The following is a 144,179-nucleotide window of genomic DNA, read 5'->3' on the forward strand; positions in this document are numbered from 1 at the left end:
GTATACAAATTTCTTCTTCATAGAAGGGCACCACTCTTTTAGAATTAGGGCTATTTTCAATATACTACTTCTTTTTAAGTCAATTGCTTTTATAAAAGGCCTTTTGTCAAAATAAGCACATTTTGAGGTACTCAAAGTTATGGATTTGACATAACTTTGTTTTTTTTATAATTTATTTATTGAATCACTGTGGGAAAAGTTACAGAGCTTTCAGGTTTAGGTCTCAGTCATGTAAATATCAAACACATTTCCCTTTACCAATACTTATTTGTAACCGCGAACCCCAATAGAACCCCACCTCCCACCCCTCCCAATTCCTGTGAGGCAGATGAGTTCTAGTTAACACTCTATCAACTTTTGACTACATTCATTGTTTCGATAAAAGATGCACCATTATTATTTAGAGTTTACGACCCCCCCTCCCCGCCCAATCAGACATGCTGAAAAAGCGTTGTGAAATGATTTGCTTTCTACAGCTGGGTTTTAAGAGTTAAATGATGTCGCGCGGCCGCTATTGCGGGTGCGCAGTTTTGGATTTCTGCTATTTTACTTATTAACCCTGGAAGTATTTCTATTAAAAGTTAGATAGTTAAGAGATTGGTTTCTGTGCTCTGGAGTCGTGGCCGTGCCAGAGAGCTGCTCGTGGGGGGCAACTGGTGACCTCAGTAGGGAGTGAAGGACGGACCGGAACGCCCCCCTTCCCATGAGGTCCCTGCCGCCCCCACCCCCGGCTCAAACCTGCTGTCCATGAGGCTCCCATGTGGCCGCCATCTTTCTTTCCAGAGAGGAGAGGGCGACTAGGGCAACACCCTTTCCCCTCTGGGCAGGCATGCTGGCGCGGTTTAACACATAGTCCACTCACTTTTCTGTTCCAAACGGCTGGTTTTCTGCGTTAAGTCCTTGTGCTTCTGGAGCCGTGGCCGTGCCGGAAAGCAGCTCGTGGGGGGCAACTGGTGACCTTGGTAGGGTGTGAAGGACAGACCGGAACGCCCCCCTTCCCATGAGGTCCCTGCCGCCCCCACCCCCGGCTCAAACCTGCTGTCCACAAGGCTCCCGTGCGGCCACCAACTTTCTTTCCAGAGAGCTTGACATAACTTTGATGGAACATAACAGTCCTTAACAAATATAGTAAAGTTATTTAAGTAAGCCCAAACCTTCCAAAATTTGATTATTGTTGCTTTATAATTGTATTATATATTCTCAGAATAAGTTCTTTGTTACATAGATTCAGTGAATATTTACACCACATCTGTTATATGCAAGGCAGACGCCCTACCCGCCGTGCTATGGAGCAATAGCACAGTGGGTAGGGCGTTTGCCTTACAAGCGGCCAACATGGCCGACCGGAGTTCGATTCCTCCGCCCCTCTTGGAGAGCCTGGCAAGCTACCGAGAGTATTCGATATGCCAGACACAGTAACAAGAAAGTCTCCAATGGAGATGTTACTGGGCCCGCTCGAGCAAATCGACGATCAATGGGAGGGCCTGTTATATACTTTTAATTTTCTTGTATATCTTCATAAATGAGATTTGATATTAACATTTCTTGAAGCCAAATTTCATTTGTTTTTCTTTTATTATTATAGATTTTGATACTGTCTAAGAAAACATGGAGCAAGCCATCATCTCAAATGTTTTCTTATGTTTTAAACTAGAAGTGTTTATACACTTAGTATATGAGGCTTATGAAATTCTTTCTTTTGTCTAAAGCATAATATAGGTATGAAGTTTATCTGTTGTAGATGATTGAACAATGTGTTAAAAATAGTTTCCTTCTTTCATTGAATACTTTGTTACCTTTGGTGAAAATCAACTCAGAACACAAAAAATCATGGGTTATATCAGTTTACACTTATTTACAGATGTCTTAATCTTTGATTAAGTTGGATAATCTTATCAAATTATGCAATATTAATTACTGTGGCTATTTAGTTTAAATAGAATTTATGGAGTAAAACTTCTCAGGTTTTGTTATTTTGATGCTTGTTTCTGTTATTCTACAACCTTCGAATATCTATATAAATATGGGTCAGTTTATAATTTTTTTAAACGGTCTACTGAGATTTCAGTTGGGATTATCTTTATAGTATAGACTGATTTTCTCATTTTTATATTTATAAATACAGCTTAAAATTTTCCATTTGTATAGGATTTCTTTAGTTGACTTAAACATTTTATTCAGTTGACTATGCAAGTCTTCCACTCTTCTGTTGAATATATGACTATCTTTGGTACTTTATATTTAATGGTATTCTAAGTGGTAGAATTAATTTAAAAATATTTTCAAAGGGGTATGGTGCTGCCCAAAGGTTAATCTGTACCTGTGAGGCGAGTGCATCAGCAGCCTTATGGCACCTTCAGACTTCGAGATACCCCAAAATTGCCGCTGTGCCTTTGGCCAGACCCCCAAAACTTGGAGCAAAGTTTACTAAGAAAGTAAACGGCCAAAAGTTAGGTATGTGGGAGACACACATACAAACCACCTCCAGCTTAGCTATATGATTGGAGGCATTGCCACTCTAGTTCCTGATAGAATGGCTTAACGGCCATAATCTCAGAGACTCAGAAACAAATCTCGAAAACCAATGGCTTTTGGCAGAAATGCATCCGATCCCTGCAGTAGACTACTGGTGCCAGGCCACCCCAGGTGGGAATAGGTTTCGTGCCTTGGCCTGTTCCCCCTGGCGGCCCAGTGGCCGCCATCCTCCAGAAGCCACTGGACAGTCAGGTTTGGGCCCACAGTGACGAGACATGCAGGGCCTCATGGGATGGAGGTGGAGCCAGCCCTTTCCTACCCATCCCAACGAGACCCCGAGTTGCCACTCACGAATGGCCTCTTTGGCTCCTGATCAAGCTGCTTAATGGCCATGACCCCAGAGACTCAGAAACGAATCTCGAAACCCAGCAGCTTTTGACAGAAATGTGTCCGGATTCTGCAGTAGGTTACTGTTGCTGAGCCACCCCAGGGAGGAAAGGGTGCTGTCCCTCTGCCTGCTCCCCCTAGGCAGATCGGTGGCCGTCATCTTCCAGAGGCCATTGGACTGTCAGGTTTTGGCCCAGTTTGATGAGACACGTGGGACCTCACAGGATGGGGATGGAGCAGAGCTGCGCTTTCCTCCCCACTCCAACGAGACCCCAAGTCACCACCCACGAACAGCCTCTCTGGCTTCTGATCAAGCTGCTTAGCAGACATGATACAAGAGACTCAGGAACAAATCTCAGAACCCAGCAGGTTTGGGCAGAAATCCCTCCAGATTTAATTGTTAAAATTTCAGAATTTTAAAATTGTGCAGCCACTACTGCAGCCTCATGACATCATATGTTATTCATAACCATCAATAGGAAACAAATTGTCTACTATTGCCTTTTTGGCAGATCTGAATGTTGGGGTAAAATCCTAAATAATAATGGTGGGTCTGGTGTTGAAATATTGAACGTAATCAAAGTAGAGAGAGAGTAATGTGGAAATCATCTGCCCTATAGGTAGGGGGAGGGTATAGAGTGGGGGTATACTGGGTTTTTTGTTGGTGGAGAATGGGCACTGGTGAAGGTATGGGTGTTTCATTGTATGACCGAGACTTAAACCTCAACGCTTTGTAACTGCTCTCATGGTGATTCAATAAATAAAATTATAAACAATGCGGAAAAAAGTAAGGTGCAGTTCATGCCCAATTCGATCAGCCTAATCAGTGGCTGAATAAATAGCAGTATTCCTACATAAAAAAATAAATAAATAAATATTTTTTCAAAAATTTTGTGATATGAAAATACACAGGTTTTATATTGATCTGTACAATGACCTTGCTAAAAATATTATTATAACGAATGCCATCTGTGTACAAGTGGATTTTTTATTTTTTAGATGGAAATATTTATTTTTTATGGATATACATATATATAAAAGCACACAAGGCTCAACCTTTAACATGTTAGTGATCTCTTATCGAAGGGATTAATGGCCCCTGGTGACATACAACAATATTCACCCTCTTTGCTCTAAGGAAACTTTTTTGTAGCATTTTCAGTGGTTTTCCATAACAAACAATAAAAATAAATTATTTTGGTTCTGCTTTGGGACAGGGGTTGGGGTTTGAGATGGAAACATCCAAAATATAGTGGTGGAAGGTGTAATGATGGTGGGATTGCTGTTTGAATATTAATGTAACCAAATGTAGTGAACTACTTTATAAAATAAAAAAATTAAAATATTCAGTAGAATGCCAATTATTTGCATATGTTTGGGCTACTGATCTCATATTTAACTATATCCACTTCCTCTATGGCACCTAATTTTTGGTTTACGTTTAAGGCACTTTAAGAAATGGGTTTGGGTTACCTTGGCAGTGTGTGTGTGTGTATGTGTGTATATATATATACATGTATATATGTGTATGTATATATATATATATATATAACCATTAACATCCTGTACTGTCTGATGATCAGCTCCTTGTTCCCTCTGTGGATTTTTTTATGGGGGCGTCCACCCCCAGCAATGCTCAGGGATCACTCCTGGAGGAGCTGGGGGATAACCGTGTGGTGCCAGGATCCAACTAGGTCGGCCATGTGCAAGGCATGTGCCTTAAGTCACATACTGTCTCCTAGCTCTCAAAAAAAATAAAATAACATAAAATAAAAAAAGTCTTACGTTAACCAGACCCACTTCTTTCAAAGCAGAAGTCACCGAAATGGCAGGTCTCATTTGTTGCTTTGATGGCGAGCTGCCTGTGTCACACTGACCCAAAGGCAGTATCCCATCAGAACTCTTCAGTCCTTACGTGAACCACTGCTCTTCCCAGACTTTCTTTTCTCTCTCATATGCCTCTTTCCTCTTTCGCTCTAATTGCTTTTTAGTATAGCGGCAGTGTATTTGCTTGGGCCTTAAGTATTTCTGTTTTTTTACACCTCGCATCAGCCTCCTCATTTCTTTCTTGTCCTTCAGAACCATTAGCTTTTTTCTTTTCACCACAAAGTTTGGCTCTAAGCTGTTGTAGTTCATTGAAATTTTGCAGTCTTATTTGTCTTAGCCTTGCCAGATAAACCTTATGACATTCAGCTCGGGCTTTATTCTGCCTTGCTTCATGTTTTCGCTGGAGAAACTCTTTCACTTGCTGATCTCTTTCCACATCTATGTGTCCCCTCTGCTATTCTGAAAGTCTTTGGTCACAAATTTCTTTCCATTTGGCTTCACTATCTGCCACTCATTGCTCCAGTTGATCAAAAATAGCATGATAACGCTCATACTTTCCTCAAGAAGAACCAGATGGAGACACAACACCTCCAACGCCAAAAAAGGAAGGCTTTACTTCACTACTTCCACCAGCACATAGCACAATTCTCCATCCTTGTTCTCTGGCCCTATTTATTCTCTCCAACCTCTCTTTGTCTTGCCTTTTCATCTTCAGCCCTCAAGAAACTAATCTGGTCTTTCGAGTTCTTCTGCTTTTCAATTAATTCCAACTCTTTCTTTCTTGGTGTTTCCTCAAACATCTTCCTCCTTTCTTCTCCAGGATTCATTTTCTTCAATGCAGCCTGAGGGCCCAGTTTATATTTTTGAAGTGGTTTCTTTTCATTTAACTTTTTATCCCCATTTTTCTTATATAGTAAAGATACTCCATATTTATCAACAGGTTTTGAAATTTTCTGAGCAGACATTCTCCAAGCATAACTTTGTCCTGAAGCTGGTCTTTTAGCTGGCAGGGCTTTCAACCTGGAATACGGTTTTAGACAAAATTGTTCTGCAATAAGCTGAGGCGAAAGGAACTTCTCTATGCATTTGGCTATGAAACCTTTCTCCAATATGGAGTTGACTGATGGTCTTTCCCTAGGATTTCTTTTAAGTAACTGAGAAAGCAAATTGCGGAGGTCAGAAGAATTGTGCAAAGACACAGGAGGACAAGATCCAGATATTATCTTCAGTACCAGGTTTTTCATACTGCCAGCTTCAAATGCATATTTAAGAGTACACATCTCATACAGAACACAACCAAGAGCCCAAATGTCACTTTTATTATTATAAGGCTTATTTTCACAGATTTCAGGTGATAAGGAGTAGGGAGTTCCTATACAAGTTTGAGCCAGATCTACAGCACTATTGAGAATTCTAGCAATTCCAAAATCTCCCAGTTGTACAGTCCCATCTTTGGTTAAAAATATATTCTGTGATTTTATGTCTCGATGAAGAATTTTTCTATCATGAACATGTTTCAGGGCCAAACATATCTGTACAAACCAGTCCAAGATCCTCTTGAAACAAAATGCCTCTCTGAGCATTTATTCGTTTCAACAGATTCCCTCCTTCACAGTAATCCATCACTATATAAAGACAGCCATTTCCTTGAAATGATTCTTTATACTGGACAATATTTGGATGCTTCATGTCTGCCAACAAATCAATTTCTCTCATGGATTCTTCTCTTTCTTTATTGGATATTCTAGAGATGCTAATTTCCTTGATAGCATAATGCCGTCCATCTTCAGTAGATTTGACAAGAATAGCCTTTCCAAAGTAACCTTCTCCTATCTTCTGTAGTCTAGCATACTTCTCCATGGTTCTTCCCTAAGGCATCTCCATGGCACAGGACGTTAGTAGGAGTAACGGTAGCGATCCATAAGCTTCAGACAAGGGTTAGGAGTTTAGAAGTATTCCTAGGGGATTTATCGAGGCAGAAGCACCTTCCCGCATTTCAAAAATGACATCCTGAAAGGAAAAACCAGGTCTTCTGAAGCAGCAGCAGCAACCACGGTACAGTGTGAAAGCGGGGCACTGAGACACCCTGACACCAGCCTTTGTTTAAACCCTCAGGCTTGACTCTGTCTGGTCCCCGGCAACGCCCCACGAGACAAGTCCACACCACCAGGGCGAAACAAACTGGTTTCAGAGCCTCTAGGAAAAGGCAGGCGGCAGGGGGAGTGAAAGGGTTACCGCCTCTCCAACTGGACGCGGAGTCTGCCAGTAGCCTCAGCGGGGCGGAGGACAGAGATCTGCGGGACTGCGAGGCCACCTGTCTAGCCCGCTTTCCTGCCTGCCAACGCCAGCTCTAGATTGCTGGCTGGACGGAGAACCTGGGACTCGCGGCTACCCACTCTGCATCTCAGCGCCCCAGGAACCCCGGAGCGCGCGCTGAGAAAGGGGATAAGTGGATTTTTTAGATTAAAAAAATAAACAATCATCTAGAGAGAAAGGTCTACAATTACACAAAAATGTCAGAACTTAGACATATATGCATGACCGTTTTTATCATAAAAATCTAGTTTAATATTAGAAAATAGCTCAGGGGTCAGAATGGTACCACAGTGGGTAGATGGCTTCCGTTAGCTTCAGGTTCATTTTTTTGCACACCATATAGTCGCTTGAGCATTGCTCCCAATGACCACGGAGCATTGAGGAAGAAATAGTCTGTGAAGGCTGATGGATGTGGCCTAGAAAATAAAAAAAAATAAATTAGTAAACAAGAAAATACCTAACTAAACAAATGAAGATAAATACGATAAAGTTAACATTACTTTTTTGCAATTAAACCATTTAAAAATATTTTTAATCTTCTTATTAGGATTTCTCTTAAAATCCTCATACAAGAAATTCATACTTTTTTTTTCTTTTTTTCTGTGCTTTTTGGGTCACACCTGGCGATGCACAGGTGTTACTCCTTGCTCTGCACTCAGGAATTACCCCTGGTGGTGCTCAGGGGACCATATGGGATGCTGGGAATAGAACCTGGGTCGACCGTGTGCAAGGCAAACACTCTACCCTCTGTGCTATTGTTCCAGCCCCAAGGAATTAATACTTTTCTATGGGGGCATTATCTTTCTAGGTTTGGGCTTATTTTTGAAACTTTAATATAAAATATCACGTTTACTGAGATCTTAAATATAAAAAAAATATCTATTGGCCAGTATATTCAATTAAAGAGCAGTAAACTTTTTATCCCTTACCATAACCTGAAGTGGTAGATTTATTACCATGGATTCATTTTACAAATTAACAACTATGTACAGAAAAATTAATTATTTTCTTACAAAGACAGATATGAACTTTCACTTGTATTTGATACAGGTATACCCAATTAAAAACTCTATGCCTTTAATTTATTCTACATGTCATATTCCAGAAGATAAATAATTAAGATTAATCTAAACTGTTTTAAGATTGATGCAAGTCTTTTAAATGTATATTTCATTTTTATTCTTAAGTACTATAAAAAATCTTGCTATTTTAAATAAGTAGATCAAGAGTTAAGGAAATAAATTGGATGTGGTAGGTTTGCAAAAGAGGATTGAAAAAGAGGCACTTCTCCTTTTATTAGATTAGTTTCTGTTAGGGTTTTTATAACAACTCTGGAAAAAAAACTAAGAAAAATCATCATTGTGTTAATCTATTTATAAAGACAAATTAGAATATTTTCCATCATATAAATTGCACAGGATGGGGCGGTAGCACAGTGGGTAGGGCATTTGCCTTGCACGCTGCCAGCCCGGCCAAGCCAGGCTCAATTCCTCTGCCCCTCTCGGAGAGCCTGGAAAGCTACCAAGAGTATCTCGTCTGCATAGCAAAGCCTGGCAAGCTACCTGTGACGTATTCAATATGCCAAACACAGTAACAGCAAGTGTCAAGATGGAGACGTTACTGGTCCTGCTCGAGCAAATCGATGAACAATGGGAGGACAGTGACAGTGATAAATTACACTTGTTTTTGTTAAAGGGTTTAAAGGTTAGCAAATACTTACAAGAATCTGTTTTCAAATAATATATTTGGTTTTACACACATAAAGCAATGGGAGAAAAAAAGTATCTCTTGTAAACTAAATAGAAATGTCCTAATATAGACTATTGTTTTTCCTAATCATTAAGATCAGGATAAACAAAAATTTACATAGTGAAGCTTCTATTTGACTGATACAACTTACAAAGTCCATTATTTTAGTCTTATTGCTTTATTTGAAAAGATGGTAATGGGCATATATGGGTTAATTAGGAATAAAATGGCATTTGATATAACATATAAGCATAAGCTAATGAAATCCATTAAATTTTTCTTTTGATTGGAAAATTCTTGATCACTTGACTTCCCGTTAATCACTGATTTGCTCAAGTGGGCGCCAGTAATGAGTCCATTCGTCCCTGTCGCGTGCTAGTGTAGCCCAATGGTGTCTGTTCATTCTAGAAACACGAAGAGCTGCAAGGAAAATTCTTTTTTTTTTATTTTTTAAAAAATTTTTATTAGTGAAACACCATGAGGTACAGTTGTAGACTTACAAATTTTTGTGCTTGGGTTTCAGTTATACAATGATCCAGTACCCATCCCTCCACCAGTGCCCATTCTCCATCATTTACATTTTTTTTTAAATTTTTTTTTGTTTCTTTCTTTTTTTTTTTTTACTGTTTTAGATTTACAATTTTTTGTGCTTGGGTTTCGATTATACAATGATCAGATACCCATCCCTCCACCAGTGCCCATTTTCCACCACCAGGGATAATATCCCCCCACCCCCATCCCCCCATCCCCACCTGCCTCTGTGGCAGGGCAATCCCCTGTGTTCTCTCTCTCCTTTTGGGTGTTGTGGTCTGCAAAAGAGGCATTGAGTGGCAAACATGTTCAGTCCATAGTCTACTTTCGACATGCATCTCCCCTCCTGGGAGGATCCTCCAAACACCCTTTATTTGGTGCTCCATTCTCTATCTGAACTGCCCTTTCCTCTAGGATACCCGGCTGGCCTCTAAGTTATGGAGTAATCCTCCTGGTGCTGATCTCAGCTATTCTTGGGTATTAATCTCATACTTTGTTACTTTATATCCCCCAGATGAATGCAATCTTTCTATGTCTATCCCTCTCTTTCTGACTCATTTTGCTTAGCATGATACTTTCCATGTTGTACCACGTGTATGAAAATTTCATGACTTCATCTTTTCTAAGAGCTACATAGTACTCCATTGTGTAGATGTACCAAAGTTTCTTTAACCAGTCATCTGTTCTTGGGCATTCAGGTTTCTTCCAGTTTCTGGCTATTGTAAAGAGTGCTGCAATGAACAAACAAGTGCAGATGGCACTTCAACTATACATTTTTGCCTCTCTGGGATATATTCCCAGGAGTGGTATTGCTGGGTCAAATGGGAGCTCAATTTCTAATTTTTTGAGAATCGTCCATACTGTTTTCCAGAAGGGCTGAACCAGTTGACATTTCCACCAACAGTGAAGGAGTGTCCCTTTCTCGCCACATCCACGCCAGCATCGGTTGCTTTTCCTCTTTTGAATGTGGGCCAGTCTCTGAGGTGTGAGATGGTACCTCATTGTGGTTTTGATCTGCATCTCCCTGATGATTAATGATGTAGAGCATTTTCTCATGTGCTTTTTTGCCATTCGGATTTCTTCTTTGAGAAAGATTCTGTTCATTTCATTGCCCCATTTTTGGATGGGGTTGGATGTTTTCTTTTTGTGGAATTTAACCAGTATTTTGTATATCCTGGATCTCAACCCCTTGTCAGATGTGTATTCAGTGAATATCCTTTCCCATTCTGTAGACTGTCTTTGTATTTTGGTCACTGTTTCTTTGGAGGTGCAGAAGCTTCTTAGTTTAAGATAGTCCCATTTATCTATCTCTGTTTTCACTTGCTCGGCCAGTGGCGTGGCATCTTTGAAGATACCATTAGCTTCAATGTCATGGAGGGTTTTGCCAACTTTATCTTCAATGTACCTTATGGTTTCTGGACTGATGTTGAGGTCTTTAATCCATTTTGATCTTACTTTTGTACATGGTGTTAGGCAGAGTTCTGAGCCTATTATTTTTGCATGTAGCCGTCCAGTGATGCCAACACAATTTGTTAAAGAGGCTTTCCTTACTCCACTTCACATTACTTGCACCTTTATCAAAGATTAGATGAGCATATGATTGAGGGGAGATGTCAGTGTATTCAACCCTGTTCCATTGGTCTGCAGTTCTGCCTTTGTTCCAGTACCATGCTGTTTTAATTATTACTGCTTTGTAGTACAGTTTGAAGTTAGGGAGGTTGATTCCTCCCATTTTCTTTTTCCCAAGAATTGCTTTAGCTATTCTTGTGGGCTTATTGTTCCATATAAATTTCAGGAGTGTTTGCTCCATTTCTTTGAAGAATGTCATGGGTATCCTTATAGGGATTGCATTGAATTTATACAATGCTTTTGGTAGTATTGCCATTTTGACAATGTTAAGTCTCCCGACCCATGAGCAGGGGATATCTTTCCATTTCCTCATGTCCTCTTTTATTTCCTGAAGTAGCGTTTTGTAGTTTTCTTTGTACAGGTCCTTTACTTCCTTGGTTAAGCTGATTCCTAGGTACTTGATTTTCTGGGGCACAATTGTGAACGGGATTGTTTTTTTCATGTTGCTTTCTTCTCTCTCACTGTTTGCGTATAGGAAAGCCATGGACTTTTGGGTATTGATTTTATAACCTGCAACTTTACTATACGTGTCTATTGTTTCTAGGAGTTTTTTGGTGGAGGTTGTTGGATTCTCTAAGTAGAGTGTCATATCATCTGCGAATCGTGAGAGCTTGATTTCTTCCTTTCCTACCCGAATGCCCTTAATATCTTTTTCTTGCCTAATCGCTATTGCAAGTACTTCCAGTACTATATTGAACAGCAGTGGAGAGAGTGGGCATCCCTGTCTCGTCTCTGATCTTAGAGGGAAGGCCCTCAGTTTTTCCCCATTGAGGATGATGCTTGCTGTAGGCTTGTGGTAGATGGCTTTAATTATGTTGAGGAAGGTCCCCTCTATACCCATTTTGGCCTGGGTTTTCATCATAAAGGGGTGCTGGATCTCGTCAAATGCTTTCTCTGCATCTATTGATATAATCATATGCTTTTTATCTTTTCTTTTGTTGATATGATGGATTATGTTGATTGATTTTCGAATGTTAAACCATCCTGCTGCAAGGAAAATTCTTAACTGGACTTATTTAAAATGATTATTGGGAGAATTCTAAGCACAAGATCTTGCTATGTTTGTATTTATTCTATAATTTAATTTAGTTATTACTACAGTAAACTAAATTCACTTGATCACTTGACTTCCCGTTAATCGTCAATTTGCTCGAGCGTGCGCCAGTAACGTCTCCGTTTGTCCCTGTCACTTGCTAGTGTAGCCCAATGGCGTCCGTTCTCTCTAGGAACACGAATAGGCTCAAACCGATCGTTCAGGGTCCTGACGAAGAAGTCTGACCACCTGGTAGGTGGGCGGCCATGTGGTCTTTTGACGTCCCGTGGAATCCAGTCGGTAATGGCTGTAGTTCAGCAGTCGTCTCCAAATCTCATTACGTGTCCAGCCCATCTGATTTTTGACGCCTTGATAAACTAAGTTAACAGAAGAAAATGGAAAACACTTTTATAAGAATTTTTTGCAGGATTTAAAATTTGAACAGAAGTCAAGGTGTTGACTATGTCAATAAAAATCATTCCACAATGGACAAAGAAAAATAACTTTAGTCACACAGAAAGTAACATGGTGCCACGCTCAGCTATTATTTACAGTATGCAATTATCTGTATTTTTCCATCTTGTCTAATTGGAATGTACTATGTGTATAAAATATAACAGATTGTGATGGTTTAATTTTCTTTATTTTTTCCAGAATAAATATTGTGTATTTAGTTAATATTGGGTCATTTAAAGTCTGAGACATATAATAACACACATATTTGTAATGAAAAAGGATTAAATTTATAGGATGACATTTTTTATACAGCTTTGAGTTTTATTTAAACAAAAATAACAAATTGGTCTATGGTGAAACAATAGTTTGCATGTTTGCTTCCTGAACCATGAATAGCTCTTATTAGATTGTGGAATCTAAAAGTGAGTGAAAAACTTTTTGTTTCTTTTGAATTTATTTAATTTTAATGAGTTAGTAATGTCTGCAGTACCCACTGCTGATGTAAACCTGACAGAATTCTAAATTCATTTAGCCACTATCTCAATAGGCAAACAATGCCTGGTGAGAGTGATGATTAAAAAGTAACAACAGAGGCAGAAAAGACAAGGAAAACCAAATCTGTAATGTAACTTAACTAATGCTGGGTTATCCCTTTACTTCAGAGAAAATAATGTTTTAAATATATAGTGTATTTGTTGAGAGATAGCCTTAGACAGAGAAGCAGCAAAGAAGAAAGGATAGTCACCAAACCGTCCTTCATTGTTTACTGCATCAACTGTAAGAAATATAGTGCTAAGAATAAAAAGTACCATACATCCTTCTAAGCTGTGAGATGTTATATGTAAGGTTTTTGATAAAAGCAATTATTTCATATGTATTTTAGGTACTAGAAAAATCGCCAAGTCATCCTACAATATGTATTTATTTTAAAATGTTGTGATTCTTGGTCTTGTTGATGTCAAAAGACCACATGGCCGGCCACCTACCAGTTGGTCAGACTTCTTCATCAAGATCATGAATGATCGGTTTGAGGCTCTTCATGTTCCTACAGAGAACAGACGCCATTGGGCTACACTAGCATGCGGCAGAACAAATGGAGATGTTACTGGCACCCGCTTGAGCAAATCGACGATTAATGGGAAGTCAAGTGATCAAGTGATCAAGTGATTCTTGGTGCCCAAGAGAATACAGTAAGATGCTTCCCTTGCATGCGGCCAGCTGAATTCAATTCTGGGCACTCCATTTGGTTCCTTGAGGCGACCAGGAGTATTTCCTGAGCACAGAGTTAGGAAAGCACTGATGGATATAATCAAAAATGTACAAAAAAAATAACAAAAAGTTCTGATTCCCAATACCATAGATTCAATTAATCGTCGATTGCCTCGAGCAGGCCCCAGTAACGTCTCTTTCATCCTAGCCCTGAGCTTATATTCACGGCTCTTTAGGAGAATGAGACTCATCATTGTTACTGGTATTTGGCATATTTGGTACGCCACGGGGAGTTTGCCAAACTCTGCCCTGTGGGCAGGCTACATTCGATAGCCTGCAAGTTTGTCCAAAGTAGGAATGAGATAATAAGATGTCATAAAAAGATGTCCTGATAAGATGTCGCGTGGCTGCGAATGCGGCCACGCGGTTCCGGGATCTGGATTTTATAGTCTCTGAGTCTTGGCCGCTGATGGGATTACACGGTGCCAGGGGGCCAGGTGGTGGGTGTGACCCCCGTCTACTGGAATTTGGAGGATCTGGGTGGAAGATGCTCGACTCCAATTCGAGTAGGCTTGGAGGTCTCGGCCCCAGAACCCGCGTGGCTTTGTCCCTCGGCCAGTACCTTCATGTGTGCGGAGAGTGGTCTCAGCATGGTGGTGGCTGGTCCTGGAGGTCTTCGGCTTCCGTAGCCCTGGTCGGGGCGGGGAGGAAAGCTCAACCCGCTCCCCTCCAAGGGACTCCGGGAAGGAACACCTAGGCGCGGGGGCAGAGACTGCACTGTTCTCGTCCGGGATCTGGATTTTATAGTCTCTGAGTCTTGGCCGCTGATGGGCCAAGATTCAATAGTGAAATAGAAAATGTAGATCGGGGTTGTCTCCAATTAGACTATGAATATTGTAATACATATCAGAAACCAGTTAATATTTCACTTATATTTTCTATGCTCTACTGACATAGGAACAAAATTTCAAATTTCTATATGTAATGTTAACATAAGAAGGCTTTCAGTTTGAGAGTGATTCCTTTATCCCATGAAATATACAATCTGGATTCTACAATTTAGAAATATACAATGTAGAATTCTAGAATTCTGCTGAAAGTCTTTGAAAAGTATTCTTTTTCCTAGAAAAAAAATTGAAATTTGAGGACAAACCTGTCATATTATGAAAATCAGAGTAACTCATTAAATATACAAAAGAAAAAAATAACTTTTGGTTAAATTTAATTGGATTACGTATAGATCATCTCATTTATATGGATTTATAGAAATATGAACATTTTATTAAGTGTACTTAATATACATAGCAATTATTAATATTTTATTAAGTGTACTTTTCTTCCTTCTATGAAACCTAGATAGCTGTCTCTTTAAAGATGTTACATCAATACACTTCAACACTTATTATAATATTTACTTTTCTACCACAGTAAATTCATAGTGATTTATATTAATGAATATTCAAAATATTTGTAATATTGGGGTTGTCTTTAGTGGCTACAGTTCAAATTTAAAACCTCAGTAAGTAAAGAATAAATATATTGAAGATATATTAAATCATGTTATTTAAATATGATTACATCAAAATTATTCATTTTTCCTGATAAACAATTAAAAACACATAAATACAAGCATACAGACAGACATCTTCATGTAAAGAAACGGGTCTATTCTTGCACAAACTATACAAAAATAGTTTCCGTGGAAATAAGGAATCATTCGAAAGCTCTCAAAACAGCTCTCCTGTTCCATTTGAGAATTTCTTTCTGTGCCTCTGCTTTCTGAGAAGAGTTTGCATAAAAAAATTTGGCTCTTCCCCCTTTCAAACTTGACAGGTAAACTCAAGTAGGAAGAAAAAGGTGCCAACAGGTAATAGCATATGCATCACTCAGGGATTTTTGCACATCAGAAATGATTTGTATCAATCTGTTCCCAAACTGAACTACCTTTTAAGTACAAATGCATTTTAAAAAAAGGAAAAAAAGGAAAAGAAAATATCGTTGAGCTCTGTTTTCAGCGATACATGTAAGACATGTGGGAGGGTTCTAAGGCAAGTGCTTCGGAGAACTTGTTTGAAAGGTTTTCACTAAAACAAAAGTGGGAAAGCTCTGCATGGTGGCTTACAACCATGGGGTTGGTAGGAGTCTTTTGAGTAAAATAAAATCTAGCTGGTGAGATAAATGGAGATTTTAAAGGGCTTTAACTGTGGGGAAGTTAGTGGACATCTGTCAAGCTAGGTTAATGGTGGGTGAATGGAAAATGGTTTAAGGTAATTTCCTAAATGGCAAGCTATAGTAGGTATAGATTTGCATAAATTGTAAAATGCATTAAAAGGCTCTTTTTTGGCCACATACATATTTTCTCATGACTTCTTTTGAATTCCTTAGAAAATTAGTGGCTGCAAAATTACATCCATTCAGTGTGGACCCTGGGAACTACTTGGGAAGAGCTGTAGAATTAAATGGACGTCTGCATTTAAGCCAGATTGGGCAGTGATTTAATTCCCCCTGTTCAATTTGCCTATTCGCCACAAGTTCAAAAGAATAATGTATTTGGGGAAAATATTAAGTGCCAAGAGAAAAAAAAACATTTAGGGGTAAAGTGTAAGGATATGTGGATTTAGAATAGAGATTTACAATCCTGTTTTATCATTTATATTAACTGATTTCAGAGACCTGTGAAGGAAAGAGGGATGTGGAGTGTCAGACGCTCAGGAAGAGAGATCTTGAGTGACATGCCATCTCAAATGCATATCTATTGCTGAAATTCAAACTAACAGTTCAACAAGAGAGTTAAAAGTAGAAATGAATATGATTCTGCTAACAGAGACAAAGATAATTTTAAAACTAAGAAGGGGATAAAATGATCATTGGTATTCAATTGAAATTTTTTTCAATCTATATAACTAATGAGAAAACAATGGATAATTATAACCACATGTTCTTTTATATTTTCATTTATTTTTAAATATGTGTATAACATTAATAGAAAATATATTCTATTTATGCATTAATTAAACAAATAGTATTTCTACTGATGCAAATGATATAATTAAGGCAATAATACCTTAGCTAACGGTGAGCTCACTTAGTATATCGGAGTTTTTCCCTTTACTAGTGATTTCATGAACATTTAAAAGGGCCTGGTTATGAACTTGAATATTCAATTTTTTTCATTCATAAGTGACATATCATGACTGCATAGACATCTAAAATAAAATTTAGCATCTTTATTTTTTACATCCCTTTATTTCTAGCTACATAAGAACTGCTGATTTCTATTAAACATGATCATGTAAATACAAACAGCTCTGATGAATAACTTAAATCAAAATTATTATTGTTTTAGACTTTCAAATATACATACATTGGTTTAGTTTACTTGAAATTTTAAATTTCTAAGAACTGTGCAGGCTACTGAGAATTTCCTGGAATGATCCAAAAACCAACTGACAAACCAAAGCACTAAACACAAAAACAAAATATATTGTTACTGGTTATAAAATATCTGAAATTATCTTATTATAGGGTAAATAAATGTATTCCAAGTATTATAACCAGCAGGCCAATGCTCATCAGTGCCCACTATTTTTTTTTATTCCTGTTAACATTTGAAAGAAACTGGACATATAAAATCTGTACTGAGATAAAAATTGCATCAAATCTTTTACTTTATTTCCCACAAGTTGTACTGCTTTGACTTTACTATCCCTGTTTAACTTATTTGAAAAATGATATTATAAAAATATTTTATATAATATTATTTTCAAATTAATTTTAAAATAATATTATCAAATGGTATTTTGATAATAATTATAAAATAATATTATCAAAAATGATGGAAATGTTTTGCATAGTTGGCCTGTGATATACTGTAGCTATCAGGCTTACTTTCTGTGTCTTACTTTTCATTTTGGCCATGCTAAATTTTTTGCCTGTTTGCTCTCTTTCATTACTCTGGATAACTCAGGTGATATACTTGAAGGACACATCTGATTCTCAAATCACAGGTGTCCTTTGAGGTAGAGATGTGTATGTTTACCATTAATACTTCCATTGCTTTGTTGAATTCTGAGTATTTCATTTTGTTCTCCCACTCATCCTCTTCCCTTTTCTCCTCCTCCTCTGTTCCTCCTCACTTCTTTCTCTTTTCTTTTCCTCCTTTCTTCCATGTTTGTGTGTTTAAGAGTATATGTGAAGTGTGTTTAAGAACATACTAGAGACCATCTAGGAAATGTTAATTTATTGTAGCATGAATTACACTGTAATTTCTGACAAAAAAAATTAAAAAATCATAGACATTTCTAAACTGTACCCCAGATGAACAAATACTGTAGCATTGTGACACTGTCCTCCCGTTGTTCATCCATTTGCTTGAGTGGGCACCATTGTGAGACTCGTTACTGTTTTTGGCATATCAAGTACTCCACAGGGAGCTTGCCATGCTCTGCCATGCAGTGGGATAGACTCTGCAGCTCGCTGGGCTCTCTGAGAAGGAAGGCGGAATCGAACCCAGGTCAGCCGTGTGCAAGGCAAACGTCCTACCCACTGTTTTATCGCTCCAGCCCATGAACAAAATACATGTGACAAAAAGTATTTACATAGGTAGCTATATTTTGATTGATCATAATGTATTTTGAATAGGCCTCATAATTTTATTTGCTTAATTTAATAGATTGATAGGTTGGTGGTTGTTTGAAAATATATTTCTTAAATAATTTCTTACATATTTGAACCTGTTTCTTACCTATTTTCTTACATATCTTCACTTAATGCCAAAGTTACAATTAGGATTATGACAGGATTTATTTCTCCAGTGCATTGGATTTATTTTCACTATGAGCCAGGAATTTCAAAAATATTTTCTAAGAGAATTTGTTGCCTGTATAAAAAAATGTTGCTGGCTTGAAAAAATCTTGAAGAATTTCGCTTCCATATTTTCTGAAGTCATTCCTTGTCCAAGGAAATATTCTAAGACATATGCTGTTCTTTTTAGGAAGAGAACTGTTGGACACAGCTATCTAAGTCTCCAAAATGTCAAGTTGCTTCTCTGTGCAAGTGTTTTTTACAGGTGAGCTTTTCAGAACTTTATAATATCAATGAAGCCTTTTAAATAATGCAGACATAGCTGATCTAAAGCAGAAAGGGAAAATAGAAGCATTAATAAGAAATATTGGAAGGATAGAGTGTAAAGAGTAGGCATTGTTGACTAGAAGTAGAAGTATTAAGTCTCAAGTTATACCCTGCAAATTAGAAAAACCAAACAAATTAACTTTTTAGCACATGTATTACGAACACTTTGGCGGGGAATTACTGGAAAATAAAATTAAAATTGAAGAATCTGGCATTCGTTTTACAGATCAGATGAGCTGTTCTTCATTGTTTTTTCTACATTTGGTAGTCTAGCCTGTTCTCAAAGATTGAACTATATATCAGTCTCTCATTGAATTAGAGGAAGGGAAAGAACTGGACCATAGATTAGCACAATTATAATATCTCCTGATTATTCAAGGTGCCCCTCAATAGACTTTACCCTTCATATATGTGCAAACTCTTCCATCTGACAATGAGCAGGTTTTAGGACCCCTTTTTACATAAGTCAAGAATTTTATTCTCTTTGTTGAAAAATAATTTTACTGCTTCAATATTTGTTGCTTAATATTTCACGATCACGATCATCCTGTTGTTTGTCGATTGTCTCGAGCAGGCACCAGTAACATCTTCTTCTACCTAGTCCTGAGATTTTAAAAGAGCCATTTCAATGCTCTTTCAGGATTAGGAGAATGAGACCCATCATTGTTACTGGTATTTGGCATATTGAGTACGAAACGTGAAGTTTGCCAGACTCTGCCGTGCAGGCAGGATACTTTTGGTAGTCTGCCAGGTTCTCCAAAGGAAAGATAATAAGTCTCCTGCCCCCACACCTGGCTGTCCTCACCAGGGTCCCTTGGAGGGGGGAGGGTTGAGTTTCTCCCCCCGCCCCCCCACCCCGAGCAGAATCCCAGCAGCTGAGGACCTCCGGAGCCAGCCACAGCCATGCTGGGACCATTCTCCACACGTCCAGACTGGCCTTATGCATGAAAGAACTGGCAGAGGAACCCAGGCATGCGGGTCCCGGGGCTGAGGTCTCCAAGCCTACTCAGATTGGGACTGGGCCTTCTCCACCCAGACCCCCATCTTCCATCTTCCGGTGGGTAGGTGTCACACCCACCAGCTGCCGCTTAATATTTATTTCTATTAAAATAACAGATTTGGTAAAATTCTAATCTCTTCAATAATATTACATTTAAACATACCGAGATTTGTTTTTAATGTCATCTCAAACTACAAAAAAGAAAAAAAAAAGCATGCTAAATGCTCTATGTATATATGTATATATATACATGTGTATATATATATATATATACATATTATATATACACATGTTTTATGTTTGGGGTCACATTTGGCTCTGCTCCTAGATCTATGTTCAGAGATCACTCTTGGCACTTCTCAGTGAATCAAATGGGTTGTCAGAGATATAACCCAGGTCAGACACATGCAAGGTAAATGTGTTACTTGCCTGCACTATCTCTCTGACCCCTGACATAATTATTTAAAGAATAGTAATACTACCTTACTTTCAATTTTTATTGAAAATTATTCATTTTGAATAAATATTGTAGTGTTGCAACACTTTTCATGTTCTGCTTTATATCTTATATATTTCCTTCACATGTTACTTGATTTGAGTTTTAAAAGTTCCTGTTGAAATAAACAGGTTAATTACAAACATTGACTTTATAAACAATAAATGTATAAGTTTTCTGGACTTCCCAAAAGTTACACAGTCAATAAGAGGGACAGAGTATACAAACCTTTTGATTTTTTTTAATTAGGAGCATTTATTTTATTATTATTAATAATTATTATTATTTATTTTATTTTATTTTTATTTACTTATTTGCTATTAAGAACAAAAGAAATGTGACAACTGGTGCCTTATTAAAATTCCTCCAATGTTTTTTTAACCTAGTAGTTGCCATCTTAAGAAAAGTGACACTACCCCTGGCTATTTATGATGTACCTTTTGTAAAGCCGGCCCCTGATATTTTGTTTGATATCTTTTATCTCAAGAAGGACAGGAAAGACTCATAAACTGTGGTTAATGCTTATTGTGATTGAAAGGCAAAGATTATAAATTAAAATAAGAATGGGATATAAACTTATCTCAAATTGAAAACAATAAGGGATAAGCTTAATTATTGAAGAATTGTCTACTCCAGCAATGAACTGGAAAAATTTTAGAAAAAACTCATTCCCTGCTCTCACAAGTAAATTGTTTCTCTGAATAGCTTGTTAGGTGCCAAAAAGGAGAATGGAAACATTAGGTTAGTCTTGTGATGTGTGACATTGAGTGGTTGGTGATAGCAGCTTTCATTTTGATTATAAAAGAATGCTAGTTTCCACAGTAGAATGCTATATTCCCTTAGGGATGTGGATAAGTTATTTTCTTATAACTCATGATGAGCAACCAACTTAGAGAAAAGACTGTTTGCACTTAAAGAAATAATTAACAGCAGTATGAAGGGCAGTTGAAGAAACTTTGGAAAATAGAAACAGCCTCGGGCTATTTAACAACAGTGGATTTGAGGTACAGATGGTTTGTATGCTATATTTATTAATGATTTATTTGGAAGTAGGAGAAAATATTAAGTTGGTCAAGTTTGCCTATTATACTAAGTTAACTCTGAGACTAACTACTTTAAATAATTGTGATAAACTCTGATGGAGTATTAGAACATTTCTAAAAAATGTATGACCTCCAAATATTGTGTGTGCTTAAAAAGTAGTTCCAGTTATCTGTACAAATTGTTTTGACCCTGTGACAGATTATTCAGTTTCTATGGGACTTGAAGTCAAATAGGTTTTTAAGTGTGACAATAATGGAAAGTAAAAATACTCGAAAAATTTAAAATCAAGATGACAGCTGCCATATTCTGTGGTCTCTTCTTTCAGAAAGAGTGCTTCTTTACTTTTGCTTATTTCCTGAGAAAAACAGTTAAGAAAAACACCTAATGATACAAGCCAAATATAAGACATTTAAAATTAAATATCAAGTTCACATGATGATTACAAGCATCCTTGGTTGAGATACTGTATTGTAACTATGAAAACAACATGTGAATCAAATTATTCTCTTGTTTCTCTTTATCCAATATTTGAATAGATGAATGCTTAATTAATCTTAAATTACTAGATTTAAATCACTTAATCATTTAAGTGATTTAAATCACTTAATCCCCATTATTCATCGATTTATTCGAGCGGGTGCCAGTAACGTCTCCATTCATCCCGGTTGCGTGCTAGCATAGCCCAATGGTATCTGTTCGTTTTAGGAACATGTAGAGCCTCAAACCGATCATTTAGGGTCTTAACGAAGAAGTCTGACCATCTTATAGGTGGGCGTCCACGTGATCTTTTGATGTCCTGTGGAATCCAATCAGTAATGGCTCTAGTCCAGCGGTTGTCTGTAAACCTCATTACGTGTCCAGCCCATCTGATTTTTGATGCCTTGGCAAATGAGACAGCGTCCCTGATTCTTGAGCGTTGACAAAGATCAGAACTCCGGATTCTATCTCTCATTTGAGTGAATCGTGATATTCCAAGCATAGTTCTTTCGATTCCTCTTTGAGAGACCCGAATAGTGTTCTCATCCTGTTTTCATAGGGTCCAGGTCTCTGAGGCATATGTTAATGCAGGAAGAACAGTGGAATCAAAGAGATGTGCTCGTAGCTGGAGGTTCTTTGTCCTTTTAGTTATTTCTTCAATGCTCTTGAAGGCGTTCCAAGCCGCTCTCTTCCTCCTGCGCAACTCAGGTGCCAGGTCATTCATCATGTTGATTTCTCGACCTAGGTATATATAACTGTTGCATTCAGAGATGGTGGTTCCGTTGAGAGCGAATGGAGCGTCAGGAACAAGGCTGTTTCTCATAAACATTGTCTTCGCAAGATTCAGCTGTAGTCCGACCTTTTCACATTCACGGTCAAAGTCGTTCAGCATTTGTGCCGCTTGGTTGATGTTTGGTGTTATTAGAACGATGTCATCAGCAAAGCGGAGGTGGTGTAGTTGCCAACCATCTATCTTCACTCCCATGTTTTCCCATTCCAGCCGTCGCATGATGTTCTCGAGGGTGGCACTGAAGAGTTTTGGTGAAATGGTATCACCCTGCCGAACCCCTCTCTTGATATGGATGATTACTTCTTTGTAGAATGGTGAGATCTTGGTAGTGAATCCGCAATAGAGCTCACGAAGGATCCTGATGTATTGAGTTTGTATGCCCTGATTGGCTAGGGCTTCTATGACTGCTTCCGTCTCAACAGAATCAAAGGCCTTCTTTAAATCAATGAACGTTAGACAGAGTGGCATCTTGAACTCCCGAGATACCTCAATGAGCTTGGTTACTGTGTGGATATGGTCGATGGTACTGAATCCTTTTCGGAATCCAGCTTGTTCACATGGTTGTCCTTCATCTAGTGTTCTGCTAATCCTATTCAGGATGACTCGAGTGAATAGTTTGTAGATGACAGACAATAGGCAGATTGGGCGATAGTTGCCAATGTCGTGGATGTCTCCTTTCTTGTATCTTAGTACAGTCTTGCTGGTTTTCCATTGGGATGGAACCTTGCATTCAGACAGGTAGCGTGTGAAGAGTCGAGCCAATGTATTGATGAGTACTGATGGTAAGTTCTTCAGGTGTTCAGGTCTGATCTTGTCTGGGCCAGGTGCTCTTTGTTTCTTTACCGACGAGATGGCATGTTGGATTTCGGAAGGGAGAACATTGGGAACGACATATCCATCATGTGGTATGTGGTATGTGGGCAAGTGGATGTGGCTATTAAAGAGATCTGAGTAGAAGTCATGAATAATCTTCTCCATTGCCCTTCTGGAAGATGTGATAGATCCATCATGATGTCGGAGGGCAGTCATCTTGGTTTTGTAGTTGGTGAAGGACAGGCGGGCATTACGAATGTTTTTTCCAGCTTCGGCTGCATCTACCAGTACTGCTGCTCTCCTGTTTTTGAGGTCATCCTTGATGGCTTCTCTGCACTGTTTTGCCAGTTCGGACATTTGCTTGTGGTTGCCTGAGGCACGTGCCAAGCCACGTTGGCGAATAAGTTCAAGAGTGTTCGAAGAAAGGCGGTTTTTTGTGGTTATCTCTCTCTTGGCATTCCTTGCACAATCATGGAGGTGCTGAATCATTCGATCGTATTCCTCATCAATGTTGTCAATGACGGCATCTTCCCATGTTGCCGCAACAGAGCCAAAGAGTTCCCAGTTGGTGGTTGTTCTGGGAGTCCTCTTCTTAAACCTTGCATTCTTTTCTCCTCGTTCTGTGAGGTAGAATTTTGCACGAAGAAGACGGTGGTCTGATCCCGTTTGGAATTTTGGGACAACAGCAACATCGGTTAGGCAAAACCGCCGATTGAATATGATGTGGTCTATTTCATTGTGGAACCGTCCATCGGGAGACTCCCATGTCCAACGTTTAGATTCAGCCTTTTGGAATTGTGAGTTACCATGGAAGGTTTTGGTTGACATGATGAACTCAGACAGTCTGTCACCCTGTTCGTTCCATTCCAGGCCATGGGTTCCAATGTGGAGTTCATCGACTGATCTTCTTGGTCCTATCTTGGCATTAAAATCACCGACAATGATCTTGTAGAAGGTGTGATCTTCTTTATAGAACTTCTCTAGCTCCATGTAGAATTTCTCAGTTTCTCTTTTACCATAACTGGATGTTGGTGCATAGACAACAAAGATAGAAACTCCCGGTAGTGAGCCACATTTATTCAAGTGTAATCGTCCGATTCGGGTTGTTAGGCATTCAAATGAATCAATGCTCGTGACTAAGTTTGTGTTGACAAAGATACCGACACCACCGACTCCTCTTTTATCACATGTTCCAAGGAATAGTTCTTCTCCAGTGTCGAAAACAGCATGATGGAATTGATGTCTTCTCGTTTCGGTCAGACCAATGATGTCGTACTTGATCTTTCGTGCTTGTACCATAAGGTCTTCAATGGATGCAGCAGATGCCAGGGTACGAGCATTAAAAGTACAGACAATCGTTTTTGTTTTTCTGCGTTTTGTTAGCCTATGTCTGCCTTGGTGTTTTATCAGCCTCTCCTTCCATATCCTTCTCGACTCTGCATATTCAGGGTTAGGGAAATGAGATCCATTTATTACTGGATTTGGCATATCAATTTGGTCTATTTGGCATAGACCACGGATAGCTTGCCAGGCTCTGCCATGCGGGTTGGATATTTAAGGATATTTAAGGTACCCTGAAAATTTAGAGAAAAGTAAATGAATAGTCGCGCGGCTGCAGGCCGCGCGCTCCCAGGAGCTTGTTGTGATAATCTCTGGATCCTGGCCTTTGTTGGGGTTACACGGCAGTTGGAGGGTTTAACTGTCTAGTTACTGACAGGTCCAGTCCCAAACCGTGCAGGCTTGGAGATCTCAGCCCCGGGTCCCACACACCTGGGTTCCTCTGCCAGTTTTGTTATGTCTGAGGCTTATCCAAGTGTGTGGAGAGTGGCCTAGTCTCCTACCCTGTGTCTGACTATCCTCGCCAGGGCCCAACAGCTGAAGACCTGCAGGCCCCAACCAAGGCCTTACTGGGGCCACTCTCCACACACTTGGATAAGCCTCAGACATAACAAAACTGGCAGAGGAACCCAGGTGTGTGGGACCCGGGGCTGAGATCTCCAAGCCTGCACGGTTTGGGACTGGACCTGTCAGTAACTAGACAGTTACACCCTCCAACTGCTGTGTAACCCCAACAAAGGCCAGGATCCAGAGATTATCACAACAAGCTCCCGGGAGAGCACAAGGCAGAGTCTCCTACCCTGTGTCTGACTATCCTCGCCAGGGCCCAACAGCTGAAGACCTGCAGGCCCCAACCAAGGCCTTACTGGGGCCACTCTCCACACAGATTTAAATATGTTATAGAAAATTGTCATGGAATACAAATTTGAAATGAAAGCACCTCATGATAAAGCACCTTATGATGATAACTATATTTATTATTTTAAGCATATCTTATCTTATGATAATGTCAGTTTAAAAATCATCATTTTGCTTACACAAAGAATTGCAATTAGTATGTTGACTTATAGTTTCATTTGTTTTCCTTTTTTTAGGTTTTAGACTATCTTGTTTAGAGAAAGATTACTATTAAACCATACTCAGAATTTCACATAAGGACAAATTCTAAAAGCAGTTTTGGAAACTTGTGTGGTTAGACATTATGCTTAGATCTGAGAATTCAGGACTTAGTCATATCCTTTGAGAAATAGACTATTAAATAGTTAATTGCATTTCAATGTATTTAAAAATGGGTCCAAATCACATACGTTTTAGAATGCATTGACAAAATCCAGAGAAGGCTTCACTTACCTTTGCTTTGAAAACAAAGATTTTGTAGCGGATGAGTGAATGAAAAATTCAAGTTGAAAGTAAATAAATATATAACTTATCTCAAGTTTAAAGTAGATAAATTTTAAGTTCAAATTTGATAAAAATATAAATATAAATACATTCTTTTTTTTTCCTTTTTTGGTCACACTCAGTGATGCTCAGGGGTCACTCCTGAATCTGCAATAAGGAATTACTTCTGGCAGTGCTTGGGGGACTATATGGGATGCTGGGAATCGAACCTGGGTTGACCACTTGCAAGGCAAATGCCCACCCACCGTGCTATTGCTCCAGTCCCTATAAATATATTCTTGACTTGAAAAACATTGTGTGTAATATTACACCAAAGAAAATTTATGTTTTTCTAATGTTTGTGAGTATACAATGTACATTGGTGTGGATGTGTCTGTAGATTTGTAGGGAAGTTGTGGTGGTGCAACTGTGTATGCTGTGTATGTGTGCGTGTGTAAAATACAATTATATTTTTTATATAAGGGGCCAAAACTTAATGTAGCTTGGGTATCCCACAATAAATATTCTCTCTTCTTGACACATTCTGCAAATTTGAATCTAGGGAGCTTTAATAGGCTTGTTCTATCTGATCTTGACTGCTGTGAAATAGTCTCAGACCTGAAATGTGGAAAATATCAAAAAGCCTCTTTGACTCATTTCAGGATGAAGGTCACATCCATATTAATTGCCCTTATAGTGAAGCCTTCCTGGAGGCCACCTGTCAGAACATCTGGAGCTCATGTTGCTGCTGCTTCCAACACGGCACCACTTCTATCCTCACTTTGACTTCAAAGACCAATCAAGGTTGATGTAAGGGTCTGGGAGGAGACACAACAGAGATTTACTGGCCCAGACTCAGATTGCTCTCAGAATATTAAAATCCTATTTTCTCAGTTTCAGGCTTAGCAAGAGGAAACTCACCTAAAGGTGGTATTTTCCAAAATGCCCTTTGAACAAATACTTACTGAGAAAAAAATATTATTTGATATTTTAGGGACCCCCCTCAGGTTTTGTATCTAACAGGTGTCAAAATTATCTATTTTACATATCAGTAAAATAAACATTTTTTGCTTTGAGGAACCAAAGTACACTCGGGTACACTTTTGATTATTGTGACTTTAGATTTTCACTGAGTCAGAGGGAAGAGAAGAAACAATATATATTAGGGTGCATTGGGTATTTTTGGTGCTTCATCTGAACTCAGTCTGACTCATCATAAAGTAACAAATGCGAGCTGTGAGGGAGCACAGTTTCTCAGGATGGAGTCACATCCTCCAAAATTGTGTTTTGGAGAGCTAACTCTTATGTTTTCCATAGAGGCTCAAAATCTGTATTGATGTGACTTTCTTTAGAGCTCTCTATATGATTATATGAGCTTGCACTTTTCCCTCCCTTCCTTCCTTCTTTCCTTCCTTCCTTCCTTCCTTCCTTCCTTCCTTCCTTCCTTCCTTCCTCCTTTCTTCCCTCCCCCTCCCTCCTTTCCTTTCTCCTTCCTTCCTTCCCTCCCCCTCTCTTCCTTCCTCTCTTCCTTCCTCCCTCCCCCTCTATTCCTCCCTCCCACCTTCCCTCCCTCCCTTCCTCCCTTCCTTCCTTCTTTCCCTTCTCACACATGGGGATTCTCAGGGCTTATGCCTGGCTTCACTCATGGATAATTCCCTATGATGCTTGGGTGGACCATATTGAATGCTAGTAATTGAAACTGGGTATGCATCATGCAAGACAAATGCCCTACCTCCTATACTACTGCTTGACCCTCTCTGCTCTATTTTAATTCTCCTTAGTTATTTATCTTAAATCTGTTTTTAATGCACATAATATGAGAGAAAATAGTCCCTAATAAAATTGAGTGGATAAAGAAAGGAATTTCAAAGAAAGATGTCTCTACCCTAAGATTTTTCTACTATGTTAATACTCAATGCAAACCTCAAAGAAAGGGTGTGTTTGAAAGAAATAATTCTTGATGTTTTTTGCTACCTTGCTAGTTCTTTCTTATTAAAAACATTTAATCTAACACACTTTATGAAATGTGGATTTAGATTCTGGTCTTCAAAATAGTTATTTTTAATATTAATTAACTTCTGTATCTGTCAGAGATATCCATGTCAGCTGGTTTGTCAGTGCTCAACACCATTCCTGAGGAGCAAGTATCTTTAAGCCCAGTTCTCTCTTAGTTCAAAGTTAATATTTTTCCCAGCGTTTTTGACAATCTGGGTCACCAGTTTACTTTTTTTTGAGTGATCCAATGCACTCTGGCCTAAGTGTTATGTTGCATTAATAAAAGGATAAGAAATTTATATAAGAGGCTTATATGCTCTGTGGAAGTAGATACTAAGGAGAAAAATATGAGTAAAAAACAAAGGAAGTGACAGTTTTATTTAATTTTATTTATCTATAAGTGACTTCTTTAGCTCAATGATGTTTGGATAGAGATTTGCCATATGGTGTGAGAGATGACATTGAACTCTGTGGTCTCATGGTAACCTGGTATGGAAAATTTTTTTTTCTGAATCATTATTAAGATCTATTTGAGAATATCTAGTTATTCAGCTACACCATTGTTTTTATAGTTACATGGAAAAAGAATAAAACCAGTTTTCCCATGGGAATTTACCAAGATGCTGATTAAATGCTAATTGCTATTATTATGATATTCTTCTGTAGATAAAATTCCCAATTCTGATTACTTTAACCGTATTTTTATATTCAACATATAAGAGAATATTATATTTTTACTGTGGAGGTTGTTATGCCACATATATGTATATATAGATAAATAAACTTCTTACATTCCACAAAATTATGAACCAATGATAAATGTTTACATAATAACTAAAATATTGCACTAAAAAACTCTACAGATTACTAAACAGATATTTGGGTTGCTAATATAGAAAATTCAGTATAAATCAAATGTTAATACATTATTGGAATTCCATAAAATTCCTTAGCAAGCTAGGAATTAAACAGACCTTTTTTAACATAGCAAAGGTTAATCTTAAGTGCTATACACAATAGTAAATTACTGAGAAGATTGTCTTGCCTTTTTCATTGTTATTTTGAAGTGGTGTTCAGGGTGTTCAGGGCTTATTCCTGGTTTCACACTAAGGAATCACTACTGTGACTTGTGAGTTGATTTTTGTGAGATATACTTGATAATAGTAATGTATACAAAATGCTAAATCATCCCAAATTTTGCTAGTTGGTTCAACAGATGTTAGACATGATTAGTATGCAGTGCAGCATCAGACAGAACTTCTCATGAGTTAAACACCTTGAAGTGGTAGGATACAATCTTCACCTTGACCCTTTTTTCTTTTTATTTCAGATAGTGTTTGTTGATTTGTGTTCGTTAGTTTTTGTATGGTGTTTAGTCATTGAGATGAACTCTTATGATCTCATCTCTTATGGTTATCTCAGTTCCCTGATTGTCAGAGACACATTGGTCATTAGAAAATAAAGCAAGTATCTTTAAAACTGGTGAAGAGATTATGTATGACTGAGCTATTTTTAATACCAATGACTACAAGTCACTTGTAATAAAAGCATAAATATTCAGCATTCTGCTCTTGTTATTTGACTAAAAGTGTTTCTATTTTAAACAATTGCCAGCTTAAAAGAATATGGCATACACAAATGTAACAGAAAAATTCAGGGTTTTCAGAGGAAAAAAATCAAGAAACTTTAATATAATTTAAAAATTATAAGCACTTGTAGCACAGTCCTCCGTTGTTCATCGATTTTGCTCGAACGGGCCCAGTAATGTCTCCATTGTGACACTTGTTATTGTGTTTGGCATATTGAATACATCACGGGTAGTTTGCCAGGCTTTGTTGTGCAGGCAAGATACTCTTAGTAGCTTGCTGTGCTATCCTAGAGGGGCGGTGGACTCCAACCTGAGTCAACCATGTCAACTGCGTGCAAGACAAATGCCTTACCCGCTGTGCTATTAAAAATTATAAATAACAAAGTTATAATTATATAATATATTTGTGTATAATAGAATTAAAATATAAAAAATAAAAATCTTTAATATAATATAATCTTAAATAAAACCCAGTATCACTTAATCACTTAATCACTTAATCCCCGTTATTCATCAATTTACTCGAGCAGGTGCCAGTAACGTCTCCATTCATCCCGGTTGCGTGCTAGCGTAGCCCAATGGTATCTGTTCGTTCTAGGAACATGCAGAGCCACAAACCGATCATTCAGGGTCTTGACAAAGAAGTCTGACCATCTTGTAGGTGGGCGTCCACGTGATCTTTTGATGTCCCGTGGAATCCAATCAGTAATGGCTCTAGTCCAGCGGTTGTCTGTGAACCTCATTACGTGTCCAGCCCATCTGATTTTTGATGTCTTGGCAAATGAGACAGCGTCCCTAATTCTTGAGCGTTGATGAAGATCAGAACTCTGGATTCTATCTCTCATTTGAGTGAATCGTGATATTCCAAGCATAGCTCTTTCGATTCCTCTTTGAGAGACCCGAATAGTGTTCTCATCCGGTTTTCGTAGGGTCCAGGTCTCTGAGGCATATGTTAATGCAGGAAGAACAGTGGAATCAAAGAGATGTGCTTGTAGCTGGAGGTTCTTTGTCCTTTTAGTTATTTCTTCAACGTTCTTGAAGGCGTTCCAAGCCGCTCTCTTCCTCCTGCGCAACTCAGGTGCCAGGTCATTCATCATGTTGATTTCTCGACCTAGGTATATATAATTGTTGCATTCGGAGATGGTGGTTCCGTTGAGAGCGAATGGAGTGTCAGGAACAAGGCTGTTTCTCATAAACATTGTCTTCGTAAGATTCAGCTGTAGTTTCACCTTTCCACATTCACGGTCAAAGTCGTTCAGCATTTGTGCCGCTTGGCTGATGTTTGGTGTTATTAGAATGATGTCATCAGCAAAGCGGAGGTGGTGTAGTTGCCGGGAGCTTGTTGTGATAATCTCTGGATCCTGGCCGTTGTTGGGGTTATACGGCAGTTGGAGGGTGTAACTGTCTAGCTACTGACAGGTCCAGTCCCAAACCGTGCAGGCTTGGAGATCTCAGCCCCGGGTCCACACACCTGGGTTCCTCTGCCAGTTCTGTTATGCCTGAGGTTTATCCAAGTGTGTGGAGAGTGGCCTCAGTATGGCCTTGGCTGGGGCCTGGAGGTCTTCAGCTGTTGGGCCCTGGCTAGGATAGTCAGGCACAGGGTAGTTTTACTTATTATGTTACTTGTAAGCCTAATGCTATTTCTTGAGTATAAAGAAGTATTTGTTGACTTTGTACTAAATAAAAAACATCAGAAGGAAGAAAGCACTGAAATTAGCTTGAAAGACATGCTCTTCTAAAGTCTCCTACACAGGTAAAAAGAAAAATATTAGCCTCAAAGTTTTATATTATAAATTTTATAGAGTAAATTGCATAAAATTTGAAATGATATTTATCTGTCTTCTGAGTGCATATAAATCTTTTAAATTCAAGTACTTAATTTTGTTATATTTTGTCTTTTTACAGTTTGGCTTTTTAAATTTAATTTTATTGAATCACAGTTACCAAAGTGTTCATGATTTGTTCCAGTCATAAAATGTTCCAACATGAGTTCCTTCACCAGTGTACTTTTCCCATCATCAATGTCCCCAGTTACCCTCACCCCCCCAAAGTTTCCTCTTTTCTTCTCTCTCTGTTTCTCTCTCTGTTTCTCTTTGTTTCTCTCTCTGTTTCTCTTTCTCTCTCTTTCTGTCTCTCTCTTTCTTTCCCTCTCCCCTTTTAGTGCTTTTGCAATATAGATACTGAAAGGTTATCATGTATATCCCTTTACCTACTTTCAACATTCAGTCTTTTCCAAAATAATCATTTCCAACTATTATTGTCATAGTGGTTCCTTCTCCATCGTAACTGCCCTTTGCCCCTCAGACACTCTTTTGTCAAGCTTCCAACCATTGACCAGTTCTCCTGGCCACTTTCAGTGGCCAGGAGGAATGTCTCTGTACAGTTTGAGGAAAAGGAAACACACTCTTCTACCTATATTTTGAAAGGATAATTTCTAGAAAGGGATTCATTTCAAAGGTCTTTCTAGTGGTTCTATTGCAGCTAACTTTTGAGACTTTTGGAGAACCCAGGGAAAAAGGTTGAAGATGAAGCTAATAATAATCTATAAAAGCTTAATGCGGTCAACTTTTAAAACAAATTTGCAGTGTCTCAGAGGTCTCATCTATCCATAGGCTAATTTAAATAAATGAAACTGTTTGTGATTTGATATAATTTTGACTGGAATTCACTCAGAAGATAATATTGCTGCTTTTGTGGCTTTAATATGTTAATGAATAAAATTTTGAGAACTTCAAACTTTGGCACACCAGCTGGTATTTGAGTGGATCACCTCATATGTTCGGCATTCATCTTACTGAGTCAAGTCAATATTAAAAAGTATTACCTGATCACTTGATCACTTGACTTCCCGTTAATCATCGATTTGCTTGAGCAGGCACCAGTAACATCTTGTTATTAAAAAGTAGCTTTAAATAAATCTGTTTTTAGCTCTTGGTATTTTTTAAGGGCTTAAATCTTGAGCTGAAGAAATAGTATAGAACGTAAAACATTTTCTTTGCATTTCTATCCCTGGAGCCACATATAGTCCTCAGAGCACTGACAGAGGTTAATCTTTATCATAGACCCAGGAATAGCCTGAGCACTGTCAAGCGAGTTCCCTTCAACTAAATTAAATCCCTTAGCAATTATTCTTTTTCAATTATGCTTTCCTTGTTATTAAAACAATCAATTTTTTCAAACTTCCTGGTAATTTAATATTTCATATATTTTTGTGTCTGTTTCTTGTTTGTAAACTTCAGGAGCTGGTATAGTGAGTAAAGTGCTTGTCCTGTGACAGTGACCCATATTTGACCCCCAGCACTGCACAATGTTCTTTGAGCCTCACCAGGAATGATCCATGCCTACCAGCCTAAGCAACATAACTCCTGATCACCAACAACTATGGCTGAAAAACTAAAAACCAAACAATTTTTTAAATAATCTCTTAAATGCCTAATAGTTATTCACAAAATGAATGAATGAGTTGGTAAGGAATTTCGTGTGTGATTGCTTCTTAATTGTGTGTGTGTGTGTGTGTGTGTGTGTGTGTGCATACACTCATGCACATGTCAAGAAAGTAGGGGAGAGGTACAGTTTAAAGAGGGTGAAAGCATTGCTAAGCACTCACCCATGTTTTCAATGCAGGTTGAGTAGCTCACAGAAAAGTCTGCTGCATGTTTCCTCAGAAGGTCAAGACTGCAATTGCAGATCTTCTACCTAATAACTGTTTGACCTTGGGCAAAGTGCTTTAATTCTAGTTCATAGCATAAAAATAGTTCTTTTTATACAAGAACCTACTTCTGCATCTGATAATCATGAAAGTCACATACCTTCTGTTTGAACCCTCTCTTTCTTTACAAATAATCGGCTACCCTATAGCCTATGCTCTGGGTGGAAGGTAATGATTTTATTTAAAAACTTTGTGAAGTATTTCCTGAGTATCTGTCAAGAAGCCCTGTGATTTACCAAGGCTTAACTTACAAAGTGGCAGATCTCTCCTTCAGGGCAAACACATCAGTAGCTGTGTTTACAAAACCAGTGAAGGCATATTCCTCTTTCTCTTTTAAAGTTTATTCATGCTTCCATGTGTTCAAGGAGGCATGACTAAGCTGCATGGCATGAGGAAGTCTCAAGAAGTAGCAGTCTTTTAATAGCTATAGAGCCTGGTTCTTGCAGGACTGATTGATTAAAGTGGAATAGCTCTTATAATTTATTTTATGCATATGAAAAGTAATTTTTAAATATAAAAATGGGACTTTTTCTCTATCAGACAGCACCCAGGCACATTTTCACATTATTTAGCTGCATATAATACTGAGTTGAGAATTAGGAATTGTGTTTTTTTTTAAAGTATCTTTGCCTTGCTTTTTTGACCTTGACATTGCTCTGTGACTGACAAGGGATGGGGCAAGAGAAGGGGAGCACAGTGAAGTTCCGTAAGATAAATAATTTAAATAGTTATTGGTGTGTGCAATTTACACTGCCATCAAAAAGGCGGATGGTGGTGAATCTTTATCTTTGTACTCATTTTATTTCTCTAGCAGTCTTGACTCTGATTTAAACTAGAAAGCCAAAAGTGCTATAATTTAAAAACATGAATAATATTATGCTTAAAACTCTAAAAACTCTAACACTGCATTGCAATGGTAATAACACCTGCTTTGTCATTACCATTTTATCATCATTCTAGCAATCATCACTTTTAATATAATTCATTTACTATTACCCTTGATAAAAATAAGTTACTAGATAGGAAACATTTCTGCATTTATCTTTCTGCTAGAACTACAAATCTAGTCAAAGTACCCATTTAAAATCAATTTAAGATATTAAAAAGGTATGGGTATTGATAAAGTTATGGTTGATTTCAATTTAGAATTTTCAAAATGATTATCACAGTCTGATTTGGATTTCTAAAGTATTATTTTTTAATATAAATTTTTTAAAAAGTGGGTGTCCCAGCTAGTGATGCTCAAAGATTAGTCCTGACTGCAATCAGGTATCACTCCTAAACCTGATTCACTTGATCCTTCAGGACACCTCCTGGAGGTGCTTCAAGGTCCATATGGGATGTCAGGGTTTGAACCAGTATGGGCTATATGCATGGCAAGTGACTTTCTGCTGTACTATCTCTCTAGACCTGGAAGTATTTTCTTTAAGGCCGAACTTGGCAAACTCCCCGTGGTGTATTTAATATGCCAAAAGCAGTAACAACAAGTCTCACAATGGAGATGTTACTACTGTCCTCTCAAGCAAGTCGATGAACAATGGGATTACAGTGCTAAGTACTCCGCTATAGAGAAGAATAAAGTGAAATAGGCTTGATCTAAAAATTATAGTTCCATTATTTACTTGATTTGAAACATGTGCCCTATGACTCAATCTCTTCATAAATAAACATTCTAGACAATTGCAATTCTGTCAAATGAGTGATAGTTAATAATTCAAAGCAATTGCACGTGAAATAAATACCCCTAGAGCCTCAAGAAAGAAGCAGCAAAATAGTAAAAACTACATAGGACTAACTTAAGTTATTCCTGAAGATAGACAATGAAGACCAAGAGTGATGCAAAAGTATAAAGTAAAGTGGAAATAATTTATTGGAGTTGCAGTCATAGCAGAGTGGGTTAGTGCTTGCCTTGCATGTGGTCAACATGGTCAACATGTGTTTAATTCTTAGCTCTGCATATGGTTGCCTGAACAAGGAATGGTCCCTAAACCAGGAATAAGCCCTGACATGGCTGACTGTGGTCCCAAAACAAAACAAAAAAAAATTCTGTATGAATTTTAATGAGAAATTTTCAACATTGAGAATTTTGCTAATAGTGACAAACATATGGGAAATAAAGGATTCCTTTATTATATCAAAGAGAAAATAAGAATTTTTAATTAATTTAGAAGAGTTTAATTTAATTAAGAAGAGTTTATTTGGATAATGACTTAAAAAAGATTTATGAGAAAGATGACCAAAAACAGAAGATAAAAATCAGAGAAATTCTGAATTCTTACACCTAAACAATGAAAAATTTTTCTAATGTGCTTTATTTTATAAAAAATATAATGATGCAATCTTTTTTTTTGTTTTGTCTTGTTTTGGGGTCACATGGAAGGTTATTCCTTGCTCTACACTCAGGAATTAATCCTAGTAGTGCTCAAGGGACCATATAGGACACTGGGGATTGAACGTGGGTCAGGCAAGTGAAGGAAAGCTCCTTGATCGCTGCACTATCTCTCTAGCCCCATAATATCTTTTGTTTGTTTGTTTTACTTTTGGGTCATATCCTCCACTGTTCATACCTTACTCCTGGTTTCTCACACAGGAATGGTTCCTGGAAGGACTTGGGGGACTATATGGGGTGCAGAGAATCAAATCAAGTAAGCTGCTTGCAAGGCAAGCACTCTACCCACCATGTAACTGCTCTAGTCAAGGATATTGATTCAACTTAAAATCTGAAATTTAGTATGCTCATATTAATATTTTTATGCATTCAGATTAATAGATAATGCTATATTACTGTGTTAGTAAAAATCATCATTCATTATAATTATCATACATTATGATTATCAATAATAAATTATAAAATATTAAGTACATGCTGTCTAAGTATAAATGTATTTATATACAATGTATCATGTGATTGCAAGGGGAATATACAATTTAAATATGTAAATTTACAACAGGATCCAATAAATAAAATTTCAGAAACAACTTCAGTCTACTCTTTGTTTCTTGAATATTAATTTTTGTGGGGCTAGAGTGATAGCACAGCAGTCAGGCATTTGCCTTGCATGCAGCCAGCCCTGTCGAGCCGAGTTCGATTCCTCCGCCCTTCCGGAGAGTCTGGCAAGCTACCGAGAGTATTCAATATCCCAAACACAGTAACAAGAAGTCTTACAATGGAGATGTTACTGGGCCCACTCGAGCAAATCGATGAACAATGAGAGGACCCAAGGTTACTGCTTCTGCTTCATATTTTGATTCAGAAAGGAAATGTAAGATGTTAAGCACCTCTTATAAGTTGTTTATATTTTGAGAAAATATTACTGAGCCAGAGAAAAAATAAAGAAATAAGGCACTTGTCTTGCATGCAGCTGACCAGGATTTGATCCCCAGCACTGAATATGGTTCCCCATGCATCACAGGGGATATGATAGCTGAGCACAGAGCCAGGAGTATGTTCTAAACTCTGCTGAATGTGACCCTCCCCCTGCAAGTAAAAAAGAAAATACAATTAAGTAATAGAATTCATTATTTTATATTTTTATTTTCTATTTTTTCCTATAGCACAGTGATGGGGCATTTGCCTTGCACACAGCCAGTCCAGCCGAGCCAAGTTCGATTCCTCCACCCCTCTCGGAGAGCCCAGCAACCTACCAAGAGTATCTTGCCCGCACGGCAAAGCCTGGAAAGCTACCCGTGACATATTCAATATGCCAAACATAGTAACAACAAGTCTCAAAATGGAGATGTTACTGAGCCTGCTCAAGCAAATCAATGAACAATAGGAGGACAGTGGAAAGTGGATTTTTTCCATCAAGGAATAGATTAGGTATATTGATTTAGTAACAGTTTGTTTTTTCAAAGAATGTAATTGGTATTAAAGCTTTAGCTGCCATCTTGGGAAAATCCAGAAAATATTGAAATCTATTAGAATATTGAAATTCTCTATATATGTACTATATAGAGAACTGTAGTATGTACTTTCACACATTTTTTACTACAACGTTTCTGATTCTTATAATATGAATGACTTCACACTTAAAAAACATACAAAGTATCTGAATTCAAAGGCATAAGTATATATATATATATATATGTTTCTCAGACTATTTTTCCTCCAAGCGATCTTTATAAATCAGGCAATGAATTATTTCACACATTTTCCTTGGGATATGTAATGTAGAATGCATCTAGTGTAAAAAGGTTAGAAATCAATCTTGAGACAAGTGGTTATTTCAAAGGTAATAGTTATGATAGTTACCTGGATTAAAATATTCCAAAATTAGGTCATTGAGAAGTGTGGAAGAATCTAATACCTAAAAGGAATTGCCCTTCACTCTCATACTTTTGTTTAATATTCCACTAGAGCTTGAGATGCTGATTTAGAATATATACTTACTAAACAGACCATTGACTAGTTAATGCATAAAGAACATACAAAAACAATGATTAGGTACAATGGTAATAATGGTTAAGGTCCATTAGTGGTTAAGGAACAAATACAGTGTATTTTTCACTTTAAATATTTTGATTCAAAGGTGGTCAGGGATTCATTATTATTGTTATTATTATTATTATTATTATTATTATTATTTAATACCCTGTTGCTGGCTGGAGCGATAGCACAGTAGGTAGGGCGTTTACCTTGCATGCGGCCGACCTGGGTTTGATTCCTCTGTCCCTCTCAGAGAGCCCAGCAAGCTACCAAGAGTATCCCGTCCACACGACAGAGCCTAGCAAACCCCCAGTGACATATTCAATGTGCCAAAAACAGTTAACAACAAGTCTCACAATGGAAACGTTACAGGTGCCAGCTCAAGCAAATCGATGAACAACAGGAGGACAGTGCTACAGTGCTATCCTGTTGCTGTTGTTGGTCTTTTCCTAAGATGTTTTACACATCTACTTGGTTGTGACTATGTTGAACCATGTCTGTGTTCTGGTCTATATGGAAGGGAAGAGAGAGAATCCATAGCAAACCATTTATCTTGAGTTCCTGAGGTGTCAAATTTATTTATTGTGTTTTCTTTCATTTTATTGGTGACCACTTAGTTATTTGACTATTCCAACTAAAAGAGAGGCTAGGAATTGTTTGATTAAATAGAACTAGAAATTGTTACACTAACTGAGTGATACAATTCTTTTAATGTTTTATTTACTATGGAAGATGGGGCTAATAGAGTTGGGGTTAACTAAAAGTCTGTCACTCAATGTACATTTTGTTTTTGTTGCTGATGTATAAAGTTAAGGATTCTTAGCTGCTGTCTAAAATTAGAAAGATTTCTTGCATATTAGAAGGGAACATCTTCCTCAAAATACTTCTAAAGCATATGGTTTATCCATATATGAATTTACTGCTAAAAGTCTATTTCAGGGAATAGGAAGATTGTACATGGGGCTATAGCACATACTGAACCTGCTTATCAACATCAAATGGTCTCTGTGTACTGATAGGTGTATGCTGGGAAAATCTCAAGCTTTGCTGGGCATAGCCCTGATGGTATTGAGCAGCATGCATTCTTGGGCCCTAGCCAAGGATCTATTTGTCAGATTGACTGAACATCTCAAGGAGTGGCTTGTGGGCTCTCTGAGAACATGGTGGGAGGCCCAAAATGAAAAAGAAAAAAGAAAAAAGAAACAAACAAAAAATAACACAAAATGTCTAGTTTACATCAATAAAAAGCATGTCACTAAAATTATTTTCCTCCTCCCTTTCATGGTCATATTTTAGCATCGGGTGATTCCTGATATGTGATGTACTCCCGTGTTGCTCTAGAACCAAGAGATTATGAAAAATTACTCCAACTTCATCTCATCAGCACTGGCAACACTTTCTATCCCCACTTCCAATTGCACTCATAGTCAAGTTACAATCGTGTATTGTCAAGTTACAATTGGCTTATTGCTTTCATATGGCAAATTGTTTTTGTAGAATTTGTACTAGATACAAAAAGTTCTCACTCTTTTTTGTAGTACAAAATTTTATGTTTGACATGGAGTTTAAGTATAGCAAAAACAATCTCAAATTTTAACCTGGCTTTATTCCAATGTCTGAGATGGCCTTATTTATAACTCATAACTCTGTGTAAATAATGTTTCACAATAAAAGTACATGAAAGATTTTAAACTTGCTATAATCATTTTATATGCAATCACTTCAAATTTTAATGTAAGCTAGGTTTCTTTTAAAAACTAAATGTGACTGGAACTAGTGATGTGGCTCAAGGCAGTAGATCACATGCTCATACATTCAAGATTCTGGGTCTTTATTCAACACCTCTTGGTTGCCTAGTATAAAGAACCTCTTGATAGGAAGAAAACTGGTGGGCCCAAACACCACTTGATATGACATTGCTGGTCTTCAAGCAACCCCTAAGGTGGTTCTGGCCCATAGAACTTCCAGATGTGACCACTGCAACAACAAAAATTATTTTAAAAAATAGTAAGATAAGTAGCTGGAGCACAGTGGGTAGGGTGTTTGCCTTGCATGCAGTGGACCCAGGTTCAATTCCCAGTATTCCATATGGTCCCCAGAGCACCGCCAGGAATAATTCCTGAGTGCATGAGTCAGAAGTAACCCCTGTGCACTGCTGGGTGTGACCCAAAAAGGAAAAAAAACGTAAGATATGAAATGCAATGCAACCAGTACAAACGTAATATGATGGTAAGTATCCTTCTGCCATCCCAAACTTTCAGCAGAAAGCTTTACACACAAAGATAAATAATTTCAGTAGCATGAAAGATTTTGAATGCATAAGTTTTTAAGCATAAATGCACATACCTATCACTTTAATGAACATGTAGGAACATACCATTGGTATTGCTCTGTACCTTGCTTCATTATTTCACTTAATCACACAGAGCAATGAGATGTAACTCATTTGTACCCTAAGGGATACATTATTTCATTATTTAGATGTACCATCATTTATGTAATTGGTCCCAATTGATGGACTTCTAGATTGATTCCAGATGTTTGTTATTATGCTTAGACCTGCTATTTACTTTCTTGCCATAAATCTTCCTCTATGTGTGCAAATATACATGTAAAATAAATTATTAAAATACCATTGCTACAAAGTTTCCTTTTCCTCTCAGAGCTTTTGCTCTTTTGACTGTTCATATCACCTATCCTTTATCTATTTTCTTATCTTCTAGTTTTAATCTGAGCAACATTATTTTCTCTACATTCTGGACTAGGATCAAGTAGTTCTAGAACTTTGGTAGCTGTTACTAATGGTCAATTTCTCTTCAGGAGATGGGTTTCCTTGAGGAAAGTCTTACAGTTTATATTTTTATTAGTCTACCTCAAGATCTAACATTACTTTTCAGCTCTGGCTGCCTGGATTTTAATCTTGTATGCTTTTGTCTGTTTGTTAATGTATTTGTTTTGATTCTCCATGGAATTCTCTTTTAAATAAGGAAAGGAGGGCTGGGAAGATAGCACAAAGGGTTGGAGCACAAGATTTGCATATGAGAGACTGACATTTGATCCCATCATCCCTGAACTACAAGGTAGGAGAAGTCCCTGAGCAGCATAGTATGTGGCTTCAAAACTAAGTTTAAAAGGAGGGAAGAAATCAGAACTATTTTGCTTACTTCTTTTGTAACCTTCAGTGAATACACTTCTATAGTCCTTAGAATTAATACTTCTTGTCATTATCTTAAAGTTTTTTTTAAGTGAATGGTTTCAATATATATGCCAATCAAATTTTCATGCTTAAGCTTTAAATATAAAAAACTAAGCTATCCAACTAAACATATTTATTTAATATTATTTAAACATATTAATTTAATTTGCTTAACAGTTTAAAACACAATCCTGACTATTGACTCATGGAATAGGCTCTTTGATATTTTCTAACTCCATTTTTTATAATTCTTAGATTTTTTTAATTGAAGTTCACATTATTTTTTTAAACTTAAAAAAAAAGACAAGCATTGAGAAGACCATTTTTCACTAAACTTTCCTCAGAGAGGTTGTTAAGGTGTCAGATTGAATAATTTTTCTGTTATTTAGAGTTTGTCTTGGCATAAAAAGATTGTTATTGTTGTTGTTCTCATTACCTTCATCTTTCTATAGTTTATTTTCTTTGTATTTTAGATAAATGGTTTCATTTCTGCTGCTCTATTTTCTTCCTCTGGAATCTATTGTTTCTAGCTAGGTTCATATTTATGTTCTTACACCTTCTTTCTAATACTTCAAATTTCTTGAAATTTTTATAGCAATTCTTTATTAACCATTTAGTAACCCTTCAATTTTGATAGCAATTTCTTTTTTAAAATTTTCCCCCTTTTTGTTGATTTACCGTGAGACAAAGTTATAAAGCTTTCATGTTTGAGGTTTGATCATATAATCATCAAACACCCATCCCTTCACCAGAGCGTGTTTTCCACCACCCAAATCACCAGTAACCCCCCCCCCCCCCCCCCCCCCCCCCCCCCCCCCCCCCCCGCCCATTCCACCCCTTCTCCTGCCTGTGTGGCAAACTATTTCCACAATACTCTCTCTCTCTCTACCTTGGTTACATTCAATTTCCACACCAGGGCTACCACCACTCAAATCTGCCTAAAAGACAATGTTAGACAACTTGTTTTCTATTGCTTGTTACGAATAAAATATTATGCTGCACAGCCACTCTTGGCGCCATGCACTCTAGGAATTCTAAAATTTTAATAATTAGAGTTTTGAGAGATCTCTGCAGGGAGCTGCTCTGTTCAGAGATTTGTGTGTGTGTCTCTGAATCATGGTCCTGTGGGAGCTTAAGTAGCAAGTGGCCATTTGTGGGCGTCACTTCAGAGGTCCATGGGGTGGGGGAGGGGGAGGAGAAGGGTCAGCTCCTCCCTTCCCCCTCCCCCCCAAGGCCTGGAGTTTTTCGCCACTGTCACAGCATACTTGGAGCTTTCATTGAGTTATAGAAGATGGCGACTTCCGGGATTCCTAGGGGACAGATGGTGGGATGGCACTTGCTCCTGTCCTGTGTGGCCCTGTGAAAGTGGCCTATTGCAAAGTCTGGAGACGTCTCTGCAGCAAGCTGTTTTGAGATTTGTGTGTGTATCTCTGGATCACGGTCGTGTGGGAGCTTAAGTAGTAGGTTGTCGTTTGTGGACCTCATCTCAGAATCCCATCAGGGTGGGGGGAAGAACAATGATAGCAATTTTCATGTTTCCAAATTCTTAGTTGCCTCATTTCCTTTCTAACATTTTTATAATACAATGCAAAAGTTCATTTTACATTAAAAAATATATATCCATTAAGTTCTTGAGTTTTAGATACCTGAAATGATTTTCTACTTAAAAACATAAAATCTTGCAGCATTATATCAATCTTCATGTCTACCTAAGTCCTTTTTTACAAGCTATTCTTTTCAAGTTCTTTTAATTCCTGCCAGGATAGTTAATGGATGTCTTATAAAATATTTTTAATGAAGCATTGCTTTTAGACATGCTTTTACATTGAGGCTTCCTGATAATATTCATTTATCTCTTTTGCTGTTTTGGTTCTTTTCTTCTTATCTATCTATCTATCTATCTATCTATCTATCTATCTATCTATCTTTCCTGGACATCTATGTGCTTTTTATTTGCTCATTTTCAAATTGGCAAAGATGTTAATAGGGTTAATATTTGCTTATCGGGTGTTTGAGGTCATTCTCATAGTCAACTTGCATTTTCTACCTTTTTCCACTTAAATTCTAACAAATTCTAATTAATTATGGGGCCCCTCTATAATATTTTGCAGTATTCTTAGATGTGTCTTTAGTATATGTTTAGCATACTGAATGAACAATATATTGTATGGTTTCGGTTACCCAGATTATAGAAAAACAGGAAGTACAATTCCTTGTACGTAAAACAACCAAAATTTATCTTGATTTTCTTTACACTAAATGTCTAAGTATAATACAGTCCTTTCTCATTTTATATAATGAGTTTATACTTAATAGCAATTATACGGTATAAACACAAGAAAATGAATTGCAGATGGAGATGAGAAAAGGTGGTAGTATTCTCCTTTGAGTAAGCTTATCATCTCTTTCTGTGGAGAGGATGAGTGACATAAATTCATGGCTTGGACTTGGTAACTGAACTCTATAACGATATGGCACTACATTTGGGCAATCTCTTGTCTTGGCATATGCAAGTGAAACATAATTTTTAGTTCAAAATGTGTTTTGTTGGCAATGATCCAAAGACTCATAAATAGATCTCTCAGATGAAAGCAACATGAGCAACATGCTGCAGAGATGCCTCCAGACCCTGTGCCAGGCTGTATCATCCGGGGCAAACTGGAGAAAGCACCCACCCTGATAGAGTCCCAGCAGCTGAAAGAACTCAATTGCCATCATGCTCATGGCTGACTTCCACAGACTTGGATGAGCCTCATCCATCACTGGAGATGCTAAAATAACCCAGGTATGCGAGGATTATGACTGAAATCTCCAGGCTCGCACAGAGTCAGGAATGTGCGACTAACCCCATCTCCCAGTCATTCCCACGAACTGCCTCTGGCATTATATAAGCTGATTATAATCAATAGACTCAGAAATAAATCTTTTGGAAGAGAGCAGTACACCACTGAGATGCCTCCGGACCCCAAAATTACCATCCATTTAAAAAAGTTTAAATTAAACTGATGTATCACCATATTTAAAATTTTAGAATTCCTGAGTGACATCTCATATTCTACCCCACTGATGTACCAAGGCAAGGGCTTAATGGTTCCAGGGTTAAATACAATAATCTACACAGACCTTCATATTACTCATAACAAGCAATACAAAATAAATTATTTAGGTACTGATTTGGGGGCAGGATTTGGGGTTCAGGATGGAAACATTCTAAAGGTGATGGGAAGGTGTAATGGTGGTAGGATTTGTGTTGGAATATTAAATGTAATAAATGATTGTGAATAATTTTATTCAATGTGTTTTGTGAATCAATCACAGTTGATAAAACAATTAATGACTAGCCCAAGATTTTGGCCTCTGAATTTAATTTCTGTTTTCAAAGCTGGATTTTATTTTATCATAATATGCCTAACTTTGTTCAGTTTACTGATAACCTTGTTTTTTATACTGCATGCAAGTCAAGAACTCCTTTGGTTAGCTAAATGGCATGAATGGTCATCTTAAAATTTGTAGCTTGTTAATCTTTTTTCAGTTTAAATTTTAATATTTTTATTACTCTTATCATAAAAATATGATTTCCTAATTTTCCCATTCAATATTAAATACCTTTTCAGATGTATTTTCACTATTTTGATATAAAGTAAAGTAAAGGCCCTCCTGTTGTTCATCGATTTCCTCGAGCGGGCCTAGTAACGTCTCCATTGGAGATTTTGTTGTTACTATGTTTGGCATATCGAATACGTCACGGGTGGCTTGCCAGGCTCTGCCGTGCAGGCGAGATACTCTCGGTAGCTTGCCGGGCTCTCCGAGAGGGCAGAGGAATCGAACTCGGGTCGGCCATGTTGGCTGCATGCAAGGCAAGCGCCCTACCACTGTGCTATCGCTCCAGCCTCTGTTCTGTGTTCAGGTTCACTCGTGACAAGCTAAGGGTGCCCGCTTGAGCAAATTGATGAACAAAGGGAGGACAGTGCTACAGTGCTACTATGAACGGTACCAAAAAATTGAAAATGGGGTCTAAAGAAATCATATTGTGCTTAAGCTGTTTGTTTTTCACGTGGTTAATTCTGGACTGTAAGGGGAGCAAAGGTGAAAGATACCTCTACTATTAATTGTGAGCTTTCAGTTCATATTTTTAAGACAAACAGCATAAGCACAATATGATTTTTTAGACCCTATTTTCAATTTTTTGGTACCGTTCATAGTAGCACTGTAGCACTGTCCTCCCTTTGTTCATCAATTTGCTCAAGCGGGTACCAGTAGCGTCTCGATTGTGAGACTTGTTGTTACTATTTTTGGCATATCAAATACCCCATAGGGAGCTTTCCAGGCTCTGCCATGCGGGCAGGATACTTTCAGTAGCTTGCCAGGCTCTCCGAAAGAAATGGAGGAATGGAAAACATTTAACTTTTACTCATAAAGTTGATCTGTCCAGTCTAGTAACTACTACTAAAGTTAGGAATTAATATTTAATTTTAATTTTTAATTAAAATACTTGATTTTCCTCTATGTTGAGATTAGTTTCATTGAAGTGTCAGTTTGAGATAAAATATTGTTTTGTTTTGTTGGGTCATATTTTTGCATTTTTCTCTTAGGTAATATTAGCTATCTGTGGGAAAAGCCCAAAACACATATAGTATTTTACTCTCCTGGAACTCTTGGTGGATGGGAAGAATATCTTTTATTCCAAGAGTGCTTCTAAAACTTCAACAATAGGTTAATAATTTATCATTTCGTAGGTTAATTACTTACCATTTCATCTGGATCTATGTTCCACACTTCAGCATAACCTTATTTAGTTTAGTTTGCTCAATTGTTTTTTTAATTCCAGGCATTTTACTCATTTTTGGAGAGTCAACTATGTAACATCTGCTTAAATTTTGACCATGAGTAATGGGATAACACTTATCAACTGGTCTTGTGTTGTGATGTTTTACAACTAAACTTTGCGACCTATCCATGAATCAGTTTTGATTGATCACTGACACCTTTTTAGTATCTACTCTATACTTGTATTAGGTGGGAAGGACGGCTTTGGGGACGATGACAGGGAGCTGACAATGCTTCTTATTCATGGTTATGACTTTCCTATAGGTATTCATCAGTGCTCTAGAGCAATACTATTTTGACATTCTAGTCTTAAAAATATGAACTAAAAGCTCACAATAGTAGAGGTATCTTTCACCTTTGCTCCACTAAACAACCTTTCCAATTTGTATTTCTAAGTTGCATAATATCAAATTCAAAGAGAGAAAATAAAAAGGATTTATTTAAAACTCTTAGTTTCAACCTGTTACTTGATTAGTTTTTTTTTTCTTATTTGGTACCCACTTAAGATTATTTTTGAGTTTCTAAGCATGTTTTTCTTTAATTGTGATAAAAATTTAAAACATTACATCCAAATGTCTTTCTCAGTATCTGCTTGTCTAACGAAAAAATTGATAGAATTTCCTTTTAATTACATATAGCAAATTTTAGCATTTAATATGCCATACGGGCTGGAGTGATAGCACAGCTGGTAGGGCATTTGTCTTGCACGCAGCCAACATGGCTGACCCGACATGGTTCGATTCCTCCACCCCTCTTGGAGAGCTCGGCAAGCTATCGAGAGTATCTTGCCTGCACAGCAAAGCCTGGCAAGCTACACGTGACGTATTTGATATGCCAGAAACAGTAACAAGTCTCACAATGTTACTGGGCCCACTCGAGCAAATCGATAAACAATGGGAGGACAGTGACAGTGACAGTGACAGTGAATATGCCATACACCCTATTGTCTATTTTAATTGGCAATATAACCCTTGATGGATCAAAAATGTATCTCTCAAATATAAGTAAGCATAATGACTGGTAAATTTTCCAACTAGAAAGTTTTCTGAAAAATTTTCTACTAAGATTTCTCATGAAGGAAAGTTAAAAATTATTTTAGAATAAATACATTTTTGGCCATTTTATGAAAAGTCTTGAAACAGATTTAAAAACAAATAAAAAACACTAAGATTTTGAGAACTGCAAAGTATTATCTTCTCTTAATTTGAAGTTTTATACCTCACAGCAGCTTAAGAAAGTAGCAAGTAGACACTTGCTTATCTTATTTCTAACAGCAAATCTGAGAATCATGCTGTTAAGAATGGGAAGTGTGGTCATGACTGCTACCTAGGGGATAACCAAGTCTAGTTATTAGAGACAGGATAAAAATAAACATATTGAGCAGATACTGTTCCTGATAGGAAAATTAAATACAAATTCTATAAAAATGAACTGAAATGTATTATTGTGTTTGGGAATGAATATGGTTAGAAATCTATAAAAAAGATTTTAGAAAGGCAACATTCAGAGATGTTTTTACTTATGTCAATCTAATTTGCCAAAAAAGGAAGTAAAAGTTTTAGAATTTCAAGTTACAGCTTGGCAATTATCAATGTGAATTTTGAATAAATATGTACTAAAAGTAGAACAAATTGATTTTTTCAGTGTCTTTGATTTTTGTCTCTGATTCTACCTTGTCCAGATATAGAATATGGAAGACAAATGTCCAGATATAGAATATGTAAGGCAAATAGAACCTTTATAAACCCTTGTCTGTTTAAAGCCTACATAATCAGCTTTCATATCATTCAATAAATTGCATAGATAAGTAATTATCTAAATAAATGTCTATTAAACTGGAATAGTTATACTAAATTGTACTAAAAGCCTATAATTTCTTCTACCCCCATTACAATATCTCAGCCAATATTTTGTGTGTTTTCTTTGGCATTAATAATATCAAACATGTCTAGAGACATTTTTCCCAGAGGCTGATTGATCACTCTCATATATATAAATAAACTGTAACTACTTTATTATCCTACAAAGTAAATTCTTGAGATATAGCTTTATTTGAATAAATTCTCTGATTTTGTTTGACTGAAATAGTGATGAAATATTCAGGCAAAATAAAATTATATAAGATAATGTGATATCTAGCCTGTAGTAGCATTGTATTTTGATTGAGATGCTTATTAAGCCCACAACTCCCATTTTGGAGGAGCTAAGACCTAAAAGATATCTAAAAGTTATTGAAATGTTAAGGTATAGATTTAGCTATTTTCCTTATACTTCCATTATCATTACAAGTTTTGTTCTATTCACCCCTCCTTGGGCTGGAGTGATAGCACAACAGTAGGGGGTTTGCCTTTCAAGAGGCCAGCCCGGCCTACCCGAGTTCGATTCCTCCACCCCTCTCAGAGAGCCCGGCAAGCTACTGACACCCACACAGCAAAGCCTGACAAGTTACCCGTAACATATTCAATATGTCAAATACAGTAACAACAAGTCTCACAATGGATGCGTTACTGGGCCCTCTCAAGCAAATCAATGAACAATGAGAGGACAATACTATAGGACAGTGCTACAGTGCTATATCCCTCCTCATTAGTATGTGCAAGTGATACACTGAACATGTTTTACTTTTATATTTAGCTTATTTATTAAGTTTGTCTTTATTATGCACTTAGAATGGGTTGAATTTATAGAATAGAAGCAACTATATTGAATTTCACAATATATTAGATACATGCTGCATTAGAAATGTATCTTACTGTAAAAATCGCAAGAAAATATTGTTAAAGAGAATGGTTACTTCATAAAAATACCTTTGTGAAATTTACTCCTTTAAACCATTACATAGTATTTTTATATAATATGTTTACTCTCTATATAAGTCAGATAAAATGTATCGTGTATTGCTACCGAATATAAGAAAAATGAAATATGTAAGCTAGGAAGTCTATATTATATAGGTCAAGCTTATTAAGATAGTTATTAATATTTGTATCATATTGTGAATAAGGTAAAAGGTAAAGACCCTCCCGTTGATCGTCGATTTGCTCGAGCGGGCCCAGTAACGTCTCCATTGGAGACTTTGTTGTTACTGTGTCTGGCATATCGAATACTCTCGGTAGCTTGCCGGGCTCTCCGAGAGGGGCGGAGGAATCGAACTCGAGTCGGCCATGTTGGCCGCTTGTAAGGCAAACGCCCTACCGCTGTGCTATCGCTCCATGTGATACACGTGAATACATAGCAAATAAAGTAATCATAGGATTCAGAAAACACACTTTTAAACTATTTAAATTTAAGTTACAGAAATGATGTAAAGTGCTATGTGTTAGTTCAACACACGAGATAGTTCAAGGCATATGAAAAACTGTATGTTAAAAATTTATTCTAAAAACGCCCCCTGCAATATTCCATAAATCTATGGTTATAGTCACCTTCTTTTGTGCTTCATCTACAGCTATAAAAAAAAAGATATGTCACTTTCTCATTATAGAGCCATATTTGAAGTGCACAATTTATATTTTTAATATCTTTCCTATCTGTTTCCTTATGCAGTTTTATGTCATTTTTGGACTTTGTAGGCATGAAAAAGGAATAACTAAAGTCAGTTGAGTGCATTGTAGCTGACTGAATGTCTGTATTCAAAATGGGCCAGCTATCATTGAAAAAAATAGATTCTTTAGGAGAGACTAACAAGTTTAAGTTTATTTTTGACCTTTCTTATTATTTTAATTGTGCTTAAGGTGATGATTGATACTAGTAAATTAATTAGTATAATAAATTTACCCCGAAGGAACTTTAAAATAAGTGGAGAGCTTAAGTTTTCATTTCTTGGATTACCACTTGCCCATCTTTTATATTAACAATTGCCACAACACAATTTAATGGTGTATAGGCAGAAAGTCTATTTTCTGTCTTACTCATTCTTTTACATTCTCAACTTAGCTAAAACTCCAGTTTTTATAATATATCAAAATTTGCTCTGTAGGAAACTTTACACAGAAATTTTACACCCCAAATAGCAAATTTTTGTTTATTTAAAGTATTACCAAATTATTATGTTCAATAAATATTAACCAAGAAGAATTTTTTAAGAGAAAAGATTATCAAGAAGCACTTTAAAATTAAGTAACAGAAATGCCCCAAATAGATATTGTTATCTTGATCAGATTACATAGACTGTTTTCTAATAAGAGATCTCTACTCCAAGGCTTTGTTTCTCAAAGAATAGCCTACTAACTACTGTTAATGGCTGCTAGGCATTATAGTGATTTTAGAGAAAGGTAAATTTGCATGGATACATATGGTATTCAAATTTAATTATAATCTTGCATACATTATGATGCTAATAATGATAATATCTGTAAACATGACTTCTACAAGTCTTATCACAATTTAGTTAATTAAGCTAAAATCATCAATGAACATAATTTTATGATTTGTTTTGCTATTTTAACTTTACTTCTGTATGTGATGACAATGTTTTACTATATTTTATAGGAATGGTAGTCAGACTATGGTGATTCATAAATCTCTACCTCCTAGCATTTGTGCCTTGTGTGATAACTTGCCTTCCCTTGATATATATGGGCTCTGTGATTTGTATATAATCAATAAACTATGGTGAGATGATAGTACATCTATCATGATTAAGTGACTTAAGATTCTATCTTCTATCTACTAGGAATAGAAACTATTATTGCAAGCTTGATAGAGAGAGTAAACATGTTGTAGAAGTTTATGTTACAAGGTAATACGGGAAGCCTCTGAATATTGGTAATGTTCTGTGGGAATTTAAGGTAAACTCTGGCATGTAGAAAGATAAAATTACAAGTCATGCAGAAAAATAAATGAAAAAATAAGCAAATAAATTGTCAGCGTGCCCAGGTAATACCTTTATTGAAACTGTAGAATCTAAGCAGAGGATTTGAACAAATAGTACTCAAATTTCTGATCTACATGATTTGTGAAATAATAACTGTCTTTTTAAAATCATATAAAATAATGTTATACTTAACCCAGCAACAGAATAGAAAAGTAATAAAGTCAACATATCTAATGATGTATGTCTATATTTAAAATGGGTCACTGAAGAAATGAAGGTAAAAATATAACAGCTGTTCTTAGAATGAAGCTGTAATCAAAATGAATAGTGCTTTACTATATAAATAGAAATTCAATTTGTGTTCAATAAGTTAACTTAAAAGTATAAATTAACTTGTGAAAAAGAAATAGGAAGAGGCATTTCTGCATATAACAATGAATAGATAATTTGTTGAGAGCTAAACTTTACTATTTTATAAAACTTTCCAAGAATGTGTCACTACATCATGATTTTTCAAGTACTTTCAAGTAAGGAGAGTAAGTCATTTGGTATGCCAATTAAATCAGTTTATTGAAATAACAACAAGAAACTACAAATGAATACTTTTAGCTAAAATCAAATTTTATCTGTTGTTTTTGGAACCTGTTAGACCAGGGTTAAACGAAGATTTCTTATCAGAAGTTTGAACCTACAGAGAAAGCAGAATTCTCAATCTAAATTTCTTGTTAGAAGAACATTAATGATATATGATTATTAACGCGCTGGAGCGATAACACAGCAGTAGGGTGTTTGCTTTGCACGCAGCCAATATGGCCGACCCGAGTTCGATTCCTCTGCCCCTCTCGGACAGCCTGGCAAACTACTGAGAGTATCTCGCCCGCATGGCAGAGCCTGGCAAGCTGCCCATGACGTATTCGATATGCCAAAAACAGTAACAACAAGTCTCATGATGGAGACGTTACTGGACCCACTCGAGCAAATGGATGAACAACGGGAGAACCGCGGACCGTGCATTATTAACAGTTGAAATCCTTTTGAACTTAAGAATCTGTACTATCTCGAAGAGCTATAGAACTAGAGCCTTAAACTAAAGTGAAATAAAATTCAGAGAATGCAAAGGTTTCTCTTACAAGTCTCAGCCAATTGTAATGAGAAATTTAGCTGTTTCACAAACAACAGAGTTACAGAAAGCAAATATGCTGTGGATTGGCATTGGCACCCTGAAACAAAAACAACTTTTGCATCTCTCCTATGGAAAGATCCCCTCACCTTTAAATGGCAAGGCCCTGTGCTTATCTGGGGACGGGTGCTGTGTGCATATTCAACACCAGAGATGTTGCCGCCCAGAATGCCTGGTTGAACAGGTTGACATTTCCAATCCTTTAGAGACTCCAAAGGGGGATTTGCCGGAGTCCTAGCCCTTTGCCCGTGGTGATATAACCCCTACCACCCAAGGGGGAACTGACCCTCCTTGACGGTACTTCCTTTCTGTTAAATTACAGGATGCTCTTCCTGATCTTGCTGTTCTATCACCCCAGGGAGCCTGTGCACAGATTCCAGCAGACGCTCCAATGATCTGCTGCTTCTTCTTTATGGAAGGCCCTGCGATTGTTCCGGAGGATACACGGAGACACGCGTGGACTCTTTTTCCCAGAAGATTGACTGTGGGGATAAGACATCTTACCAGCACATAATGCCTTTCCACGTGGGTGGAGTCACTCAATCATGGACTTGTATGAAAAGTAAATACACAAGAAAGACCAGCTATAGAAGATTATCTGAAATTGAGAAACATTTCAAGTTTTCTACATACAACATGGTGGAATGAGACAAATTACTGCCTTTCTTTCCATTATGTTGATTCCATTTTCTGCCTACATAGTTTTCCTACCCTTGACTAAGTCAAGTCTGGCAACAAATTTCCTAAACTTCTGTCTTTCTGAAAAAAGTTCTTATTTATCCTTCAATTTTTCCATGTATTTTTATTTATTTATTTATTTATTTATTTTTAATAGTGAGGCATCATGAGGTACAGTTGCAGACTTACACATTTTTGTGCTTGGGTTTCAATTATACAATGATCAAACACCCATCCCTCCACTGGTGCCCATTTCCCACCACCACAGATCCCAGTATCCCTTCCCCGCCCCCCCCCCCCCCCAGGCCCCATCCCACCCTGCCTCTGTGGCAGGGCATTTCCCTCTCTCTCCTTTTGAGAGCTGTGGTTTGCAAAAGAGGCATTGAGTGGCAATCATGTTTGGTCTATTGTCTACTTTCAGCATGCTTCTCCCATCCTGGGAGGATCCTCCCTACCCCCTTTATTTTGTGTTCCCTTCTCTGTCTGAGCTCCCTTTTCCCCTAACATGTGTGGTTGGCCTTTAGGTCATTGGGTAAAATTCCTGGTACTAATCTCGGCCATTCTTGGGTGTTAGTTTCCTATTTTGTTACTTTATGTTCCCCAGATGAATGCAATCTTTCTAGGTCTATCCCTTTCTTTCTGAGTCATTTCGCTTAACATGATACTTTCCATGTAGTACCACTTGTATGTAAATCTCATGACTTCGTCTTTTCTAAAAGCTACATAGTACTTCATTGTGTAAATGTACCAAAGTTTCTTTAACCAGTCATCTGTTCTCGGGCACTCAGGTTTTTTCCAGATTCTGGCTATTGTAAAGAGTGCTGCAATAAACAGACAATTGCAGATGTCACTTCGTCTATACTTTTTTGCCTCTCTGGGATATATTCCCAGGAGTGGTATTGCTGGGTCAAATGGGAGCTCAATTTCTAATTTTTTGAGAATCATCCGTACTGTTTTCCAAAAGGGCTGAACCAGTCGGCATTCCCACCAACAGTGAAGAAGTGTCCCTTTCTCACCACATCCGCACCAGCACCGGTTGCTTTTGTTCTTGTGGATATGGGCCAGTCTCTGTGGTTTGAAGTGATATCTCGTTGTGGTTTTGATCTGCATCTCCCTGATGATTAATGATGTGGAACATTTTCTCATGTGTCTTTTAGCCATTCGGATTTCTTCTTTGTGAAAGTTTCTATTCATTTCATCTCCCCATTTTTTGATGGGGTTGAATGTTTCCTTTTTGTGGAGTTGAACCAGTACTTTGTATATCCTTGAAATTAACCCCTTATCAGATGTGTAGTTGGCCAATATCCTTTCCCATTCTGTAGTCTGTCTTTGTATTTTGGTCACTGTTTCTTTGGAGGTGCAGAAGCTTCTTAGTTTAAGATAGTCCCATTTGTCTATCTCTGTTTTCACTTGCTTGGCCAGTGGTGTGACATCTTTGAAGACACCATTTGCTTCTATGTCATGAAGGGTTTTGCCAACATTTTCCTCAATGTATCTTATAGATTCCGGTTTGATGTTGAGGTCTTTAATCCACTTAGATCTTACTTTTGTACATGGAGTTAGGCAGAGATCTGAGCCCATTTTTTTGCATGTAGCTGTCCAGTTTTGCCAGCATGATTTGTTAAAGAGGCTTTCCCTGCTCCACTTCACTTTTCTTGCCCCCTTATTTAAGATTAGATGCACTTATGCTTGGGGCGGTGGGGGGGGGGGGGCGGGGGTAGTCAGTATATTCAACCCTGTTCCATTGGTCTACAGCTCTGCCTTTGTTCCAGTACTATGCTGTTTTAATTACTACTGCCTTGTAGTAGAGTTTGAAGTTAGGGAGGTTGATTCCTCCCATTTTCTTTTTCCCAAGAATTGCTTTAGCTGTTTGTGGGGGCTTATTGTTCCATATAAATTTCAGGAGTGTTTGCTCCAATTCTTTGAAGAATGTCATGGGTATCCTAATCGGAATTGCGTTGAATTTATACAGTGCTTTGGGAAGTATTGCCATTTTGACAATGTTAATTCTCCCGATCCATGAATAGGGGATATTTTTCCATTTCCTCATATCCTCTTTTATTTTCTGAAGTAGAGTTTTGTAGTTTTCTTTGTACAGGTCCTTTACTTCCTTAGTTAAGCTGATTCCTAGGTACTTGATTTTCTGGGGCACAATTGTGAACGGGATTGTTTTCTTCATGTCTCTTTATTCTCTTTCACTGTTTGCATATAGGAAAGCCATGGACTTTTGGGTATTGATTTTAGAGCCTGCCACTTTACTATACAAGCCTATTGTTTCTAGAAGTTTCTTGATAGAGGTTTTAGGGTTTTCTAAGTATAGTATCATATCATCTGCGAATAGTGAGAGCTTGATTTCTTCCTTTCCTACCTGGATGCCCCTAATAACTTTTTCTTGTCTTATCGCTATTGCAAGGACTTCCAGTACTATATTGAACAGCAGTGGAAAGAGTGGACATCCTTGTCTCGTCCCTGATCTTAGAGGGAAGTCTCTCAGTTTTTTGCCATTGAGGACGATGCTTGCTGTAGGCTTGTGGTAGATGGCTTTAACTTTATTGAGAAAAGTCCCCTCTATCCCGATTTTGGCTAGGGTTTTCATCATAAAGGGGTGCTGGATCTTGTCAAATGCTTTCTCTGCATCTATTGATATGATCATATGATTTTTATCTTTTCTTTTTGTTGATATGGTGGATTATGTTGAATAATTTCCGAGTGTTGAACCAGCCTTGCATCTTGGGATGAATCCTTCTTGGTCATGGTGTATGATCTTTTTGATGAGTAGTTGAGTTCTATTTGCTAGTATTTTGTTGAGAATCTTCGCATCCGTGTTCATCAGGGATATTGGCCTGTAGTTTTCTTTTCTCGTGATATCTTTGTTTCCTTTTGGTATTAGAGAGATATGGGCTTCATAGAAACTGTTTGGGAGAGTTTCCGTTTTTTCTATTTCCTGAAAGAGCTTGAGAAGGACTTATCCTTCATTTTTTCAGGATAAATTTTCAGATAAGATTCCAGTTTGAGATTTGTTTTTTTTTTCAATTTTCTCATAACACTTTAAATATTTCACTTCTTTATTTTTGCTTGCACATTTCTTGTGAGGAGGAATATATAAATTCAATCTTGTTCCCCTAGAGGTAAGGGTTTTTTTTATAATTTACTTTAGAATTTTTATCAATATTTTATTTTAAACAATGAAGATGCGATATATTTATATATTTAAAGACTTTTTCTTACATTTACCCTTTTTATTTTCTCTTAAGTTTCTGGATCTGTGCTTTGATATCTATCATTAACTTTGAGGAAATTAATTAGTCATCGTTGTATCACATAATACTTTTTTCCTTTGTGTTAAACTTGCTATACCTTGTATGCTTTTTCCGGTCTTTGAATGTCCCTCTTTACTTTCTTATTTCCTTCCTTCCTTTACTTACTTATTGTTTCTTCTTCTTTTTCTAAGTTTCCAAAATTTGATCAATGAACCCACAACTACATAGATTCTTTCTACAGCTGAATTCAGTATACTATAAGAACATCAAAAGAGTATCATTTTTGTAGTGCTTCTTAATTTCTAGCACACTTATTTATTCTTTCTTAATTTCAGTGTTTTTGTTTAAATTTTCCTTCAATAAAAAGGCAGCATCTACTCAGTTTCCAAGATTAGATAAACAGTATCAGTCAAAGAGGCTCAAACTCAAGTTCACATATAATGCAGTATGACATATTACAGGGTATACCCTTAACTACATTTTGAAAGCTCATTCATGCTTTGATTTCCTCTATGTTTTAAAAAGAAATAATGCATTTGGAATAAGGTAAACACAATAATTAAAAGTTTTATATGTGGTTATAAAAGTAATACTGGCAATGTATAATAAGGTCATCAGATAAGTGGAATTAGAATCACAGGATATTCCTGATCACGTTTTCTTTTATGTCTGGAAATATGAATTTCCACAATTTTGGTATACTATAAGTTCCATTTTAAATGTCTAAATTGCTGATAAATCCACAGGAATTTTTGTAAGAACCTGCTCTCTTTAGTTTGACCTAGAATAATTTCTATATTTTCAAATGCATTTTAAAATTTTAATATACATACATATTTAACTTTTGTTCTATGGTAAACATTTTAAATAATTGAGTTTATTCTGAGAACTGAAAACAAATATCTAATTGAATATCATTCCATTTTCCATTTTCCATTTCGATTCCTCCGCCCCTCTCGGCGAGCCTGGCAAGCTACCGAGAGTATCTCTCCCACACGGCAGAGCCTGGCAAGCTACCCGTGACGTATTCGATATGCCAAACCACAGTAACAAGTCTCATGATGGAGACATTACTGGGCCCACTCGAGCAAATCGATGAACAATGGGAGGACCGTGACCGTGATCATTCCATTGATTGGGTGTTACTATCTAAGTTCCTACAGATTCAGAAACTATCTTTCTTTAGTATATTACAATGTTAAGATTTACTCACTCTATTCACATACTACCTTCATTTCACTGGAAGCTGGGTAACAGGAATCATCTCTCCTCTCCTAAATAATTTTACCTATTAGAGAGTGTGAGTTTCAAAAGAAAGGCACTGTGGCACGTAGGATTAGAGCATTCAGTGGCCAAGAGCCACCTCCCCAGGCTGATCCAAGGCAACAGACTGACGAAAGATGGGGTAACAGAGAAGCAGGAACTAGGTCCCAAGCTGGTTAGTAGTCAGTTTATTTCTATCTCCTACCAGCGTAGTCTGATCTCTCCCTCACAGAACAATTGTAGTTGTAGTTTTGGTTGTAGTCCCAGTGATCATAGTTCCATCGTCCTAGTCTCCTCACGGACCTCAAAGTCCTCTCTTTCGATATATCTTCTTTCTCGCCTCATAGTCTCAGAGTCCTTTAAGTCCTCAAAGTACCAAAGTCTTTTATTTCCCCTGATAGCATAGTTACATAGCAATCATGAAGGGTGGGCTATACATAGGTGGGGTTAAACATAGTCATAACAGCACACAGAGGTAAAGGCACCTCTTTAGGGGAAGTTCTAGATTAACTCAAGAACAAAATCTCTGCTGAGAAGCATTTCAGATTACTAGGAGATCAGCTCCAGGGTAAGATTCCATCCAGAGTGCATTGCTCTATCTTTTCCTTAGCTAGTCATCCATTTAAACAATAACAGTTCATTTATGTCATAATATTTGTAGTCATTTTGTATGAACACAGTAAGAGATATATTAAACTTAAAGGTTGGCTCTTCCCGGGACATCTCGCTATGTATTCCAAACCACAATCCTCAGGCCAGGTGAGTCTTTCCTAACCCCAGAAGGTTCATTATTCAGCTACTTCTTTTTGAGTCATGACAGAGTTTGTCCCATGTTCATGCTGTTAACTTACTATACTTATGGTGCTTACCATGTCCTTTCTCAATGCCTGGGTAGCTTGCAGCTTGCCTGGGTCCATCCAGTTCCTTCATCAGGATCCTCCTTTTGGGGGTCTTAGGAAATAAGGGCAACTTAGGTTTAAGTCAGGTAAAAATGATGGATTCCCAGGAGTAAATATTATTCAGAATCAATTAACTCCCATGTTGCAAAAGCATAGCATGAACTTTTTTCCTGTATCTATACAAAAAGTACATTGCTAAATCATGCAAGTAACAGAAAGGAAGGAGAAAAGCAATATAGGATCATTAGTGCTTGATGGAATTTGGTGTGCCTCAAGAGCACTGTTGTGGGAGTAACTCAATAAGCCTAAGATCCCTGCGGGAGGAGCAAGGATAATCCAATCTATCCTACAAGAGAGCATGATAATATAATATAATTTTACTCATAAAAATATTCAAAATTAGCATAAAAATGTAAAATAACTAATGCAATTGGTAGCAGAAACTTACTAATTTTTGAATATTAATAGTGTGAATTTTAGCACTAAGTTTTATTTTCTTTTGTCTACTAATTTTTGTCTACTAAAATCTTTTCCAGTTACAGCTCCTGTTTGTCAAACTACAGTTTATTGAATACTTATTAAACTCTGGGCACTGAGCCAAAATCTTAACTTACTGCATATGCATGTGAGTTACTGCTCACAGCATTCATAGCACATAAATATAATTATTCCAATTTAAAAAATAGGCAATAATATTTAGGATATTCTGAAATTATCACATGTTAAGCTAGATATACATATATTACCTTTGAGATAAAGTAAATTGCAGGTTAAAGAGAACAATGGAATGGTGGAAGGTAGAATTAGACTCAGTGGTAAACTAAACATGGCTAATGCACATGTTGATTTTCAATATTGATTTCAGTGATACACACTTGAAGCATATAATATTATTATGCAATGTGGCTTTCATAAAATATTAAGAAATCAAAGAAAAAGTATAAAAATAATTCATTCCAGTAGCTTCACAAGTATGAATACTTTTCCTTAAATGTGACTAAATAATTCCATATTATCATTTATATGTCAGTATACACATGCATATATAAATATATATTACAAATAAGATTCAGAAAAACAAAGTCACTAAGAACCTCAGAATACAAGGGAAAAACAGTTGACTGCATTGACTCAGTTTCATATACTTAGTCTGGGAGTTGTCAAAAGAACAAACCTGCGATGTCAAGAGAAAATGAAGAATAATTATAAAAATCTACAGCACTAACCAAAACACCTAGAAAGGGAAGCTTAGCAAGACCAATAAGTGATAAGAAATAATAAATGTTTTAGAAGATAACCACTCAACTCTTTCGTAATCCTTCTAAAACACAAAAACTAAAACTGATGGCTGTATTCACAGCCACCTCAATAAAGGTGAGATGAGCCCAAGGCTTCCTCTTGGCTGGCCAGGTGGTATCTGGAGCTCTAGCCAATGTGGTACAAAGAAAGATGAGTGGGGAATTAAGGTTTTCATCCCTACCAAGTGATAATGAGGCCCGTTATTATAAGCTGTCCACGAAAAGCTCTTGCATATCTGGATATCTATCACATTTCTCCCTCTCCCTGCCAATGGGTTACAGATAATACTAAGGTTCTTAACTTATCACTGAAGACTGAGAAGATGGACAGATGAAATGGTCTGTTTCAAACAGAAGAAAACTTTATCAGCAGACAGTTAACAGCATCAGCGGCAAGACCTTGAAAATTTCTGGTTTAGTAACAGAAGGAGGGGTATTCCTAAAAGGGAAATATTGACTTGTGGTAAGAGAAGTCATTCTTCTTTTTTTTAACATTTTTATATCTTAGACTATGTTTATTTTTATTTGTTTTTGGTCACACCCAGTGTTGCTCAGGGCTTACTCCTGGCTCTGTGCTCAGGGGACCACGTGGAGTACTTGGGAAGGACTCCGTTTGATAGCAGGCAAAAGAAGCACCACGCGCACTGTCTCTTGGTCCACTAAGGCTGTGTTTAAATAATGTTTAAATAACTTCATTTTCTAATTATCCAATCAGTTGATCAGTCTTGGTCAAGTCTGTTGCTTTTCTTCTTTGCTGTAGATACTTCACAGTTTTCTCTATTTTTACAGACCAATGATGGAAACCAGGGCTTCACACTTTTCATTAAATAACATCACCAACTCCTAGACTTCATTTATCTCTGTTTAGTGTCCCAATGTGAACGAATCTATAATTTTTTCTATGAGTTTAAGACAGACTACATCAGCAAAATTATGTAATTGCTTCAACAGATACCAAAAAATCCCATGATACAACTCAGAATCCATTTATGATTAAAACTCACTAAACAATACAGAAAGGAACCAAAGCTCTACATAATAAGGTTCATATCTGAAAAATACAGGACTGCCTTTACTCAACAGAACCTAAAATACTTTACTCTGTGATCAGAAACAAGAGGATGATACCCATTCTTGGCACTTTTATTCCCTATTGTACTGTAAGTCTTAGAGAAAAATATAAAGACAGAGAAATATTAGTTATCAAAGAAAGAAGTACAATCTTTAAATCTTAATCTGAAATCTGTTAGAAATATAAAATAGATTCAGGTAAAATATTTTTATAAGAGCTACACTAGCAAATCTTTTTTTGTAAACAAAATATTCATTTACTGAATTTCATATAAATGAATTTAGTAAACACATAGAGCATAATATAACAGTGTAACCAAATGAATTGTGGTCACATGGAAGTATTATAAATTTTAACATATTATGTGAGAATGGACAATAAAATTACACAAAAGGAATTAAATAATATTAAACAAAATACACAAATACAGAATTTCTATAAAATTTACTAGCATAAAAATGGAAGTTTAATCAACTCAACAAAATACTAAAGAGAAAATATAGAAAAAAAGTTAGAAAAATGATTATTATTAATATTATCTCTGAGAAAAGACCTATTATTATTAATGTTATCTCTGAGAAAAGACCAATTAAGTGCTTAATTTCTGCAGTTTCATAGATTAATGATAGGCTGTGGCTGTTTTGAAATTCAGAATAATTTTTTAATAGGAGATCTAAATTTTCATTCCAACTGTGACCCATAAATTACATTAGCCATTCCAGCGGGGACACCATCACAGAAAAACATAACAGGAGATTCTGACATTGAAGATACTGAAATATGTATGTTCCCAAATGATGGATTCTGAAGTACTTATCAGTTACATTCATGTACATGTCCCTTATAATGTATTTTATTTGGTATATTATGACTTTTAAAATTAAAACAGATAATTGTTTAGAATTTATTATACACTATTTCTTTATTTATTGTGAAACTCCAGATATATCAAATAGTGTTCATTGGACACTTTTCTAAAAGACATCAGGACTAGAAACTATTTCTAACATGAATGAGAAATATTTTTTCTTCCTTTAATTTTAATTCATTATAAGTAATTAGTTAAATCACTTGACCATTTGACTCCCCATTAATCATCTATTTGCTCCAGCAGGCGGCAGTAACATCTCCATTTGTTCTGTGCATGCTAGTGTAGCCCAATGGCGTCTGTTCGTTCTAGGAACACCAAGACTCTCAAACTGATCGTTCAGGGTCTTTATGAAGAAGTCTCACCATCTAGTAGGTGAGTGGCCACGCGGTCTATTGACATCCAGTGGAATCCAGTCGGTAATGGCTCTAGTCCAGGGGTCGTCTCCAAATCTCATTATGTGTCCAGCCCATCTGATTTTTGACGCCTTGGCAAACGAGATAGCGTCCCTGATTCTTGATCGTCGATGGAGGTCAGAACTCCAGATTCTTTCTCTCATTTGAGTGAAGCGTGATACTCCAAGCATAGCTGTTTCAATTCCTCTTGGGGAGATCCAAATAGCATTCTCATCCTGTTTTCATAGGGCCCAGGTCTCTGAGGCGTATGTTAATGCAGAAAGAACAGTGGAATCGAAGAGATTTGTCCAGAGCAGGAGGTTCTTTGTCCTCTTAGCTATTTCTTTGATGCTTTTGAAGGCATTCCAAGGTACTCTCTTCCTCCTGCACAACTCAGGTGCCAGGTCATTCGTCATGTTGACTTCTCGACCTAGGTACACCTAACTGTTGCATTCAGAGATGTTTGTCCCATTGAGAGTGAATGGAACATCAGGAACGAGACTGTTTCTCACATTGTCTTTATGAGATTCAGCTGTAGTCCAACGTTTCCACTCTCACGGTCAAAGTCGGCCAGCATTTGAGCCACTTAGCTAATGTTTGGTGTTATTAGAACGATGTCATAAACAAAGCAGAGGTGGTGTAGTTGCCGACTGTCTATCTTCACTCCCATTCCTTCCCATTCTAGTCGTTGCATGACGTTCTCGAGGGTGGCACTGAAGAGTTTCGGTGAAATGGTATCACCCTGCTGAAGCCCTCTCTTGACATGGATGATCACTTCCTTGTAGAATGGTGAAATCCTGATAGTGAATCCATTATACAGCTCATGGAGGATCCGGATGTATTGAGTTTGAACGCCCTCATTGGCTAGGGCTTTGATGACTGCTTCAGTCTCAACAGAATCAAAGGCCTTCTTTAAATCAATGAATGCTAGACAGAGCAGCATCTTGAACTCCTGAGAAACCTCAATGAGCTTGGTTATCGTGTGGATATGGTCAACCGTGCTCAATCCTTTTCGAAAACTGGCTTGCTCACATGGTTGTCCTTCATCTAGTGTTCTGCCAATTCTATTCAGGATGACTCGAGTGAACAGCTTGTAGATGACAGACAAGAGGCAGGTCAGGCGATAGTTGCCAATGTTGTGGATGTCTCCTTTCTTGTACAGTAGTACAGTCCTGCTGGATTTCCATTGGGGCAGCTCGTGGTGCCCAGAGAGGCCACCCAGCCAGAGGGTGGAGTGTCGGGCAGGCACCTGCCATACAGGTGGATCGGAACTCATGGGGTCCAACTGGATGTGCCTCCGAAGTTTGCCCCTGGGGCCTGAAGGTTTGGGGAGCCCACAGGTCAGGAAATATGGTGCTAGAGGAACGAAAGAAAAATGCTAGCATGTTTGTGTGAACACTGCGAGTGGGCTCTGGGCAATTGAAATGTATAAGACTGGGTATAGGTAGTCTCCCGGCTCTGCAGCCCAAGAGTCAGGACATCTCACATTTAACAGCAGCTGAAAGGGAAGACTCATCATTACTTACTCCTGCAGCCAAAACAATTGAAAATAGATACCAAATAGAATTAGTTAAATATGAGAAATAATTACTATCAAAAGTAACTTTTACTAGAATAATAATTATTTGTTTATTGTTACTCTCCCTTATTCTCAAGTAAAGTGTAAGAGATCATAACTGGAAGAAGAGTGTGAGGGAGGAAGTTTATTATGAGTTATTTACTACTGTACAGACGAGAGATTTTAAAAGTTTTTGGTAAATGAAGATTTAAATGTTTTGGGGAGCTTTTTGGACAGGGGTTGCCACACTCTGTGATGCTCTCAGGTAACTCGTGACTCTGCAGTGAAGAATCACTCTGGGTTTCGGGAATTGAACTTTGGCTGACCATATGCAAGGCAAGCACCTTACTCACTGTACTGTACCTCCAGCCCCAGAAATTAGAGATTCAGAGGGAAAAAGAAATTTGAATAGGTAAAAAAAGATGAGATTATTTAGAGTAATGGTTGTGGCGGGGAGAGTGGGGAGAAAAGGGGTCATTAAGTCTGATTGTAGATAACATGAAACAATAATTCTGCCTTTTGTGATAAGGGATCTAGGAACTCAAGTAATCGTTATTTTGTAAATAAAATATAAAATAAATAGAAATTTAAAAATAAATGAATGGTTATCATTTCCAAAATAATACTACACTTTCATGATAAGTCTTTCATTTTGAGTACTGGTTTTCTGTCTAATATCAATACTATAATACCAGTGTAGTGCCATTGCACTGTGATTTGAGTACTTTTCTTCTTAAGTTTTACCTACTCTGTTAAACTCTCTGAATCAATCCAAGTATTTGATTTTTTCCTACATCCAGTCTATAGATAATTTTAATTTATATAAATTTGGGACCCTTTCTAATCATACTAAGATTATTTTGCTTTTGCTTTTTTTTTGGCTATTCACAACATTTTCTGTTTCTTCAAAGCATTTTCTAAAATCTTTTGATTTGATCTTCCTAGAAAACTTTGCATCTTATTTTTCTTGACAAAGATGTGAGGTCACAGAAGACTTTTTCCCTTAATATTCACAAGTACATTTCCATTTCCATTTGCATTTATGCTTCTCTTCTTTCCTTCTTCCACATCTGAGGTGTTAATTCATCCCCTATGCTTTGGATTCTGTTAATGATGTCTTCATGTCCTGCTGCTCCTGTTTAATATTCAGGGATTTTTAAGGGGTTGTTAAACTGTTGGTAGCTTGAAAATATCCATAGTGGGAATACTTATAACATTGAAATCAGCATAAGATAAAGATTTTTTTATTAAAAGCCACTTTACCAAAACAACACTATTTCTCTTCAATATGCAAATATGCTCAAATATATGCCATTTTAAAGAAATGTTTATATCCTAGACTATATCTTTGAAATTCAAATCTCTTTTTTCTTCATAGGGGGCTAGGGTGTGAACAATCTACAAAGACTTTTCCTTTTTTTTTACATCAGTCTTTATTATTCCATTGAAAACAGATATAACTGAATATTCTTGCATCAGTCCATTATACTGGATTTGATAAGATAAATAACAATCATTGTAGTACCAAATTATATACAGAAATGTAGTGATAAAACTAATAAATAAGATGTAGATAGCTCAGGTATAATAAGTGAGATATGCACTGAAAATTTGTTTTACTTTAGTATTTAGAAGTAACTATGGGATATACTTTCTAATTTGTAAATATTTTTCAAAATCCTTCATTGTCCAGTTTAAAAAATGGTTACTAATTTATACCTCAATAGTCTATAATTTCAGGGTATGAAAATGGTAATTATATGATTCTATCACCTTTTATATATTTAATGGCTAGAATTCTGCTTCAAGGAAGATTATTTTTAACACTTTATGATATATAATATTTTCACACATTATAAGGAACAGAATTCAGAATTTTAAATTTATGATAATTTCACTTGCTATATCCAGAAATAATTTGTTTATTGATTAGTATCATTCCACATTGTATCTGTTTCTTTACTCTATAACAAAATGTATAGAGGCATTAAGCAACATGCTTATTTTAATAATATACTATGTATAGGATAGTTTCAGAATTGTTATACACCCAAAATATAAAAACATACCCCATTAGTAACATTGAATATTTTTAGTACTATTTTTCTTAAGAAGTCAAATTTTTCATTAAAAGTTTTGGGGTTGGCAGAATCTCCTGACCCCATACAGGCTGTTTTCACCAGGGCACCTTGGAGGGGGGTGGGTTGAGTTTGCCTCTCTGCCCCAAGCAGAACCCCAGCAGCTGAAAACCTCCAGAACCCAGCCACAGCCACGTTCAAGGCCACTTTCCACACACTCAGACGAGTCTCATCCATGAAGGAACAGACAGAGAAACCCAGGTATGCAGGACCTGTAGCTGAGATCTCCAAGCCTGCTCCAATCGGTACTGGGCTTCCTCTACCCAGATCCCCCGTTTTCCAGTAGCTTGGCAGTCACACCCACAAACTGCCCCCACCACCATGTAATCTCATTACTGGCCAAGATCCAGAGAGTATAACATAAAGCTCCCAAAAGAGAGCAATGCAGTATTTCCTGGAGTGACAACTTATACTCTAGTCCACTGATGTACCTAAAGTAGCACACATGTGTTTGGTTTTAAAAAACTTGATTGTATTCTTGTATATACGGGCTTAAATGGCCCCAGACTAAAATATAACAACCATCACACACTTCCCTCTTATTGTGGTGGGAAGATGCTCGCTGCTTGGGTGGGTGTTTGAATATTATCTATAATGAACTATTGTGAACTACTTTATGAAAGTACAATGTATAAAAATCATAAAAAAAGAAGTTTTGAGGCCAGAGTTATCACTACAACAGGAAAGTTGCTTGCCTTGTATGTGGATTATATGGCTCCACTGTTCATTGCATATAGTCCTCTAGCACTGCCAGGAGTGATCTCTGAGCACAGAAACAGGAGTAAGATCTGAGCACAGGGAGGGAAAGTTCTGGCCAACTCTCACACCTAATGTGTATAAATTAATACCATCTTCATGAATACGATATATGGATGGCCAATGGCTGTATGAAAAAGTGTTCACTTAGTATCAGAGAAACATACATCAAAATGACAATGAGGGTTGTGTGTAGAGAGAAAGGAAGGTTGTACCAGAAGTAACAAAGATACAGGGCAGAGGGTTTTGAGTACTTTAGTGACAATTGTATATAGTAATTTTGCGCATCAATATCATAAATGTAAATACCATTATAATCTCAACTATATATACAAATAAAATATAATAGATAAAAGTTAAATGATTCTCCTTTTTACTTCCAAAATAATTTTACTCATATTTTTACTTTTTTCACTTTAGAGAATTACCCCATATTTTTATTTAGTTTTTAATATGTTTTGAGACAAAGTGAAATTTATTCTCTTCATAAATTGTCTTGGTTAAGTAGACTTTTATCAGTTGAAAGGATGTCCCCTTCTTTCTATTGTCTTCTAATGAAATATTGATGACTCCTTGCCATTCTTGAGCATCCACATTTATTGCAATTTTTTTTTATTATTTTAGTTGTGCATTATTAAGTTACAATTTCTATTTTAGCAGTGTTAAGCCTTGTCTTTCTAAAGCCTATTCTAGCATTACATTAACTGTGATCTCTATTACATAATCCTATTAATCCTATTTTCTATGGCAGTTTTTACATACTTATGTTCATTTCCTACATGGCATTCATACAATAACTTCACAAGTTCATTTTGATAAAAAATGTTTTTTGCATATATTTCTTTGCTAATAAAATTTTGATATCTAAATCTTAGAATACAGAAAGTGTGCATTATGTGTCATTTGATTTTCATAACTCATTGATATGTATGTATATGGGGAGACACAATTGGAAATGATTTATTTACATTTCAGAAACAACTATTTCCTTTCTTTGTTTGCTTGGGAGCAGTACCCAGCTGTGCTTAGGGCTTACTTCAGGCTCTGTGCTCAGGGATCACTTCTAGCTAGCTCTGGGAAGTATATATTGCCCTGAAGATCTAACTTGGGTTGACCTACTATAAGGCAAGTTCACTACCCTCTGCACTATTGCTCTTTCCCAACCACTATTATCTTAAACTTAAACTGAAGCTCTTACGTGAATTTTTAAATTAATTTTCTATAAAGAGTCTTAAAAGAACTGTTTTTTCTACAACATTTTTTCTATCATATAATAAATTATTTATGCATTAAATATTTGATAATAACCATAAGTCAGTCACTGTTTTGTATGGATTTATAAAATACCAATCCTGTTTGGTTATAATATATTGTAATATATTGCAAGTATAGGCTCAGGGGTATTTAAAATGGCAAAGAAGTTTTAGGTCAGTGATATCATGGTCTCAAATTCTAGAATCAAGCTTTTTCTACTTTAATGCAGAAGACAAGGTACAATATTTTAAGATATTTGGGGCTTGGGTGCTCAGATAAGTTAACTGATGATTTTGTATATTTCTGAGTGCTACACATTATTTTAATTTTATTTTTGTGACTTTTGGGGGCACACCTGGTTGTGCTCAGGGTTTACTCTTGGCATGATACAGGGAATCATACCGGATACTGGGAATTAAACTCAGGTCAGCCACATACAAAGCAAGTGCCCTACCCAATACACTATCTATTGTTCCTGCTCCTAGGTGTTAGTTACACTTTAAAACTAACTTGGCTTTAACACTAACTTGGTTTAAAAGTTAGTTTTTTTAATGCATATTTCCTGACCATACAACATATAATTAACTCCAAACTTCTAAATTAAAATAATGGAAGCTACAAATTATTTTTAATAATTAAGAAATGTATATACACAAAAGAAGTTTCCTAAAAAGTAAAATGTGCTTCATTGCAACTCCATGGAACTGAAGGGTGTCATGCAAGTGAAGTGACTCAGAGGGATAGAGACATAAAAAGAATGATCTCATGGATATGTGAAGCATAAAAAAAAAAAACCAGAAAAGGAGTAGTCAAATGCCAATGGAAATGCACCCTTAGAGTTTGCCTGTAAATTGAGTTTTCAAAAAAGGATGTAAGAAATGGGAAGGCACCTGGACAAGGGGTGAAAGATGTGGCACTTTGGTGGCATTCAAGGTCCAGTGACAATAAAGGTAAAGGTAAAGGCCCTCCCGTTGATCGTCGATTTGCTCGAGCGGGCCCAGTAACGTCTCCATTGGAGACTTTGTTGTTACTGTGTCTGGCATATCGAATACTCTCGGTAGCTTGCCGGGCTCTCCGAGAGGGGCGGAAGAATCGAACTCGGGTCGGCCATGTTGGCCGCTTGTAAGGCGAACGCCCTACCCGCTGTGCTAATGTCTATATTAGCTCTATTGTAAACCATGGTATCTCAATAAAAAAGAAAATAAAGAAAAAATCACTAAAGTTTACTTCTAAGGGAAGATGAGGAGAAGATATTACTTATTATTCAAAATTTCCTAAAAGTAGTAAGAGTTAGATGAGACCAATTTAATATAAAGCATATTTAATAAGTGCTTTAGAAAAAAAACTAAGGCACAAAAAGTTTTGACTTACTTTTTAAAGCTTTTCTATAATCCAATTAATTCCCCCATGGTTATCTTAGAAGTAGGAATATGAAATTTTAATGCTTGTGATTTTTAACAATCTGTTAAAAGGATTTGTTTGCTACTGCATCTTCATTTACCAAAACCTGAAAAGTGAAAAAAAAAAATGTTCAAAGCCCCTTTCTACAAGTGTAAATAGAAGCAAAACAGAAGATTTTGATTCTCAACAGTGACATTCCAGTGTGTGGTCAAGTACATTCTAAACAAGTTTAGCCACACATAATGTACTTTACACTTACACATTCATAAATTCAACCTCAATAACTACATGTCAATTTTTAAAAAGAAAAATCTACATAATGCTAAAGAGAATCTTATTCACATACTGATGGATCTTACAGTCTTGGTTGTCATGGATACACACCTTTTGTTGTTAGAGAGATCTATAATATGTGTGCATTTGAATCCTTGCTTGCCATTTATACAATGATGTTACAGATATTGTATAATTTTACAGTACTAAATAGAATTAAGTTACTATGTAATTTATAATGAAAGAATTTTCATCATACATTTTCCTTAAGTAATTTATTATGAAAGAGTAAATACATTTTCCTTAACACATTTTAATAAATCAGTCCTAACTGACATTTAAAATACTAGAAACTAAGTATTATGCTATTCAAGGAAGAATGTGGCTCTGCCTTTGCCATATAAGTTTATATTGCAGAGCTATTGTAGGAAAGCATCAAGTCTTTGGAAAAATAAAATAAGATACTATACCTATTTAAAAATAATATTCTTTTCTCTCAGGAGAATGTTTTTATTATAAAAGTTCAACAATATAGGTATTTTACCCTCAAGAAATCCAATGTCCTATTCTCACACTCAATCTTTTTCTGTTTCTCATGTGTCATAATAACATCATCTTTATGTGTTAGTTGGTGTCATGAAAAAAATATATTACAATCTGCAAGTGCTAAAAGAGCAAAGCTTAAATCTAGAGTTATATTTTTCCTCATCTAAAAGTCACTGACACAAAAGAAAAAGATGGACAAAGAGCTAGGAATATATGCACTAGATGGGAGCTTTTCGAAATTATATGTTACTTTGTTCAAATCACAAATCACAAAAATTTCTTAATGGCACCTTTATTGAGAGGTCTGTACTGGTGTTGCAGTCATTTGTCCTTGATTTAAACAAGTGTATGAATACACACACCCACACACTCACATACACAAACACAAGCCATGGTAACTCAGAATTAATACACAGTATTTCTGAAACAGAAGAATCTTTTGAGAATATCATTATATTTTTTCAATATATGTCACACAGTCTTAATCAGGTTGAGTAATTTATTTATTTATTTATTTATTTTAATTTATTTATTGAATCACTGTGGGAAAGGTTACAAAGCTTTCAGGTTTAGGTCTCAGTCATGCAAATATCAAACACATTTGCCTTTACCAATACTTATTTTTTACCATGAAGAGCCCCAATAAAACCCCACCCCCACCCCTCCCCGTCCCTGTGAGGCAGATGAATTCTAGTTAACACTCTATCTGCTTTGATTAGATTCATTGTTTCAATAAAAGATTTACCACTATTATTTAGAGTTTACCCCCACCCCGCAAATCAGACATGCTGAAAAAGCATTGTGAAGTGATTTGCTTTCTACAGCTGGGTTCAAGAATTAAATGTTGGTTTTGGATTTCTGCTATTTTACCTATTGACCCTGGAAGTATTTCTACTGAAAGTCAGATAGTTAAGAAATTGGTTTCTGTGTCTGGAGTCGTGGTCGTGCTGGAGAGCCGCACTTGGGGGGCAACTGGTGGCCTCAGTAGGGTGTGAAGGTCGGACCGGAACGCCCCCCGACCCATGAGGTTTTAGTTGCCCCCACACGCCTGGCTCATACCTGCTGTCCACAAGGCTCCCATGTGGCCACCATCTTTCTTTCCAGAGGGAGGAGGGCGGAAGGGAGCAACACCCTTTCCCCTCCGGGCAGACATGATGGCCTGGATTAACGCATAGTCCGTTCACTTTTCTGCTCCAAGCTGCTGGGTTCTGCATTAAGTCCTTGTGTTTCTGGGGCTGTGGCCGTGCTCCAAACTTAACTCTGATTTTCAGGGAGAAAGGTTCGGTGGTTTACTTCCCATTGATTACTTTGTATATAGAGAGATGTCGCGTGGTAAGTGGCCGCGCGGTTTTGAGGAAAAGTCCTAGTTCCCGCATACTCGAGCTGTGCTTGTAGAGGCTTCTGGTCACCGGGGTTCCATCTGGGGGAGTCGGGATGTGGTACCTACTCCATCTGGGACTTCCCGGTGATCTCGGCTCTTTTTGGAACCTGTTTTTTTTTTCTCCGGGATCTGTGGTTCCCGCCCTCCATGCGGCCCTTCTCTTCAGCTGTATGTTGTAAAGATGGCGCTGGGGGGCGGGCTGTGAGCTTGACTTCCGGAATCAGAGGTTACCTGGGAGCTGTAGTCCCGGCCGATTTGAGAAAAAGTCCTAGTTCCCGGATACTCGAGCTGTGCTTGTAGAGGCTTCTTGTCACCGGGGTTCCATCTGGGGGAGGCGGGATGCGGTACCTCGGTACCTACCCCATCTGGGACTTCCCGGTGATCTCAGCTCTTTTTGGAACCTGTTTTTTTTTTTCCTCCGGGATCTGTGGTTCCCATCCTCCATGTGGTCCTTCTCTTCGGCTGTATGTTGTAAAGATGGCCAAGGTTGAGTAATTTAAACTAAGTGAACTAAAGCTTGTAACTTGAAGAGGCCTATAATAATGCACATTTAATATTTGCATTCGATTAACATTTTTACTATTTAACATACTGCAGTTTATCATTTGTCTTTCTGGAAGTAATGATGCAATTGTGTGGCATGCCTTAAATACAGTTTAGATACTAGTCTGTTTCATATATCAAAAGAGCATTCTCGGGGCTGGAGCAATAGCAGAACAGGTAGGGTATTTGCCTTGCATGCAACCCACCAGGTTTCGATTCCTAGCATCCCATATCGTCCCCTGAGCACCACCAAGAGTAATTCCTGAGTGCAGAGTCAGGAGTAACCCCTGTGTATCACCAAGTGTGACCCAAAAAGCAAAAAAAGAGTGTTCTTTATATTAAAAGCAGAAGTATTAAAATGTATGTGAAAAATGATTATTCATGACAAAAACATGTTCCATAAGACTCCTTCAAACAATATGAAAATTTTTATATTCTAGCAAAAATAAAATAAGTCATGTATATATTTAACAAGTGGAGTTTCCTGTGGTTTTGGTAATATCTAAGTTTCATGTTTTTTGAGATCTTGTTCATTATAATTCAATTTAGTGAACTTATTAATAAAAATTATTTGTATAAATGTTATCACCCTCTATAAATACAATCTCAAGCAGTGATAATTCTACACTTGAGCATAAGAAACCTAATTTTGGGGTAGTTGGAGTGGCATACCCTGCAGACCTCAGGGGAAATTCCTGACTACACTCAGGGGTCACTGCTGGTGGGTCTAGAGGACAATATATGATGCTGAGAATAGAACCTGGACATATCTAAACACCTTATCTGCTGTACCATTTCTCAGGCCTCAAGAAACCCATCTCTCCTGAAGAAAAGTAGACATCATTTGTGATATAGTTGTATGTGTATCATTAAATAGAAAGTCTCCTGATATATCTTTGAAGACTTTTATCTCATATGTTTTAAAGTTCTATGATCATGTGACATATGAAAACTGTAGGAACCAGTTTATTCCTTCAAGCCTTCTCATTCTATGAAGTAGTAATATTTCAGAGTGATATGATCTTAATAGTTTATAAATTTTGTTTTCTAACATTATAATATATAACATAATTGCTTCCTTTAGTGAGAAGAAGATATTTCTAAAATTTCCAGGTTCAATTCAGCTAGTAATTAAAGCTAGATCCTACAACAACTGTCCATGTTTTTTCTTTTTCTCATTGGAAAAGGTGACAAATTTCCATGCATATTTTATAATCTAGCTTAATTAAAATAAAGCTTTAACTGAAAAATAGATTAATTAAAACTTATGATCATGCAATTTTTATTAATGAATGTTAAAAATCTATTAAATATCTCAGTACTAAAAGTGTATAAAAACTGTACACATAACTTTCTAGCAATACAGTACTTAGGCCTCCCTAAGATGTGACCTTGAGGACTACTGACGTCAGTATTATTAAGATACCTTGATGTTTAAAACAAATATCTAATTGTTTTTATTAAAGTACATCTCATTAATTACCCAGTAATATTTTGTGGAGCTAAAGTGGTTAAACTCAGGAAGTATCATGATCTTTATTATATGAAACATTTATTTCAATCACAACTGATTCATTAAGTGCATTTACATAAAATTGTTTTTAAAGTAAAAATAGCTTTAGATATCTATATTAGAATCTTTACATTAATATTTTTGGATGTTAGAATAATAAAGAGTATGTAAATAAAAATACATACTCATTGAAGTATGTTTTAATGATATATGAAACAACAGTTCAAAATCAGTTCAAACAAAATTTGGTAGAAAATATTTTGGGATGAGTTCAATGTTTATCTTTATAATTTTTTTTCACATTCTAAGGAACAAACTGAGATTTGAACCACTGAGAACTAAAAAAAATTTTTAAAGAAACCAGTAGATCGTCGATTTGCTCGAGCAGGCCCAGTAACGTCTCCATTGGAGACTTTGTTGTTACTGTGTGTGGCATATCGAATACTCTCGGTAGCTTGCCGGGCTCTCCAAGAGGGGCGGAGGAATCGAACTCGGGTCGGCCATGTTGGCCGCTTGTAAGGCGAACGCCCTACCCGCTGTGCTATCGCTCCAGAAACCAGTAGATAATAAATTAAAATTATACTTATAAATAATTATTTATCATACAAAAGATAAAATGATGTTCTCCATCATCTAGATCATGTAAATATAAGCTGTCTGGAAGGTAATTATATTTCACAATTCATCTTTGACTTAAAATATACAATGAGTTCAGTATTACTGAGGTGTCACATTGACACATCAGTCACAGAATTTGAAGAATGAGCATAGCATTACAGGGCAGTTTAAGGTGAAAATCCAGAAGTGAATTAAAGCTGAAAACTTAAACAGGTATAGCAATATTTTTTTTAATTAAAAGAGAAATAACACCTATCACAAGAAAAAGAAAGAAGATTTGTTTATTTTATTACACAACAGGAAACTTCTTCCTTATTGACAGAGACAGAAGGAAATTTGACAATTGATGGGTTTTGTTTGGATTTAGTTTGAAGGCCATCCCAAGATGTGCTAAGGGTTTATACCTGACTCTTTGCTCAGGAGTAATTCCTCATGGGGCTCAAACAACTCTATAGGATTCATGAAATTGAACATGAGTTAGCAGAGTGCAAGGGAAATGCTCTACCTGCCGTGCCATCTCTCTGATTCTAGAATCTCACATCTGAAAATACAAATTCTAAAATGCAATTAGTGTTTTAATTTGTATATATTTTGTAGTTCAAACTCATCAGCATGAGGATTTATTTAAACATTTCTCTGTTTACTTCAATGGCAGGAGAGTAACCCTGAAAATTTCACTATACTGAACTTTAAATTTAGTGTGCTTCAAAATATAGCAATGCAATGAATAATTCTCAACAAAAATCGCAAAAGAGAGGAGGGAGAGATTGTACAGCTTTTAGGGCACTTTCCCTGCCTGGAGCTGACTAGGGTTCCAATCCTGTTTCCCATATGGTCCTCATGACCCCCCACTATCCCCATCCCTCCACCCCTGGCACTTCTAGGAGTAATTCCTGAATGTATAGCTAGGAATAGCCCTTCAGCATAGCTGAGTGTGGTCCCCAAACAACAGCAACTCAAAAGAAAAAGACTCATATTTGAGAGTCTTTTATTCAAATTCATCAGGACAAAGAAATGGAACAAATATTTTATCTGTTGGAAACCCACATGAGGAAGGTTTCCTTGTATTTATAGTGTAGAACACTAATAGCAATGAAGAAGCAAATTACTTTTTAAAGGAACATTCATTTAATTGAAAGTAAATTCTCAATAAAAAATGTAGATGCACAAATAGTGTATTGCATGTTTAAGAGTTGATAACAATAAGCAAAACAGAATTTGAGATCTATATCTAATGCTCTTACCTTTCAAGTTTGAGAGACATTTTCAGGTTATAATTAATCTAAGGTATGTCTTATCAGTAAAAGGTTAGAAAAATACACTTCAGAGATAAAATTCATGATAAATAGAAATAACTTGAGCACTTTTAAGGAGAAAGTAACAACTACATTATTATAATTATCACCACATATTTCTTAGCAATGTGAAAGTAATAGAGTATGAAGCCAATACAAATGTATGATGATGTGATAAAAAAAAAAGGTTGGAGCAATAGCACAGCGGGTAAGGCGTTTGCCTAGCACACGGTTGGCAGACATGGCCGACCCGGGTTGGATTCTTCCACCCCTCTTAGAGAGTCTGACAAGCTACCGAGAGTATCTCGCCTGCATGGCAAAGCCTGGCAAGCTACCCGTGACATATTCAATATGCCAAAAACAGTAACAACAAGTCACAATATTTGTTGTGAGATGTTACCGGTGCCCACTCAAGGAAATCGATGAACAACGGGAGGACAGTGCTATAGTGCTACAGATGTAGAAAAATTCACCTGTACAAATAACATAAATTTGTAGATAGACAATTGTAGAAATGCATCAAAATTTGTACCTCCTGGTTAGGTAATAGATATTTTTAAAAACATAAAATACTTATCAAGGGGCCGGAGTGATAGTACAGAAGGTAGGGTGTTTGCCTTGCATATAGCTGACCCATGTTTGATCCATGGCATTCCATATGCTCCCCCAAGCACTTCTAGGAGTAATTCCTGAGTACAAAGCCAGGAATAAACCCTGAGCATTGCTGGTTGTGACCCAAGAAGCAAAAAATAAAATAAAATAAAATAATTATCAAATCATGCTACATATTTGACAAAATGTTGCTCATCATATTTAACTTTGTTTATACAGGACCCATTCCTTTAAGCAATGAATTAAATTTGAATAATAACAAGAATAACTTGCAAAAAAACTTAAAATTTAAAATTTCTAAATGATTTGGAACAAAGAGCACACCATAATACAAACTAAGATGAGATTTGAAAATATAAAAATTAAAAGTCAAATTTAGGAATACAAGTTAATCATTGTATAGAGGAATAATATATATATGTATATATGTATATATATATTTATAATTGAATAAAAGTTCCAAAGTAGCCTATGTAAAAATATTGACACATCAGACATAGTCATATCAGAAAAAAAAGCACGGGTCAATTTTGCTCACAAAAATAAATGTAATAATCTAAAACAAACCATTACAAAACAAAAATTTACAAGGTAAATGACTTTCTGTGACTTTTGTGATTAAGGAATTCAGGATTGGTTTATCATTAAAATCTATTAGCATTATTGATTACAGTAATACATTAAAGGGAAAAGCATTTGATTACTTTAGCATATTCAGTAATAGCACTTGATAAAATGCAATGCAGAATATAACTCTTGATCATTAAGAAATTATAGAAAATTTTAGGAGCTATTAGAGTAAAAACATTATGAAAATAAAATAAAACTTATCTTAACAGATATAATATTAGTGCTAAATACTGAAATAATCCCTTTCAATATCAAGATCACACATGTTTTCAATTATTACTCTTCATTAAAGAACACGATTTTTACAGGGCTAGGGATCCTACTGGAGATCAAGATTGTGCACTTTGCAACATCTAAACCCAAGTTTTAGTCAAGCATTAAGGAATTATAGGTTACCCTCCAGTCTATTCTAGCATAATTGAATGTGTTTCTGGTAGTGACTCTGGTGTCCCAGGAATCACAGAAATCAGTCATCAATGTAACTGCTGGTTCTAGACCCGAAATATTCAGCATGAGGACCAGAGTGATAGTACAGAGAGAAGGTCACTTGTCTTGCAAACAGACACAAAGCAGAAATACCATCTACAGTCCCATGTTTATTAAGCACTATTCATAATAGTCAGAATCTGGAAAAAACTTGAGTGCCCGAGAACAGATGAATGGATAAAGAAACTATGGCACATCTACACAATGAAATTCTATGTAGCTGTTAGGAAAAATGAGGTCATTGAATTTGCCTATAAGTGGATGGACATGGAGAGTATCATTCTGAGTGAAATGAGTCAGAAAGACAGGGACAGAATTGCTCCATTTATTTGTGGTATATTATATAATATAATATATACATAACATATATTATATTACGACTGATCCAGGTTCTATTCCTCCACCCCTCTCAGAGAGCCCAGCAAGCTACCGAGAGTATCTAGTCCACACATCATAGCCTGGCAAGCTACCCGTGATGTATTCAATATGCCAAAAAACAGTAACAACAAGTCTCACAATTTGTTGTGAGACGTTACTGGTGCCCGCTCGAGCAAATTGATGAACAATGGGAGGACAGTGACAGTGATATATTATATCTAATATATTGTAATATATATTTTCATATATATATTAGAAAACTAATATCCACAGATAGGGAAAACGGTCTAGAAGGACTGATCAATGGTTTAAAAAAAAGACAAGTGTGTGTAGGGAAGAGGGTAGATAAGAGAAAGGAACAACATGACAATAATAGATGGAAATGATCACATTGGACAAGAACTGAGTGTTAAAAGTAGGTAAAGGAATATTGCTCATAACCTTTCAGTATCTGTATTGTAAAACACAATGCCCAAATGAAAGAGAGAGACAGAGACAGACAGAGAGACAGAGAGACAGAGAGAGACAGAGAGACAGAGAGAGACAGAGAGACAGAGAGAGACAGCAGGAGAGAGAGACAGAGGGAGAGTAAAAACACCCGCTATAGCGGCAGACTGGGGCAGGGGATTTGCGAGTGATGGGAGGGAACTTCCCAGTGGTGTTGGGAAACATATACTGGTGGAGGGTTGGGTGTTGGAACACTGACTGATGCCTAATTATGAACAGCTTTGTTAGGGTCAACCTCACAGTGATTCAATAAAAGAAAAAGTTAATTAAAGAAAACATGAAAAAAATAAATCCCCAGCCCCGTGTATGGTCCCCAGAGCACTAACAGGAGTGGTCCCTGAGCACAGAGTCAGCAGTAAGCCCTGAGCACCTAGTGTGGCCTTGAAAACCAAATAACTTATTAAAATATATGTCTACCCCAATTTGCAGAGTTTTTTCAGTTGGTGGCGCAGGATTTCAGAGCACTGATTGGGAGACATTCCTCCAAAATTATGATTGTTAGCACAACAATATGGCATTTGCCTGGTATGCAGCCAGCCCGGCCGAGTTGGTTTTGATTCCTCTGCCCCTCTCAAAGAGACCGGCAAGCTACCAAGAGTATCTCTCCGCACGGCAAAGCCTCACAAGCTGCCCGTGACATATTCAATATGCCAAACACAGTAACAACAAGTCTCAAAATGGAGACATTACTGGGCCCACTGAGCAAATCGATGAACAATGGGAGGACAGTGACAGTGTTTAATTTCAATAGAGTAGAAGATTACTCCTGTCCTGTACTGTTCGGCATTGCTGTCTTGCAATGTAGTTGCTGGAAAATTTGAAAAAAGTTAAAAAACTGAACAAATAATTTGAAAACCCTAAAACAACTGTGATAGTAATTTAGAAACACTGCACATTTTAATAAGGTTGCTGTTTTAAATGTACAAAAACATATAAACTCTATTACCAGAGAGCTTAATTTTCTAAAAATTAATTTAAAAAAGTCATTTCAGCATCCATGTTCTTTCTTTTCAATATCTGGATTATTTTTAAATGTTTGAGAAATTTAAGAAAGCAATAAAATGACATCATTAGTGGGATAAATAAAATAAACATTTTATCACTTGATTACTTGTTCACTTGACCTCCCGTTACTCATCGATTTCCTTGAGCAAGTGCCAGTAATGTCTCTATTTGTCCCTGTTGCTTGCTAGTGTAACTCATGGCGTCTGCTCACTCCAGGAATATGAAGAACCTCAAACCAATTGTTTAGGGTCTTGATGAAGAAGTCTGACCATCTCGTAGAAGGACGGCACATGATCTTTTGACATCCTGTGGAATCCAGTCAGTAAGGCTCTAGTCCAGCAGTCATTTCCAAATCACATTACGTGTCCAGCCCATATGATTTCCAATGACTTCTAGACAGTGTCCTTCATTCTCGATCAACAATGGAGGTTGGAACCCAGGATTCTTTCTCTCACTTGAGTGAGGCATGATACTCTAAGCACAGCTCTTTCAACTCCTCTTTGGGAGACCTGAATAGCATTCCCATCCTGTTTTCATAGGGCCCAGGTCTCTGAGGCATATGTTAATGCAGGGAGAATGGTGGAGTCAGAGAGATGTACCTGGAGCCAGAGGTTCTTCTCTTAGCTATTTCTTTGATACTCTTGAAGGCGTTGCAAGCTGTTCTCTTCCTCCTGAGCAACTCAGGTGCCAGATCATTTGTCATGTTGAGTTCTCGACCTAGGTAGACATAATTGCTGCATTCGAAGATATTTGTTCTGTTCAGAGTGAATGGAATGTCAGGAACCAGTCCATTTCTCATAAACATTGTCTTCGTGAGATTCAGCTGCAGTCCAACCTTTCCACACTCATGGTCGAAATTGACTAGCATTTTTGAAGCTTGTCATCAGCGAAGTGGAGGTGGTGTAGTTGCCAACAGTCATCTTTACTCCAATTCCTTCCCATTCCAGTCATGGCATGATGTTCTTGAGGTTGGCACTGAAGAGTTTCAGTTAAATGGTATCACCCTGCTGAACCCCTCTCGACATGGATGATCACTTCCTTGTAGAATGGTGAAATCCTGATAGTGAATCCATAATACAGCTCATGGAGGATCCGGATGTATTGAATTTGAACACCCTCATTGGCTAGGGCTTTGATGACTGCTCCAGTCTCAACAGAATCAAAGGCCTTCTTTAAATCAATGAATGTTAGACAGAGCGGCATCCTGAACTCCCGAGAAGCCCCAATGAGCTTGATTATCATGTGGATATGGTCGATTGCACTGAATCCTTTTCAGAACTTGACTTGTTCTCATGGTTTTCCATCATCTAGTGTTCTGCCAATTCTATAATAGATGACTCAAGTGAATAGCTTGTAGATGATGGAAAACAGGCAGATTGGGCGATAGTTGCCAATGCCATGGGATGTCTCCCTTCTTGTACAGTAGAACAGTCCTGCTGGTTTTCCACTGGGATGGAACCTTGCATTCAGACAGGTATAGTATGAAGAGCCAAGACAGTGCATTGATGAGTACAGAAGGCAGATTCTTCAGTTGTTTGGGTCTGACCTTGTTTGGGCTGGTTGCTGTTCGTTTCTTACCAATGAAATGGTATGTCAGATTTCGGAAGGGAGAACTTTGGGAATGACATATCTATCCTGTGGAATTTGGTATGTGGGCAGGTAGACGTGGCTATCAAAGAGATCTGAGTAGAAGTCATGGATAATCATCTCCAATGCCCTTCTGGAAAATGATAGATCCATCAGTACATCGGAAGGCAGTCATCGTGGTATTGTAGTGGCGAAGAACAGGTGGGCATTGTGAATGCTTTTCCTGGCTTCTGCCACATCTGCCAGTACTGCAGCTGTTCTCTCTTTGACGTCTTTTTTTGAATCTCTTCTCTGCACTGCTTTGTGAGCTCAGACGGTAGCTTGTGGTTGCCTGAGACTTGCGCTAAATCACGTTGGAGAATGAGCTTGAGAGTTTTCGAAGACAAGCGTCTTTTTGTGGCTTTCTCTCTCTCTGTGCTCCTCACACAATCATGGAGGCACTGAACCAGTCCATTGTATTCTTCGTCAATGTTGTCAACAACAGCATCTTCCCATGTTGCCTCAATAGTGCCAAAGAGTTTCCATTTGGTGGTCATTCTGGGAGTTCACTTCTTAAACTTTGCAACCCTTTATTCCTGCTTCGTGAAGTAGAATTTTGCATGAAGGAGATGGTGGTCTGATCTTGTTTGGAATTTGGGGACAATAGCGACATCAGTCAGGCAAAACTGTCTATTGCGTATGATGTGGTCAATTTTGTTGTGGAACTGTCCACTGGGAGACTCCCATGTCCAACTTTTAGATTCGGCCTTCTGGAATTGTGAGTTATCATGAATGGTCTTGGTCGACATGATGAATTAAGAGAGTCTCTCAAACTTTCCTTCCATTCTAGGCCATGGGTCCCAATGTGGAGTTCTTTGGCTGATCTTCTCGGTCCTATCTTGGCATTAAAATCACGGCAATGATCTTATAGAAGGTGTGGCCTTCTTTATAAAACATCTCCAGCTCCATGTAGAACTTCTCAATTTCTTCTTCATCATAATTGGATGTTGGTGTGTAGACAACGAAGATAGAAACAAAGATAGACCTTCGACTCCAGACTCAACAGGACCCGGAAACAGTTATCCTCTGAAATTTGGTATGTGGGCAGGTAGAGATGGCTATCAAAGAGATCTGAGTAGAAGTCATGGATAATCATCTCCAATGCCCTTCTGGAAAATGTGATAAATCCATCAGTACATCAGAGGGCAGTCATCTTGTATGACTTGCACATCTTGCCCTGTTATTGCACAATAACTGCAATAACAATAACAATCTCCAGTGACCCAGGGATCACACCCAGAAGCCCCACCCTGAGTACCAGATAAATACCTCATCAGGCGACGACCACTACCTCCACTACCCAGCTGCTGACAAGTTCCAGGCTGCTCTCCAGACCGTGAAGCAGCCGCGCAACACATCATAAGACACTTAATACCCATCTTCCATGATTACCACACCATATCTGATGGGTTTCATATATGGCTTGAACCATGGAACACCTGCAAGGGCAATTAGAGGCCGCCCTAAATGCCTCTATTCCTCTCAGAGAGCCTGGCAAGCTACTGAGAGTATCCCGCCTGCATGGCAGAGTCTGGCAAGCTATCCGTGACATAATTGATATACCAAAATCAGTAAATGCAATGGGTCTTATTCCTCTGACCCTGAAAGAGCCACCAATACAGCAGCACTAAGAAGGATGACAAAGGAGATACTGATAAAATATCAGGGCTGAACTAGGCCACCAAAACGAAGAAAAAATAAAATGACTGTACTTTCAGTGAACCTACACTGGCATTGGATGCATCCATCAAGGACCTGATGGTGCAAGAGTAGAAGATCAAGTAGACATCGTTAGTCTGACCAAGACAAGAAGTCATCAATCACATCACTCCATTTTCAACACTGGAGAAGAACTGATCCTCAGAACATGCTACCAAAGAGCCATTGGTGGTGTCAATGTCCTTGTCAACACGAAATTGGCCATGAGCATTGATTCATTCGAATGCCTAACAATCTGAATCGGATGATTACACTTGAATATACGTGGCTCACTGCCAGCAGTTTTTATCTTTGTTGTCTACGCACTGAAACATTTTCTACTTTATATAAAATTATAAATTATATTTATTGTTTTAATTATAAATAATCATAGAGAAATCATTTATTGATAAGACACAAAATGCTTACTAATGATTTCAAATACTGTAAAGCAAATCTAGAATAGGTGGGTTAAAATTTTAGAGAAAAATATTTAGAATTCTAGCGAAAAATTGGTATTCTATTAGAGAAGCAAAAGGAATTTCTAGAAGTGAAAGTCACAATATCTTGGAGATAAAAGTTTTCAGCAGGTAGAATTCCCTGTAGATTAGGCTTCATTAACTTGAAGACAGATCAATAGTTAACATCAAAATTGAAGCGGAATGAAAAGAACAGATTGAAAAGCAAAATAAATCTCTTAGTAGTATGCATTGAACCGATTTCAGAAATTAAAATTAAAGAATATGGAATTAATTTATGAAATGAAAATAAATTATGTGTCTCTACCTATAAAATATCTTCATAACAAACAAGTTAAAGGGATTCTTTTGTGGAAACTGAAAATTCAATTTGAATATAATTGGTGTGTAGACATTTTGCTATGATATTGGGAAACATATATGACAGTTTATCTCTGGAACAATAACTGTGCTATCCCTTTTTCTTATTTTCTATAAATTTAATTTATTATCTCTTTCAATAATATGAAGATTAAGATTGCCTAATAATACAAGTAATGAAATTTTATTGAGTTCAAGACTGTACCAAGCAATTCTATGATTTATATTATTCACAGTTTCAGATTCTTTGTGCCATCTCTGAATAAGCGTTTGAACTACTGCTTCAAATGAAGTCTAACATGGTGTATTCAAGTGGAAGTGTTTTAGGGTTTCATTTTTTATATTAAGTCACTGCGAGGTAAACAGTCACAAAAGTGTCTATTGGGCATAGCCATACAATGTTCCAACACCCATCCCTTCACCAGTGTACATTTCTCACCACCATTGTCCACAATTTTCCTCATTCACCCTCCCCCTCCCCCAGTCTGTCCATACAGCAGAGATTTTTCTTCTGTGTTTCTCTCTCTCTGTCTCTCTCTTTCTGTCTCTCTGTCTCTGTCTCTTGTCTCTGTCTGTCTCTCTTTTCTTTTTGTTCAATATGATTTGTGGCACAGGTATTGTAAGGTTATCATATATATCCCTTTACCTACTTTTAGCACTTAATTCTTGTCTAGAGTGATCATTTAAGAGGAAATGTTTTCTGTTATGAAATAGTTAAACTTAGTAGGAAAAAAAGCCCAACATTTTCCAATTAGTAAGATGTTCCTACCTGTGTGGATTCAGATTTTGATAATGAGATAAACATAATGGAATGCAAAGTTGAGAAATGAGAAATAGATCCTGATGATATTTTATAAGCATCTAAATTAAAGAGTCACTACTCTTTAAAAATTACACAACTTGATGCATTGCTCTTTAAAGTAGAGTTCCCATGAGTTGAGTTTTTTTCTCTTGGAGATAAATGTTGTAAGCAGTCAAAGACAAAAAAGAAAAAAACTCACTGTAATAAGACTTCAAGTATGCTGTTTAATTTAATTTTGTTGCAGTACACCAAGATAGTTGTCATATTTCTGGACATAGCAAATTTAGTAATTTTTAATTAGAAAAATAATCTCCCAAGTTATTGAGATATAAGCCCAATAGTCATTATATAAAAGTAAAATAATTTGTGGCTATAATTTTAAATTTAATATATTTTTCATATATAAATGACTTTAAGTTAAAAGTATTGCCATGAGTTCAGTCTAGTAGGAAGGATTTAAATATAGAAGAATGATGATAGACAATTTTCCTATATATGCATAGCTCTATGTTATTGAGGCATTAAAATAAAGTCTAAAAACTCATAACACAAGAATACATTGCAGATGATGATTGTCCATTAAAATTCTTTTGCCTTAAACTTTTTAGGAATTATTGAAAATTTTATTAAGGTCATAGACCATGTGCTTCCAAGTAAACCATATGTTATTTTGTTAATATTTCATTCTATTTTAAGAGAAATGATGCATTTAGATGTATTTATGAACATGTCAATACGTAATCATGTGAAAGAAGAAATATAAACTATGGGCAGAAAAAAAATATAAACTATGAAAACAATGAATAAATACATTCCTTTGACATTTTTAAAGTTTGTTAAGGCTTGTTAAGCAATGTAAAAAGCCCACGTTTTAAACATACTCAATAATTGCATCCCTAGTAATACATAAGCAGATTTTCTTGTTACTCAAAAACAACTGTATGTTTAGTTTATTTACAAAATACCAATCAGATTTTTGTATGAGTATACTTAATGAGTGTGTGTAGGGTTCTAAGTTTAAGATAAGATGGACATCTGACAGTAAATAATGAGGTGATCTAGCTATTTAGTATTACTGAATCTATAAGATAATGATAGTTAACTATACTAAAATTATTTCATTTACCATGTATTATTCCAAATGTCTGAAAATCTATCTAAACTCTAAATGACTCTACCAAAATCATGTACTTTGCACATTACTGCTGAAGAATTAAGGATAATAAAGTCACACATATATATGTTCTGTTTTGAAAAGCTCGATTAAAGAATTTTAAATGCAATACTCCACTAAAACTGCTAATACAATTGTACTGAAATTAATATGTGTGTATGATGAAGTGAAGGCAGTTTATTAGGAACATTTCAAATTAGGGATCTAATTTGATGGATAGTTTGTTACACTGTGTGGCATTAAGGTATCTGTATTTTGTTTAGAATATGAGGAAGAACAGTGGTTAAGATTGCAGTTGGAGGACAGGAACTTCATCTCTGCATCCACACAAGATGTGGAACTGTGGGCAAGTTATTAAACTTTGTGGTTTTGTTTCCTCATCTACAAAGTAAGAATATTTTATAGTAATGATCATCAGTTATCAATTATGTCCTCATTTCTGTAACATCTAATAAACCACTCATATAATCTAAAGATATTGTGTTTGTTTTTTTCCTAAATGGTGCTCAGTAAACCTGAGATCCCTCCCAGTGATTCTTGGCTAACCGACAGGTAGTTCAGTGTAAGCCTCTGGGGATGCTTTGCTTCTCTGACTCTGTATCTACTGAACCACCGTGATGCTTGGGAGCTCTCAAGTCCCACATGAAGTGCTCTGAGAGCCTCTAAGATTGCACATGGCAATGGTCAGGGATCATGTGACACTAGGAATGGCCACATAAAGAGTGTGTGCTTTATCTCCTTCACTAGCTTTCTAGCCCTTAAAGTATAGAAGTTTTAATAAGTCTTGGTAATTCATTTTATAGGAAAGTGAATATAGTTTTTTTACATCTTAAGGGAATGTTAGAAAATAAAAGGAAATCATATTAGTCACTTTGGCACATACTATATATTCAGTCATTAGGAGGTATTATTATTATGATTGCAGATAATCTTTACTAAGCAGTTAAGAGATAAAAATGATTAAGATAGAAAATCTTCTGTGACTTTGCTTAAAATAGATATTATAATCCTACATTAAAAAACCAAAGAAATTTTTAGACAGCCCCATTGGTTGATACTTTAAAGGGGAAAAACATAAGCAGAATCTTAATATTTTATTTCCTTTTTTTTGGGTGGGGGCAACTGTGCTTTAGATTTTCTTCAGATTGTCTCCAGGCTCTGTGTTCAGGGCTTAGTCCTGGAAGACATATGCTGGGAATAAATCCTAGCTTGGCAACATGCAAACAAGCGCCTTACCCACTGTACTATGTCTGCAACCCTAAAATTCTTACATATTTAAGAAATCTATATTATCTCTCTTTTAGCACTGTAACACTGCCCTCCTATTGTTCATCAATTTGCTTGAGCGGACACCAGTAGTTTCTCCATTGTGAGACTTATTGTTACTGTTTTTGGCATATCAGATACACCACGGGGATTTGCCAGGTTCTGCCTTGTGGGTGGGATACTCTCGGTAGCTTGCCGAGTTCTCCAAGAAAGTGAGAGGAATTTAATTCTGGTCAGCCTCGTGCAAGGCAAATGCCCTAACCACTGTGTGATTGCTCCAGTGATAGCATTAACTTTTACCACTAAGAATGATAAATGAAAGTCTCATTCAACTATGGGTAGATAAACAATTTTCATAAAGAGTTCTACGGTTCTTATGTGATAATATTTCTTAAAAGATCAAAGTAGAGTCAATATCACAACCAACATGATTTAACTTGGTCATTTCATGTTTCAGTAATTACTGGTGATCATCGCGATCAAGAGAGGGGTTCAACAGGATGATAACATTTCACCGAAACTCTTCAGTGCCACCCTCGAGAATGTCATGCGGACAACTGGAATGGGAAGGAATGGGAGTGAGACAGATGGTTGGCAACTATACCACCTCCCCTTTGCCGATGATATCGTTCTAATAACACCAAACATCAGCCAAATGCTGGCCAACTTCGACCGTGAGTGTGGAAAGGTCAGACTGCAGCTGAATCTCATGAAGCCAGTGTTTATGAGAAACAGTCTCGTTCCTGATGTTCCATTCACTCTCAACTGAATGGAATGACCATCTCTGAATGCAACAGTTATGTGTACCTAGGTCCAGAAGTCAACATGACAAATGACCTAGCACCTGAGTTGCATAGGAGGAAGAGAACAGCTTGGAATGCCTTCAAGAGCATTGAGGAAATAGCTAAGAGGACAAAGAACCTCTGGCTCTGGGCACATCTCTTCGATTCCACTCTTCTTCCTGCATTAAGATATGCCTCAGAGTCTTGGGCCCTACGAAAGCAGGATGAGAATGCTATTTGGGTCTCCCAAAGAGGAATCAAAAGAGCTATGCTTGGAGTATCATGCTTCACTCAAATGAGAGAAAGAATCTGGAGTTCCAACCTCCATCGACAGTCAAGAATCAGGGACACTATCTCGTTTGCCAAGCCGTCAAAAATCAGATGGGCTGGACACGTAATGAGATTTGGAGACGACCCCTGTACTAGAGCCGTTACCGACTGGATTTCACGGGATGTCAAAAGACCGCGTGGCCGCTCACCTACCAGATGGTCAGACTTCATCAAGAGTCTGAACGATCTGTTTGAGGCTGTCCTAGTATGAACAGACCCCATTGGGCTACACTAGCACATGACAGGTACAAATGGAGACATTACTGACACCCGCTCAAGCAAATCAATGATTAAAGGGAAGTCAAGTGATCAAGTGATCATGTTTCAGTTACTTAAAGTTGATATAACTTTGAATAAAAAACATAAAACTTATGAGCAGTTTGACATAGAAATTTTTATGACTGTTTTTGTCCTTTGGAGAATAATATAAAAATTTAGAGATTATGTAATTTTTATCTATTTAGCATGGAACATCATTATATTTTCTAATGATAAACTTATAGTTACTGGTAAAGAGGTATTTTATAAAATTATTATGTAGTAGTTTTGGAGCAGGCATATTTATTTTACATGTGATATTATCTCACTTCTATATTCCTTTACAGATATATATAATATATATAGCTTACTATTATCTAGTTTTGTCTGGTTTTGAGATAGTCATTAATTTTAAGTAGTAATAATAGTTGCCTATGTTTTAGCTTATTTTATAGCAAAGGTATTCTTAACTTATTCCCTAGTATTCACCTTGAAATGTTAAAATGCATTTCAAATAATTTTGCTGTACTCAAATGTAATAATTTAGTATTAAATTTATATATATATACATATATAGTTTCTATCATTTTTCATAGTGCTTTTTAAGATTCATTCATATCATTAAATTCATTAATAGGCAACTTATTTTTATTGAGAGTAATATTTTCAGGTGTATAGATCACAGTTTGCTGTCAGTTTACCAGCTAGGAGTTAGAACTTAGGAGTTGGTCCCAGATTTCGGTAGTAATGCAAGAAATTTCTATAAAGGTCATGCTTAGGTTTTTGTGTGAATGTATATATTTTCTTCTCCAGTAAATATTAGGTAGGAGATTGAGGACTTACATGTTAAAATTCTTCAAATTTAGGTTCTAAAATAGAATTTTGTGGGATTTAAACTTTATAAAAATAATCTCTATAGATTTTTTATTATTTTTTTGAATTTAGAAATAGTACAATAACTCAGAAAAACTCCTTATACTCCAAAATATTCTTACTTTCTCTAATAAAGCAAGGAAACAATTTATTTCTCCAATGATTCATTGTTGCATTTGTTCACATTTATCTGTGAGACAGTTCATGCATAGATTTCCAATGTTATTATTGAATATTCAGAAAATCTATATTAGTGTGCAGCTGTAAGAGGTAACTGTGATCTCTTGTTGGAAAATTGTGTCAGAGACATATCTAATATACGGTATCATTTATTACCTTTAGAATATCTATAAACTTTAGAGTTAAAATATTTTAAAACCCAACAATTCTCTCTACAATGTAGCCTGCTGATTTTTAGTTGGTATTCATCTTATATTCCTTTAAGTCTGAGAAATTTGACTCAGAAATAATCTTTGTAACTCATTTTTAAAGATTATTTTTTGTGAATTGAATATTAAAATGCATTTTATTCCCAAATAATTCTTTAACATAATACTTGTAGGCTTACATAGCACTGCACTATAGCACTGTCCTCCCGTTATTCATCAATTTGCTCTAGCGGACCCAGTAACGTCTCCATTGTAAGACTTATTATTACTTTTTGGCATATTGAATACATCACAGGTAGTTTGCCAGGCTACACTGTGAGGGCGAGATACTCTTGGTAGCTTGCTGGGCTCTCCGAGAGGGGTGGAGGAATCGAACCCCGGTCGACTGCATGCAAGGCAAACACCCTACCCACTGTGATATCACTTAGAGTGTGATATCACTCTAAGATGTAATTACCCCAAATAATTTGTACAAGATAATATGTTGGCCAGTTTTCACGACATCTTCCCCCCCCCACACTGAATATCTGACAAATATGTGTATTTTCCACCTTTACTGCAAATAATTTTCACTTCCAGAATTGTTTGCTGCTTATGAAGTTTATTTATGTAATTAAGGGAGAGATCATTATTCTGTGTGTTGGGTTGACTTTATGTGCTATCTGAGTGGTGACATGGGGTGAAGGTAGAGCAGGTGCTAATGATGTCGGTAGTCCCCATGGGTAACTTATATGAGGTAGGGAGGAGAAAGCCAGTCCCTTTCCTCGATCTGCCTCTGCTCCCCTGATCCCAGCTGGAAAGACTAGGTCTGATAAATTCTGTGATGAGTCCCCGCTCAGCACAGGCCAAAGCCCACCTCCCACTACCACCACCCCCACCAGGTGGCTGTCAAGCCACACCTGGTGTCTGCTTGTCTTCTCCGAATGGGAATTGATCCCTGCCACCCAGTGTCTCGAGGAGCCACAGACTCAGGCTGGAGAGAGAATTTTCTCTTTGCAGGAAAGGAAAGTCAGTCCTAGACAATTAAGCAGGGTTACTGGGTTCTTGTCTTGCCTCACGGAAAAGAATTTCAGGAGTAGTGAAACAAAAAAGATTTTATTTGGAGGTTTTTGAAGGTGAAGAGGAAGGGGGAGAGAGAGAGAGAGAGAGAGAGAGAGAGAGAGAGAGAGAGAGAGAGAGAGAGAGAGAGAGAGAGAGAAAGAGAGAGAGAGAGAGAGGTGCTCAAGAGAGTGCCTGGATTTCTCCAAGGGTGGAAAGAACCCCTACATACATCCCAGCATTAGATAGGTAAGTACACTTCTCAAGAGGGGAGATGTGGGCAACACATGTGCTTGGGCGCCACAAATGCTTGGCCACATGAGCAAAAGCAGCACATGGGCTCAGGTGGATCAGACCTAGGACTTGTGGTATTGTTACTTTCTTTCCAGAAATTTCATAGCCATGATGTGTGTGTTGGGGGGGGAGGGGAAGGGGGCTTCCCTAATCTACCTGCCTACATTAGTAAAATGATATTGGGAAGCTCATGATGAGAATGATGATTCCCATATAGCAATACTTTTGACTCTCACTGTGTGAAGTCAGAACACAGAAGAATCCCAGTAACTTCAATTTCTTTATTTACATATCACATGTCAGAGGGAGGAGTAGATGACACTTAATAATAATATACATAACCTCTTGATGAACATCATAAACAGAATAACTTTCCTCAAATGTCCATACTCTGTCATACATTTTATTTAAAAGACAGCATAGTTAATATAGAATACATACAAAAGTGAAACTGTACTAAAGGTTATGTCAACACGGGAGAAAAATATATTCACTACAGGGAATTTAGATAAACATAAACATCTTTAAAAAGGTGAATTATGACTTATGAAAGGAAAGGTTAGCATAACCAAATTTTGCTTATTAAAGTTGAAGTGGAAAGAAGTGAAAGACAGCTTTGGTGTAAATGCACTTTTTGTGTCTACTGAACACGTTGAACTTATCTTCAATGCTTTATAAATCTTTCTTTAAAATACATAATATAGAAATGCTTTGGCTTTTGTTCCCACGAACACATGGTACCAAGTGACATTTAAATTTTTTTCTCTTCTAAGAAATATATATGAACTAGATTTGTTGATGCTAAAATTTTTCACAACTACTGAGACCACATAGAAAAGATAAAAATTTCAAACAATTTGAACTGAAATTACAATTATATTTCAGTCATGAGATCATTTTCCTGATTAATCATTGTTTATTGTGCACAACAAAATATATGGAGAAAGGCCCTCCCGTTGATCGTCGATTTGCTCGAGCGGGCCCAGTAACGTCTCCATTGGAGACTTTATTGTTACTGTGTCTGGCATATTGAATACTCTTGGTAGCTTGCCGGGCTCTCCGAGAGGGGTGGAGGAATCGAACTCGGGTTGGCCATGTTGGCCGCTTGTAAGGCGAACGCCCTACCCGTTGTGCTATCGCTCCAGCACCATGAAGAAAGAAAATATATTAAAAATTTGGAGTTGTGTTGGATTATAGTTCTAAGCGTTTTAGGTTTAACATTGATTTTTCCTTTTTCCTCTGCCTCATGGAGCTTATGTTTATTGAATAACACCCATCACAATTCTCCCAGGCATTCCTATTTCTCTGTGTTTATCTTTAACTTTTCCTTTGTGCTCTGCTTCCCCTATCTGTTAATTATTTATATCCCCAAATTAGACCCTGTGACTTGTAAAGCCAGATTCTTTTAAGGACTCTGGATTTTGTATATGTAAGTGAAATAATTGCTTTTCTCTTTCCTTTTTACCCTTGCATATTTTATTTTAGAGCAATGGCCTTTTTGTATAGACATAGAAAGACAGTTAATGCTATGCTTTTGTAACTTGTGAGTTAATTGACTCTGAATAATTTTACTCTTGGGCATCTGTCTCATTTACTCAGCTTAAGCCTCAGTTGCCCTTAGTTCCTAACACTCCAAAAGGAGGGTCCCAATGAGGACTTGGAAGAACCCAGAACAAGCCATAAGCTACCCAGCCATCACAAAAGTTCAAGCTGTAAGCTATCCTTACATCCAGTGAAAAGGGACAGAACAAGTGGCATAAAACTTACAATGAGTTAAGAGCATGGTCATGGATAAACTCTGTCATGACCCAAAAGGAAGTAACTGGATAAGGATCCTGCTGGGGTTAGGAAAAACTTCCTTGGCCTGAGGACTGTAGTCTGGGACATATAGCGAGATGGCCCCAGGAGGAGCCACTCCTTAAACTTAATATTTCTCTTACTGTGTTCATACAAAATGACTAGAAATATTAGTAATAAGTAAATTTAATATGACTACTTAAATGTTTTTGGACTAAGGAAAAAAGAAATACGGCCTTAGATGGGATTTCATCCTTGGATAGATCTCCTAGCAGGATGCGATTCTGTTCTAGAAGACTTTCCCTGAAAGGAGGGCTTGAGATTTGTTCATTGTGTAACCATGGCTATTTGTAACTGCAACCCCGAACTTCTAAGGATTATCTCTGTCTTTGGCTGTGAGACTGAAATAGGGGTGAGACTGGAATAAATGGCGAGGTGAGCCTGGAATAAATAGTGACTGAATACAAACCAGCCTGTTTTTTTTCTCCTTCATTCACCCATGTCAGATGGATATTCAGGTGGGGAGGCAGCTCTTTGCCATCTAGCACACTCGTCTTGTGCCCACACTCTTTGTACTCACAGTAAGCAGATCCCACTGATATAGAGATCACCTTTGATTGTACATTATAGAGAATCTCTAAGTTCTGATTTCCATTAGCCTTTGATATTATCAAATTCACCCTGATAGGTTCTATGTTAATCACGAAGTAGAATTTGAATATAACAGAAGTATTTATTGACAAAAACAGCTTGAAGGTATTATATAGTTTTCAGTCCTCAACTTGGCATTTGAGGGAAAGTTTCAACTCTAGAACAAAAAAAGTCAAGGATGTGGTCAGAATTCATTGGCATGTGAAACGTGGAAATTTTGTTCTCTTTCTGTAACTAAGAATTCTTATGAGAACTAAGAGTGATGTCTTGTGGCACTAAAGTTTAACTAACAATTGAAAAAGTATGTAAGGCCTTGGTTCAAGAAGTTGCAAAAATCAAAACCTTATTGGTCAAATACCTTTTGAAAATCAATTATTCCATCCACCTTTTACTCATCTCCCACAAATTAATGTGCTAATAATTAGAAATAACTGGGAAATAGATTCTGCAATATTAAAGATACTGAATAAGTTATATTGAACCTAATTTTCTACTTCTTAGTACTTTTCCTCAATTAATGAAAAACTTACCAATTTATGAGAATATATGTTCTATTTCAGAATTGATGAAATCTTATTTCTCATAGGACTGTAGTTTGCAATGAAGATAAATCCACAAGTGATTATGACAAAGTATCATATTCTGTACAGTTCTATCAAATATATTTATGACATGTAGTTAATATGGTCCTTTTTGGTCATTTTATGATTTTTAGTACATAGACCAGCAGTTTATTTTATCTGTAACAAAAAGGGAGAGTTACTGATTTATGGGACTTTAACCTAGAATATGAATATTATTTTACCTAACAGTTTATTTTTCCTGTCACCTGTATATAATTTTTTTTTTGGTTTTTGGGTCACATTCGGCAATGCACAGAGGTTACTCCTGGTGCATGCACTAAGGAGTTACTCCTGCTGGTGCTCGCTGAACCATATGGGATGCTGGGAATCAAACCCGGGCCTGCCACATGCAAGGCAAATGCCCTACCTGCTATGCTATCACTCCATCATCCTGAATATAACTTTGTTAGTAGAGTATCACTTTGTTAGAATCCATCAGGCTTGTTAGGAATAATTATCAGGACCAGAGAAATGCAAGTGTTTGGATGATTGCCTCGCATGCTGCTGACCAATGTTTGAAGCCAGGTACCATGTGATCCTCCTAATAAAAAGGAGTGTTCCCCAGCACAACCTGATGTAATTAAAAAAGCAAAATAAAAAATAATTAAGTGGTGATGCTTTCTGAGGCTTAAATTAATCTGGATCTCATGCTTTCTGATGTTTAAACATATGTTTAAACAATAAGATGTTTTCTTATTGTCTTATTTTGGTTTTCAGTCATTAGTTTTGGGTGAAGGAGTAGGCTCAGGACATCTCAGGGTTGATTTCTGGATTACTGGATTACTCTTGGGTTACTGCAAGAAGTGCTAGGAAACATATAAACATATCTGATCCTGAGTCAGTTGTATTCAAGGCACGCACTCAATCCTTTCTTTCTCTCTCTCTCTCTCTCTCTCTCTCTCTCTCTCTTTCTCTTTCTCTCTCTCTCTCCCTCTTCCTCTCTCTCTCCCTTTTTCTGTTTTTTTCCTGATTTCATGTGCTTTACTTGCATTAACTAAAGGATTTCCGATTTCCTTTCCTATGTTTAGCTGCAGATACCATTTTTTGTTAGAAAATTATTTATTTCTATTTTTTTCAGGTATCTTATTGTTCAGAAAAGCTGCACACTTATCTCAAAAAGGTGTTTTTCACACTCCGTTTTAAGGCAAAGCACCACAGATGAAGTGAGTCGGCTGTCCAGATTTCTCTATGGGTTCTCACTTCTTATTTTAGAACTCATTTCCAAAAATCAAAAATGCCATCTCCCAAAAGTATTGAGATTATGAAAAATAAGCACTTTATTCAGTATTATAATTATAGAATAAAGTGTAATTTCTTTAAAAAATAAAAAACTAAGAAGAAAATGCCACTTTACATTGTGAGTTTGTGAGTATAAGTCAGCAGGAGAAAAATTCTGTGATGAGCTTTTCCCTCTGACACCAAGGAGATGCACCAGTCCAAGCTTGACTTGCTTCCTCTGGTCTCACTAGATGCTATATTTCTCTGATTTTCATCCTATTCCATGTTTTGTCTTGGAAGATTGGGTATAGTTTTTTAAACTTCATTACGAGGAACAGATACAATATTCACTGATTTCTTCTCAAAGGGCACTCTCACCTGTCAGATAACTCTGTAATGTCATTCTCATGAATACTCTAGCCATGAAAAATCTCAACAGGACACAATTCAATAAATAGAAGAAATCTATTGAGGTTTGCAATGTTTGGAGCTTTGGACCAGTCTACAATTATGAATCCTAAACCTGCCATTGTAAGCAGAAAGTTGGATGAGAATCCTTCCATAATATGTTGTTCATTTACTTTGTATGATAGGCTGGAGCGATAGCACAGCGGTAGGGCATTTGCCTTGCATGCAGCCAATATGGCCTACCCGAGTTCGATTCCTCCGCCCCTCTCAGAGAGCCCGGCAAGTTACTGAGAGTATCTCGCCCGCATGGCAGAGCCTTGCAAGCTACCTGTGATGTATTCGATATGCCAAACACAGTAACAAGTCTCATGATGAAGATGTTACTGGGCCCGCTCGAACAAATCGATGAACAACGGGAGGACCGTGACCATGACTTTGTATGACAAGAAAGCTATGGGTCTCTGATGCCCATGTCTTCATCAGCCATAGTTAAGCCATCTCCACAACCAAGCCAACTCTTGGAGGTTCAACAGTAACATCATAGATTATTACTCTGGTGATGAGGAAATGAGACACCAGCACCAGGGTCTCCATGTCACAGCAGATGGCATGTGCACCTAGGACTACTTCTTCAACTTCAGGTTGGAACATCTAAGCACCAAAAACAGGATCTGGTATGGTATAGTATCTCTATGTCAGTGGTGATCCAGGCAGCTCTCAGCCACGTGCCACGTTTGTCCCCACAATCAGGCCCAGAATGCTGCAGATATTAATTTTTTCTTTGAAAATATCATTTTATTTCTTTCCTAATCCATCTGTTTAATATTAAAGACTTCCAAGTAAGCCATGACTATAATTATTTGATCCTGTGGCCATTCAGTCCCTCTCACAGTTACGCAGATTTGTTTTGTCAGTGTTTCAAACATAATATGTTAATATATTATTGGAGGTGTTATTTGATGGAGTAGTAGTACCAGCCCAATTACTATATCAAGACAGCTAATTTAAATTTGCTGCCACCTCACCTTTTCTTCTATGAGAATGAAGTCTATGATTCTCATGGAAAGCAGTTGTCAAATAGTAAACATGGAGGTATGTACTTTTGGTGTCAGATCTTGCTATAAACAAGAGATCAATACCAGGACCAGTTAAATGGACATTATGTGATTAATTTCTTTGATACTTTGGCCTTAAACTCAGATATTTCTCCATAGAGTCTCAACAACATTAGTTTCACATTTCAGCATGGAATGGGTGAACTGAAATAAGAATATAGCCACAGACTATATGTAAACTATGAATATGGTAGTGTTAAATAAAATTTTATTTATAGAATAGGCAGTGAGTAGGATTTAGAATTTCAGTGTAGAGGTTATCCATGGTTTACACATTCATCTTTTTTTTTTTTATCAAATTATCCAATCTTTAAGAAATTTTCTGCTGTGAGTTAGCTAACATGTAAATTAGTATAACATTCTTTTTTGAACTAAAACTATTTTGATTTGTGCAAAGTAATTTGGGGAGAGTGTTGTTTATGTACTAATGTCACTAATACTAGTGTACATTCTGGACTCCTGTTAAGATACATTGATTGATATTATTCCAAAAATCCCTGAAACTCTTGTAAATCCTTGCTTCACTCTTATGTAAAATGAATTATCACAATTATATGCCATCATGTTCACTGATTTCTCTCTCTGGTATCTAAAAATTGCTTACAAACTTATTTAATCAAATTTTATGCTAATTATTAAGATTTTAGCTCAAAATTTTCATTTTATCATTTTAGTTTTCATTTATCAACTGAGATTACTGTTTCTATTAATTTATTTTTATTTATTTATTTTTGGTGGACAGCACTCAAGAGTTCTCAGGGCTTATTCCTGGCTCTGTGCTCTGGGATCATTCCTGGTGGGGCACAGGGGATTCTGGTGTCAGGGATCAATCCTGGATTTGCCATATGCAAGGCAAGTGCCCTAACCACTGTACTATGGCACTGATCCCAGTATTGGTTCTTTTATTAAAGAAATAAAGCTACCGAGAGTATCCTGCCCACACGGCAGACCCTGGTAAGCTCCCTGTGGCGTATTCTATATGCCAAAATCAGTAACAAGTATCACAATGCAGACATCACTGGTGCCCACTCAAGTAAATCAATGAACAACAGGAGTAAAGTGCTACAGCGATACAGTTTTATTGAAGTTAGCTACTTGAACTGCCACCCCTGCAGCACACTAGCTGCTCGGTTTCGAGATTCATTTGTGAGTCTCACCCAACTGTTCTTTTGCATGTGGGTATCTTGCAATTGTTCCAGCAGTACTTGTTGGGAAAATGTGTCCTTTACTGGTACCCCTTAAATTTTTTTTAATCACATAGGTGAGAATTTATTTTTGGGTTTTCTAGTCTTTTTAATTTATATTTATGTGTTTTCATTATGCCAGTACCACACTGTTTGATTATTATACTTTTGTAGTAAGTTTTGAAATCAGAAAAAAAATCTTTGTTTTGTTTTTCAAAATTATTCTTGGGTTTTCTTGATACCCCATGTGAATTTTAGGCTGTTTCTATTTGATCACAGACATTTGAGTATTTTTTGCAAGGTGGGGGGAGTGCAAGGTGGGTTCACTCTTAGAATGTTCCAGCACCCATCCCTTCACCAGTGTATTATTTTCCCCCACTAGTGTCCCCATCCTTGCTCTCACCAGTATCTCCATCTCAGCCTACCTCTACAAGTTTTAATACAGATTGCATTGAATCGTAAATCATATAGTATTGATATCTTAAAATTCTCAAATCTTCCCAATCCATGAGAATTTTTATTCTTTCATGTCTTTAAAGGGCTGGAGCAATAGCACAGCGGGTAGGGCATTGCCTTGCACGCGACTGACCTGGCCAATCTGGCCGACCCAGATTCGATTTCTCCACCCCTCTTGGAGAGCCCGGCAAGCTACAGAGAGTATCTCACCCGCACAGCAAAGCCTGGCAAGCTACCCATGACATAGTCGATATGCCAAACACAGTAACGACAAGTCTCACAATGAAGATGTTACTGGTGCCGGCTTGTGCAAATCGATGAACAACAGCAGGACAGTGCAACAGTGCTACAGCTACTTGAGCATAAATTTCTAGTTTCTTTAAGGTCAGATGGTAAATATAATTCTCAGAGTATTAAAGTTTAATTGAGTATTTTATTCTTCCTTTAGATATTTTCCTGTTCTGTTGATTAGTTTTTAGTTATAACAAAATTTTATTTATTTATTTATTGGAGCGATAGCATAGCGGGTAGGGCATTTGCTTTGCATGTGGTCAACCTGGGTTTGATTCCACCACCCCTCTCGGAGAGCCCAGCAAGCTACAGAGAGTATCCCGCCTGCGTGGCAGAGCCTGACAAGCACCCCAGGATGTTTTTGATATGCCAAAAACAGTAACAACAAGTCTCAAAATGGAGACATTACTGTTGCCCACTTGAGCAAATTGATGAATAACGGGAGGACAGTGCTACTATTTATTTATTTACTTATTTATTGTTAATTTTATTGAACAACCATAAAATATTTACAAGCTTTCATGTTTGGGCTACAATCACACGATGATCAAACATCCCCCACCAGTGCACATTCCGCACCAACAATATACCCTGTATACCCTCGTTCCCCACCCTCCCCCTGCCTCCATGGCAGACAATATTCCCCATAATCTCTCTCTACTTTGGGGCATTATGGTTTGCAATACAGACACTGAGAGGTTATCATGTTTGATCTTTTATTTACTTTCTGCATACATCTCCCATCCCCACCGGTTCCTCAAGTCATCATTTTCTTAGTGATCCCTTCTCTTTTCCAGCTACCTTCTCCCCTTTGCTCATGAGGCAGGCTTCTAGCTATGGAACAATCTACCGGTCCTATATATCTACTATCCTTAGGTGTCAGTTTCCTGTTATGTTGTTTAATACTCCACAAATGAGTGCAGTCCTTCTATATCTATCCCTCTCTTTCTGACTCATTTCACTTAACATGATACTCTCCATGTCTATCCATTTATAAGCAAAGTTCATGACTTCATCTCTCCTGACAGCTACATAGTATTCTATTGTGTAGATGTACCAAAGGTTCTTTAACCAGTCATCTGTTCTAGGGCACTTGGGTTGTTTCCAGATTTTGGCTATTGTGAACAGTGCTGCAATGAACATATAGGCACAGATGTCATTTCTTTCGTGCTTTTTTGCATCCTTGGGATATATTCCCAGAAGTGGTATTGCGGGGTCATATGGAAGCTCAATTTCTAGTTTTTGAAGGACTCTCTATATTGTTTTCCAGAAAGGCTGGACTTGTGGGCATCCCCACCAATAGTCCACACCAGCACTGGTTGCTTTTTTTCCTTTGAATGTGTGCCAGTCTCTGTGGTGTGAGATGATATCTCATAGTTATTTTGATTTGCATCTCCCTGATGATTAGTGATGTAGAGCATTTTTTCATGTGCCTTTTGACCATTTGTATTTCTTTTTTGAAGAAACTTCTGTTCATTTCTTATCTCCATTTTTTGATGGGGTTGGAGGTTTTTTTCTTGTAAAATTCTACTAGTGTCTTATATATGCTGGGTATTAATCCCTTATCAGATGGGTGTTGGGTAAATATTCTTTCCCATTCTGTGGGCTCTTTCTGTATTTTGGTCACTGTTTCTTTTGAAGTCCAGAAGCTTCTTAGTTTGATGTCGTCCCATTTGTTTATGTTTGCTTCCACTTGCATGGTCAGTGCTGTTTCATCCTTAAAGATGCTTTAGCTTCAATGTCATGGAAAGTTCTATCTAAATTTTCCTAAAATGCTATTGTTTATTTATTATTTATGGGTTAGAAAAAGTGCTCGGGGTTTACTCCTGCCTCTGTGCTCAGGGCTTACTGTGGTAAGCTCAGGGAACATAAGCATTATGGGAGTGGAACTAGAGTCAGTTCCATGAAAGGCAAGAGCCTTACCCACTGTATTGTGTCTCTCTGACACCTCTCTCTTTTTTTTTAAATAAGAACCACCTTCTTTTTCATTCGGTTCGACTATTCTATATATCTATTAAGTACTTTAAGAGAAAATATCATTCATATTTCTGCTGTTTTACTGGTGAGACTCCATTTTCTCTATGCTTTCCTGAAAGTTGAATATTTCTCCCTCAAATCTATTGTCCATAGAGTACGATTCACTGTATTAGTTGTACTAGTATTCTAGTTCAATACTGTATCAAATTTTAAGTGTCCTGAGGCATGGCATATGTTGTGCAATTGTACAACTCATCTAGGAGGCTCCCTTCTCTGGGATAACAGTCTTTGCTGCTTGCAGTCCTGTGTCTGAAATAAGTAACTTTATACACTTGCCATTTTATATTTGCTTACTTAGGAACTAATAATCTATATTGATGACCTTTATACAAATTACCTTTGATGAATAGAGGTAGCCAAATTTTTACATTTATTATTTTACATAATGTAGTTTTTGAGTATATATTGTGTTGATTTTCTTGATTCACCAATATTGTTATAAATAACTATAGTTAACATACTACCATGTAATGCCTTTTGTATGAATATAATACAGTTAATTTATCTCTCTTCTTAGGAATCATGCTTCGCAGGACTAAGGGGAGATTATAGGGGTGTGTGGGATTGAATCAGATCAGACTTGTAAAAGACAGGTGCCTTGCCCAGTGTACTCTCTTTCAGGCCCTTAATATTAATTGTATTTTTACATTGGGGGATATTTTTTAAATTTCAGATTTTATTAACAATCTTATATATAAATTGTTTTATATTATTCACAGTGCTTATGTGCATACATTGCTCTATAATATAAAGAAAAAAGTAGATCCTCTAGGCTGGAGTAATAGTTGTAAAATTAATTTATATACTTTTTCTTTGTTCTGGCTATATCCAGTGGTATTCAGAAATTACTCCAGTCTCAGTGCTCAAAAGTTGCTTCAGAAGGTGGTCAAGGGACCATGTGGTACCAGTAAACAAGCCCAACCTCCTACTTACAAGACATCCATTTTAATCATTTGAGTTATCCTCATAGCCCATAATTCACATCCTTATGAGTAGAGCAGTAAAATTCTTACTTCTTCATATCCTTGTCAATGTTTTGTGTTTTCTGTACCTTTAATTTAGGGTCATTTGGTTAAACTATTTATTTTAGAAACCAAATTTTTAAGAAGTCTGTAATTTTAATTTCAGTCCATGGTAAAAATCCTGTGTGTAGTTTAAAAATAACTAAAAACATGGGCACTTGAGAAATGCATATATGATATTTTGATGCTTTTGTAGAACTAAATATTTACATTAGAGTCTTCTAAATCATTGATCAACCAGAAATAAATTTTCAGAAGAACCTCAATTTCTCATTATTTTCAAACTGGCAAGTTTCACAGTCATTAAAATAGATCATCTGCATATTTTTTGTCTTATTAAGATAATGATTCGAGTTAACTAAAACAATCCAATCCAGTACGCTCTCCTTCTTGACTAGGTCTTTTCACATCTGTTTGTTACCTTTGAGAAAGATATATTAACAATTTGCCCTTAGCAGATTTTGCCAGTGACTTACTGCCAATTGGGTATTAAAGGGAATTGGGAACACATGTTTTGTTTTAAAAGTCCCTAACAAGTTGGACTGGTTGCCTTTGGACTAGACTAATTGACACTCAATCATTGTCACACTGCCTAGCCCATGTGTGATAATCATTTGGGGACAATGATTTCCAAGTTGCACTTCATGACTTTGGATTTGAATGGCAGTATCAAAGTAAATGCTGCCATCTGACCCATTTCACAATGGAATAGGAAATGCAGCTCTTATTGAAAATCTCCTAACTGTACTAATTTATATTCATCTGATAACCCATTGAGGGGGAAATGGGAATGAGCTGGCAGGTGGCCTTTTAGATATAAAGGGCACATGGCACGCTGGTTGTTTGTTGCTTACTCACACTGGAATACTAAAGATATCGCAGAATATGCATATTTTTAGAATTTATTTATTTTTATTCTGATCAACCCTCTATTCATAATCTAAAAATTATAATTTAGAAATCTTCTTACATAAGTGAGACTCATTTGTGTGTATTTAATAAGTTTATGAACATAACATATGGTTTGTTCTTAACAGCTCATGTCAGAATTGGAGCTAAGATTACTATATTATCATTTATGCAGTTTTACTGCATACAAATTTTTGTGGGTTTCTTTTCTTCATATTAATGAATTATAAAATGATATTAGACTTTTTGTAGGCATTGGTTCTAATGTTTTATCATAATGCTGGCACAAAATGGTTAGAAAGCATCCTTTCAAAACACAAATTTGAAAAATATTCCTGGTACACATGTTAGTGTTAAGATCAAAGTGAGAGCCTATTATTTAAAATATGAAAATCATAATGATCAGGTAGTATTCTTTTATTATATATTTATAAACACACACTCCAAAGTTCAAATAAAAATAGTCCTAGTTTACTAAGCCTTTAATCTTTGGAGGTTATTGTTTGATTATAATCAAAGCTTAAGGCACATCCTTTGTTTTTGTTTTTGGAATTGTGCTATTTTGATAAAATAGCCATAACCCATATTTTCTCAAGGTGATGTTTTCATTTTTAACAAATTATGCTCAGACTATTTGATGATTCTAGAGCTAAAGTATGGTTGAAATTTTCAACAACTTAATTTTTAAAAATTCATATTTTTTCATTAACTTCAAATATATGCATAATAATTCCATTCGTTGTTTAAAACACAACATAAGGAGCTGGCATGATAGTTTAGTGGGCAGGGTACTTGCGTTGAACGTGGCTGCAGTGTTCAGTCTCTGACACCCCATATAGTCCCTGAGGGGAGACTCAGAGTCAGGAGTACAGCTTGAGGAACACTTGGGGTGGCCCTGAAACAAATAAAAATATGCTCCCCCCAAAAAATAATAGGTAATTTCCCTATACACACAATATGTTACATGGTACAGTATTATGAATGTATTTCTAAAAGTTCATAATAGTGACATTGCCAGTAGTTTCATTAAATATTGAAAGAATGGGATGTGAAAACGATATTGGAGTTAAGACCTTGTGTATGGAAAACCCTACTTCAATCCTCACCAACGCAAAGAATTCCAAGTACTTCTGGGAGTGACCTGCACACAGAGCCTGGAGCAATCTCTAGCACCATGGAGATAGTCCAAACCCCCTTGTCTCTTACAAGAATTGTTTACAAGTAACATACAAAGGAAAAAAGTCTAAAAAGCCAAACAGCTTCTAACTTTTCACTAAGCACAATATGATAGCACTGCACCATGGCACTGTCCTGCCCTTGTTCATCGATTTGCTCCAGTGAGCACCAGTAACATCTCTATTGTGAGACTTGTTACTATTTTTGGCATATCAAATATGCCACAGGGAGCTTTCCAGGCTCTGCTGTGCAGGCTGGATACTCTTGGTAGCTTGCCATGCTCTCAGAGAGGGACAGGAGAATCGAACCCGGGTTGGCCTAGTGCAAGGCAAACTCCCTATCCGCTGTGCTGTTGCTCCAGACCATAATATGATATGTTCTAATAATACTAGAGGAAGCTTTTTAAATAAGAGAAAACCTATAATGTAGCATATTTCTTTAGGAGAATTTGGAAGTAAAGTCTAATCATAAATACAATATTTGAAGTTTGGTCATGTTCATGTTCCTGGAACTCTGATAATTATGTTATTTCTTATAATTTCTGATAATTATGTTATAATATACTCTGATAAATTATCTTTTTATTTTATCCAACCTTTGAAACAATACTATGATTTTAAAATTAATTCTTTTTTTCCATATGTTTGTATACATCAACAATACTTACATGTATGGAAGTAACTTTCCACCAACAATTTAAATTTTACTTATACAGCTTTGGGAAAAAAGCTTGACAATAGTCACATAACCATTGAATAGAGCTACGGTTTGGACTCAGTCTGTCTGACTTTAAAACCGAGGTTTAATTTTGCTTCATTGTCAATAAATCAACCACCGCTAAGAAAATATTTATTATGAATAAGATCATACAGACTAAAATAATTCATGGCAGTTATAGCAAAGAGAGTTTCTGAGTTGTTCAGTACTGAGCTATACAACCAAAGTATTTTTTAAAATAAATTTTCACTAAATGTTATGCTTTTAATATAAAACCTTAATGAAAAATAGTATCAGCTTATTTTTTGCAGTAATATAAAGAAACAAAATGAAATGGGAATATAATGACATTAGCCATTCATGATTTGTGTTTAATATCTACTAGTTTTACTTTCATCAATTTTCTAAACTAAAATACTAATGATCTATAGAGAAATTTTATCTGTGAACTATGCAAACTTTAGATAATAGGCGCTCAGTTAATATTTGTTGAGAATTACATGAATGAATATATTAGCTTAACAATACCTGATACTTAATACATTTTAGTAAAAAGTATTTTCAAGGTGATTGTGCTGAGGATAAGTCACTTTTAAAAAATAGATATAAAAGATTTAAAAGAGCACATGAGAATTTCTTACAGAATTATTCATTGACAGGAAAATATTCAGTTCCATTTTGAAATTTGGTGTAGTCATTCAACTGAGAGTTAAGCAGAGTTCTAGTTTGAATGAATATTGTGGTGGGAACTACCATGTGAGAACAATAGAAAAAGTCTTTTGTTGATAAAAAGCATGAAAAATAGTAAAAATGAGAAAATGTGATGTGGCCTTTAAAATAGCTATCTTCCTCAGACCGTTTTAATGCAGTCATTTAAGACAAGAGATACTAGAATATTCACACATATTTCCTACTACTTTTAAAGGACTAAATGGTAAAACAGATGATTGAATAAGATCTGAAATTGGAGCGATAGCACAGCGGGTAGGGCGATCGCCTTACAAGCGGCCAACATGGCCGACCCGAGTTCGATTCCTCCGCCCCTCTCGGAGAGCCCGGCAAGCTACCGAGAGTATTCCATATGCCAGACACAGTAACAACAAAGTCTCCAATGGAGACGTTACTGGGCCCGCTCGAGCAAATCGACAATCAACGGGAGGGCCTTATCACATTATTCATCCTTTACTCTGTCCAAAAACTGAAATATTACTTATTTACCTAAATACTTACTCCTCAAATTTATTAAGAAATTAGATCATTATAAGAATATAGAACAAATATTACTGAAATATAAAGGGCCACATTGAGATGGCCCTATTTAGGCAGCAACTGTCTCACTAAACATAAAATAGACAAACAAAACCCCTAAAATTGCGTCAATGAGAAAATACTACACATACAGTGTGTATCTTGAAACCAGCCAACTTGAGTTTGATCCCTGACACAACATTATGTCCTCAGAGTCCAGCCAGGAGTGATCCCTGACCAAACAGCCAGGAAATTAAGTCTTGAGCACTGCCGATAGGGCCCAATATTCCCCACAAAAAAACAAAAATACAAGGCAAAGCCAAACCAAATTAGAGCAACAGTAGAGCAGGAAGGGTAGTTGCTTAGAATACAGCTGACCTGGGTTCAATCCCCAGTACCACATACACTGAGCTGCCTCTCTCCCTAGCACCAGTAAGAATGATCCTTGAACTCAGACCCAGGAATTAGCCCTGAGCAATGCTGGATGTGGTTCAAGAACCAGAAACATATATTTTTTAACTTAGAGTAAACAAAGCTGGAGTGATCACACAGCAGGTAGGGCATTTGCCTTGCATCAGCCGACTCAGGTTCGATTCCTCCATTCTTCTCTGAGAACCCCACAAGTTACCAAGAGTATCCTGCCCACGTGGCAGAGCCTGGCATGCTCCCCGTGGCATATTTGATAAGCCAAGAACAGTAACAAGTTTCACAATGGAGACGCTACTGGTGCCTGCTGGAGCAAGTTGATAAACAGCGGGAGGACAGTGCTACAGTGCTACAGAGCAAACTAAAAAACAATTCTGTAATTAGAAGAGAATTAAAAATGTGATTTTAGAGTTAAAATGGGATTTATCAGTATAGGTTTTGGAACGGTGTTATTAAAGCAATGTTTCTGGGTCAAGCTTGGCAAAAATATTAGAATAAATTTGGAATGGAATTCATCTCTGTTAATGGAGATATGTTTGGAGGTTAAGTAGAAGTTTGCAAGTAATTGAATTTGGACAGAGTGGTGGATGTTGCAAGTAATAGGACATGTTTGAAAGACATTTACAGGGACGCTAGGCAGAGATGTATCTAACTGAATGTTCCAAACCAAAGAGGTGACTAGATTCTTAAAACAAAAAGAAGTTTTGTTTTGTTTTGCTTTGTTTTGTTTGAAAGGGGTGTTGTTTATATCTGACAGTGCCCAAGGCTTACTCCTGTCTCTTTACTCAGGAATTACTTCTGGTAGGCTTGGGGGGGACCATCTGTGATACCAGGGATCAAACCTAAGTCATCCACATTCAAAACAAGTACCCTACCCATAGTACTATTGCTCTGACCCCAGATAGAAGTTGGTAGAAAAAAAATAGTTTAGCTGGAAAGAGAGTCCAGAGCTTAAGGCACTTAATTTGTATTCAGCTGACACTTCTTCAGTCTCTGACACCACATAAGCTTCCTCAAGTACCACCAGAAGTGAACCCTGAGTACAGAGATGTGAGTAGTTCCTGGGCAACACTGGGTGTGGCCCAACCCTCAGAAATTATTTTTTTAAAAGATGATCTTATTTTTGAATCTAAGGTAATTTTAGTTCATGAATAATAGGAGAGCTAACTGTCTATTTTATATATTATTACTATTCTTAAAATTTATTATGATCAAATAAATGAAGGAATCTATTTTTCATTTATTTTAGACTTATTTTACTTTTCTTTAGGTAATCTGACTTCAATTATGTTAACATTTATGGTTTTGATTAACATAGTTTTACACCATCACTATAACCATAGTGTGTAACATATTTTGCAGCTGTAATTTTGTTATTTTTAGTCCACTTATTTATTTATCCAGCCTATCCTTCAATAAGCTGATAATTGTTTAGTAATGAGTGGTCAATAGTTTGCTTTGAGGCTCTACCGAGGCCACGAGTTGCCCTCCATGAGCAGCTCTCCGGCATGACCATGGCTCTGTAGGTACAAGGACTTAAACCAGAGCCTGGCAGCTTGCATCAGAAAAGTGAATAGACTATGCATTAAACTACAGCACCATGCCTGCCTGGGAGGGAAAGGGTGTCTCTCCCTTCCACCTTCCCCCCGCCCACACACACCCTGGCAGCAAGGTGGCCACTGCCTCAGAGCTTAATGGAAAGCCAGGTATGAGCGAGTGGTGACAGAGCAACTGCGGCCTCATGGAAAGGGGGGCAATACCGGCTCGTCCTTTTTGCCCTACTGAAATCATGAGTTGCTCCCCACGAGCGGATCTCCAGCAAGGCGATGGCTCCAGAGGCACAGAAACCAATCTTGAAATTATCTGTCTCTTGGCAGAAATCCCTCCAGACTTAATTAGTAAAATATCAGAAATCCAAAATCATGCAGCCGCTATCACGGCCACATGACATCATATAGATCTCATAACTAGCTATAGAAAACAAATTATTTTGTTTTCAGCAGTGCTTTTTCAGCAGTTCTGATTGTTGAATGGAAATTCTAAACAATAATGGTGCATATTTTGTCCAAATAATGAATGCAATCAAAGTAGACAGAGAGTTTAGTAATAATAATCTGCCTCACAGGCATTGGGTGGGGTGGGAGGGGGTTATATTGGAGTTCTTGGTGCTTAAAAATAAGTTCTGGTGAAGGGAAAGGTGTTTGGATCATTGTATGAAAAAGACTTAAACCTGAAAGCTTTGTAACTTTTCCCACAGTGATTCAATAAATAAATATAACAACAACAACAAAAAGAGTTTGCCATGATTGAAAGTGTGTTCTTACTTTTTTATCTGTCTATGCAACAGATAATCTAAATTATTCTAAAAGAAAACTTAAAAATAAGTCATCTGAAACATTTTCATAATAAAGAAGTCAAAAGATAAGAAACAAACTATTTAGAAAAGAATATGACATTTGGAGAGTATTTCCCTTATTCACTACAATAGACCAAATTTTGTTCTTGTATAGAACATCACTTGGTCCCTTGACTTCCCATTAATCGTCGATTTGCTCGAGCGTGCGCCAGCAATGTCTCCATTTGTCCCTGTTGTGTGCTAGTGTAGCCCAATGGCATCTGTTCGTTCTAGGAACACAAAGAGCCTCAAACCGATCGTTCATGATCTTGATGAAGAAGTCTGACCATCTGGTAGGTGGGTGGCCACGTGATCTTTTGACATCCTGTGGAATCCAGTCAGTAACGGCTCTAGTCCAGTGGTTGTCTCTAAATCTCATTACGTGACCAGTCCATCTGATTTTTGACGCCTTGGCAAATGAGACAGCGTCCCTGATTTTTGATCATTGACGGAGGTCGAAACTCCGGATTCTTTCTCTCATCTGAGTAAAACGTGATACTCCAAGCATAGCTCTTTCAATTCCTCTTTAGGAGACCCGAATAGCATTCTCATCCTGTTTGCATAGGGCCCAGGTCTCTGAGGCGTATGTTAATCCAGGAAGAACAGTGGAATTTGAAGAGATGTGCCCAGAGCCGGAGGTTCTTCGTCCTCTTAGCTATTTCTTCCAAGCTCTTGAAGCCGTTCCAAGCCGCTCTCTTCCTCCTGCACAGCTCGGGTGTCAGGTCATTTGTCATGTCAGGTCATTTGACTTCTCAACCTAGGTTCACATAACTGTTGCATTAGGAGATGGTCATTCCGTTGAGAGCAAATGGAGTGTTAGGAACGACGCTGTTTCTCATAAACATTGTCTTCGTAAGATTCAGCTGTAGTTCGACCTTTCCACACTCATGGTCGAAGTCGGCCAGCATTTGTGCCACTTGGCTGATGTTTGGTGTTATTAAAACAATGTAATCAGCAAAGCAGAGGTACTATAGTTGCCGGCCATCTATCTTCACTACTGTTCCTTCCCATTCCAGTCGTCGCATGATGGCACTGAAGGGTGGCACTAAAGATTTTCGGTGAAATGGTAACACCCTGCTGAACCCCTCTCTTGACATGGATGATTACTTCTTTGTAGAATGGTGAGATCCTGGTAGTGAATCCGTAATACAGCTTACAGAGGATCCTGATGTATTGAGTTTGAATGCCCTGATTGGATATGGCTTCAATGGCCACTTCCATCTCAACAGAATCAAAGGCCTTCTTTAAATCAATGAACGTTATACAGAGCGGCATCTTGAACTCCAGAGAAACCTCAATGAGCTTGGTTGTCGTGTGGATATGGTTGATGGTGCTAAATCCTTTGCGGAACCTGGCTTGCTCGCATGGTTATTCTTCATCTAGTGTTCTGCCAATCCTATTCAGGATGACTCGAGTGAACAACTTGTACATGACAGAAAATAGGCAGATCGGGCGATAATTGCCAATGTCGTAGATGTTCTCCCTTCTTGTACAGTAGTACAGTCCTGCTGGTTTTCCACTGGGATAGAACCTTGCATTCAGACAGGTAGTGGGTGAAGGGCCAAGCCAGCTTATTGATGAGTACTGACGTCAGGTTCTTCAGGTGTTCAGGTCTGACCTTGTATGGGCCGGGTGCTGTTCGTTTCTTTACTGACGACATGGCATGTCCGATTTTGTAAGGGAAAACATTGGGAACGGCATATCCATCCTGTGGAATTTGGTATGTCGGCAGGTGGACATGGCTTTCGAAGAGATTTGAGTAGAAGTCATGGATAATCTTCCCCATTGCCCTTCTGGAATATGTGATAAATCCATCAGGATGTCGGAGGGCAGTCAATGTGGTGGGCGTTATGAATACTTTTCCCGGCTTCTGCCCCATCTGCCAGCACTTCTGCTCTTCTCTCTTTGAGGTCTTCCTTGATCACATCTCTGCACTGCTTTGCGAGCTCTAAAGTCTGCTTGCAGTTGCCTGAGGCATGCACCAAATCACATTGTTTAATAAACTCAAGAGTTTTTGAAGACAAGTGTTTTTTTGTGGCTATCTCACTCTTGGCGTTCCTTGCACAATATGGAGGTGCTGAACCAGTCGATTGTATTCCTTTTCAATGTTGTAAATGACGGCATCTTCCCATGTTGCAGCAATAGTGCCAAAGAGCTCCCAGTTGGTTGTCATTCTGGGAGTTCTCTTCTTAAATTTTGCAGCCCTTTCTCCCTGCTCTGTGAAGTAGAATTTTGCACGAAGGAGATGGTGGTCCTATCCCATTTGTAATTTTGGGACAACAGCGACATCAGTCAGGCAAAACCTTCGATTGAATACGATATAGTCTATTTCATTGTGGAATCGTCCACCGGGAGACGCCCATGTCCAACGTTTAGATTCGGCCTTCTGGAACCTTGACTTACCATGGATGGTCTTGGTTGGCATGATGAACTCAGACAGTCTCTCATCCTGTTCATTCCATTCTAGACCATGGGTCCCGATGTGAAGTTCTTTGGCTGATCTTCTTGGTCCTATCTTGGCATTTAAAAATCACCCACAATGATCTTGTAGAAGGTGTGGTCTTCTTTATAGAAATTCTCCAGCTCCATGTAGAACTTTTCAATTTCTCCTTCATCATAGTTGTATGTTGGTATGTAGACAACGAAGATAGAAACTGCCGGCAGTGAGCCACATTTACCTCCATGCCCCAGCCGCCGCCACATTCCAGGACACTTTCTGGATGCTCCGACAGAGACTTATGTACGACTGAAGCTCCACAGACCAAGATAAGCAGAACTCTGAGAACTTGGACTCCAGGTTCAATGGACCCAGGGACAGAGATGCTCTGCTTGCTCCCACCAACCACAGGTGTCAAAGGAATTGAAATCAAGAGCCCCACCCTACCCTGCCCTCTCTTCTTCCACCAACCACCAGAGACCCAGGGGTTGGATTGCACACAGAAGACCACCCTACCCCTACTGGTACCAGAAAAATACCTCACCAGCAGACCTCCACCAACTCTACTACCACCACTTCCCAGAAGCCGCCATGCTCCAGGACATTTTCCAAACTGCACAACACATTATAAGACACTAAATACCCATCCTCCAGAATTCCCCTACTGTATTTGATTGGGTTCAAATATGGTTTGAACCACGGTAACACCTACAAGGGTGATTAGTGGCCACCCCAAAAGCCTCTATTCCTCTCAGAGAACCTGTCAAACTACTGAGAGTATTCTGCCCACATGACAGAGACTCACAAGCTATCCGTTGTGTATCCAATATGCCAAAACCAGTAATTACAATGGGTCTCATTCCCCTGACCCTGAAAGTGTCACTAATCTGGCAGCATTGAGAAGGATGAGAAAGGAGAGGCCGAACTAGGCTGCCACAACGAAGGAAGACAAAAATGATCATCTGTACTTTCAATGCACTTATGCTAGCATCAGATGCATCCATAGAGGACCTAATGGTACAAGTATGAAATATTAAGTATGACATCATTGGTCTGACCAAGACATGAAGGCACCAATCTCATCATGCCATTTTCAACACTGAATCAGAATTGGTCTTCGGAACATGTGATAAAAGAGGTGTCGGAGGTTTCGGTGTCCTTGTGAACACAAACTTGGCCATGAGCATTGATTCATTCGAATGCCTAAAAACCCGAATCGGATGTATAGAACATAAATTATTAAAAAACTTAAATATAATACTGGTTTGAAAAGTTTGTCTTAAAATATTGTTTCTAAAAAGTGTGTTCAAAGAATAATCTGTAATGCATATTGCATATGCAAATTCATTCCAGCTAAAATTTTTATAGGCAAAAATTTATAAATTTCTAAATAATTTATTTATTAATATAAAATATCCCTATTAAAAACATGAAATGAGACAGTCACGGTCACGGTCCTCCCGTTGCTCATTGATTTGCTCGAGTGGGCCCAGTAACGTCTCCATCGTGAGACTTGTTGTTACTGTGTTTGGCATATTGAATACATCACGGGTGGCTTGCCAGGCTGCTTTGCCATGCGGGCAAGATACTCTCGGTATCTTGCCAGGCTCTCCAAGAGGGGCGGAGGAATTGAACCTGGCTAGAGTGGGCCAGTTGAGCACAAGGCAAACGCTCTACTACTGTGGTATCACTCAGGAACCAGAGATGACATTTTTAGGTATCATAGTTAATGAATGCCAAGTATATAATATGTGATTTTACTTAGTACAAGGATAGAGTTAACTGAACAGCACCCTCTTAGCTATTAATTATCAACTGAGCATTTGGCAATTGCTATATCAATTTGGTTACCAATAATTTGACAGGAGCCTGGAGTGATGGTATTATGCACTGTTGATTAAAGAGTTACACATGTTTTATATTCTAGGCATGCAGGTAGAAAAGTGGGCTTTCAATTATGACAGTTATGAAATGGTTGTTATGTTCTCATCTTGATGTTCTCAGGCAAGTTAATAAACCATTGGTGAGAGTTTAAAGTATGTAAACTAACTTGGAAATGGAATGGTTAATGAACATGAGGCAAATAAGTGACATGAATATTTATGTATGTCAGAAAGTTGGTATAAATAGTAGTTGAGTAAATCATAATTGAACATAGTGAAAATAAAACTGTGATAATAGGGGATGATAATAGAATGACATGAGAAAACCAGAGAAAGAAAATATTTGGGAAATCTTTTTGATTTTATTTTGGAGGAGGTGGGTGATAATTAGCATGATAACCAGACTCACTCATACAGTCCTCCAGGTGCCTGGTACACTGTATGAAATGCTGCAGATCAAACCTGGGTTTGCCATATGTGAGGCAAGCTCTCCAAACACTTCCCTATCTCTTTGGTCTAGTTTGTGAAGTCTGAAGAGACTTAAGAAAAAGATTTAACGATTGTCTGTATGTACCTAAATGGAAGGATTAAAAATATCAAATTTCCATCATTGTAATGTGCTATTGGTGTATTAAAAGAATGGGAATTGAAAAACTAATCAAAATTAGGGAATAGTCACTTAAGAAAACAAGACAGAAATTGGACAAGTGGATTAATATATAAAAATATTAGGTATGTGTATAATATCAACATTAGATAAAATGTGATTATTGAGGAATATATAGATAACTATGCAGCAACAAAAGATGGGACCGTCAGTTTCATAGGCAATTAGAAGTGGATGAATGTGATATTTGAGATAGGATAATGGTCAAGATAAGTTTTTAAACAGAAAATTGTATCTAGCTAAGCATCAAGAGATAATAAATCAATATAGCTTATTTTGAAGAGAAATACTGCAATTTAGTACTAGTAGACATAACTCAAGTAGCATTTACTATCTTGGGAATATTATTTATGGGAAAAACTTTTAGTTTTCACAAATAAATGTGTAACAGATTATTCTATATCAGAAATACATAATGCGTCTAAAAAAATCAAAATCCACTATCAACAAAGCATATTACATGAGTTTTGATCCAATCATGATGTTTAAAAATGAAAAATAAGAATGGTAATAACATATGTATATAAATAAATACCTCATTAAAAGTATGTGGCTAGTTATAAATTTGAGGTTTGCTTCAATGTTCATTAAAATTTAAGGTAATATAATATCAAAACCAGGGAATATACTTTGTTTACTCCCTGCTTACTAAATTACCAACTTTATTCACTTTTTATATTTAAAAAATCTTTCTCTGTGTTGTTCAATGCAATTTTATGTTATGTAGAAATCGGTGTAAGCACCATACTAATCCAAACCTCTGAAAGGTTTTAGGTGAACAGTATTGCTCACAAAACTCTCTTCAGGCATCTGCATTGTTATTCACTCCCAACCCATCTCCCTATCTCTCTCACTAATAACCACTAATTCAATCCTCATCTTCATAGTTTTGCCAAATATTGAGCATATAAACTTCGATGCTGATTTTTTTCACATCGATAGTGCTCCTGAAATCCACTCAGACTGCTACGTGTATCAATAATTAATGCTTTTAATCCTGCGGAGTAGCATTCTATTGTATGAATATCCTAGACTTTGTTCAACCATACATCCACTGAAAGGCATATTGATTGTTTCCAAACTGTATAATTATAAGTAAAGTGATTATGAACTATTGTGTAAAAAGTTTTGTAGAGATGTCTTTGTTTGCCTAAGGAAAATACTTATTTGTGTGATTGCCCAGTTGCATGTAAGTACACTTTTAATTTTAAGAAACTGTTACATAGTACTGTAACCACGGTATTGCTTTTGTTGTGACAGTTTTGTATGATGCATAATTGACAAAGCTCTTCAACAATTACATTCTTAGGTTTGAAAGCTATTTGTAATGTCAATTTTAGAAGATGTTTTCAGTTTCCAACCAATGCCTAGTAAATACAGAACACATTATCAGAACAATGAAAAACTAGCTAGAAGCAATGTGGTATCCAGGATCAAACTGGTGTCCATTGTGTGAAAGGCAAGTACATAAAAGGTAAAGGTAAAGGCCCTCCCACTGATCGTCGATTTGCTCGAGCGGGCCCAGTAAAATCTCCATTGGAGACTTTGTTGTTACTGTGTTTGGCATATCGAATACTCTCGGTAGCTTTATATCTTCACCCAAGTTTAATTATTTTTTGCTTTTAGGGCCACACTTAGCAGTGTTTAGGGCTAACTCCTCATTCTACACTTAAGAGATACTACCGGCGTTGCACAGGGGAACTATATGGGTTGGCAGGGATAAAACCTGGGTCATCTGCATACAAGGAAAGTGCTCTACTTACTGAGTACTATTGCTCTGACCCAATATTTGTTATTTTTATGGGTCTTGCCTGTGATTAAAAAGTGAAGCTGAATCAAAAAATACTTAATTTTATATTCCTGCCAAATAGCTGAGAGGAAATATAGCAAAAGGTATAAAACATAGAGGGAAGAACTTTATTGAATAAATTGCCAATAAATGACTTGAGCATGATGTTTCTTTTATAATTTAGTTTAAAAAATCATGTTGGCAGGAAATAAGTTAATTTTCAGTGTCAGCAAGGATATTTAATTTTGCTAATAAATGGTAATATTAGTAGAAAAAGATGGAAAGTTGATTACATACAGAAAAACAATATCTAAATAGCAACTTTAGGCTTCATGATTGGGAAATTCATTATGCAAGGAGAAATAAGAGAACAATAGAAACAAAGAGATAATAGTGGATGGGGTAATTGTCTTATATGTTGCTGACCTGGGTTTGAACCTTTGCACCCCATATGGTCTCCTGAATTTGCCAGGAGTGATCCCTAAGTGAAGAGAAAGTAGTAAGCCCTGAGCACCACTGAGTGTTGTCTCCCCAAAAAAACAAAGAAGAAAGAGAGAGCATTGCAGGGCTGTGGTGAGATACACACAAACTAATGAGTAAAAGTAAAACTTAAAATCAAAATAACCTAATGGAGCACACCTAGTGCCACGTGTGCCCTTGTATGTGAATTTATCAAAATATAGAGCATATACAATTAGGTTATTAATGACTTATAAGAATTTTTGACTCTCCATGACATTGAAGCTAAAGGCATCTTTAAGGACGAAACACTACTGACCAAGCAAGTGGAAAAACACATAAACAAATGGGACTACATCAAACTAAGAAACTTCTGCACCTCAAAAGAAATGGTGACCAAAATACAGAGAGAGCCCATGGAATGGGAAAGAATATTTACCCAATACCCATCTGATAAGGGATTAATATCCAGTATATATAAGACACTTGTAGAATTGTACAAGAAAAAAAACCTCTAACCCCCCCCCAAAAAAATGGGGAGAAGAAATGAACAGAAGCTACCTCAAAGAATAAATACAATAGGCCAAAAAAAGACACATGAAAAAATGCTCTACATCACTAATCATCAGGGAGATGAAAATCAAAACAACAATGAGATATCATCTCACACCACAGAGACTGGCACACACTCAAAAGAACAAAAGCAACCAGCGCTGGCGAGGATGTGGGGAGAAAGGGATGCTCCTTCACTGTTGGTAGCAACGCCGAATGGTCCAGCCTTTCTGAAAAACAATATAGGCATTCCTTCAAAAATTAGTAATTGAGCCTCCATATGACCCCACAATACCACTTCTGGGAATATATTCTGAGAGTGCAAAAAAGCACAGTAGAAATGACATCTGCACCTGTATGTTCATTATAGCACAGTTCACAATAGTCAGAATCTGGAAATAACCCCAGTGCCCTAGAACAGATGGCTGGTTAAAGAAACTTTGGTAAGTATACTCAAAGGAATACTATGTAGCTGTTAGGTAAGATGAAGTCTTAAGATTTGTTTATAAGTGGATAGTCCTGGAGAGTATCATGCTAAGTGAAACGAGTCAGAAAGAGAGGGATAGACACAGAATGACTGCACTCATTTGTTGAATATAAAATAACAATTTGAGACTGACATCCAAAGACAGTAGACACAATGCCCAAAAGTATTTCTCCATAATTGGAAGCCTATCTCATGAGTTGGGTAGAAGGCAGCTGGAATAGAAAAGGGGATCACTAAGTCAATGATAGTTGGAAGAATTGTTCAGGATCAGAGATGTGTACTGAAAGTCGATAAAGGACCAAACGTGATAGCCTCTCTGTATCTATATCAAAAATCATAATGCCCCAAAGTAGAGAGAGAGCATGGGAGAAATTGTCTTCCATAGAGGCAGGGAGAGAATGACATTAGGGGGTGGGGGATACTGGACATTGGTGATAGAGAATGTGCACTGGTGGATGGATAGTTGTTTGATCATTGTATGACTGAAACTCAAACATGAAAACTTTGTAACTGTGTCTCATGGTGATTCACTTAAAATTAAAAAAAGGATATAACTTAAAAAAATTAAAAAAACTTTCTGTGCTTTTTGTTAACTTTCCCCTTATCATGATCTCATCCACCTTCAATGATAGATTCCAATTTTCGTCAAAAGGGCTGGAGCGATAGCACAGCGGTAAGGCGTTTGCCTTGCACGCAGCCAACATGGCTGACCCGAGTTCGATTCCTCCGCCTCTCTCGGAGAGCCCGGAAAGCTACCGAGAGTATCTCGCCCTCACAGCAGAGCCTGGCAAGCTCCCCGTGACGTATTCGATATGCCAGACACAGTAACAACAAAGTCTCCAATGGAGACGTTACTGGGCCCGCTCGAGCAAATTGATGAACAACGGGAGGGCCTTTACCTTACCTTTTATTTACTCAAATATTATCTTTTTCCAGTATTAAAGAGGTGATGGCTCTATTAAACTACATTTAACCTTTGGAATTATAATTTTAAATAAATTATAACTACTGGGTGAATATATTCTAGGTTTCTTGTTTCAGTGAAAGTATCTGGAATCTATATCAGCTGTACAGTTTTATACTTTCTTTGTTTTATTTATTTTTTTTCTTGTTGTTATTTTTATGGTAGGGTATGGAAGGCACTCCAGTGATGCTCAGAGTTTATGCCTGGCTCTGCACTCAGGAGTTACTCCTGGTGGTTCTTTAGGTTAATATGAGATGCTGGGGACTGAGGCTCTGTCGACTGCATGCAAGGCTAGCACCTTAGCTGCTGTACTATACCTCAGGCCCTAAGCTTTTATACTCTCTATGGTATGTTACCCTAGAATTGGAGTACACCATATGGAGTGCTGGTGATCAAACCCAGTTTGGCCACATGCAAGTCAAGCAATCTCCTGAAGTACTATCATTACAGCACCAATGAATTCTTTGTAATAAGTGACACAGAATAGGGAAGTTGTTTCATGTACATCACTTACCTTGCATGTGTGAGGTCCTGGGTTTGATTCCTGGTAACACATAAACATTAACAAACAAACAACAAAAAAATTACACCCATCTCTTTGGTCAGGAAAGAGTTCAATGGGTTGAATGCATGTTCAGGTTCAATCCCCAGCATTTCAGGATCCTTCAAGCATTGCTAGGAGTGATCCCAAGCATGACTAAGTGTACCCCTGTCTCCAAAGAAACAAATTACTTAAAGAAAGACATAACTACCAATTGAATTTTGTTTCCATTGATTAACTAAATAGTGTGAAATAACTGTTAAAATGGAGGGTGAAAAAATGAAATAAAATGTCATACCACTTACTGTGTTATATGAGTTTCAGGGAGGAAGGATTTATGTCACTTGGAGAGATGAAGGTAACTTTCCTAGAGTGCCTTTGATTTGAGAATTAAATATGGGCTAAAAGCTAATACATAGAGAGAAGGAGAGAAATCCTGAGTGAGAGAATGACTCCAGGCAAAGACATAAATATGGAACTTAGCAAGGGACATGTGAGCATTTCTTTCATAATACTTTGCAGATCTGTCATAATCCATAACACTTGTTCATATTTTTATTGAATATTTGAAAAGAATTAAAAATAGATCTAAATTTTTAACTCTGTGTTCATCTTTCACACATTTGTGACCACTTGCCATAATTCATCATTGGAGAACTCACAGTATTTCAAGATTATTTACCTATTCACTGTGCATGACTTATAGTTTTCTTGTTGCAAAGGAAGACGTACTGAGGAGTTGAAATTGACATGTCTGCCTACCTGATTCCACAAATGGAAGGGGTTTGAAGTATATATACCACTCAATAGATTTCCAACATCTCTCATTTTCCCAGAACACCCATTTTGCATACATCATTATTATAGATATATTGAGTCCTCCACAACTTTTTTAATGCTCCATCTTATCTCCTTTTCTAGTGCTCTTGAAACCAAATTTCTCCTTATTCTGTATATATACAAAATACACATAGAAAATACCATCAACATAGTAATTGTGTTTCACAGAATAATTGTCTCACCCTGAGTTCCCTCCACATACCAAAGATCAAAGCCAGCCACATTCTAAAGGAACCAGCTATTACATTACCTTATGGAAAAAAAGTTATTTAAGTATCTTAAAATGAGAAGATTATTCTGGATGATATAACAAGGCAAAATATAATGAGAAACTTTTAGGAAGCTAGCAGGAGATCATAAGAGAGATGTAACGATGTAAAAACTGGCTAAACCTATGTGGCTCTAGCCACGAAACAAAGACTACTTGTGACTACAAGCAACAACAAAAAATAGTAGGCATATTTAGTCTCCAGATTTTGAACATATTGCTAATTTTAGATCTCTAGAAATGTGAGAGAACAAAGGTATCTTATTTTAAGCCAGAGATTTGTGATAGTTTTTATTCAGCATTAGAAAACAAATACAAGAACTTTGAAAGAGAGAGACTAAAGGGAGCATTTATTCCATGCTACCTCCTCTTTGGTGAAGTCTATTAAGGCAATCCTGCTCAAGAGCACACTTAGGAGCAGAGAGCTGCATGTTTGATATCCACTTATTTTGTTTGCTTTGGCTTTCAGACTTTCCTAGAAGCTGTTGTACATCGTATGGTTTAGAAGACGGCAGAAGGGCTAAGGTCCTACTAGTATTTTTTTTATCATTTTTTTTTGCAATGTCAGTTGCATATTTTCTTGTTCCTGGCAAGATCAGGATGGTGCAGATGGCCTAGGCATGCAAACGTTGTTCTCTTTGTCCCACAGCATCTAATTCATATTGCTGACGATAGCTTGCCCTTAGGGTTCGAGCAATTAAAATTGCCATTCTCCCATTTGAATATTCTCACCCGTCTGGATTATAACAACAGCTGTTTTCCACTAACTCTTGATTAGACAGCTATGTTTTTAAGTTGTGTGTGTATTATACATTTTAAATGTATACATTTTCTAATACTAGCTGATTAATTTCTGGCCATCCTCTCTCTGTTATCCTACTGTAATGCTTTCTCTTGCCTAATCAGGCATTCACTAGACATTCTGGATTTGTTTCTATCACCTCTCTCTTGGCAGTCTCAAATCTTTTTTATGCTTCTGTTGGCACACACATGATGGTTCACAAACCATAGGAAAAGACCTAATTGTGGTTCTGTGGCTCATAGTTCTCCTCATTAAGCTAATGCCATCTCTCTTCACAACAGTGACAATTAGAACCAAGAGAGGGCCAAAAGTTCCCCTAAGTTCAACCAGTCTGCAAGTCCAGACATACTTAATTACAAGTCAATGTCAACTTTCAAATCGAGAAGCAGAAATTGCAGAGATGTAAAATTAATGGTAAGACAAAATATGAAAGCTATCTATAGAAAGTTGGAGGTCTCTGCCTCTTTCAGAGGTATTTGTTTCAAAGAATTTATCTGTTTTGAATGTCACTTATAGTTGCTCTGTAAAAACCATAATAACTGATTAATAGGATGTAATATTTTACAAAGAAAGAATCTTGTTATAATAGAGTCCCATCATTCTGGTTTTCTAATAATTAAAGAGAGAAAATTTTTGTGTAGGTAAACTATTAGGTGGGGTGTGTAAATAATGACATAATGTCAAAACAAGAGGGTTGTGAAGATGATAGTTTTACTCTTTGGGAAAAGAGGGACAGAGTTTAGAGACTATCTCTACATACTACTAGAGGGTTTGAATATTTATATACATAAAGAAGTGGGTTAGCTACATAAAGGGAATATGCCCAGTGACCCATGGCAAGTGTTTCCTTCAGATTTTAAGTTTGACATCAAGAAGTTTGATTTGTTTCAAGAGGGTGATTTTTTTTAATGCTATTTGCAAGACGTTATAGAATTGGAGGATTTATTCATGAGAAAGTTTTTTTTTGGCCTTTGTGAGAGAACTTCTGCTAAAACCTGAAACGTAGTACTTGAGAGTCTATCTTCTTTATGTCCTCTCAAACTGAATACGAACTATTATTTTGGATTTAAGATAAATATTTGGTTTGCTCTAATTCTGTGTGTCAGGATGATGTATTATATTCACTTTGTACTTTTATTTGCATTTATATCTATTAAAAAGGATTTGAAGAATAGGTTTTGGTAGCAAAACATTTTTAAAAATGTTAGCAATAAAAGCTCATCAGATAATTATAATAGGTGGCAATTATTAGTGTAGTTTGAGAAATGAAGTAATTCAAACCTATTGTAAACCATAATGCTAACACCTTATTTATAACATTTTGCTTATTTTATGTTTGCATATATGTCCTTTGACACACAAAAATGTGTAAATATTGGTACAATAGTAAGTAATGAACCAGAGATATAATACAAGCAACAAGCAAAATAGAACCAAGGTTTACCCTATACAAAGATAGCAAATTATTATAGTAGTATTCCATTACTTTCATTTAATGAATATGGAAAACAGACATAACTAGTGTTTTGTTTATATAGTCACTCCACTCTTCCATTCATTTTGTAATATTTTCATTTCTGTAAACAAGATGTTAAAAAGCTGGGTACAATTCAGTTTCTGACTATTTTCAATGAATTTTATTTAATATTAAAGCAACATTTACATATGATTAAATATTCATCAATATGTCACTTAGCATTTGCATGGATTCTCATTTTCAAAACATCTGATCATTTGTTTACATAGTTCCATATTGTTAACTTAGACTGTTTCCAATTTTTCATTATTGCCAGACATATTGTCATACCTTTATCTTTGCATAATCTTATCATATCAGATTTTTTTTGGTAATGAATCTTTTTATTTATTTTTTTTTGCTTTTTGGGTCCCAACAGGTGATGCTCAGGGATTACTCCTGGCTCTGCACTCAGGAATCACTTCTGGCAGTGCTCAGGGGACCCTGTGGGATGCTGGGAACTGAACCCCTATTGGCAGCTTGCAAGGCAAGCAGCCTACCCATTGTGCTATCGCTCCAGCCCTGTAATGAATTTCTAAAAGATAAAACACTAGATCAAAATGTATTCATTATTATATAGCTTGTAATGTAGATTTTAATATATTTCTAGAAGTATCTAGATGTATAAATACACCAACTGGGACAGTGCTCGTTTTATTGCACTAAATAAAATACAACATCATTTAAAAGGTATTTATTTTCCACTTAGGCAAAAAGAGTAGCTGCTTGTGAGAGTTTTAGTGTGATAGTTATTCTGGACTTTGAAATTAGCCCGTTTGAACTTGGAAAGAATTGAAAAATTCCAGACTTAGTATCTACTTTAAATCAGGAAATTTATTTACCTCCTAAACTTGATGCATGGAAAATTTTTGATAGTTTCATATAATAAATTATTTTTATACTTAGAAGGAAGCATCTAACAATTATTATTTTAATGATATTTTATTCACGGTCACGGTCCTCCCGTTGTTCATCGATTTGCTCGAGCAGGCCCAGTAACATTGTGAGACTTGTTACTGTGTTTGGCATATCAAATACATCACAGGGAGCTTGCCAGGCTTTGCTGTGCAGGTGAGATACTCTCAGTAGCTTGCTGGGCTCTCCGAGAGGGGCGGAGAAATAGAACTCGGGTCAGCCATGTTGACTGCGTGTAAGGCAAACACACTACCCACTGTGCTATTGCTCCAGCCCCAGGAGTGGAGCCTGCGGCTTAATTTGACTCAACACAGGAAACGTCACCCGGCCCGGACACAGACAGGATTGACAGATTGATACCTCTTTCTCGATTCCGTGGGTGGTGGTGCATGGCCGTTCTTAGTTGGTGGAGCGATTATTATATTGAATTATATATATTATCTTGTATTGCATGAATTACTAGAAATTTTTAATTATGATTGCTAGCAATGAAATTGAATTTTTCTGTATAACTTAGTATATTATTTGCCTTTATTTTTTACAATATTATTTTTATGTATCAGTTTTAATAGCAAATTTAGGTATAATTATTTACATTCATCATTGTTGTTTACCATTTCTTATTCATCTTTTTATATAGTTATCAGATTTCAGGCATAATATTTTTAGAAGAATTTTAGTATAATTATTAGGCAATCAGAAGCATTAGGTGAGATGTTTCAAAAATCTCATGGTTGAAATATTTAGGAATTCTTTTCCTTTTCTCTCTTTCCATATACATACAAAATTACATACCTATATATATTCAATATTATACTACTGAGTTATTTTAAGAAATCAAATAAAATCTTTCCTTTTGTAACATGGATGTAACCCCAACATGGATGGAACTTTATGTGATTGTACTAAATAAAATAGCTAATATTAATAAAAATAACTCTAGACTATGTGGAAAATATGATGGTTACAAGAGTGTAGAGCAGAAGCGGTGAGAGTAAAAGTTGAGGGAGGTGCATTTGATAATGGAAATGACATTATATCTTCAGTGGCTTATGAGGTAAATATTATATACACATAGAGATATGTATTTACAAAATTAGTGTAGTGTTGTAAAGAAATCGTAAATCAACATTTTAAGTCAAAAATTAAAATCTTAAAAGTAAAAATTCCCCTGTTAATGAGTATGGAAACTCATACAAGGAAAGATATATTAGTTAAATTCCAAATTAATTATATGTGCAATATTATGTGATTCGATTGAATTTAGATTAGAAATAGTATGAATGCAGAGTTGTAATATATGTAAGTAGGTGTCTATAACAATGTGAATGATAGAGAAAATAAAAATTTATATATACTTACATAATATATTCACTATCTGTATTTGCTGATGTTGTAGAAACAATCATAACTCTGAATAAGTAAGTAGACTCAAAATTTTGTTTCAGTTTTGAAATATCATTTTCCCTAAAATTAACCAGAACCTCTTGTAAAAGTACAGGACTGAAATAAAAACATTAAAGATGACCACAAAACATGTTATTCCAAAATGAAGTGTACAGCATTTAATGAAGGTATTTTATGAAAGAAAACAGTGTATAGGTTGAATAATTTTACTACATATAACTCTGGAATAATTTTAAAACCAAAATAACATTACTAGGAGCTTATAATTGTGAAAAATGCTAATCTCTCTTGATGTTCACTTGACACATTCTTTTCGTCCTTTTGATTTTTTAAAAACTAAGATTGATTTAAAAGAGTACAAATGTTTGTAAGCTTAAAATGCTACCATACTACCAAAAATGAACCAGGATTTTTTCATCAAGTTAAGATGCTACCATACTACACCTACCAAAAATGTACCAGTATGTTTTCATCACATTTCATAAAATCCCTCTGTCCACCACCTCTCTCTTGCTAACATCATTGCTGTACTCAGTCTATAGGTTTATCATTGCACTTGATGTCTTCCATTTCTTTGTTTCTTTATATAACATAAAAATGAAAACATCTAGTCTTCGATATTTCTCTTTTAATTTATCTAGTACAACAATCCCCTAGTTTCATTTCTATTGTAGTAAAATATAAGATTTTATCATTCTTAGACTTGCTATATTCCACTGTAAATATAGCACAGTATACTTATTTGCTCATCTTTCCGGAATTGTCGTACCATATTTGATAGGGTTCAAATATGGTAACACCTATGAGGGCAATTAGAGGTCGCCCCAAAAGCCTCTATCCCTCTCGGAAAGACTGGCAAGCTACCGAGAGTATTCCTCCTGCATGGAAGAGCCTGGCAAGCTATCCGTTGTGCATTCGATATGCCAAAACCAGTAACTACAACTGGTCTCATTCACCTGTCCCTGAAGGCTTCAACGACATGGCAGCACTGAGAAGAATGAGAAAGGAGAGGCCCACAAAATTTCAAGGCCGAACTAGGCTGCCACAACGAAGGAAGACAAAAATGATCGTCTGTACTTTCAATGCACGTACTAGTGTACAACAATCCCCGATTGCACAACTAAATAGACCACATCATATTCAATTGACGGTTTTGCCTGACCAATGTCTCTGTTGTCCCGAAATTTCGAACGGGATCAGATCACCGTCTCCTTCATGCAAAATTCTACTTCACAGAGCGGGAAGAAAGGGCTGCAAAGTTTAAAAAGAGAACTCCCAGGGCAACCACAAACTGGGAGCTCTTTGACACTATTGCGGCAACATGGGAAGATGCCATTGTTGACAACATTGATGAGGAATACGATCGACTGGTACAGCACCTCCATGAATGTGCGAGGAACCACAAGAGAGAGATAGCCACAAAAAACGCCTGTCTTCGAAAACTTTGAGCTTATTCGCCAGCGTGGTTTGGCACATGCCTCAGGCAACCGCAAGATAACATGCGAGCTTGCAAAGCAGTGCAGAGATGCGATGAAGGAAGACCTCAAAGAGAGAAGAGCAGAAGTGCTGGTAGATGCGGCAGAAACTGGGAAAAGTATTCGTAATGCCCGCCTGTCCTTCGCCAACTACAAGACCAAGATGACTGCCCTCCGACGTCCTGATGGATCCATCACATCCTCCTGAATGGCAATGGAGAAGATTATCCATGACTTCTACTCAAATCTCTTCGATAGCCATGTCCACTTGCCAACATACCAAATTCCACAGGATGGATATGTTGTTCCCAACGTTCTCCCTTCCGAAATTCGACACGCCATTTCGTCAGTAAAGAAATGAACAGCACCTGACCCAGACAAGGTCAGACCTGAACACCTGAAGAACCTGCCGTCAGTATGCATCAATACACTGGCTCAGCTCTTCACAAGCTACCTGTCTGAATGCAAGGTTCTGTCCCAATGGAAAACCAGCAGGACCGTACAACTGTTCAAGAAGGGAGATATCCATGACATTGGCAACTATCGCCCAATCTGCCTATTGTCTGTCATCTACAAGTTGTTCACTCGAGTCATCCTAAATAGGATTGGCAGAACACTAGATTAAGAACAACCATGCGAGCAAGCCGGGTTCTGCAAAGCATTCAGCACCATTGACCATATCCACACGATAACCAAGCTCAGTGAGGTTTCTCAGGAGTTCAAGATGCCGCTCTGTTTTACGTTCATTGATTTAAAGAAGGCCTTTGATTCTGTTGAGACCGAAGTGGTCATTGAAGCCCTAGCCAATAAGGGCATTCAAGCCCAATACACCAAGATCCTCCCTGCGCTGTATTGCAGATTCACTACCAGGATCTCACCATTCTACAAAGAAGTAATCATTGATGTTAAGAGAGGGGTTCGGCAGGGTGATACCATTTCACCGAAACTCTTCAGTGCCACCCTCGAGAACATCATATGACTGGAATGGGAAGGAATGGGAGTGAAGATAGATGGTCAGCAACTATACCACCTCCGCTTTGCTGATGACATTGTTTTAATAACACCAAACATCAGCCAAGTGGCACAAATGCTGGCCGACTTTGACCGTGAGTGTGGAAAGGTAGGACGACAGCTGAATCTTACGAAGACAATGTTTATGAGAAACAGCCTCATTCCTGACGCCCCATTCGCTCTCAACGGAACGACCATCTCCGAATGCAACAGCTATGTGTACCTAAGTCGAGAAGTCAACATGACAAATGACCTGGCACCCGAGCTATGCAGGAGGAAGAGGGCGGCTTGGAACACCTTCAAGAATGTCGAAGAAATAACTAAGAGGACGAAGAACCTCAGGATCCGGGCACATCTCTTTGATTACACTGTTCTTCCTGTATTAACATATTCCTCAGAGACCTGGACCCTACGTAAACAGGATGAGAATGCTATTCGGGTCTCCCAAAGAGGAATTGAAAGAGCTATGCTTGGAATATCACGTTTCACTCAAATGAGAGAAAGAATCCGGAGTTCTGACATCCATCGACAATCAAGATTCAGGGACGCTGTCTCGTTTGCCAAGGTGTCAAAAATCAGATGGGCTGGTCACGTAATGAGATTTAAAGATGACCGCTGGACTAGAGCTGTTACCGACTGGATTCCACAGGATGTCAAAAGACCGCGTGGCCGCCCACCTACCAGATGGTCAGACTTCTTCATCAAACTCATGAACGATCGGTTTGAGGCTCTTCATGTTCCCAGAGCAAACAGTTGCCAGCACGCAACAGGGACAAATGGAGACATTACTGGCGCCTGCTAGAGCAAATCGATGAATAATGGAAAGTTAAGTGATTAAGTGATTGTTGGAAATGTGGGTTATTTCTCGTTCTCAGCAATTGTAAATATAACCACAATACACATAGTAGATGTGCACATATCCTTTTGAATTAGTGTTATTGTGCTCTTAGGAAATATACCACATTTTTTAAATTAATAATAGAATGGTCAAATCATTGAAAAGAAAAGAAATCAAGTGCAAACAAATTAGTCTTAATTTTTCTAACTTGTTTTTATTTTCTAATAATATTTATAACACCTTAATATTTCATTTTATCTTTTCTTTTTTAAGGGGCTACACCAATAGTGCTCAGGACTTGTTTTTGGCTCTGTACTTAAGGACCAGTCTCAGGGGGTTCTATGTGGTTCTATGGGGTTCCAGGGATTAAACCTGGGTCTACCATGTGCAAGGCAAATGCCCTATCTGCTATGTTTTCTTCAGTGTTTATTTATTGCCCTAACATACAGGATAGAATATGCCCCTAGATAAAACAGTCAGGTATTGGAATACAAACAGTTTGATAAATGCATCCAAGATAGAATAAAATAGCACGAAAGAATAAACTGTATGACAAATATATGCCAGCTGCAAATGGGTGCCAGGCAAGCATAGAATAAGTCTGTTTAAGGTCCTTTAGATGTAGGAAAAAATTATAATAGGAAACTGTCTGAACTTTACTCCATATTTTAGGGTGCCTTCTAATAACTGTGTTAAATCCCTCAGGTTCTGAGGTTCATGTACTTATTGAAATTTGTTGCACTTATTAACTGTTCTTAATGTTTCTGTCAACAATGACTCACCTATTGGGAGTCTGGGAGCGTTTGGGGGAAGTAATATTGTATTGAATAAATGTCCTGCTGTGAAATCACTGATAGCTGCACATGTGAACTAATGCTTGGACAGTCCATGTGTGTTTGTCTATCGCTTTCTATGTTTGTTTGTCTATTTCTCTGCAACTGACTCCCACTGGACAGAGGTCAAAGGTGCCAGTTTTATTGGCATTAGACTGTCCCAGACACATTTTAGTATTTCTTATTAGTATCATTCTCAGTTACATTTAGGTTTCCTTAAAATTTTGTTTCTTTCCTTAAAGGAAAGAACAAAATTGCAATTTTTTTCATAATCACATTTGGGCTTAATTATGAGATGTGTTAGACAAATGAAAGGTTGTTAGTACATTAAATTGTTGAAGATAATGAGTTAGGGAGAATCTCAAAGATTTGCCTAAAGTCTCAGAACAAAAATGAAGCCAAACTACATCTAGAAATCAGATTGTTTGTCTTGGCTAAGAAATAGACTGTACTTTCCTTTCCTTTAATGCCATAGTTTCTCTTATGCTTTGTTTCTTTGAAAAAACTGCTTCAAGTAGTCTGTAAGATCATCAACATGATATTCTTCCAGAGACACTATGAAACACCCAAAGCCACTTGTCTCTAAATATACATATATATATGTGTGTGTGTGTATGTATGTATGTATGTATAATGCATATATGTACACATATCTATATATGTATATTCATATAAAACACTTTCAAAATTAAATTTCTACACTGATTTTTGTGTACTGACTTACTGACTATAATAAGTCTACTGTCTCTAAGATAAGCCATTTATCTTTTCGGATAATGTGCTATCTTAAGTATTCTCCATAAGGAAACAGGTCATGAAAATTATTAGAACAAATTATAAGGAAAGTTACTTAGAAGTAGTTGGTGAAAATAATTATGAAATATCTACTTGAGACACTAAATGTGTTTTTGTATAATGAAGCAAATATATTTTGATGTCTGTTATTACTAATTTTTTCTGCTTTATCTCATAACTAATTTACTGTCCAATAAGATATATGGAGAATTGTGTGTCTATGTTATGTTAAGTGTTGGAATAGTGACATATATAGCAGAGTTATAAATCTAGAAGCTTTCGCATCCATGTGGAATAAAGGGAAAGATTAATATAGATTGAGTTCTTACTGAATGCCTTAATATATGTCAATTACAAAATTACAGAGTCAGAATAGGTGACCTTCCCCCATCTTTTTGTTCTTTTGTGAGCCTGGCCAACACTCCCACAAACTAACTCCAGTGCTGTATAAGCCAATTAATGTCCATGATCCAGAGATTCACAAATAAATCTCAGAATGGATCAACAAGCTGCAGAGATGCCTCCGAACCCTAAAGTCATCTTTCAGTTAAAAATTCAACTCCAGTTGTATCACCCTATTAAAAATTTTAGAATTCCTTTTTAGAAATGTGCAGCTGTGAACCAAAGATCACTGATATACCAGGAGTAGCACACCACATTACATGGGGTGTAAAGTAGAATGCAACAAATCTTGATTAATATGTATATATACATACATACATATATACACATATATATTTATGGGCTGGAGCGATAGCACAGCGGTAGGGCATTTGCCTTGCACACAGCCAACATGGCCAACCCAAGTTCGATTCCTCCACCCCTCTTGGAGAGCCTGGCAAGCTACCGAGAGTATCTCGCCCCCACGGCAGAGCCTGGCAAGCTACCCCTGATGTATTCAATATGCCAAACACAGTAACAATAAAAAAAATCTCCAATGGAGACATTACTGGAAAATCGATGAACAACGGGAGGACAGTGACAGTGACATACAATATATACGTACTATATATATCTATATATATTAGCTCACAAGACTGTACCTGTAACAGCATGTTAGTAATCTCTTATGCAAGGGCTTAATGACTGCAGAGTACGATACAACAATCTTCACATACTTTCTTCTAAGGAAATTTTTTTGATAATTTTAAGCAGATTATTCATACAAGAAATACAAAATAAATTATGTAGGGCTTGCTATTGGGGAAGGTTTGGGTGCTGTTTGGGAAAATTTGAAATAATGGCGGTGAGAAGGTGTAATGGTGGTAGAATTGTGTTGGAACATTGAATATAATAAAATAGTGTGAACAACTTTATAAAAATAAAATTAAATTAAAATTATAGGTCAATGATATCATGATTATAAATTCCACAATAAAGAATTTGAGGTAGCTCAAAAATTTGCTAAAAATCAGACCTAGAGCGATAGTATAGCAGGTAGGTCCCTTACCTTGTACATGATCAATTCAGATTTGATCCCCCAAATCTCATAAGGTCTTCTGATCACCACCAGGAGTAATTCCAACTCAGGAATTCCTAAAATGGAATTATCAGTTATTATACAGTCAGGTGTAACCCCTGAAAATTGCCAGGTGTGTCCCTGAAACACATTGCTAAAAATTAACATGAATGATTAAGTGGAAGCATATTTTTTGCTGAATCTATTTTGCTCCGAAATCAACCATATTACATTCTCTTCAAGAAATCCACCTACAAGTAAGGTAAAATGTGACCATATTATTTTGATAGTTGTAGTTCATAATAAGTATCACTGAGAGTAAGGACAGCTAACATCTTAGGATAGTGGAGGAAGAGATATTAGTTTAGGAATATGTAAAAATAGTTATATGTATATAAGAAAAAAAGTCATTCTAAAATTTTAGAAAATGAGAACACAGGTGGGAAATCTGAGACATGAATGCATGGTTTATATCAGATGGTGTAAATAGTTTACCGTGACAAGAATCTAAGATACATGTTGTAAAGAAAAGTAGACAAAATTAGAAAGAGTAAGTCCAAGGAAAATACTTATGATCTTATAAATCAACCTGATGAATTAGAGAAGTGTTTCAGGTAATGTTGGATGGAAATCAATTTGTTAGTTTATTCCTAGGTTTATAGAGTGAAAAGCAAGACTATACTTCATCAATTATCTATAAATTACTATACTGATCTAAGCATGAAAACAGTTGCTTCATCAAAATACTTAACATTAAAATTACCTTTAGGTTCACACTTTTCATTGCATTAATGTTTTTTTAATATTTTAGTGTGAATGACTCTATACTTTAATCCTTCTGTCTTCTCACCTGTGCATATATTTACATTTCATACATTAGTCAATGTTAAGCATGCAATTATAATTTTATATTACATATGTCATCTCTTAAATAACTTTTTTCAAATCTTAGTACAATTAACAGAATATAGTTAGGATTAATAGACAGTTCTTTGTGAAATCATGGAATCATTTGGGGGTCTTTAACAAAAGTAGCATTGCTATAGCTTAGACAAGCGGGTATTAAAAGCAATGTGATATAAGAGATTCAAAAAGTCAACAAAAGGAATATTCCAACGTCTTTTAGCTCTTATAAATCGTAGAAATAATTTTCTCTGGAGTTCTTGTGGCATTCCTTGGTCCCATTGCCCTCATACTGAATGACATATATTAGTGCAAGTGAAGGATTCTGAAATTGTCTTCCTTATTGACCTCATTTCCAAGCACTGGTTTTCCTTGAGTTCTTTCCTCCCAAGAATAGTATATTTCAAAAACGCAATTGTTGTCTTGAAATTGTTACCACAGGGCTTGAAAAATTATCATCTTAAATCTAATATGAGCAGCTTATATGAAATAGAAAATGTAGGTTACAGTAGAGAATAGTGTTGTGTCTTAAATCTTCTGAGGATTTTATTCTGTCAATTTTCCTTTCTCTATTTTATATATTCATCCTGTCTTCCTATATACAGGATTCTTTCCAACAGCATTGAAAAATACTGAAATCTCCCTAACTTTAGGGGGGGAAATCATAAAAATTCTACTCTCATGCTGCTTTCATTGCTGCTGGAGGCCCTTTGTTTGCTCTGACTGTGTGGGACATTTTGCCCTGCTCCGTTGCCCTGGGCATCTTCTACTGGAAGCACTGCAGGTCATGAGTCTTCTTGTTGATTGATACCCATGTCAAGTTTCTAAACTTCAGCTCTAACTTGTCTAGATTGTTGCCCTGCACTGTACAGATCTGTCCAACCCTGAGGGCTACAGTACAAACTACAGGTTGTCTGGGCCTTAGCAATGAATGACTAGAGGCCGTCGTTGAAGGAAACAATGTCAGCCTGTGAAGAATGGTTTCCCCTGGGGATCCCTGGCAGGTGAGCCCCAAGTGCAGGCCTAATATTTTCTGGAATCTTAATCTAGAAATAATAACTTTCAAGCCATCTTTCCCCAAGGGAAGAAGACCACTGCCCTTTGACATTCCTGCAGATACAGTACAAATTCTGGGCTTCTGTTGTAAGACTGTACAGGAAACATGGGAATCCTGATTTTGTGTGTTTTTGTTGGGGGGACAGGGTGAGAAGAGGGTTGGGATTTACTCCTGGTTCTATGCTCAGTTATCACTTCTGGAAGGGAGTGGGTAACCATATGGAGTGTTAGGTTTGGGTATGTGCAAAGCAAGCACCTAACCCGTTAAACTCGCTCAAGTCCTAGAAATCATGGCTTCCAAAGGATTTATGAAATAACTGAGTATATGGCTACTTGGACTTGGAGAAACATATATTTTTTGGTCATGGGATGCTTCAGTTTATGTGTCAGAAAAAAGAAGGAGATATGTTTTAAAGATATGAATGCAGATGTATATGGCTCTGAGGATGAGGGATGCAGATGCATGAATACCTCCTGGAGAATAAATAATTCCTTCGATAAAAATAAACTCTATAACCTCATATGGCCTTATTCATTAGATTAAAAAAATCATAAACCCCGGGATCATTGAAAATATTTGGATCATAACAGTAACTACATAAATTTCTGTCTTCATGAAACTGTCATCTGAGGGGAAGATTAGCAATTAAATAGATAATTCAATGCCTAGAGCACAGCAATAAATACGTAGCATCAAAGGAGTCTTCAAGGTTGGATTAGATTGGGATGAGCAAAGTGAAGTCTTGGTATGAGGTGAGGGTGGAGAGATAGTAAGCCTGGTTGCCATCACAAAGATTGTTAAATTATGATAGAAGGACAGCAGGAAATTTTAAGTTGACATTTAAAAAAATATTTCATTTGTTTATTCAGAAGACGGAATTACCCTCAGCACATTTATATATTTATAGCACAGCGGTAGGGCATTTGCCTTTTGTGCAGCCAGCCCGGCTGAGTCAGGTTCGATTCCTCCACCTCTCTCAGAGAGCCCGGCAAGCTACGAGAGTACCTCGCCCACACGGCAGAGCCTGGCAAGCTACCCGTGACATATTCGATATGCCAAACACAGTAACAACAAATCTCAAAATGGAGACATTACTGGACCCGCTCAAGCAAATCGATGAACAATGGGAGAACAGTTGTTTGTTTTTGTTTGTTATTTATTTATTTTGTATTGGCAGCATATTTGTATTCTTATTTGTCTATTGAGGGTTAAAAAATTTCAGAATGTGTTTGCATTTTGAAAATATAATGAAGGTTGTGGAAAACATTTCGAGCATCTTTTACAAATATATAATTATAATACATTGCATACATAAAGTGGTTTAAAGTCAATAAATAGGACAGCTTAAAGTAAAAGTGTATAAACCTTTCTCTTCCAAGAGGAAAACGAAACATGAGACTTTAATACAGTAAAGAGTTTCTTGTTTTACAGACATGTGGAGAGAACAGTGAGAAGCATTAAGAATTTTTTTTAATGTAGGAGTACTGCTTTTTATTCAGCCATTGATTAAGCTGATTGAATTGGCCATACAAGCCACATTACTTTTTTAATTCATACTGTTAATTTGATTTTATTATTTTATTATCATTATTTTTTAATCATCGTGAGATACAGTTACAAAGCATTCCTATTTGAGTTTCAGTCACACAATGATAGATCACCCAACCCTCCACCAGTGCACATCTTCCACCAATTAAGTCCCTAGAATTCCTCCTCCCCAATACCACCCCTTTCTTTGCCTCTATGGTAGACAATTTCTCTCATACTTTCTTTTGTATCACTTGTTATGAATATCATAAGATGTCACTCTTGGAATTCTAAAACTTTTAGGGTCTGAAGAAATCTCTGTAGTGAGCAGCTCGGTTCAGAGATTCTTTTGTTTGTCTCTGGACCATGGCCATTAAGGAGCTTAAATAGTAGCTAGAAGCAGTTTGTGGGCCTGACTTCCAGGGTGCCATGGGGACGGGGGGGGGGGGGGGAAGGGGTGACAGGGACTGGTCCATCCCCTATCCCCTGAGGCCTGGAGTTTGCCATCACTGAACATGCATACCTGCACTTCTCATTGGGTTCTGGAAGTTTGCAGCCACCGGGTTTTTAGGAAGCAGGTGGAGGGACAACACCTACTTTCATCTGAGGCACCCCAGTGAAGTCAACCTGGTTTAAAGTCTGGAGGCATCATTGCAGCAAGCTGCTCAGTTCGAAGATTCTTTTGTGTGCCTGGATCATGACCTTTGTTTCCATCTTTTCCAGAGAAATAAACTATTGGCATATGCCCTGTAGGGCATGCCCAGTTGCCTGCAGTGTGCCACGCTGCCGGCCTTAACTGTGGCTTTTGATCTCTTTCAAAATTTTTGAGTCCCTGCAATAAGGTCTTTAAATGCATCTGTATAGCTGATCAGGAGGTGGTTTGTGGGTCTGGCTCCCACATACTTAACTTTTAACCATTTAATTTCTTGGTAAACTTGGTCCCAAGTTGTTGGGGTCCTGCCAATGGCACAGCAGCAATTCTGGGGTATCAGAAAATATGAAGACACCATCAGGCTGCTGATGCATTCACCCTACAAGTACAGGTGACCTGCTGGCAGCACCATAACCCCAGGATTTAAAATTTTAAGTACGATGTTTTGGTTTAAAATAAGTTTGAGTAAGCCAAAATAAAGAAATAATGTTTTATTTCCTGTACATTAAAAACAAACATCATTTAGGTGAGTGAATGATTATTATTATGTACTTTATAAAAGATAAATCTAATCGCTTATGACCTACTATCAAATTTATTGCAATCTTCGCTCTACTTTTGTAAGTTCACTGGAACAACTTTCCCCTTCCACATGTCAGCTTTGCTTTCCCAGTTATCAGTCAATAATCAACAATTACATCTCTTTCACTGTCTCCTTTCCTATTGTTAGCTTGATGAGTGTAGACACTCACCTTATAAGAAAGCGGTATTAATAGATTCCCATAACTCCATCATCTTTTAGCCCTTCATTTCTCCTATGAAACTTAAGCTGGAATTTTTCGAAAATATGCCCTTCTCATATTTTCTCTTTGAGAGAAGTCATCCCACTGTCTGACTTTCGATTTTCATGATAATAACTCCAAATTTATCTTTGCAGTCCAGAATTGCTCCTGTATACTATGTTTGAATCAATAAATATTTTCCAGTGATTTTAGTTCTGAATATCCACCTGGACATACCTCAGCATGCTAGACTCAAAAAGTACTCAGTGAATTTGTAAGATTGGTCAACACATTTTCTTGTCAGCCTGGTTCTTCAAGTGACAACAACTTTTGGGGGGTTTTTTGGAGGGGAAGATTTTTTTATTTTATTTTTTTATTTTGGGGGTTATGGGGCACACACCCAGCATTGCTCCAAGGTTACTGGTCCTGCACTCAGGAAAACTTCCTGGTGATGCTTGTGGAACCATATGGGATTCCAAAGATCAAACCTGGATAGGCGACGTGCAAGGGCAATGCCCTATTCCTCGTTTTATTTGTCTGGCCCCCAAGTGACAACAACTTTGATCTAGTTTCTCACTCTGTGTTTTCTGCTCTGGTAATACGTGGGAAATGTTCTATTTTGTCATTGTTTTATTAATTATATCTCAAATATCTCCTCTAAACACCTCTCTTACCTTACACCTGCTAACTTACTTTGGTCTAAGAATACACCGTTCCAGTGTATGTTGAGCATATGGTCCATCATATTTCCCCATTATATCTTGTGGTTTCCCTTGTATTACACAAAGAAAAATAATTATTTATGCAGTGTGTGTTGGTTGGGGATTCCCAAGCAGTGCTAATGGGGACTGGTGTCCATTTCTGATAATGATTGGCCAAGGTTGTACAGCTGCTCAGGCCTTGAAATGGTGACCAGGTATTGTCCAGCCATACTTGGGAACCTCCAGAACCACACCCAGGTGCAAAAGTGAGACATGTGGTGCTGAGATTTGAATTTAAGTCGCAGAGCATACAAAATTTATGTTCCTAATCACTATACCCATCTTATAAAATATTTTAATTTCTTCTCCAGGCCTCTAAGAGTTGGGATGACTACCACCTTCCCCCACCTCTCTGTACTGCTATACTTGCAAAGTCCTGGCAGTCATACCTATAACCCAAGCCTCCTCTCAGTTGCAACCCAAAATGCACGGAAAAGAGAAAGAGAGACAGACAGACAGACAAACAGACAGACACAGAGTGAGAAAGGTGGAGAGAGAGAAAAGAGAGAGAGAAAGGGAGAGAGAGACAAAAAGGGACAGAGAGAGACAGAGAGAGAGAGAGAGAAAAGGTGTCTGCCAAAGAGTGAAATGGAGGAATAGGAGTGGGTATTGGGGGTCAAGGGGGAAGAAAACTGGGAATATTTATAGTGGGAAATGTAGTGTACACTGGTGGAGAGATGAGTGTTGAAACATTGTATGACTGAAACTCATCTCATGGTAATTCAAATGTTTTAAAAGTAATTTCTTCTAACTTTTCTTCAATATTTGCATTTACTGTGCCATTTCAAGCATCAAGAGGATATGAGCATATCTTTGTTGAATGCAGTACCTTTATCACTCATTACAAGGTGTATCAGATACTATTGACTTAATAAATATTTGTGGTAAATAGATAGATGAATAATTACGATTGAGAATTATTCCTACACAAGGTAAATAATGACAACCAAATAAATTGGGAATTGATTTTCATCTACCTTGTAATTTTTAAAAGTGTAACTAAATCTAACCTGTCTGTCCCTGGCTTGTATTAACTGTGCAATCTTTACTTCTTAAAAGCATATCATGTAGTAGATAAGTGTGAGGGATAGAACATTTGTCCTCAGAGTTACTATTGCCAAAATTTGACTTCCAGCAATGGCAAGAATTCAGTTATCAGTAGGGAGAAGGCCAAACAGTTCTCTCAAGAAGCTTCATTTGAATGCATCCTCTTCTTAATTATACCTATTACTCTTTTGTATTAGTTGTTACTTTTTTTTGTTCTATTGGTTAAAGGCATATTTGAATTAAGTATATATTTTTAAACCTATATTTTAAATGGCAATGAAACAAATAAGGTGAACCTTTGTTAATGCTGGTTTGGAAACATCCTTTTGAAACTAACATAGAAAAATAATTTGTAGATGCTGAAAATGTAATTCATACTCAGTGAATGAATGTTCTCTTTGAATCATCTTGCAAGAAGAAAGTAATTGAAATGCTTGTATCTACTCAGTAATTCACTCAGAATTCAAGGATTCATTATAACTATCAAAGCTTTATTACTTTCATAGTAGCTAAGGTGGGTTTTTATTTGAAAGTACTGGGTGATATAAAGTGTACTTGTATAATATGACACCCTTAGTCAGAAAATATTGAACCTTACCATAGGACCATTATGTTCAGATTATAGGTTTTCTGGTCAGCCTATAAAAAAAAAAAAAAAAACGAGTTTTAACTGTAATTTTCACCTAGGGTCACCTACTTGACTTTTATATCCTCTAAAAAAGTTTGAATTTGTAATTTAGGATAAACTATGTACAATTAGTAAATAGATATACAGTGGTCCTGATTTAAATATTAGGTAGTTAAAAAATAAAATACATGTTTTCATGAGGAAACCTGTAATTTAAAATATCTATCATAAACTAATTTTTTTTATGTTAAAATGTTTCCTTTTATGTAATTTTAGTTATGTTTTTAACAATTTTTACACACATAATAGTCAAACTGTTCTTAAAAAAGAAAGAAAACATAAAAATCCTCTCTACATTTTAAACAATTCTGAATCTCGTGTTTGCAGTTGTCAAATATTCAGGTTTAAAACATAGAATCATACACTATAGAAACCGTTACAACTTTTTTATAGTTGTTTCTACCACCTATTTTTTATAGGTTATAGTTTGTTTCTATCAGCTATTCTATGAGTGTAGGCATCTCTACACGTCTTTTTCAGATTTGTACAAAATTTTATAGCAGAATTTAAAGTTTTTTCTCTGGAATATTGTGATTTTTCTTAATCTCCAAAATATTGACAGCTAATCAGGAATGTCTCCTTTTAAGTTATACTCTTCCTCTTTGCTGGGATTCACTACTCTGCTTTCTCCTTTTACTGATATATTTATGGGCTTAATTATAAATATTTTACTTAATAGAAGAATCTTCCTTAGAAATATATATTTTATTAGGTTTTGTAATTTTCAGAATGTTGGTGAATCTTGCCAGTATTATTAAGAAAAATGGAGAGTGACAATGTGTCCACAATTTATTTTCACCTATTGAAAATATTCTAAAATTGGGATGTGATATGAGGCTTCATGTTTGACTTCGTTCAATAAGATTTTCTTTCAATAATGATTTATTTTATAGAATGTATAAACCCTTCATATCTCTTTTTATGATGAGTGATACTTTATTATGTGGATTTACCACACTACCTATAACCAGCTGGTAAATACTTGTATTGTGTCCACTTTGAGCTACTATGAATATGCTGTGGGTGTGAATGTAAAAATTCTTTCTTTTTTTTTAATTGTTTTTTTTATTAAACATTTTTTTAATAGTGAGACATCATGAGGTACAGTTGCAGACTTACACATTTTTGTGCTTGGGTTTCAATTATATAATGATCAAATACCCATCCCTCCACCAGTGCCCATTTCCCACCACCGAGGATCCCGTTATCCCTCCCAGCCCCCAGCCCCCCCATCCCACCCTGTCTCTGTGGCAGGGCATTCCACTCTGTTCTCTCTCCCCTTTTGGGTGTTGTGGTTTGCAAAAGAGACTTTGAGTGGCAATCGTGTTTGGTCTATAGTCTACTTTCAGCATGCTTCTCTCATCCTGGGAGGATCCTCCCAACACCTTTATTTGGTGTTCTCCTCTTTATCTGAGCTCCCTTTCCCCCTAGTATGTGTGGTTGGACTCCAGGTCATGGAGTAAAATTCCTGGTACTAATCTAGGCCATTCTTGGATGTTAGTTTCCTATTTTGTTACTTTATGTTCCCCAGATGAATGCAATCTTTCCATGTTTATCCCTTTCTTTCTGAGTCATTTCGCTTAACATGATACTTTCCACGTAGTACCACTTGTATGTAAATTTCATGACTTCCTCTTTTCTAACAGCTACATAGTACTCCATTGTGTAAATGTACCAAAGTTTCTTTAACCAGTCACCTGTTCTCGGGCACTCAGGTTTTTTCCAGATTCTGGCTATTGTAAAGAGTGCTGCAATAAACAGACAATTGCAGATGTCACTTCGGCTATACTTTTTTGCCTCTCTGGGATATATTCCCAGGAGTGGTATTGCTGGGTCAAATGGGAGCTCAATTTCTAATTTTTTGAGAATCATCCATACTGTTTTCCAAAAGGGCTGAACCAGTCGCCATTCCCACCAACAGTGAAGGAGTGTCCCTTTCTCACCACATCCGCGCCAACACCGGTTGCTTTTGTTCTTGTGGATATGGGCCAGTCTCTGTGGTGTGAAGTGATATCTCATTATGGTTTTGATCTGCATCTCCCTGATGATTAATGATGTGGAACATTTTCTCATGTGTCTTTTAGCCATCTGGATTTCTTCTTTGTGAAAGTTTCTATTCATTTCATCTCCCCATTTTTTGATGGGGTTGAATGTTTTCTTTTTGTGGAGTTGAACCAGTACTTTGTATATCCTTGAAATTAACCCCTTATCCGATGTGTAGTTGGTGAATATCCTTTCCCATTCTGTAGACTGTCTTTGTATTTTGGTCACTGTTTATTTTGAGGTGCAGAATAAAAATTCTTTCTTTAAAAAATGAATGATCCCCAATGCAAAGAAACCCTAGTAACTGAGAGTTTGGTATGGGAAGAGAAAGGAACATGGGACAATGATGGCGAAATCTTAAAACAATGTGTGGAAAGATTGATGAAGTACTTGATGAAGTACTTTTTGAATTATATTTTATAATTCAAAATATTAAGCAAAGTACTATTGTAAATTATGATACATAAATTAAAAAAATATTTTGGACATTTCTGAATTCTGATAATATATACAACTTTATATTTAGCATTTTGAGTAACTTATTTTTTTTAACAAAATGATGTGTTTTAAATTTCTACCTGCAATATAGGAGAGTTTCAGTTTCTCCACATCATATCAGTACTTGTTTTTGTAGGAGGTGGTTGGCATGAAATGGTTGGGCTATACTCAATAGTGTTTGGGAATATTCCCAGATCTGTGCTTGGGGGTTTCTCCTCGGAATCAAAGCAGGGCTAGTTACATGCAAGGAATCTGCCCTTACTTAATACTTGTTAGTTGTTTGTTTTTTTGTGGGGCACAACTTGCTCTACTGTGTATTAACTCTCTATTCAGGGATCACTTCTGGACAGTTAGGGTCAACATAGGCAATGCCAAGGAACAAACAAGGGTTGACTGCGTGCAGTGAAGCACATTAACCCATGTAGCTATGTCTCTAGTCTCTGATTTTTTGTTGTTGTTTATGAAAAATATTTTAATATGTATTCATAAGAAATGTGAAATGCAAATTTTTATCACAACTTTGTTTTTGTTTTAATTTTTTTTATTTATTTATTTTTTGTAGGAGTACTGCTATTTATTCAGTACTGCTATTTATTTACTGATTAGCTGATTGAATTGTGCATGAACTCCACCTTGCTTTTTTTTTCATTTTTTATAAATTTATTTATTGAATCACCGTGAGAGCAGTTACAAAGCTTTCGGGTTTAGTCTCAGTCATACAATGTAACACTCGTACCTTCACCAGTGCCCATTCTACACCACCAAAAACCCCTAGTATAGCCCCATCCCACACCCTCCCCCCACCTGTGGGGCAGATGATTTCCACATTACTGTCTCTCTACTTTGATCACATTCAATATTTCTACACCAGACCCACCATTATTATTTGAGATTTTACCCTAACACTCAGATCTGCTGAAAGGCAACAATAGACAATTTGTGTTCTATTGCTGGTTATGAATAACATATGATGTCGCGTGGCTGCAGTAGGGCCATGTGATTTTGAAATTCTGAAATTTAACACTTAAATCTGGAGGGATTTCTGCCAAAAGCCACTGGGTTTCAAGATTTGTTTCTGTGTCTCTGGGATCAAGGCCGTTAAGCAGCTTGATCAGGAGGCAGAGAGGCCATTCATGGGCGACGACTTGGGGTCTTGTTGGGGAGGGGAGGACAGGCCCGGCTCCCCCCTCATCCCGTGAGGCCCAACAAGTTTCGTCACTGCAGGCCCAAGCCTGACTGTCCAATGGCCTCTGAAGGATGACGGCCACCAAGCCGCCAAGAGGGAGCAAGTGGAGTGACAACACCCTTTCCTCCCTGGGGTGGCCCAGCGACACTAATGTACTGTTGGGTCCAGACGCATTTCTGCCAAAAGCCACTGGGTTTTGAGATTTGTTTCTGAGTCTCTGGGATCATGGCCGTTAAGCAGCTGGATCAGGAGCCAGAGAGGCCATTCGTGGGCGATGACATGGGGTCTCCTTGGGGTGGGGAGGACAAGCCCGGCTCCACCCCCATCCCGTGAGGCCCTGTGTGTCTTATCCCTGAGGGCCCAAACCTGACTATCCAGTGGCCTCTGAAGGATGGCAGCCACTGGGCCACCAGGAGGAACAGGCCAAGGCACGAAACCTTTCCCACCTGGGTTGGCCCAGTACCGGTAACCTACTGCAGGGACCTGACACATTTCTACCTAAAGCCGCTGGTTTCCAAGATTCATTTCTGAGTCTCTGGGATCATGGCCATTAAGCAGTTCAATCAGGAACCAGAGAGACCTTGCCTCCAATTATATAGCTGAGCCGGAGGTGGTTTGTGGTTGTGTTTCCCACATACCTAACTTTTGCCTGTTTACTTTCTTGGTAAACTTTGCCCCAAGTTTTTGGGGTCTGGTCAAAGGCACAGCAGCAATTTTGGGGTATCTGGAAGTCTGAAGGCACCATCAGGCTGCTGATGCACTCGTCTCACAGGTACAGATTGACCTGCTGGCGGAACCATACCCCCATGTTTTAATTTTTATTAAGGATGATACTAGACTCGTGAAATAGGTTGGAAAGAGTTTCCTCCTGTTTTAAGGAACATTTGTGAAAATTATTATTTGTAATTATCTTGATGCTGTTAGGAGTCACAAGTAAGACATCTGGAAGCATACATGTTGGAGGGTTTTTTTGTTTGTTTGTTTGTTTTTTTTTGCTTTTTTTGGTCACACCCAGCGATGCACAGGAGTTACTCCTGGATCTGCACTCAGGAGTTACTACTGGCGGTGCTCAGGGAACCATATGGGATGCTGGGAATCGAACTCAGGTAGGCCACGTGCAAGGCAAATGCCTTACCTGCTGTGCTATCTCTCCAGCCCCAATGTTGGAGTTTTTAAGAATAATGGTTCAATGTATTTGTTGCAGATGTATTCAAATTATTGGATTTTTGTTGGTTTTAGATATCTATGCTTTTATAGTAATCTACTTCATGTAAGTTATCTAATTTAGTGTGATTTTTGTATTATTACATTTTAATCCTTTCTATTTTTATCATCACGGTCACGGTCATGGTCCTCCCGTTGTTCATCGATTTGCTCGAGCGGGCCCAGTAACGTCTCCATTGGAGACTTTGTTGTTACTGTGTTTGGCATATTGAATACATCACGGGTAGCTTGCCAGGCTTTGCCATGCAGGCGAGATACTCTCGGTAGCTTGCCGGGTGGCCTTTCAAGGATTTATTTTTAATAATACCTGCTCAGGCCTTAGTCTGTGCTCAGGTATCATTCCTGACATGAACAGGGGACAGTATGGGACAGTAGGGATGGAATCTAAGTAGATCACCAGGAAGGTAAGTGTCCTGCTCACTGTACAATTGCTCAAGCCCAGGTAAAAAGGAATTGTTGATAGGGGCTGTGACCCAGGAGTTCAGCACTGATATAAGAAGTGTGTAACAATCTTCATTGAGCTTCAAGCCTTTAGTCTTCATATCACAGGATAGAACTTCAGGAGAAGAAAGACACTGAAGTAAAACTAGTTTTATTTAGGAAATATGAGTCACTGTCACTGTCACTGCCCTCCCCGTTGTTCATTGATTTGCTCGAGCGGGCACCAGTAACATCTCCATTGTGACAATTGTTTCTGTGTTTAACATATTGAATACGCCACGGGTAGCTTGCCAGGCTTTGCCATGAGGGCGAGATACTATCAATAGCTTGCCGGGCTCTCCAAGAGGGGCAGAGGAATCGAACTCAGGTTGGCCATGTTAGCCTCTTGCAAGGCAAACACCCTACCTGCTGGGCTATTGCTCCAGCCCAGGAAATATGAGAGAGAGAAAAATGTATAAAAGTAAAGTTGTATCCCAGAGGAGGTTGTGGGCAGTCATAGACTGGAGTGTCTAAGGAGAAATTAGTGGTAAGGTGGGACAACCACAGGAAGAAATGCCCTGAGCTGCTTTAGGAAATGATTTTCTCCATTTTGATTTTTGTTATTCTAAGGTGCTTCAGTGTGTGTTGAGGATCTCTGATAGCTGTGGTGGCAAGGAGAAAGAGCTTTTGTCTTGAAATTTTCTGTTTTTTTCAGTCTGCTCAGGAAATCATTCCCAGCCACTGGTGATTTTGGGAGATGGTCTGTTTTTTGTGCCAAGGTGGCAGTATGTAAAACTTGTCAAAATGCCTGTTATCTTTTCAAATATTTCTTGATTTTAAGTCTTATGTCTCCAAGGGCTGGAGTGATTGAACAGCAGTGGGGCATTTGCCTTGTGCATGGCCTGCAAGGCTGAGCCGGGTTCAATTCCTCCGCCTCTCTCGGAGAGACTGGCAAGCTTCGAGAGTATCTCGCCTGGATGGCAAAGCCTGGTAAGCTCCCTGTGATGTATTAGATATGCCAAACACAGTAACAACAAGTTTCACAATGGAGATGTTACTGGGTCTGCTTGAGCAAATTGATGAACAACGACTGTAGAGTGGTACAGTGCTACAGTGCTATGTCTCCAAACAATTATTGCTTATTCCCGCCTTTTAAAATACAGCTTTCTGTAATTTACTCCTAAGTGCCCCCTACCTAATTGTCTACTTCAGAATTATATGGAAAACTATACTTTTAATTAGGTGCCTGAGATTCAGACAAATTCTTAGGAAAAATAACATTTTTCAGTGTAATGATAGAACTGATATCCCTAACTTATTTCTTATTTTATGGGTATGTGTTTACTTTTGGGGAAAAAAGAAGCTAGCTAAAGATTTCTGAGTCCTTATTTTTATTATTAATTTTTATTAGGGGCTGGAGCGATAGCACAATGGTAGGGCAGTCAGCCCGGCTGAGCCGGGTTTGGTTCCTCCACCCCTCTCAGAGAGCCCGGCAAGCTACTGAGAGTATCTCGCCCACACGGCAAAGCCTGGCAATCTACCCGTCATATATTCGATATGCCAAACACAGTAACAACAAGTCTCAAAATGGAAACGTTACTGGGCCCGCTCAAGCAAATTGATGAACAACGGGAGGACAGTGGTACAGTGCTACAATTTTTATTAGTGAAACACCATGATGTACAGTTGTAGACTTACAAATTTTTGTGCTTGGGTTTGAATTATACAATGATCAAATATCCATCCTTCCGCCAGTGCCCATTTTCCACCACCATGGATCCCAGTATCCCTCCCACCCCCATTCCACCCAATCCCACCCTGCCTCTGTGGCAGGGCATTCCCTTTTGTTCTCTCTCTCCTTTAAGGTGATGTGGTCTACAAAAGAGGCATTGAGTGGCAACCATGTTCGGTCCATAGTCTACTTTCAATATGCATCTCCCATCCTGGGAGGATCCTCCAAACACCCA

At 37.2% G+C, this 144,179-nt stretch overlaps 1 protein-coding gene and 1 pseudogene across 1 annotated transcript; both read right to left on the reverse strand.

The window, feature by feature from the left end:
- Positions 1-4,873: 4,873 nt before the first annotated feature.
- Positions 4,874-6,599, reverse strand: LOC130031964 (serine/threonine-protein kinase Nek1-like). Its single transcript, XM_056123528.1, is given in 3 exon segments — positions 4,874-5,399; positions 5,401-6,240; positions 6,242-6,599. Coding segments are annotated over 3 exon segments (1,299 nt in total). The 5' UTR covers positions 6,550-6,599; the 3' UTR covers positions 4,874-5,248.
- A 680-nt stretch (positions 6,600-7,279) lies between these two features.
- Positions 7,280-100,561, reverse strand: LOC130031543 (oligosaccharyltransferase complex subunit OSTC-like; annotated as a pseudogene).
- Positions 100,562-144,179: the final 43,618 nt, after the last annotated feature.

The sequence above is a fragment of the Sorex fumeus genome, unplaced genomic scaffold, assembly GCF_029834395.1.
Source record: "Sorex fumeus unplaced genomic scaffold, SorFum_2.1 ptg000047l, whole genome shotgun sequence".
Classification (NCBI taxonomy): Eukaryota; Metazoa; Chordata; class Mammalia; order Eulipotyphla; family Soricidae; genus Sorex; species Sorex fumeus.